This window comes from Mustela nivalis (genome assembly GCF_964662115.1).
Source record: "Mustela nivalis genome assembly, chromosome: 1".
In the NCBI taxonomy this organism is placed as follows: Eukaryota; Metazoa; Chordata; class Mammalia; order Carnivora; family Mustelidae; genus Mustela; species Mustela nivalis.
The window spans coordinates 57,028,962-57,150,857 of record NC_139020.1 but is presented as its reverse complement, the minus strand read 5'-3'; the positions used below and the strand labels follow the sequence as shown (position 1 = coordinate 57,150,857).

The 121,896-nt window shown below is 38.1% G+C and overlaps 1 protein-coding gene across 2 annotated transcripts; it reads left to right on the top strand.

Annotated features, from left to right (window-relative positions):
• The first annotated feature begins 3,838 nt into the window (after positions 1 to 3,838).
• Positions 3,839 to 63,886, top strand: LOC309844934 (uncharacterized protein NECTIN3-AS1-like). Of its 2 annotated transcripts, none has more exons than XM_082692363.1 (4): positions 3,839 to 3,932; positions 61,581 to 61,773; positions 61,906 to 62,273; positions 62,498 to 63,886. In XM_082692363.1, the coding sequence occupies exons 3-4, from the start codon at positions 62,010 to 62,012 to the stop codon at positions 62,810 to 62,812; spliced, it is 579 nt and encodes a 192-aa protein (XP_082548489.1). In that variant the 5' UTR covers positions 3,839 to 3,932; positions 61,581 to 61,773; positions 61,906 to 62,009; the 3' UTR covers positions 62,813 to 63,886. The 2 variants fall into 2 exon arrangements, with proteins under 2 accessions (XP_082548489.1, XP_082548488.1); XM_082692362.1 differs by adding an exon at positions 20,326 to 20,372 and having other exon boundaries at positions 3,839 to 3,937; positions 61,581 to 62,273.
• Positions 63,887 to 121,896: the final 58,010 nt, after the last annotated feature.

The following is a 121,896-nucleotide window of genomic DNA, read 5'->3' as shown; positions in this document are numbered from 1 at the left end:
CTCAAATACAGCTCTGAGCATCTCTTTCTTGATTTAGGGAAACATATCTATCCCTGTATACCAATTCAATGGGTTTATGTGATTTTTATTGGGACTTTGGGAGAATGGGGAGAAAGCCATCAGAAATACACCTTTTATATTGTTTTATAGTCAGAAGATTAAGGAAAAAAACAAGAGACTATAAGGCTGAATGAGCAAGTGTTAACAGAACATTTCAATATGAATGCTAGAAGGGGACTATCTAAAATTTTTATAATTTCAGATGCTGTCTGCATGGAAAATTTAAACTACATTATTACAGCAAATCAAGTAGAGAATTTTAGGATTATGTGTGCTGATTAGTAGAAGAAGGAAATTTAGGAATAGATCAATAGAGCAAATAAACTTTAACCATCAATATGAAAGTTGTATTGGAACTTGGAATTCTTATTTCATGATGACTTGGTTTAATCTTTCAGACATGTAGTTCTTGAGTTCTCTCTGCCTGGGACACAATCTCCCTTATTCTTAAATACCCAGAAGAAGAGTATTCTTTTGATGAAGATCAAGGTCACATATCACTCAGTCCTTCATGATCACACTACTTCTTATCTTACCATTAATTTTTACTGCCTTGTGGCTATTCCTGAACTATTAATTCAAAATGCAGTTGGATTCTTAAAAATTTCAGGGCAGAAACCAAATCCTTTACTGCCTGATAAACTCCCATATGACTAGTATTGTTTACGCACTTTGAAATTCACAGAAACCTGTCAGGTAAACATGAGTGATTGAACAAATGTGTTCATCTCTCTGCTCTTTCCCAAATTTCCAGTCAATTACAGGAAGGAATAAAAAAAGATACTGATTTATACAATACAAGATAATAAGAATGGGAGAGAAGACAGCAGTGGACTAGAAAGATAAAAATTGGGGAAATGTAGCATGTGGATGGAAGAAACACTTAATAGTATAGGGGAGGATGAATCTTAAAAGGAAGCAGAGGGAGGTAACAAAGTGTAAACCTATTCATTTGTCAAACTGTAGAAAGGCTCACACATTAGAGATAGCAGTTAATCACAAGGAGGGTATTATGGTCTGAAGATCTATCTGTGTCCCCGTTCCCCAGATTCATCTGTTGAAATCTCATGGTATTAAGAGGTAGGGTCTTTGGTAGGTGATCAGGTCATGAGGGTGAAACCCTAATGAATGGGTTTTCTGCCCTTATGAAAAAGGTCCTAGACAGTTCCCCTGTCTCTTCCACCATGTGAGAATACAATGAGAGGCCCAAGGCCTCCAACCTGGAAGATGGCTCTCACCATAATCTCACCTGCCTCCAGAATTCATGCTGGTACCCAGCCTCCAGAACTATGAGCAATACATTTCTGCTGTTTATAAGTCACCCAATGTATGGTATTTTGTTATACAACCTGAATGAGGAGGGGTAAGATGGAGACTAAAAACGAATGAATTCATTAAAGATACAAATTAGGATTAGACAGTTATCTAGGTACCCGTCCTGACCCCATGCAGCATGTACCCAGCCTTCTGCCACCTCTAGAGGAAATTAAAAATTTGGCTTCAGAAGAAATTTAACCCCAAGGACTCTAGACTTGTGGATGTCAGGCAAAGATTGATGTGGGTAAACTAGCTAACTCAAAGCAGAACAGATTAAGTGAAAGTGTGTACCATGAATGATGAGAACACCCTCCCCCACAAACATCCCCTGCTCAAATCCCAGAAAATCGGCAGTCACCTTCTCCTTGAGGCAAGAATTGTTAGGATCTTTCTGTGGGGAAATTGAAGAGCCATGGAGAAAATATCTATTCCTATTAACATTTGTGTACGACCTAGTAAAAAACCTAGCTAGCCACCCAAACCCCACAGTGAAATGTATGCTCTCAAAAAGCTTTGCCCTCTCATGGAGTTTTGAATAATCCTTAAAGTACATTACCTTAACATATGAATGAGCCATCAAGGATCACTTGCCAGTTGGGGAATTCCTCCAACAAACAGAAAAAAAGAACTTGACAAAAAACAGAAGCAATCCAGAAATCAGACAAAAGCTCTCAAAAACACCCTTAGAGAGACAAAATGATGCTATTATCATAAAATAAGAACTAGATGCTTAAATAAAGAAAAGACTGGACATTAAGAATAAAATCTTAGAAAATAAAAACTTGGTATCTGAAAAAATATCACTATACTGATTAGAGATAAAATCAAGGAAAAATCTCAGATAAAATCAAGGAAAAAACCACTATACTGATTAGAGATAAAATCAAGGAAAAATCTCAGATAAAATCTCAGAAAAAAAATCTAATAAAAGGTTAAAAGAAAGGACAAGAAAAATGAAGGATTGATCCACTAGTTTTAATGTTTAAATAAAAGATGATCCAGAAGGATAGTATAGAGAAAAACGGGAAGAAAATTTCATAACAAAATAATGCAAGACAATTTCCATTAATGAAAACTATGAATGTCCAGATTGAAAGTGACATTTGAAGGGTCCCTGGGTAGCTCAGTCGGTTGAGCATCTGCCTCTTGATTTCAGCTCAGGTCACGATCTCAGGGTTATGAGACTGAGCCCCACATTGGGCTCTGTGCTGAGCATGGAGCCTGCCTGGGATTCTTTCTCCCCTCCTCCCATCCATTCATGTTCACTCTCTCTCTCTCTTTTTCTTAAAAAAAAAAAACCCACACAACTCAAAAAACCCCCAAATCCCCTCCAAACCCAAGCCGAGGTGGGTGGGTGGAGGAGAGAAAGCGCCTTTTAGGAGACTAATATAGTTAATTAAAAGAAAGAAAAGAAAGTAACAAGTAAGATAGATCCAAACCAAGGTACGGCCTCATGAAATTCAGACCACAAGAATAATGAGAAAATTCTATAGTTCTCCACAAAAGAAAACAAACAGGTAACATACAAATTATTACGGCTAAGAATAGCATCAGATCTTTCAACAGCTATCCGAAGGAGAAATACCTTAAAAACTGTGATGAAAATGGTTTTCAACCTTCATACTCTATCTACAAATTATAAAGAACTTGAGAGAATAATACATTGTCACTTTCAAATAAGTAAGGTTTAAAAGTTTCTTTCCCGTTCTCTAATTTTTAGGTAGTGACTCTAAAATTAGTTAATTCAAGAAAAAGAGTGGAAAACATGGGATCTGGAAATAGTAGATCTAACACTAGAGAAAACTGAAAGCAGTTCCCCAGATGATGGCCAACCCAAGTGCCAGGATGAGAGGTGTGCTGCCCGCCGGGAGGGCCAGTTAAGCAGGGTCAGAGTGAAGTCAGGTAAAGCAAAGACCAAGAGGCATCTTGAAAAAGAGGTCCAAGTACGTAAAAAGTGAAACAAGAGCTGTTGGAAGCTGTGAGAAAAATTAGCAGTGGATAATAAAGAAAACTTAAAATCACTATAGAAAAAAAGAATTCTAATTGTAGGGGAAATGGAATTTGTTTTTTTGTTTGTTTTTACAGAATATTTCAAAGAAGATGGGGCCATCTGGGACTGATCTTTGAGATCACAGTAGTTGGTACTATGGAAGCCTCCAGTTTCCACTCTAGGCAAATTTCAGGGTGAAGAGAAAGTGGGTGCCCTCATTTTTCCACCCATCCTTTAGGGCACTGGAGACCTTCTTTTAAATATTCTCTGTAAAGGCGGCACTGACGATACCAGGTGCCAAGACTGAGGATCCCTATTGGGAGGAATCCTTCTATACTGGTCCTCCAATTCCCCAGGGGAAGTCTTTTCTCTTAACACTTCCGTTATTCTCTACCCGCCTTTCTCATTGGCTCCTCCCCCAGCAAGGAGAAAGGACTTCATTTTATTGGTGGATCTGAGGGAGGGGAGGAACTGGGCATGCCTGGCTCTGCTCCTTCGGTTCATCTTGAGCGCGCCCCCTTCAGAGGCTGAGCCGAAGGAGGCCTGCTCCTCTGTGCTGTACCAGGTAGAGTTTCTTTCACTGGGAAGGCTCTTGAGTGGGGGAGGTCTGGTTATCCAGTGCTGCCAGTCAGACTGCCAAATCCTGCAGTTCATAGTTAGGGAGTCCATTGTTGCCCCGTATCTTCGCTTAGTCTTTGGGTAGTACTAAAGGTGAGGCTCTGGTTCCTCCAGCAGCCAGCCATCTTGTCCTTAGTTGTTATGTATCGGGTTGAACCTAATTCACCGTTAACTCTATCAGGTATCTGGCTGTCATTCCGTCGGTGTTTTCAGTTCTGCAGGATTGTGTGTGGTCAGCTTCGTGGCAGTATCTCCATACCATTTATGCTAATTATAAACAATCACCTTGTATCAAATTCTTCTTTGCACTACTGGTGTCATAAGTCAATTACATAATGAGAAAATGAAGAGATTAAGTTAAACTTCCTTGATTTGTTAGTTATCCACATTGAAAATATGTTATCAACTGAACTATAGAATGGTTTGTTTCTCTCCTGAGAAAACATGGAAGTTAGGAATATGAGGATTCAGTGAAGTGAAAGTTTGACAGAAATCATGTATACGTTCCTATTATATCCCAAGAGAATGAGTTCAACTCACATTAGGAATTGACTTCTATAACCAATGTGCTTTGTCACATAAAATTATCGAGTTTTTTCTATGTGCCAGGCAATGTTTTAATGGTAGGGATACAGTAATCAACAAAACAAGCAAAAATCTGTACCCTTTTGGAGACTTTCTTTATTTCTTTTTTCCTTTCTCTTCTTTATTGAGGTATAATTTCCCAGTGAAATACTTTCTCATGGACAAGGCAGATGATGAACCATAAATAGGTCAAATACAGAGTATGTTAAAAGGCAATGAGTGTGATGGAGAACAAATAAATAGGAAAAGTTGAGTAGGGAGAGTTGAGATCGCCTATTAGAAATGCAGCTTTAAAATAGCACATCATTTTAGTAAGGACCTGGAGGCGAGTGAGGCAACAAATTATATTATCATCATCATCTAACATGCTATGCATGTTACTAAGGGAGTGAGTGGAGAAGAGGCCAGAGATCTCAGCCTTTGGATGCTCCAACGGCAAGTATTGGAGATAAAGTGAAGGGAGCTGAAGAAGAAATAGCAAAGCAGTTTGCAGGAAATGTTGTGGAAACAGCCTTGAGAGGCCTATTACTATCTGAGCATAAACAAATAGAGGAAGGCTCAGGAAGACTTGATGAAGGTGTTAACTCCGCTTGACATTAGAGAATAAGCAGCATGTTGATGGGCAGAGTATTTTAGATAGTTAAACATGAACACCAAGGCAGTGACAGAGGCATGTGAAAAAAAAAAAAAAACCAACAGATTTGGAGATTGCTGAGTATTTATTTGAGTGTTCCTGGAAAGAGGGTTGGTTGGGATAGGAGCTGGATTAGGGGCAAGGTTTGCTGGGGGTGAAGAGCTGAAAGATGAAAATTGGAAGTCTTTAAAGACTTGGGTATGCCATGATTCCTAATCAGGTAAGTGAACTTTATAATGGAGACATCAAAGCCAAGATAAAGCCATTTTAGGGGGCGCCTGGGTGGCTCAGTGGGTTAAGCCGCTGCCTTCGGCTCAGGTCATGATCTCAGGGTCCTGGGATCCAGTCCCGCATGGGGCTCTCTGCTCAGCAGAGAGCTTCCTCCTCTCTCTCTCTCTGCCTGCCTCTCCGACTACTTGTGATTTCTCTCTGTCAAATAAATAAATAAAATTTTTTTTTAAAAAAAAGATAAAGCCATTTTAGTAATATTACTCTGATGACCTTGTAGTTTTGAATGGGGTAGGGCTGGAGGTAAGAAATTATCTTTGTGCCTGACTATATCCAGATTTGTTGTGGTTTGGCATAGGCATTTGAACTTCTCATACTTTGACCTCTGGTAATTCCTCTCCTCAGTTTGTCATAATCCCATTCACCCTTTAAGTCCTAGTTTGAGTTCATGTGTTGTGTGTGGCTTTTAAAATAGTTTGTTGATTCCAATTCCTGCTGATCTAAGATTTATTGCATTGAAAAGAAAGCTTTAAAAAATTTTTTTCAATATGGCTGCACTTTTTTCTTTGTTGTTATTAAAGAATTGTAAAGCCAGAGGACATGTATTTTAATTCCTTTATGTTGTTTTCCAGTGTACTGTCTGTGTGCTTGGTGCTCTATTTTATTATTGATTTATCCTCATGATGATATTTATGAAATCAGGTCACCATCACCTGCTCACTAGAACTCTTTCTTGAGCTCTATACCACATACATAACACTGTTCAAGTCCTTTAAGTATCCTCAGCCTATGCTCATAGTTTTGTCTCTTGTCACTCTGTACCATCTCCATGTCTTAATTAGTGAGGTTCTGAAAAGATAGACCTTCAGCCAGATTTATCATGATCCCATCACCCAAGCTGTCACCTCTTCCTTTGACTCTTAACTATCTGAGATACTTGGATCTTCTTCTTTTTTAAAAAACAATTTAATCGATATATAATAACCATATTATAAAATGTATCATTTTAAAGTGTGCAGTTCGGTGAGGTTGAGTATATTCAGAGTTGTGCAACCATATGATATCTATTCATGGAATACTTTTATTGCACTAATAAAAACCCTGTTTTGTTAGTTGTTGTACACTACTTCCCCTTCTAGTTCCTGATGGTTATTAGTTTACTTTCTGTCTCTATGGTTTGGCTAATCTGGACATTTCATTTAAATGGAATAATACAATATGTGGTCTTTTCTGTGTGGCTTCCTTATCATAGCATCTTTTAAAGATTTATTCATGTTGCAGTATTTAGTAGTTCTTTTAATGGCTGAATAGTATTCCATTGTATGGATATCCCAAATTTGTTTGTACAAATACCATGTGATAATTATCACATGATAAACATTTGAATTATTTCTACTTTTTGATGATTTTGAATAATGCTTTTTGTTGACATTTGTGTACAAGTTATTGCATGAACATATGTTATGATTTTTCTTGGATGTGTAACTGAGAGTGGAATTGCTGTGTCCTATGACAACTGTATCATTAACCTTTTGAGGAACAGCTCTCCAAAGTGGCTCTACCATTTTATAATTCTACCAGCAATGTATGAGGGTTTCAATTTTTCCATATTCTTTTTTTTTTTAAAGATTTTATTTATTTATTTGACAGAAAGAAACATAGCTAGAGAGGGAACACAAGCAGGGGTAGTGGGAGAGGGAGAAGCAGGCTTCCCACAGAGCAGGGAGCCTGATGTGGGACTAGATCCCAAGACCCCAGGATCATGACTTGAGCCAAAGGCAGACACTTAACAGCTGAGCTACCCAGATGCCCCGATTTTTCCATATTCTTGGTAACACTTGTTATCATCTTTTTTTTTTTTTTTGACTCATTTTAGTGGATACAAAGTGGTATTGTTGCAGGTTTGATTTGACATTCCCTGATGGTTACAATGATATTGAACATCTTGAGCATCTTCTCATGTGTTTATTGGCCATATATATATATATGTTTTTTCAAGGCATCAGTTCCTTTACCTATTTTTCAGTTGAGGTATTTGTATCTTCATTATTGAGTTAAGATTTTTTTTGTATTTTGAATACAAATCCCTTATTAAATATAATAAATCTATAAATATTTCTATAATAATTTATAAATCTATAAATATTTCCTCTCATTTTTGGGTCCAGTTACCACTTTTTTGATGTTGTTAATTAAAACATAAGAGTTTTTAATTTTGATGAAGCTCAATTTATTTTTCCCTTGTTGTTTCTGTTTTTGTTGTCAGTATTTAAGAAACTCTTCCTTACCCAAGATCACAAAAATCTATCCCCATTTCCTTCCAAGAGTCTTACAGTTTCAGCACTTATGTTTAAGTCTGTGCTCTATTTTGAGTTCATTTTTGTATATGGTGTGAGTTAGGGATCCAAATTGATTTCCTCAATGTAGATATCCAGCTGTCTTAGCACCATTTTTTGAAAAGATTGTTCTTTGCACCCATTACAGTGTCTAGCATGCTTTTGTAAAAATCAATTGATCAAAAGTGTGTGTGTTGTTTTTTTTTTTAGATGCATGTCTTTAAGCCAGTATGACACAGTTTTGATCCCTATAGCTTAGTGAAATATGGGACCTCCAACTTTGTTTTTCTTTAAGATAATTTTGGCTGTTTCAGGTCCTTTATATAAAAATATAAGATCAACCTGTCAATTTTTACAAAAAAAGCCAGGTAGGATTTGATTAGGGATTACATTGAATCTGTAGGTTGATTAGGGAAGTATTATTATCTCACTAATAATTGTCTTTCAATCCCTGAAAAATGAGATGTTTTTCCACCTTGGTAGATTTTTTTAAAAAAAATTTCTTTCAGTACTACTTTATAGTTTTCAGGTACATGTATTTAATTTCCTTTGTTATATATATTGTTATTTGTGTGTGTTCATGTGATGCTATTGTCATTGGAATTGTTTTCTTAATTTTGTTTTTAAACTGTTCATTGCTAATGGGTAGAACTCAAGTGATCTTTTACTTTTAATCTTGTTTTCTCCAAGTTTGCTCAACTTGTTTTATTCTAATTTATTGTGGATTCTTTATGATAGTCTATATACAAGATCATATGAATATGATTTTCAAAACAAGGATAGTTTTGCTGCTTCTATCCAAGTCTGAGAGTCCTTTATTTGTTTTATTTGTCTGTTTGTCCTGAATAAAACTTTCAATGTTGAATATAACTTGTGAGAGCAGATATCTTTGTACTGTTCCTTACTTTAGGGGGATAACATTCAGCTTTTCACTACTAAATATGATGTTACCTATGGGTTTCCTGTAGGTGTCCTTCAAAAGGTTTAAGAGGTTTCATGTATTCTGTTTTGTTTAGTGTTTTTTCTTAGGAAAGTGGTTGGGTTTTATCAAAAATTTTCCTCTGTTTATTGAGATAATCATGTGGTTTTGTTCTTCATTTTATTAATTAATCTCATGCCATTTGTATGTTAAACTGACTTTGCATTCCTGGAATAAATACTGCTTTGCCATGTGGTGTGATTTTTTTTTTTTTTTAAATATTGCTGTATTCATTTGCTAGTATTTTATTGAAGATTTTTGCATCTGTATTCATCAACAATATTGGTCTGTAGTTTTCCTTAACTGACATCTTCATCTAGTTTTGACATTTATATATATTTGGGAGGAGCATGAAATCAGCATTTACTTGTTTACTTATTTATTATATTGTTTATTATATTCTGTTACCCAGCATATAGTACATCATAAGTTTTTGATATAGCATTCAGTGATTCATTAGCTGCGTATAACACCCAGTGCTCATTACAACCTTGATATCCTAGTTTTGATTTTATAAAATGAGTTATTTTGGGGGGAGAAGTTTTCTCATATTTTTTGAAAGCTTTGTAAGAATTGGCATTAATTTTTCTTTAATTGTTGGATAGAATTTATCACTGAAGTTATCTAACTAGGTGTGGGCTTTTTGGTCCCAGGTATACAACACAAGAATTAGATATTTGTATACACTGTGACATGATCACAGTAAGACTAGTAACCATCTGTCTCCTTACAAAGTTTCACATTTTTTTTTCTTGTGATGAGAAATTTTAATATTAATTCTCTTAGCAACTTTAAAATACTTGAATCAATATTATTGCCTATAATCACCATGCTATACATTGCATTCCCATGACTTATTTATTTTATAATTGAACTTTTGTACCTCTTGACCCCCTTTACCAAATTTTGCTCACTCTTTAATTACCCTTCTCTCTGGTAACCACCAATCCAGTCTTTGTATCTATTAGTTCTGTTTTGTTTTGTTTGTTTATTTTGTTTTTTAGATTCCACTTATGAGTAAAATCATAGGTCTTAGCATGTATATAGTACTATTCAATGTCTTTGCTTGTTATATGTCTACTCAGAGTTTTGTTTCTCCTTGAATCAGTTTTTATGGGTTGTATCTTTCTAGGAATTTAATTTCTCTAAGTTATTTTTTGGTTGACAGACTATTTTCATGTAATTTTCTTCTAAGACTTTTATTTTTGACAAATATCCAGGTGATATGGATATTTCCTCACTGCAGAAATTTTAAATTATATCTTATAAAGATAAGCTCTGTGAATGGGATTCTTCCAGGGAGCTGACAAATAAATCTAATATATGAACAGTGTTCTGGGGTGAGGCTTTTTTGACAACTCCAGACCCATTTTGTTCCCTCCAGGGGCTGTTATTCTGCTGGTTTTCGTAGGTTCTAAGACTACTCACTAGTTTAAAGACCTATCATGCAGATGGGAGAGAAGAATAGGAATAACACAAATTCAAGTGTCACAAAATTTACTGTTCTTGAGATTTAGTCATTTTTCTTGAAGTAACATTGCTCAGATTGTTGAAAGCCTTTGGTTATTTACATAGTTACAAAAAAGTTGATATTTACAATTTTTGCCCATGTTCCCACTTTTTCAGAGGTGCTTTTGTGGAGGAGTAAATTTTCAGAGGTACTTACTCTCCCATTCTCCCATGCTAGAAGTGCTTCTCTTGGCTGTTCTTTTTAATCACCACTTTTGCACAGAGCCAGAAAGAAGTCCAAGCAAAGACTTAATCAGCTAAATGTATGTGAGCCATAGACACCAATAAGAGAAGACCAGCTTATATTGGTCTTCTGCACCAAAAACACTTTTCATGAACACTGAAAATTGTTTACAAAAAATTAAAGTTTTCCACGTGTCAAGTTTTGTGCCATGGTGAACAAAATACAGTTTTGGCTTTTTTTTTTTTTTTTTTTTTTAAGTGGCCAAAGGATAAAGTAACTTTGGATAAGGAAGATGATACCAGGCTAACAATTTAGAACTTGAAGACATAAGGAAGAAGTGGAAGATTCCAAACAGAAAGCTATAATAGGGTTTGATAAAGGGTGTGATGTCTATCATGATCATGATGTAATATAGCATTGTAGAAGCCAGAAGAATCAAAGTAGCACATTGCCATTTGATGTAATTGGTTTTATGCTAATCAGAGGTCTTTTGAGGTAATGTGAAGGGAATATATTTTTTCTATCTTGTTTTTCTAACCATAGATAAGGAAAAATTTTGAATTTAAAAGATGAAGATATGATGGTGAAATGCAAAACATTGGCTCTACTATTATCACCTGGAGTTAGTCAACCCATTTGAATTCAGATATGTCTCAGATATGTGACCTCCTCATTTTAACACTTTAATAAACCGATTCACAAACGTGAGAAAAGGTTGTTGTTTTTTCTTTTTTAAGGAAAAGATGAATTAAACCACTAATAAAAGAATCCTGGGGGTCCCTGGGTGGTTCAGTGGGTTAAGCCTCTACCTTCTGCTCAAGTCATGATCTCAGGGTCATGGAATTGAGCCCCGCATCGTGCTCTCTGCTCAATGGGGAGCCTGCATCTTCCTCTCTCTCTGCCTGCCTCTCTGCCTACTTGTGATCTCTGTCTGTCAAATAAATAAATAAAATCTTAAAAAAAAAAAAAAATCCTGTCCAGAGAACAGTCCATTTCTGTGCTTTTCCAAAATGTGAAATACTGAATTAAAGATGTTACTTTCTTTCCTGTGGTATGACTCACCTATGGAATTTAAAATGTTTGCAAGCATTAATGGAGAGAACTATTTATTTTTAATTTTAATTTTGCTCCTGTTTCCATACTGCAAAGCAATTCTGGAGAGAATCACATAACCGTGTTGGCTGGTCTCCCTATTACTGGTTTTCTCTGAATGTAGTTATGTTTTATAGTTACTCAATTGTTCCTTATTCACCCAAGTAGACTCAAGTTATCTCATTTCACCTTGCAAATCTTTTTTTGCCCTTTCGAGCTTGTATACACATCCCTGATCGCTTAACTGTGAGCAGACATAATTAATTACTTCTTAATTAAGGAAATGGTACATATATATTATGAAATATACCAACTTTGTTTTCTTTTAAGCTATCTTTGTGCTTTTATACATCATCTAAACTGTCTTTGCAGTTTTATTAACTTCTAATTTTTCCTATTTCAAAGGAAAATGTGTCCCTCCTCCTTTAGGGCTAGTCAGTTTCCTCTGTCTAGAATCTCATAACTGCCATCTTTTTTTGGACTTTGTTTAAACACTCTCTCTTACATTGTGTGTGTGTGTGTGTGTGTGTGTGTTTAACTACCTCCTTTTGCATTTATTTTCTCCTAGACCTATACATTTTATGAAATTTTCTAAAATATACTGATAAGAACAGATACTACACTTGATCTTAGCCAAAAGGCCGAGAAACGATGAAATTTTCTAAAATATAAACAAAGAAGTACAAACAAAGGACCACTAGCCCAGAAATGTTCTCTTCCACTGTTTCATTATTTTACTTTCTTGCATGGATTAGAAGTCATTTTTAAGAACATGTTATTTTCTGATTACAAAAGTAATTATGATAGTTTAGAAAACTTGGAAAACAAAGAGTTCAAAGGAAAAAAATAGAAAAAAGTTATTAACTTTTTTTTAAAAAAGATTATATTTATTTATCTGACAGAGAGGGAGATCACAAGTAGGGAGAGAGGCAGGCAGAGGGAGAGGGGGAAGCAGGCTCCCTGCTGAGCAGAGAGCCCGATGCAGGGCTCGATCCCAGGACCCTGGGATCATGACCTGAGCCGAAGGCAGAGGCCCAACCCACTGAGCCAGCCAGGCACCCTTGTTATTAACATTTTAAACTATAATCTTGCATTATTTTTCTGGTACTGTAGTTTTTTTTCTGTGATAAACATCATACTATTCATTTTATATATATGTCTCAGAGCATATTACAGATTGCAATGTATTGGAAACATTTTCCCACGTCAATATTTTTTTTCTTGTAATTTGATTTTAATGGCTACATAGCCTGGAGTTGTATAAATATACCAAAAAACACTTGGCAAATTAATAAATTTTCTTATTGTTACTGAAATTATATTGTGTACTTTTTTATTTTTTGTCTCCCTTACTACTTACGGAAATAAGAAACTTGATTGTCTTATTTCCCATTGTTCAGTGTCTAGAGCAGTTTGGGTACACAGTGCTACTGAATAGAGAGTTGTTTGTTATAGGTTAGTGTATCAATACATAATTAAATTATTTCTAACTTTAATATTATAAATGATAGTGCAAGAAAATTTTAATATCTTGGCACAGATTTTTAATGATTTATTTAGCATTAATTTTTATAAGGTGAATTTCTGAGTCAGATTATTCAGAATTTAATGTTTGTAATAAATTGTCTCATATTTTCTTAAATGATTGATTCAGAGTACTCTCCCATTAGCTGTGTGTGAATGTGTCTATGCTAGCAGTCTTTTCCAAAATTGTATTTTGTATTAAAAAAATTTCTTTCTGAGTCAGTAGAAAGTTATCTTTATTTTTAATTGCATATCTTTGATTATATGTGAGTTTTAAGGATCTCATTTATGTAATTTCAGTTCTTTTGTATTTGTTAAGTTAAGCAGAATATAGCCTATCTTGATTCATGTTCCACATGCTTTTGAAGATTATGTATATTCTGCTGTTATTTGGTAATAAATTGCACAAATATAAATGGGGTAAAGTTGGTTGAGAGGTCTTCTATATTTTTATTGATTCTTTGCCTACTTGTTCTTTTAATTAGTGAAAGAGTGTTTTGAAATCTCCAACTATAACTGTGAATTCATTTATTTCTCCTTTTATTTGTATTAGTTTTTGCCTTATGTATTTTAAGCTATGTTAAGTGCATAAACATTTTAAATTATTATATCTTTTTGCAGAATCAACCCCTTTATTATTAATGTTCTTCATCTCATGATATTCTTTGTTCTCATGTCTGCTTTGTCTGATGTTAATATAAGTACTCTGACTCTCTTTAATGTTTGCAAGCTATATCTTTTTCTGTCCTTTCACTTTTAGTCCATATATGGCTTTATATCTGAAGTGGGCATCTTGTAGATAGCATATACTTGTGTTGAATTCTTTTACCCAATATGACAATTGTCTTTTACATTGATGTTCTTGGACTTTTTACACTTAATGAAATTATTTAAATGGTTGGACTAAAATCTATCATTTTTTCAGTTGTTTCTGTTTATTATTTTCTACTTATTTTTTCTATTTTCTGTTTTATTTTGGACTGAGAATTTTTTATAATTTCATTTTTAAACATTTGATTTATTATTTTTTCTTCTTCCTAAAAATTTTTAATGGTTTCCCCTACATTTACAGTAATCACCTTTAAATAGTGAGAATCTGTATTATAGCACTTTATATGTAGTATAAGGACCTTACAACAGTGTATTTCCAATCTCTCCCTCTCATTGTGTTATTGCTGTCATACATTTCACTTTTACATATGCTATAAACACAAAAATACAGTTGTATGCTTTAGGTAGTCAGTTATCATGTAGAACAATTTAAAAAAATGAAAAAATGAATTTTGTATTTTCATTCATTATTGAATTCCTAGTGCTCATTTGTTTCTGTAGATCCAAATTTCTGATTGGTGTCATATACCTTCTCCCCAAAGAACTTGGTACGTGTAGGTCTCCTGGCCATGAATTCTCTGTGTGTTTATTTACCTGAAGAAAGTTTTATTTCTTCTTTATTTGACAGGAATTACACTGGGTATAAAATTGTGGCTTAAGAGTTTTTCCTTCAGCACATTTAAGATGCCACTCACTTCTTTCTTTTTTGTATTGTTTCTGATGAGAAGTTGCTGCAATTAATTCTTAATTTTTTTTACCACCTCTGGCTGTGTTTAATGTTTCCTCTTTTTGTCTTTGGTTTTCAACAGTTTCAATATATATCTAGTTATATCTAGTGTTTTTATATTTAACTTCCTTTGTGATCACTGAACTTCTTGGATCTGTAGTTTGATGTCTGTCATCAATTTGGGAAGCTTCTCAACCATTATTTCTGTAAGTTATTTCCCTGCTTTGTTATCTCTGTCTTCTGGAATTTTGATTATACATATGGATTGTTTGATATTATGCCGTGGCTCTTGGGTGCACTGTTCACTTTTTTTCACCAATTTTTGTGTTTTATTTTGTTAATTTCATTTGACTTATCTTAAATTTCACTTATTCTGTTTCTGCTGAGTCAGGTCTGTTTTTGAGCCCACTGAAGCCATATTCATCTGTGTTAACATCTGGCATGTTCATTTGATTTTTTTGTTATGGGTTCAGTTTCTCCATTGAAATTATTATCTGAATTTGCATGTTGTCTACTTTTTTTTACTAGAGCTTTTTATATATTAATCATTGTTATTTTCTTATTTCTAATGTGTGTTTCCAACATCTATATCATATCTAAGATTGGTTATGTTTATTGCTTTATTTTTGACAATGTATTGTTTTTTATTTGCTTTTTTGGATGCTTTTAAGTTTTTCTTGGCATATGGACATCTTGTGTAGGATAGCAAAAACTATGGGGTGTCTGGGTGGCTTAGTCAGTTAAGTGTCTGCCTTCTGTTCAGATCATGATCTCAGGGTCCTGGGATAGAACCCCGCATGAGGCTTCCAGCAATTTCTCCCTTTCCCCCTGCCTCTCCCCTTTGCCCTACTTGTGCACTCTCTCTCTCTCTCTCTCAAATAAATAAATAAAATCTTTAAAAAAAGAGATAACAAAAACTGAGTTAAATAATTTTTTTGCCTTTTGTGCCTGAAAATGATGTAACAACCTCTTCTTCTTCTTCTTCTTTTTTTCTAATAGGCTTTTAGTATAGAGGGGGGTTAAGTCCGTTAAAGGAATTGAGCTCCATTTGCATTTTGTTGTTGCTGTGGTTTTCTCTGTAATAACAACTTCAAATCCTTTAGTATATTTTTATATTCAGGGTGGGGACTGAATCATTGTTATTTTGCCAGAAAGTTTTCCCAATGGCTGCTCCACCCTCTGTTTTAAACCTTATCTTTGAGAGAGCCTCTCTCCATGATCTTGTTCCTTTCCCAAAAGTACTCTGCTGTTTCTTGTTGCTCAACTTTAGTTGCATCATGGCAAGGATGGTGGTCGTGGTGGTGGTGGTGGTGAGTATTTTCTGTTGTTCTGATTAAGATTTAGTTTAAACAGGCATTGTGTTCTGGGTCATGGGAGTCTCATGGGTCTTCTCATGATGTCTCTCACTCAGTAGGAAAGATCCTTTATTGGTCTGGGACCAGCACTTTTTTTCTGCCCCTCACGGAAGGGTAGAGAACTTTTTCCTATTCCAATCTTTTAGCAAGAATGGGTTTTCAACAATGCCCTAAAGGAAGGGAAAGAGGTTTCCCTCCCTCCCTTTTTCAATAGTTTTAAGCCCTTTGATTCTAGGAGAGATAGGAGAAAGGGATCCAAATGGGGTTTTGTGCTTTTCCAGCAGACTGTTTCCTTTCCAGGACTGCATCTCAAGGGATGCTTTATTTTTACTCTCACCAGTGTTTTTGTAAGCATCTGGAAGATATGTAGAGACTGGAATTGCAACTGGGTGCAAGATCTTCCTATGTTTCTAGCCCCCAGAGGTTCTGTATTCTCTGGCTAGCCCATATTCATCCTGTAGCAATTCTTTAAATATTTCAGTATAATTCTTACTACATGTGTCTAGCAGCATCTACCTGAGGTTATCAAGTTCTTGCTTTCTGTCTGTCTTTGGAGGGCATTTCCTAAGGTTTCAGGTTAGTTTGTTGCTGCCCTGCAACATCAACAAAATGATGGGTTCAAGTATTAGAGATTTTCCAGCATTTTATTATTATTTACCCAGTATGAGATTACATGGAACTTAAGTATTGAGCCACCACACCTTGAGTATAGAATCGAAAACAGATAGTAAAGCCATAAGGACTCAGGCAGGATACCCAGTCGATCCAGTTGTTCTGTTCATAGCACTTAGCTTTTGAGGTGCTTCCGAACTGAAAAGTCTTATGCCTTTTCCAATAGAGGAGACACATCTATATCTAAGAAGTACGAAGAATGATTCAGGACCTTTTTAGAGTAGCAACAGTGTAGTACAAGAGTTAGATTTACAATAATTCTTGTTTTCAAGTGCCTTTGATAGATGATTTTTTTAAAAGGAAGATGAAAACGTCTAAAAAGACAGCTGAGCTCAGAATAGCTCTGAGCACTGCTGGAAAACCTTCTGGCCAGCCCAGCTATCTCATATCACAACATCCATTTACCTCTAATCTTAAAGGATATTTGATCTGTTCAACATTGTTAACATGTAGTAAGTCTACTAACTTTCTGGTACATACATTTATGTCATCTGGTTACACAAGCATGGAGCCCTGTTGATCATGATGGTACAGTTATTATTTATTGTAAATTTAGCCATCTCATTATAGGTGAATGAAATTCAAATTGTCAGAGTATCAAGTATAATAAAAGCTTTTATCTGCTTTCCTGTCCTTCCTGCCAAATACACATGACAAACACATTTCACTTTAGGAAAAGACTTAAAAGTACTCTGAAGTGCAAACTATTCAAAGGTCTCCAGTTTCTACAGAAGGAACACACAACAGAAAGGCAATTGCAAATCAGGCTAATCTTCAAGGTAATAGGATACTCTTTAAATCTCTTAAACTATGTCTCTTTTGTATATAACACTACATAATTGTCAGAGAAGAGAAAGGAGAATCCCATGGTACCTTTGAAACTTGAGTGTTAAAAATCATACTCATTTTATAATTCAGTCATTTTAAAATGTAGGTCCCCAAATCCTGATCTGTAACGTTTTCTTGATGGGATTGTATTGCCACGGAACACTGCCAATGACACTGCTTAAATAGTAGTCTTCTTTGTTCCAGCTGCCCTCTCACCCTTTTCTGTCACACCAAGGCTCTCCCTCTGTATCTTAAAAATTCTATACAAACTCATCATTTTTATACAGCTTTCACAGATAGATGGCCCCAGGGCCTGGTCTCTCAGCAACAGTATCACCCTCCTGTCTGATTCTTTGCAAAGCTGAAACTAGCTGTGTGTTTTAGTATGTGTTTTTATATACTTACATATTTATATTTATCCTCTCTGACAGTAAGTGATATGCTTTTCAAATATGGAAAACATATCTACTCCCCTCACATCTCTCTATAGCATCTGGTATACTGCTCTTCTTTGTAGTGTGCCTTTAAATTAGGTATAAAATCAAGCTCTGACAGTAGAGACATTTTGAAAAATCTTACCAGCCAACTATAATTGCAAACTGACTGGGGTATATAATATGCAAAGGAAGGATGCTAATTTTTCTTGAGCACAGGGTTAGGGACAGACAACAATTTAATGTATATATTTCTCTTAAATTCATGTATCTATCTATGATGTGTGTGCATGTGTGTGTAATGTAATGTGTGTGTAATTATTCTATTTTTATAGATGGGAAAAAAATTGGCCCAGAAATTAATAAATTTGCACAAGGTCATACAATTAATACTTTGAAGAGAGTATTTATTTATTAAAAGATTTTATTTATTTATTTTTAAAGAGAGCCAGCAAGCAAATGAGCATGAGTGGGGGAGGGCCAGAGGGAGAAAGACAGAAAGAACCTCAAGCAGACTCTCCACTGATCGTGGAACCCAATTCAGGGCTCTGTTTCATGACCCTGAGATCATGACCTGAGCTGTAACTAAGAATCGGATATACAACCGACTGAGCCCTGGTGCTCCTGAAGAGAGAATTTAAACACAAGTGTTTGCATATAAAGTTGATGATGTAGTCAGCCACTGACTCTCCATATAAATGCACCAGTAGTTATCTTGACATCAAATGGGACCCCCATGCAGTGAATAACTCATGGACTCCCCCAAGGTCAGACCTTGGTGTCCTTATTTAAGTACCAATTTTAGAAAGAGCCCATCAGGGGGTATGACAGATATGACAGAGATGACGGATATGACTGGTTCAGTCTTCCTGTATTCATGGTCTAAACCAGAGATCTAGGAACACCTGAGAAACTTTAAAAATCTTGAAGTCTGGGACTAGGACCCAGGCATCAGTTTTTAAAGCTCCCAGGTGATTCTAGTGTACAGCAAAGTTGGAAAACATGCTTCTAGGATCTTGCTTCTCAAAGTGCAGTACCAGGTTCTTATTAGAAATGCAGAATCTTGGGCCCCACCTCAAGTCTGCTCAATCAGAGTCTGCATTTTAACAAGATCCCCCAGTGGTTTCTATGCACATTAAAGCTCAAGAAGCACTGGGCTAGAAGTTTTCAACTCGAGCTGTGTATTAGAATCACCTGAGGAGCTATGAAAATATTATGGTAGTCTGACCTCTCTCACAGATATTATAGTCCATTTGGTGTAGGGTGGGGACTGGACATTGGTATGCTGTATGCTTCTCAGTGTGCAGTTATGATTATGTAGTAGAAGGAAAAGCTAAGCACTGAATAACTTTATGTTAAAGAGAATCTAGAGGTTACTAGGTAACCTGGAAGATAGAGATGAGGGACACTAAAAAAAAAGGGAAGTTGAAGGATGCTTATAGTGGGTGATACAACAATGTGTTGGGAAGTGGGGTTCAGAGAGAAATTTTCATGGTGGTGGGGAAGCAAGAGTAGAGATTGGTTGAAGGACTTTAAAAACAGATGTGTAATACTCAATTTTAGGTTGTTGGTTTTGTTACAAAAAAGAAGAGGAGGTGACTATGAGAATATCTGACTCTAGTAATTCACACAATACTTGTGACATGCGTAAAAACCTCAGGAGATTATGAAGGAGGATGGAGGTTTGAGCTATTTAAGATATAAACTACAGGAAGAGTAACCCCGGAAAGCTAGAGAACTTAGAGTTGGAGGCATCTGCTTATCAGTCATATGGGAAACAAACACATCATATAAGGACAGCTTGTTCTTTGAACAGCAGCTATTTCTATTACTTTAGGAATGAGTGATACATCTCTAGCTTTAGTCTAGGTTGGTAACTCATTCTTTTTGGTTATCTAGCCTTCTCTATACTCACTCATGCTGCCTCCTTCTTGAGATTCACGTTGTCCTTCTAGTTGGATTATCTTTCTCATGTTCAGTCATTAATGCATGCAGGATTTTCATCTAACTCTCTGTCTCTGGTTTTTTTTCATTATGTCCAGACACTCCTAAGCAAGTAAGAAATTTTTCTAAATGCTGAGTGCAGGATTCATCCCTTTTAAATAAGGAGACAGAAACAAAGCAAAGCCAAACAACAAATCCAGAATTCTCTTTCTTTCTGAAATAAGAGGGGTCATTTATCCATGCCTACTAATTTCAGATGTGTGGAAAAACTCCCCTTGAGGTATCCAGGTTATCTGTGTTAAGCTTGGGGACACATCCACACTGAGTGTGGTTGTATCTTGTACCTAAGACTTTTTAACCGAAGGGAGTGTTAGGTGTAGTAGTGAGAGCTTAAGTTATTGAGCAAGCAAATTCTCAAGGGAGGAAATGCTTTAACTCATTTCATCCAACCTCTCCTGTCTCTCCTTTCTGCAAGAAGCAAAAAATGGGCAAGAAGAAATGGTGGAAGATTTTGTGTCTAAACAGGTAAAATGTTTTATAAAAATGCTGGTGTGTGTGTGTGTGTGTGTGTTTGTGTGTGTGTGTACATCTTACTTTCGACTGCAAATAAGCACGGTTTCTTTAGGGCTTTTGCTCCAGCAATGAAGTAGGAAGGTGAAAAATTGGAAGGTGATCCAGGCTGAGCATGGTCAGTCTGAGCAAGGGCAAGTATAAAGGGAAAATCAGAGTTGAAAGAAGTTAAGGTGATAATACCAAGGGAGCCCATTACCTTATCGATCAGGTAGAATGTCATTTTCATTGTTTAATATTTTGTATCTTTAGATAAGAACACAGCCCATGCATGAATCTCATACGTTTTGCTACTAAGTAGAGTAGAACCACATTTTCCCTTTGTGAGTCAATATGCCGTAAAATGACTAAAACTAATTTTCCCCCATCTATCTTTACTTCATGTTAGGTTACAGACAGAGAGTGAGCAAAGGATGTCTAGGAAACCAGCCCAGGGAGAAAGGAAGAAACCGATTCAGTAATTGGAGCAGTAGAGTCTTAGGTCATTTAGTATAGAGGCTGCCCCGCATACCATTGGACTTACCACATAGGGAAGAGATGCTAAAAACTGGCAACTAGCATAGACTAGTGGGTGGGAAGAATTCTGTGAGTCCAATCTAAAGTCCGAAGTCCTCAGTGGCCTTGAGACATTCAGAGCATCAGCGTGAAGCTCATCATAAGGACCCCGTGTTACCAAGAAAAGGGTAAATTGTATTCTGTATGGTGATTTGAGCAGAGAGGCGAATTATACATCTCAGCCACAGTTTCAACAAAATGATTACATTGTTTTGTAATGGGATTTAAAGGGTTATGTTTTCATCATTCTAGATATTCATTTATTTGGAAGACTTTCCTGGAACACCAACTGAATAACGAAGGCGTCATGATATAAACATGAAGTTTTCTCTTAGTTACCAAATAGCATGCTTCTTCCTTATCTACTATTATACTGTTTGCATCTATCCTTTTAACCTTGTATTAATATCACCATTGAAAGTTAACTTAAAATTACAAATTTTGGTTGCTTATTACAATATATTGGTATGATCGTCCCTCCCTTCCCTTCTCTTAATCATGCACTGAGCCTACTTTCCCCTCCCCACACACTTCTGAAATGCTGATCAAACATAATTTGATCAGAATGTTTCCCTACCTTCTCTCTAGCCTCTCTGCTCTGTTTCTCATCTTTTTTATTGAAACTAACACCTAGACAATTTGTTTCTCGGTCATTGTCATTGCTCACCTCCAATTTTAGCTCTTCAAATGGTATCACACTTCTCTCTCAACACATGCAAGTAATTCAGCCACTCGACATGTTTACTCCTCACATTTATACAAAACACATTTAAACATTCACTTTTCATTTGCATCTGCATTTCATACTGTGTAGAAAAAAGAACTCACACAAGAGAAGCATCTGCCAGAGCTTTAGTTCTTGTTGCAATTTCATTGTGCTTCTTTTTTCTTTTCTGTCTTTCCTTTCTTTCCTTTTTTTTTTTTTTTTTTGGCCTAATTTGGTAACGAGGGGAACTATAACATGGTTATGTGACACTTGCCTCTTCCTGTGTCAAACAAGGCACCAATATTTCCTTAAATTTACACCTATGTAAAAATCTCTGGGAGTGGTCTTTCTCTATGTGTGTGTATTCCACATGGATGGATGCACATGGTCACCTACAGAGCATGTACTTATAACGAGGTTTGAAGGTTGGCAGCTTAACTGTCAATTCCTATCAGACAGGAAACAAACCAGTCTCTTCTTTAGCACAAAACCACCAAAGAGACAGTGCTGTCTGGACGTTGCTTTCAGGTGAATGATCAATTGTTCCTTTGCTTCCAACTCTACTAGTGAAATTTCCACCGTGGACCAGAAATCCGCCAAAGCTACAATTTACCCTTTCAGGGCTTTCACCCTCTTGCCCAGGCAGTAGATTTTATCTTAATCCCTCAGGAGTTTTTCTTTCAGTTAATTGTATCCATATAATAATTTCTTGGTCTCTAACTTCAGCATTTGCTCGAGTGTATTTAAATAACAGCAGATGATGCTTGCCTGCAGTGTAAGGGTAAGAAGACAGGCTGGTTTGGTAGCTAAGCAACAGGGCTAGAAGTGATAATTTATAATCTGCATTGCTTTGTGACCCTCTGCCACTTTTTGCCTAGTTTCATTTCTGGTAAGATGGGGCTAGTAGGCTGATAGTGGGTATTGACATGACATATATTAGATAAATAGACAAAAAATATTATGTACTTCTTAAATCCTGGAATCCCATTTTACCTCCAAACTGCAGTGAAACTTTCTTAGACTGTAGGCTTTTGTAGTTAAGGCTCCTTTTGTGCCTGAAGGATATCTAAAAGCCACTATACATGACATTGTTTTTCCTCTTGAGATGGAGGTTATCCATTGATTCTGTATGTTACTAACCTCATCATATGTGACCTCAGGAAACTGATTAACATGTCCCCTCCTTCAGGCTACTGTAGCTCCTACACAATAAAATAAGCAAATAAGTCTTTTTTTATGTACTTTCTTGTAGTCATTTGTCTTTCAAAGATCCTCAGTTTCTCTTTTCCCAGCTCTGCAATTATTCAGAGCCCCTGTAAACTGTTGGCTGGAAGCTTGAACTCCACTCCCATTTCTGAGATATGAAAAGCTTCTCTCGTTTGGTAAACAAAACCTATTAGATTTTGTGATACAAGTATCTATTATACTGAAGAAAAAAAAAAAAAAGGAAAACAAAATAAAAAAACCCAAATCCCCCCAAGTATCTATTATACTATTATATCTCGGCTTAGAAAACGATTTGCCATTTAGAAATGCAGGTACCTGATGAACAAGAATTTTCCTGAGGGATTTTTAACACGTCACACTAATGACATTAATAGAGCTAGGACACAGCGCTTTGGTCAGAAGGGAATAAAAGCCTCCCCAGTAGAGCACACTGTACTTTTCTCCTCAGGAAATTGTTGTCTTGTAGCTCCCAGTGCCTGGTGAACATGGTAATGTGTCTGTAAATTTCAGTTGACAGAAACACATCAAGTAATCAGCAACCTCAGAAAGTAAACAAAGCTGAGACATTGAGAATGATCGCTGAGCAGCCAGAGGGGTTCTTGGAGGTGGTGGGAGGAAAAGCACATCCAGATGAGAAGGAACACGGAAGATAATTCTCCTTATCCTGGGTGGGAAACTGCCCTCCAGTCACTCCCAGAATGCTGAGACATTAAATAGTTGCCTGCCTCCTTTGGCTGGTAATTAGCTGGTAGACCACGTACCTTGATGCTTTGTACTTCGTCATCAAAACCCTTTTCATCTCTCTTTCTCCCTTTTTTCTACTTTGAAGAGTTAAACAGACACCATAAAACTGTGGAGAATAACTTAACAAACACCAGCGAACCCACCTGGAATTTAAAATTGGAGCCGTTTTCACATGCTGCTCTGGACTTAAAGCAGAGATAACGATAACTTCCTTTTCTTCACCTAGTCCCATTCTCCTTCCTGCTCCTCTCCCACAGGGAACTGTTTTTGAACGTGAGGTCAACTTTTCAGTCAGTTTTTAAAAAAGTACTTATAAATGTGTCCCAGAACCAGTGGTGTATGTGTAAAAACCTATACAAATGAGCATCTTCTTATTCCACTTAACTAATTCTTTCCTCACTCTCAACCTTTATTATACTTTCATTGCCCTGTCTTTCATTTTTTTCTTGCATGTTTGTTCTCCTCATTTACGTCTTTATCTGGCTCATTCTGTTGCCTTCACTTTCCCCCCCTTTATCTTTGTTCTTGTTTCTTACTTGTGAGATACATATTCACAAGTGCTCATCAGCAGGTGCACCCATCTAACCTGTACATGGCCAATGACTGCACTGCAAACCCAGCCATCCTCATGCTGGTGGACCTTCCCAGACTTAGCTTACAGCGATGTGGTCCTCACTATGAGAAAAAGAACAGTAGAGTCCACACCAGCAAAGGGGGTACATAGAAGATCATGAAGTCTCTTACCTCTAGATTAACTCAAGTGTCTGATAACTAATCCTCTTTTCAAAAATGACCCATTTGTGGATGATATATCAACCTTGTGAATGAATGGTGCATTGAATAATGTATTCAAATTAATGTGGCTACCCCAGTCTTATTTTGCCTCTCTCCTTGTTATGGAAGCAGCTGGAGTTTCCAACTGCAACTTGTAGAGTGTTAAGAGAGATTTGACATTTAAAAGGATCTCAGGACCAAGTTTTACGCCAATAGTTTTGTAACGAGGTCTTAGAATTTCCCTAGAGCATAGTGAAATTATTCTTTCTTATATATACCTCCTGTTGCAATTTTCTATTCCACTTACTGAACTCCCACTTAGATCAAAGGGCCACATGTTTGACTCACCAGATTCTTGACCAGCTCCTGCCCTTTCCTAGGTTACCTGATGGCTTTGCCATGTGGCTTCTCTACCACATGCTACTGCCCTCAAATACTGACAGTCACTTGTATTTCTTTGCGCACTCTTGATTTACCTCTTCCTCTTGCAAGAGATCCAGAGAGCATACTTGCACTCAGACAAATGTTAAAGCTCTTCCAATGAGTGTAAGTCATTATGGATAGCCTGCTTTTCACTTTCACAAAACTTTCCTGGTGTGCAGAGGGTGCCAAAGAGAGGAGGCGGAGAGGTGATGTACCCTTTCCCCCAGTGATCTTATCTTCTTTGCACACTTCTTTGCTATGTAATCAGCCCTTGTTTTATTCACAGTTTGGTTTTGACTGCCTAAATGGACTTAAGATCCTTGAGGGTAAGGCTCATGGCCATGTCACTCAGTCTGTTTGTAGGAAGGAGGCCCTGTCTATAGAGCTCTGTGCCACAGGCATACTGTAGTTTTTTTAGTTTTCTGAATATGATCTCTATGTGCCCTAGTCTCTCAAACACACAGCTGATTACCTTTCCCTGAAACATCGCCAGTAAACTTGCCCCACTCTAACTTCCATCCCAGTCCACCCCAGATCTACATCTAGCTGACTTACCTTGTATGGTTTGTCTCACTGTAGACATTGAGGCTTCTGGGAAATATTCCTTGATATTCCAAGTCTGAGAGCAGTCTCCTCATCACTTACAATGTTCTGTCCTTACAGCTAACAATGGCTGTATGTGTCCCTGACCCAGACTACAAACTGCTGTTCTCGTGTTCAGGGTGCCCTTGAATGCTGGGCCCAAAGTCTGGTAAGCGTAGTAAGACTCTTCCTTATGCACCATTATTCTAGATTGAGGGGGCTCTTTTTTTATTCGGTCCCCCAACCTCGTAAAAACATTTCACTTTTTTTTAACCTCTCCATTTTTCTTTTTCCAGTCAATTACAGAGGAAGGAAAGTTGCTTTGCTCTTAACATGTTCGTGAGTTAATGCATTGCACAGATTGAACCAAGGGAGGAGATCCAAGGAGAACCAAGGGAGGAGAACACCTTTACATCATTAGCTACTTGAGTTCACCTGGCTAAAATCTTGTGTTTAATGAGTATAAAATTTACTTTGCTAAAATCCTTATCTTAAAGTGTATGAAGCACCTTGATCAGAATCCATATTTCAGTTTAAGAAAATTAGAATAATGCTACACCAACATCTCATATGTATAATATATATATATATATATATATATATATATATATATATATATAGCCTTTTTATCTTAGGGTTTCACATGGCTTTACCAACATTAATTAACCATTGGAAACAAGGTCCCATGAGTAGAGGTAAAAGATGACATCAATAACTCCTTTTATCACTGCAAACTAAGAAACTCGTAGATTCTTATCCACTAATGAGAAAGTATACATTCAAAGTTGTATTAGTCCAAGGCATTTCTTAGTCCAACAGACTTTCCTGCCCTTTGGCAATTAGTCATTCTTATATAGGCTGTCTGCACAATAATGATTTGAAAACCTTTGAAATGTTGACCCCTGAGTGTATAGCTAAGCTGAACAATTTCTAGAAGGAGTCAAACGATTATTTTTCCCATCCCTTCTTGTATGGTTCTTTCTTTATGAAAGGAAAAAAGAAAAACTAGTGAATCATGTCAAACAAGGAGAGAAAAATGGCCCTGAAATGTACAAAATGGCAGAATACTGACTCATCACATTTACACTTACATATAGTTTATTTTAATATAAATTCAAGCTGCTAAAAATTACTCCCACAGACAGCTGTGTAAAGTCACTACCCCCACCCACATTTTCTTGTAACCAGAGTCTTAGAGTAATTCTTTCAAATGTTTGTAGAAAAGAAGATGAAGATGACGTGTCAACCTCTAAATTAGGAAACCACCTCAGTGTGGTGAGTATTTCCTGAAGAGGTACTCTGGAGAGCTGCTGTTCCTATTGCACAGGAGATTCTGCTCCTGTCCAGCTCCAGGCCAGTCTCCAGAATCTTTGCTCAGATATTCTCTCTGCTGTCTTCCAGCTCTGTCATTTAATGGTTCATCTGTCACTTACACTTGCTGCCCGGGCTTGAGGTGAGGGTCACATTGGATTACGTAAGTAAGGTGGCCAGCACTCTGGCACATAGGAGTTACTCAGTAAATGTTAGCTCCTTCCTCTCTCCTCTGTGCTCTTGCACACTCTTTCTTTCTTGACAGATTCCCTTCTATCTTGTCACCTACAAGGAGCAGTACTTAGAACACTCATTTTGAGAGTTACTTCATCATTCTAGTTCATACTGATTGGCATCTGGATTTAAGTTACTCTTAGTTGGGGTCACCAGTTTGTCATTGCATTTTCAGTTATATGGGTAAGTATATTTTGAATAGTCAACAAAAATGTCTGTGGACATGTTTTGTTTTTATATAACTGCCCTAGTACCTAACATTGCAGGTAGGTAATCAAGGGGCTCCAAACTATGTAATTGGTTATTATTAGCTAGGATCCAGAAGATATCTAAGATGTTGATAAGACTAATCTCTAAAAAGACAAACACAGTGTTTTACCCACTTTGGGGTTTCAAGCTTCTAGTTCATTAAACAGTCATCCTTTCATTCTGTGAGCTGACCTACTTTTTAAGATAAACTATCAGCTGGGTGAGGGCCCCCCCCCCACATTCTTCTCCTACAAAAACAAAAACTAACCTAAAACTTCTCATTCTGTTATTGCATTTGAATTTCAGTGACTTTGGAGAGCTAAGCACATATTGTACAGTTCCTCACTCTGTTCTTAAGGATTTAGATGATGGGTTTAATGTTGGTGACTCAAGAAAACAAGATTCAGGGAAGATAACCAGTATCATTTATGCCAGATGTGGTCAAATATACTGAGGGAAGATGACACAAGGACTGTTCTTTGGGAGCTGCTAACTAGCATGCGTTGAAGATGAGATTGAAACTTCTGTGTAGCTAAGTCTCTATTTATAAGTACCTGAAAAAATTCAGAGCCAAAGCAGCTGATTATTAGATAAACAAAAGTATCTCAATGTTTATAAATTAATTTGTTTCAATAAATTAGTGTCACTCAAGAGAAATTACTATCCATCATTTAAAATATAAATCCTCACTGTGTCTCACCCTAGAGCACCTTATATGGAGTTGCCCATTTGAGAAGCAACTCAAATACAAAATAATACTTTCAATTCGAGTCTAATATTGTGACTTTTTCCTTTAGGGCGGCTAAAGTAACTATACATTTTACTTTGTTCAGGAAAGTGCTGGTTTATGCCTATTGTCCTGACATAATTTTTCATTGCACCAATTTCACTTTCAAAAATTATCTTGGTTTGAATAATAAGTTTTTCTTCATCCTTTTTGGGGTCCTAATTGCAGTTCTTGTTGTTTTCTGTGTTCATAGCATTTTATATTCTGGGGCCTGTCTCTCCAGATTGATATTTAGTGCCTGGCATATTGTGGTTCTCCACTCATGTTGGCTAAATGGTTCCTGTTGTTTCTTCAGTTGTGTCCCTCTAAAAGATACGTTGAAATTTGAACCTCTGTTCTTTTATTTGGACAGATGACCTTTTTGGGAATTCAGTATTTGAAGATAAATCAAGTTAAATGAAGTCATACTAGATTTGAGTGGGCCCAGGCCCTAAATCCAATGACTGGTGTCTCTATAAGGAGAGAGTGATTTGAAGGCACAGAGCATACACAAAGAACGAGGCATATGAAGACTGGGGCAGAGGTTAGATTTATGTTACAACAAGCTGAGGAGTGGGAAGCATTGCCAGCAGCTACCAAAAGCTAGAAGCAAGGGAGGATTCCTCTCTAGGGCCTTCAGGAGCTCTAGGAAACTAAACTAGCATGTGTTCTCACTTCACCTGTTCTGGAAGATGACTAAAAGCTTTGTTGCATTCACAAAGTGAACTAAGTCTCTGTAACTCAAGCCTTTTTTTTTTTTTTTTTTTTTTTAAGTAAGCTCCATGTGCAGCGTGGAGGCCAACATGGGGCTTGAACTCATGACCCTGAGACCAAGTCCTGAGCTGAAATCAGGAGTCAGATGCTCAATTTACTGAGCCACCCAGACATCCCTCTATGACTCAGGTCTTAAATCATACCACCCCAAATATGTACTTCAAATGAGGTAAAATATATCCTCAGTTTTGACTACCTTAGAAAATCTCATAGACTGAATTTTACTTTTAACATAATAGAGCCTATATTTTAAAGTAGGATCATCCCAACCATATTTTTCAAATTTGATGAAAACTTACATAGCATGGCAACCCATATGTAAATTGATGAATTGTCAGAAACTCTAAATGTTTGTGTAGGTAGATGAATATAGATATAGATTTATCTATTATAACTAATAGGATATCTATCCTGTTGTTAGTTTAAAAAAATTGTGTCTGTATCTATGTAGTTGTAGTTGTAGAAGTGGATATTTATACATTCTGTTTTTATCTGTATCTCTTTTTATGTGTCTATCTCTGTCCATATATGGTATTTTTCAGTTTCTGTTCATCTGTTCATCTGATCTGTCAGTTGATAGATGAATTAATGGATGTTGATAGATATAGATATAAAAAGGCCATTTACACTTGCAGGAAATGCCATGAATGAGAACTTTGAGAACTTCACTATTGGACCTCATTCATTTACAAAGATATTGTATCTTTTCTGAAGCTGTCTTCCTTCTCTTGCTGAGTCTATTCAATGGGAATAAAATCTACGTGCTTTACTAAGCTGCTGTTAGGATTTAGGGAAAATGTTCAAGGCCTGATGGCACTAATGGCAGAGAGACCAGGAAGGGGTGGATGCTGCTGAAACCATGCTGGGGAATAAGGAATGAGCCATCTGGACCTCCAGCTGAGGCCAATTGGATCCAGACAAGAGCTGCCAGCAGGAATGGTCTGGATCTGGATGAGGGCCATGCCTGCCGAAGGAAGTGGGCTGGCCCTGGAGCAGAGGGAGTGGGATGCTCTTCTCAAGAGAAAGGACTTAGAAGATGGGTTCTCTCAGAGGTCACAGTAAGGGACAGACATGTTATAATTATTAACATTGACAGAAGGCCAGCAAGATGATGAGTACTGTTGAGAACATGGAAGCATTCTTGATTTTTGTCCAGGGATTCATTTATTCTGGTAAAGAGGTCAACTTTTTGGTGTTCTTGTCCCTTATATTGTAACTCTGCAGAGGAGTCATTTACTTGAACCAAAGAGACCAACCTTTTTCTTTTATTGATCCCACCCCAGATATTATATTTCTATTGAAAATTTCTTTCTTCTGGTGCTGCTGCTCTCATCCCTTTACTCTCAATTACTTAGGCATCAACTGTAGAAGGAAAGAAACATCCCTTGGTTCATCACATCTTTTATAGTAGTATCTACAATATTTTCGAATAATGTGGCTTAATAACATTATTGGTTTCCTTCATAGATTTTCTAGTTGTTAGATTTATATCAACACCTATTTAAATCTAGAGTAGAGAAAGGGGAACACCGAAAGAACTCACATTATCCACCGTAGTTTATTCATTTGGTTTAAAAATAAGCTTTTGATGAAATTTTGTCTAATTATGTGATTTTTATGGAGCCTAGTTTAGATAAAAAAGATTATTCAAAGTAATTACTGTATTTATTGACTGTTCTCTTGCAGAATGAGTCTGTGCAGGTCAATACTTCTCTGTCCATCAGGATCAGGAAAAGCATAGTAACATTGTTGCCATGAGCACCATGACACAGAATGTAGAGAGTTTTTGTTCTTTAACTACCCTAAATCCTTTTATGTATTTTCTCCATCAAATTATTTGGTTTTGGCACTACCTGGAAAATAGTTAAGAAATGGTTTATTATTATCAGAAATGTGCATCAGACCCAAGAGTTTTTTAAGATGCTTGTGTCAAGGTTGCGTCTGGAATTTTTTGACGCACTAATTTTGTAAAACCATCCCAAGTCATCCTGATGCATATCCTAAATAAGTGTCACTATTTTTAAGAATGTTCCATTGTGCATCATACACTCAGTACTCCAAGGGTTTCTTGTACAGTCTAGTTTTGTCCCCTTTCTGCCTTCCTCAAAAGTGTGCTCTGTACATAATGACAAGTTGTTCAGTTGTCTCCACACACATAGGCCTGCAGACTCAAGCCCCTCAAATTCTGTATTCCTGGCAGCAGACTCTTCCATAGCTACAGACACCAAAGACTTTTATTTGTTTGAGAGTCTTAACCTTGGCCCCAATTTGACCTCCCGACAATAAGCAGGGTGAACTAATCTAGATTTAGTCTCCTTTGTTTCTCATTTACCCAGTACTGAATAGTAAAAGGGCCAAGAGGGAGGTTGACAGCAGTGAGCTGAAGCAAGGGTCCTCGTCAGTCAGATAATCAGTCATCAGACATCCATCTTTTGGGTGATGGAGAGTAGACTAAGATCATCTGAGACAGGCACAAAGTCAAAAGTGAGATGGCTTACTCAGTCTGTATGACTGTAAATGCAAAACCAAATAAAACAGCAACAAAGGATTAACAAAATAAGAGAGGGTTAAATAGTACTGTATCAGACTATATTTCATTTGAGACTATTTCTGCTGGAACACATCACAGGTCTAAATTGGAAATAAAAGCTATTAAGTTTCAGTCAACCCATGAAATTATTACTGCAAACATTCATTATTTTTTGAAGCTGCCTATTGACAGCCCCTTGCCAGAAGAAAGAATTATATACCCAAGTCACAGTGGAACACAATCACTGAATTTCAGATTATAAATTCATCACTGTGCTCATAAGCCCATGCCACTGTTTCAAGTAATATTTAGGTAAAATATGTGTATATTTTGTATTTTTTCACACTTTTGGTGCGATATGCTGCTTGATGGAAATCAAATGCTAACAGTCAAAATGTGCTAGATTATACACAGAGGCCAAAATTAGAATGTCTTTGTATATTAAAATATAGGACAGAGAATAAATAGAAAAGTCTGAAAATGCAATTTTGTACATATGTACAAATTGATCTTCTTGTTATAGGAATAGAGATATTGTTCATTTGTCATTTATTCATTCAAAGAAGCATACTGGGCAGCTACTGTGTCCCAGATACCAAGCAAGGCAATGGGAAAACCAAGTCAGATAAGACATCATCTTGTTCCAAAGGACAAGTAGACAAGTCCGTCACAGACTACCAGGTAGAGTAAGGAGCTGCAGCTTTAGGGTTGGGCACAGAGGAGAGATAGTTAAGTGGAATTGGGTGATTCAAGGAGGACTTGCCAGAGAGATGACACTTGAGCTGAGTTTTAAAGGGGCACCAACAGAGCAAAGGGCAAGAGGAAGTGAAAGAAAGTTATTCTGAAAGAATGCTACATGAACATTCCGGTTCCTAATACCCTTTTAAGTTTTGTACGAGGTCACAGTTTTGATGGAGTTGCTAATCTTGGAGTCTCAATACCCTCAATGCCTTTAGATTCTTTATCTTTTGGCTGCAAGATTGTACAAAATCCATTGTGAACATTGTTTGGCATTTTTATTTCTGAGGAATGTATTTTTGAGAATGGCAGCTTCAACAGATTTTGTCTTTGTTACGATCTGTCTTCAGAGAGATTTATTCCATTTTGTAGGATTTTAAAAATTCTTTCTTTATTCCTTTTGAGTTCAGTGGAGTACCATATGCTGCAGTGTAGACAAGTTGGGGAGTGGATGATTCTCTTGTGTAACAAGGACATCATTAAGTGATCTGATACATTAGTTCTGATTAGAACAAAGTAAACTTCAGTTCAAACTGAGATATCCATTTACATAGGGCTCCTATTTTCCAGAGCAAGACAGATACTTTTTATAGGTCAGTGTACTTTCAGAGTAGAATCTGATACATTTTCAGCATAAACAATGTGAAGAGCCTTTGGATTTCTGTCTTACATTTCCTGGGTCAATAGAAACCCAGTAAATTTCTGGATTACTCTCCACTTAGGGAAATATGAAAAGCACTTTTGTTCGCTATTTTATAAAGACAATGAAGCATACAAACAAGAATATCTATATTCTGGAAGCAATGAGGTAGTACTAAGGAAAAATGTATTCGGATTTGGTTCTTTGAATAAAAAATGTGGTCTTCGAAAAGGAAAAATTGGACATTTGCTGAGTTAATTTGTTTATCATGCAGAGAAGGATTTTATCATGTAGTGTGGCTCTGGTTGACTACTGTCATTACATTATACTAAATGTACATTTTGTAGACCACATATTTTGTGTAATTATGGTCTGAGAATAAATTTAGTCATGAGATACAATATTTTGAGAAGTCTAGGGATTAGGCTGAAATTTGAAATTTCCATAGAAAGTTCGATTTCTGGTGCAGCCAAAAGAAAGATTCATTTTTCTGATATTTTTAGTACAAATTATGTACACAAAATGCCTTTTTTCCTCCTTCCTCATTTTCTAAAGCTTTGGTAATAGGTTTACATGTGCCAGTGATAGAATTTCAAGTGCTTTAAGGGCACCGTAAGTAATGGTGGATTTAGGATAATCTGTGGATTTGATTTCGCTAGGCTCTCTTGTCCCATTCTCATCTTCCTGCCCCCTTTTCTTTCTCTATCTTCAAGTCATATAATAAGTCAAGCCTTAAAATATTCTTTTTTTTTTTTTTTTTAAGATTTTATTTATTTATTTGACAGAGAGAGATTACAAGTAGGCAGAGAGGCAGGCAGAGATAGAGAGGAGGAAGCAGGCTCCCTGCTGAGCAGACAGCCCGATTCGGGGCTCGATCCCAGGACCCTGAGACCATGACCTGAGCCGAAGGCAGCGGCTTAACCCACTGAGCCACCCAGGCGCCCCAAGCCTTAAAATATTCTATTCATCCCTCATCTGAGTCTTAAAACACTCACGATTGTCACCTCTTGTGAGAATCAAGTATCTTAAGTGCATGCCCCCAATGCTGTGGCATTTTCTAAAACCAAGATTGATCTGAGGGAAAGGAGACATAGATCAGCAACCAGAAGAGTGCCCTGGGATTTCTGTTTTTCTAAGATGTGAACCTCTTGTATCCATTTGTCATTTTAAAATGTTTCTGACCTCATCTTCTGTATAGACTTACGTGTTTGATGTTCCAACCTCCTTCTAAAAGTTCGCCCAGTTTGCAATGCCTTTTCACCCCATGTGGATTTACTCAGGTTGATCTTTCTGTCTTCAGTTACTGAAACCCTTCACTCCTGATGGATCCATTCAAAGGTCACGCCTAGGTATGATGGAAGGACGTGGCGTACATAAAGAGGGCTGGGCACAGTTTCTGTCTCTTCTAGCATAGCTATCCTGGGAAGTATATTTGATCCCTTTGAAATTTCATTTCCTCATCTGCAAATTGGGGATAATATAAGATTATTAAATAAGAAAAAGTATATTTTCCTCTTCTTCTTTCTCAGTCTCCTCCTTTTGTGAAGCTTTCTCTTAGAACCCTAACTAGACCCTCATAGTCAGAATCTTTCTGTCCTATGTGTTACTGTGCTCATTTGCTTTGATAATAAAAGTACCCTCTTACTATTTGTACTCTAATTATTAAAAGCACTTTGTTATTATAACTGGATGTTTGAATGTACATTTTCTCTCATAAGCTGAAAGCCCCTTGAGGGCAGTGACACTATTTTGTTACATACTAAAACAGTCAGTAAAAATGTGGTGGCATTTGAAAATGGGAATTACATGATTCCCCCTCCCTACACCCCTGCCCTGACCTTTCCCTGAATCATCTTTTGACCTCTTCTCTTCTTTCTATCAATCAATCAGTCAATCAATCAGCCAATCATCTTTTGGCCTTTTCTAAGACTTGATGTTATAAAATATATATGATACTAAAGTTGTAATAGAAAGTAACATAATGTCAGCTCAGTTTGTCTACTTGGTGGTTTATTTTGTTTTTGTTTGTATTTATCAGCAGAGAATTGAATTGTTCCTCAGTGAACGTATTCTTATATTGTTGTTATACTTCAGGATGCCTTGGTTTCTTGTGTAGGTTTCTGTCCATGACTTCCTACAGAAAGATCAAAATTGGGTACATTGTCAGGGCAATGATGAGCTAAAAAGCCTGACTGGTCTTTTCTCTGGTCTCTGCCTTATGAAGAGCTATAACTCTGAACAGTACCAAAGCCTTCTTCCACCCTTTATCTGTGTAGGTCCTTCTAGAAGCACAGGGCAGGAGAAGAGGTGTGTCGATGAGTGTGTGTGTGCTCATGTGTCTGAGAGTGGCAGGGAGCATGCTAGCACGCTGGGTGATGCTGGCAACAGCACATTTGGCATGCATCTTCTACATCTGTTGGAAAGAGCCAGCCAAGCCACCTGTTGTATTTCAATTCCCCATTCCTCAGGGACCTGGCTGCTTGCAGCAAAAGGTTTAAGATAGCAGAAATCCACAAAAATAGAGAAGTTATAGGTCACCTCGTTCTTTACACTGGGGATCCCCATCAGACTGGTCTCTGCGGTATGCTCTTTAACACAATACAGAGCATTTCTAAAACAGTGCACTCTTTGTCTATCTTAGTTTAAAACATTCTAAGGGACAAAGGTTTCACTCTTCTCTAAAGGAGATGAATCCCCAAATCCCATTGTTTATGGGGTCAAGAACTGTGTCCCTGATTGTCAGCCGACAGAGTAACTTTCAGAACTTCCTAGTGTTCTCCACCTCATTTCTTTTGTGCTTTGGGTCTTGAATGGAGAAGGCTCTGTCTTATTTTGGCCCATAAAATACCCTGCAGGATGTCTCAACACATTGAAGAAAGGTTTAATCTATTTCTGTTAAAACCTGGAGAAAACCTTTCACCTCTCTCTAGGAGCTGCTAACCCTGGGATGCCTTCTTTCTCTCTCATTTTCTGTTACCTGTTGTATCTTTCTTACCACAGTTTCTAGGTATTATCTCCATTGGCTTGTTTTTGAATTTTCTTTCTCTCTCTCTCCCTCTCTCTTTCTTTCAGCATGAAAGTTTACCATAAAAATGTAAAAGCTGCTTTCCCAGTTTTCTAATTCAGTGTCTTTCTTAGTCCAACAGAAAAATTCAGAGGTGATCTATTCCAACTCTCTCATAACACAGGTGACTAATACTCAAAGAGCAAGGAAGTGATTTTCCAGGAAAAATAAGGAAATATTTCAGTTCTCCTCCCCCACCCCGACCCCCACCCCCGCTTAGCCCAGAAAGTACCAATAATAAGCCTTCCCAACATGCACAGTAGGACACTGTCTTAGTCCCCCTCTGTCCACATTATGGAGATAAGAGCTCTCCCAGTGTGCTAACCTCTGTGAGCACTTAACCATGAAGCTCAAAGACAGTGTGGCAATAGGCAGCTTCAGGAGTTGTCAAGAATCCCACACCTGCCTCAGCTTGTTTGTGGGATGTCAGGCTGCCTGCTCTGTGATGTTCCCTTACTAGGTTATGGAGATTCTGTGGCTTATTTTAGAGAGTGGGGTCCTGATCGTGACCTAGCTATAGTGGACTCAGCTAATGTTAAATAGTTGCACTAATTCTGGCCTTTGCTGGAACAACAAATTTATATTTAGCTTTCACAACAAGAACAAGCCCACATAGCTCCCTTTGTGGTGTAACTAAGTAGCCTCTATACCTGAGTGGTTACCCATTGGGCTCTGGAGTCTCACAGCATTCAGATAGTCTGAATGCCCAGGCTCTCACTGATCAGCTCCTAGCCTGGGGACCAATCACTTAAATTTCTTCAAGGGTTGAGTTTATTATTTATAAAATGAAAAAAAAAATTAGTGTGTACCTCATAGAATTGACTTGAGGATCAAATAAACTAGCAAGTGAAAAATATTGGCATGTTCAAAACACTCAGTGAACATCAGCTTTACAGATCATCCTCAACTACATGGGATTATGGCCTGATAAATCCAACATCAATTGACAATACTGTAAGTTGAAAATGTGTGTAATATACCTCACTTACCAAACTTCATAGCTTACCCTAGCCTACCTTCAACGTGCTCACAACACTTCCAGTATTCTACAGTTGGCAGATGAGGTCACACAAAGCCCATTTTATGACAAAGTGTTGAATATCTCACAGAATTTATTGAATGCTGGACTGAACGTGAGAAATAGATTGTTTGTATGAGTACAGAATGGTTGTAAGTGTTTCAGTCATTCGCCCTGGTGATCTCCTGGTTGACTAGGAGCTCTGGCTGGCTGCCACTGCCCAACATCACAAGAGAGTATCTTACCGCATATGGCTAGCCTGGAAAAAATACAAAAATCTAAAATTCAGATTATAGTTTTATTTGGACGTGTATAGCTTTCACTCCATTTTAAATTAAAAAAATCATAAGTGGCACCATTATAAGTTGGAGACCATCTCTGTTTTTTCAATCCAAGGTGCCCTGAGTGAAAATGGGGTCACTCTGAGAGCCATCATTCCTTGGCTGCCACTGGCCACAGCTGGACTCTAGTGCTCTAAACAGCATTACTGTCCTTGCTCAGGTATTTCTAAGAATGCAACAAGGGTGTTTCTCAGGCACTCGTGAGCCACACTGATTATTTCCCACATGGTGGTGCATTTACACATCACCGTTGCCTCTTCTGGAGGGCGCTGCTGCCACTGAAACTAGGAGTGATCCTGTAGTGAAGTAGGGTGGGGGAAATGCCTCTCTTCCATTTGGGGGTTTGTCCTTTATTAGAATTTCTCTTAAAGTAGTAGTCACTTGCTCTCCAGTGTCTTTTAGTTTTTACCCACAGCTTCTTAGAGCCCAAATATGAGTGCCTGGAAGGCTGGAATGGCAGAAACCAAGCTGGTTCATCAGCTGAGCCTTTGGGTATGATTTCCTCTTAGGAAGAATTACGTTCCAAGAGATTCCACAGTCCCTTAGACAAACACACGTTGGCAGCCATGTTCCTAGTCCACATCTCTACAATCATGTTTGAATTTCAGCTGTGGGGCCCCTGCCAATGTTCATTTAACCTGAAACAGCAGAATTTGTACCAATAATGCTCATCTAAGTGAAGTTAAGGAAGCTGTTTACTCATCTAAGTAAGGCACAGTGTATGTGACTAGCCACAATCCAAGTCATGACTTCTCCCAGGCACTAAAACCTGCCACACAGGAAAACTATGGGACTTCGCTGTTGTTGTTGTTTTTTTTAAAGATTTTATCTATCTACCTGACAGAGAGACCACAATTAGGCAGAGAGGCAGGCAGAGAGAGCGAGAGGCTCCCCACCGAGCAGAGAGCCCGATGCGGGACTCGATCCCAGGACCCCGAGATCATGACCTGAGCTGAAGGCAGTGGCTTAACTCACTAAGCCACCCAGGCACCCTGGGACTTAGCTTTTTGATCTTAACAGAAAAATCCTCTTTCTGTCTCAGAATGGCTAATTTAAAAATCCGGTCTGCCTAATGCCTGTCAATATTTAAATGACTGGTATTGGCTCTCATTTTTTGCCTCAACTTTCAGCATCTCTTAAAACTGCTAGTTACTAATGGGCTAGGTGTGGGAGATGCCAAGGATAACAAGGAAGTGATTTGTCAGCTTAAGGGATGTCACTGGTCATCAAAGAGTCCCTGTTCTTTGTGTGAGCTGTAAAAATCCATCTGAGTCACAAAGTCAGACGGGTGACACTTGGTGCATTTACAGAAACTGAACATTTATGCCAATTACAGACTCTGTGCATGGGGAAGAACAGAACTGATTTAGCCCCTAGACAGGTAACTCACCTTAAGGCTCTGAAAAACAAACAAACAAAAAACCGTATAATGTTAAGTAACAACCAAAATAGAGGCTAAATTCAACCTCATTCTAATCTCCCATCACTCTATTTATTTCTTAAGGGTCGTGGAGACAAATCTTCAGAGAGGGATGAACTACCTAAAACAAGCTAATTGGAATTTTGTGAAGCAGGCATATGAATATTTATATATAGTAAATATATACTATTATGAGTATAAATAGATATAAAATATATAACAAGAGTGCCATAAAGGATTAATAACATATATGATATAGTTTCTGCTTGCAAATTTCTTCTGTCTGGCTCAAATAAAGAGATACAGATGGATACATCCTCAACAGATGGCCTTTCCAGGCCTGGATATAGGAAAAGGAACTGGTAATTTCACGAAATAATTTTGTGTCAAATAAATGGAATAGACCCTTGACACTTAGGGTGGACTCTTCCTTTAATTTGAGATGACGGGAGAGTTGCCTGTTGGAAATGGGATCTAATCTGAACTTTGAAAGACGGGAAAAGTGAATATAGGTTGATAGTGAGAGGGAAGGAACTTTTTTGTTAGAGAAATGACAGGACAATCCAAATTGCTTTTGGGGGGACTGTGAGTAGACCATTTACACTGGACCAAAGGAATGAGTTGGCGAGACAAGCAGTGGAAGGAAAGCTGGAAATGCAGGGTGGGCTCTGTTGTGCTTTCTCTTGAGCATTAGGCTAAGGATTTAATATATTCTTGAATCACCACAAAGAGCACTGTTGAACCCGATTACACAAAGTAGTATTCTGGGGAGAGAGTCACAGAATTGGATGGGATGGATCAGGGAAGTGATACCAAAACTAGGCAGGCCAAGGAAGAGTCTCAGAGCATTGTGTGGGAGAGAGTTTGGTGGAAGTTGTAATGACTGGTGGTTGATATAGAAAGAAATAAGTTAAGCAGAGAGAGTCAATTATGATATGGTTTCACTTATGTGTGGAGCATAACAAATAGCATGGAGGACAAAGGGAGTTAGAGAGGAAAAGGGAGTTGGGGGAAATTGGAAGGGGAGGTGAACCATGAGAGACTATGGACTCTGAAAGACAATCTGAGGGTTTTGAAGGGGCGGGGGGGTGGGAGGTCAGAGTACCAGGTGGTGGGTATTAGAGAGGGCACGGATTGCATGGAGCACTGGGTGCAAAAATAATGAATACTGTTATGCTGAAAATAAAAAATTAAAAAAAAAAAAGAAAGAAAAACCTCCTTAAGGATGTGGGATGAACGAAGGAGTGAATGCATGGTCAGACACAGGCTTTGGTGGCTTACTGACTTGATGGGTGAAGGAAGAGGGAGAATGGGAAGTGACCTGGAAGATTATTTGCTCAGCCGACAGGGGGCAAGCATTGGGGGACCACGATCAGAAGTGGGGGATCTACAGGGGCAAGTAGTTTTTGCCCAGACTGTTGCTAAGGCTTCCTAAATGTCTTTGTTAGAAATCAGCCTCTTCAAGTTGGCAAATTAAACTTTAGCTCCATTCAAATATCCAGGCCTGGAAAGGCCATCTGTTGAGGACAAGTAAAATTGAGTATGAGAGGGAGGGTCATGTAGTGTAATACAGGAAGATGGGTGATGTATTAAGTGTATGGACAACATCATTGACTCCCCTCAGAATCTGCTAGAAATTATTCTCTGAAAATGTAACTTTTATGTGGAACTGCATTCATTTATCTCTCATAAATCAGTACTATCTCTAGGGGATTTTTTAAAAAAAGATTAGGTAGCTAACCCCTTAAATGAACAGGGCTTTAGCTAATTATTATTTTCTTTACTAAGAGATTTTCATAATAGCAATTGAAATTTGAGATTGGTAATGCTAGCTGAATTCTTCTAGATGCTAAACTGTTACTGAGAGAGATGAAACTGAGTTTGAATCCTTGTTCTCCCCTTCATAAGTGTGCAATCTTTTGTCAAAGCAGGTTCCTTTCTAGAAGAAAAGGTGAAGATTGAGTTAATATGTGCAAAGTGCTTGCTGTAGTGTATGGTATGCGTTGGATAAATGTTAGGTGATGGTTTTTTGTGTGTGTGTTTAACAGACTCTCTAGCAGTTATGAACCCCAGAATAAAATAGGGTCATAATTTTTTTAAAAAAATATTCCATTTGATAGGCCTGGAACAGTCAGCTTGGCATAGTAAGAACAACTCTGTCCTTGCAGAGCCCAGGAAACTGGAGGCTATCTCAGATCTGGGGTCAGTTCGGATTACAATCAAATCCCATCAAGAAGAAATCAGTTGTTTGGTTGGTTGTCCACAGCGTCAGGCCTCCACTGAGAAGGTGTTGGCTGTTGAAAATGGTACCCTCTTTGTACTTCACCATTAGGGTGCAGGTCCAGAGCGGGAGAGAGAAATCTTCCTAGCCAGGGTCACCCCAGACATAGTCACCTAGTGCTGGAAAACAGCTGGACCTCAAATATCACTGACCTCTAAGGTTTGTATACACACACTTAAACAGACGTGTGTTCACACAGCTTTTTTTCCTGTGACAAACCCTTTGTACTAGGGCGGCTGGTTTGGGCAAGCTTTCCTCAGAAGTAATCCATGTCTGAGACAACCCAGACCTTAGTCTGGAGTCTGGCTCTTTAGTCTAGAATCTTTCTCTCATGGTGAGATTACTCTGAGCAGCTCCTAAGCTCCTAAACCACCAGCTAACCTCAGCCACATCAGTTAGAGGTGTGTGAATAATCTGCAACCTCAAAGGGAGCAGGGGCGCAATTTTCCATCCCTTTCTTTCCAGAAACACTGTAAAAATTTGCCCATTCCCATTCCAGCATCCTTTGAGCTCCCTATTCTAAGGATTTGGGTAGAGCATCTTCAGTGGTGGGGGAAAAATAAAAAGGCAACCTGTAATACCTTTGCCCCATAACAATGGATGCCTATTTGTTTTATGTCACATAATTAAAAATGGTTCTTTCCACAGCTAATTGACATCTCCACTTGTAGAAGCTGAAGGGATTGGCAGTTTTTGAAATGCATATTCTCTCATTAGAAGACTTAAATTTCTGCCTCACCAGTCATCCCTCTCCACTATTATTTTTCTTCTTATTATTATCATTTCAGAATTTGAGAAACTAAAAAAGTCCCTTGAGAAGACAACCTGAGAGAAAGAGGCAAATCTGATTCTTTTAAAATCCTGCACTCAAGTCAATTACCATGCTAGCTTTGGTCTGAATATACAAGAAGATACCTTAGCTTTCTAATGAGGTTTTCTCATATGATTTATTGAACTTTTAGGTCCATTTCAGATGACCACAATTCTAATTTTTTTTTCAATTAAAATTTTCTTAGTAATTTGTGCCTTTAAAAAAGTCTCAGGAAATTCTCGTTTCTTACAGTTCACATGAAAACTGGGTAACCACCTCTTCTACCTATGGCCTTAATAAAAAGGAAGAAAAAGCCTCATTGTTACAGTGTGATCACTGTTAGTTTGACATCCCCATCAAAGCAAACAGCTCTCCAAGCAAGGCTGTCCTTAAAGCCAGAGACAGACTTGTCAGTAACTCAGAGCCAGAAAAACTAGATTTCCAGAACTGTGATCAGACTGTCAGGACAGTGCTGCTTCCACGGGGATCGACCTGAGCCCACCTGTCTGAATTTTTCCCAGACATAACTAAGAACTCTAAAGATGAGCCCTGAGTGAAAGACATCAAACAATTGCATCACTGTTTCCCTTGAGGGATTTTGTCCTGAAGACTAAGAAAACTCTCTTAAATTAGCTCTAATTAAATGCTGTGAATCTGCTGTTCCACCATTCAGAAAATGGATTGCCTCATTGTGTTTTTTCTCATGTTACTAACAGAGTGGGAGGATGGAGATTCTTTAAAAGAAGATTAAAAGCACAGAAGGGACCTAGAAAAAAGAGTTAAAAAAAAAATGACAAAGCTATTTTGGATCCCCCGTGGATAAATGGATGGTGGCTCTAGATAATCATTCAGTATGTGTTGACAGAATCTGTTGATGGGATCACTCAGGTGGTACGCTAGCCGTATTGATTACGGAGTGATACATATAGATTATGAAGACGACTACCAGCGCCTTTCACACCCCAGTGGCTGACTTTGTATACAGACAAGAACCAGTTATTTTGTACAGACTATTCCTTAGGGTATGTGTGCAGGGGCGGCGGGGTGGGGGGCCCACCAGCTACTCTGCTTTAGGTCGTCCTGATAAATTAGAGTTATTTTAAGATTTACTATAAAGTGTTTCTGCACAAAGGAAATGTTTTGTGGAAAGAATTCATAACACCATACAAGCATGTTTGTTTGTTTGTTTGTTTCTTTTTTTAAAGATTTTATTTATTTATTTAACAGACAGAGATCACAAGTAGGCAGAGAGAGAGGAAGGGAAACAGTCTCCCTTCTGAGCAGAAAGCCGAATGTGGGGCTCGATCCCAGGACCTTGGGATCATGACCTGAGCTGAAGGCAGAGGCTTTAACCCACTGAGCTGCTCAGGTGCCCCACAAGCACGTTTCTTTAATTGGAAACTGGATACACTCTACTAAACATTTTATTGGAGAACTTTTTTCACACTTTATGAAGGATCCTGAAAGAAATGCTTTGTGATTAACTGTGATTGTCCGTATATGAAAAATGAGTAAAGGGACAAGAATAAATACACAATGAGTAGGGCAATCTTCCAATCCTTTATTCATTTTATGCCATTCCCAGCAGTAACATTGCTCCCAAAGATAGTTTATATTAGGCTGGACATCCAACACCAAGCCTGGTTTGGTGTGCTGTTATCTTTTATTGTTATTTTAACCTTAAATACAAGTTGGGTGTAAATAGAAAGCTAAAGATTCCATATAATCCTGCAAGCAGTTTCATTTGAACAGAAGGAAAAATGAGACCCAAGATCTGTGCTATTTTTAAGGTCTTAGTTCATAGTCCTGACTTAGAGACAAGTGACTTTTGTTTGGCTCTAGTTTTTGTTTTCGTAATGGGTAGATCCTGTACACTCCCCCGGTATGGTCCTCATGTAAGCCACATCGACTTCACCTGGAAACTTGTGAAAATGCTGATTCTCAGATCAACCCCAGACCCACTAGATCAGTAAGTCCGCAGTGGGGGTCTAGTAATCTCTGTTTAACAAGCCCTCCAAGGTAATTGTGAAGCCCACTAGAGTTTGAGGACCACTGAAGCATGCTATCGAATTCTCCCCTCTCCTTGCTTTGCACCCCAAGCCCAGTATGCAGAGAGTACAGCCATGACCCAGCACAAAGTGTAGTTCAGTGCCTTTAACTAAACCTGCTGGCTTTGTAGTTTCATAAGTACCAAACAATTGAGCTAAGCAGACATACATAAAAGAAATGTGTGAGTTTCCCCTGCACTCTTCCTTTTTTGGGTATTTAAAGGTCTCATTTCAAGTTCTGAAGTGTCTTAGTAGTTTGGGGCTTGAAGCAGGTAATTTAACTCCTCTCACCCCTGTGGACTTTGCCTATAAGCACACACTCTTGATGGAGTTGTACTGAGTCTGAAATGAGACCTGGCTAACATTAGCACTTATAGTGCCTGTATGCGGATTAGCAACAGGAGCTCCTCTTGGGGGACCAATTATTGGAAAGTATCATTTGTTAGGATTTCCACCGTATGTGGATTTGGCCTGGAGAGTCTGGGCTGGATTTCTGCCTTGCTTTCTGTCTCCTCATCTGGACAGGTTTGTCCAGGGTGCAAGTATGTGCAGAGTTCATGAATGAGGCAAATGTAGGTAAAGCAGCTGACCTCTTAACAGTTGCTTTCCATACAGCATATTAATATCTGACACATATTATGCATAAACATACTTTTCGCGGACATATCTGTCATCCTTCATGGAGAGAAGCATACCTGGTCATCATTAGGTTATCAGTAAAGATGCTTAACCTACCTAGTAAAAGTTTAAAAAGAATTAATATATTTCTCAATGCTGTGATGCATGGACCAAATTAAAAGGGTAATTGAAAGCATTTCATTTTATCCTTAATGCAGGGTAGATGTATCTTCTCTGGACCATTAAAAAACAAGATCAGGAGGGGGCACCTGGGTGGCTTGGTGGGTTGGGCCTCTGCCTTCGGCTCAGGTCATGATCCCAGGGTCCTGGGATCCAGCCCCACATCGGGCTCTCTGCTCTGCAGGGAGCCTGCTTCCTCCTCTCTCTCTGCCTGCCTCTCTACCTACTTGTGATCTCTGTCAGATAAATAAAGAAAAAATCTTAAAAAAAAAAAAAAAAACCAAGATCAGGAAAGAAAACTGGTTTCACATTTGCTTACGCAGATACCATCCATGACTTCTCTACGGACTGCTGAAATAATTTAAATAGGGGACTGACATTTCAGAGTAAGAAGTAACCCTTAGATATACATGAAATGTGGAGAAGGTATTTCCTGACATGGTATCATCTAGGTGCTAAAGATTGGTTTCAGGTCCTTTTTAAGGGCAAAGGTCAACAGGGAGGAAAGCCTGGACTCCTGGGAAAAGAGGATGAAGAGGAAGGGAGACACAAGAAGGGGAAGAGTGAAGCATTTGGCTTCTTCACAAGTTCACCTAGTGTCGACCCTTCCTGGAGTTTTCCATTTAAGAACTTGAGTGTCATCACCCTAGGAAAGACCTACAACCCACTGTCGTGTTGGGTTGTCTTAGATTTTGACATTCAGTTTTAGCAAAGCTCGTTACTAACTTATTTTCAGGTCCCTGGTCTAAGGAGTTTGTCTCCTGCCTCACACTCATCATTACATATTAAATTGGCACAGTGAAAATGATGGAACAAAGCACAGGCTTAAAAAAAGCAACAAATTCTTTAAAGGCTACACTAAATCTTTGTGCATCTATACAATACTAGGTTACAGTACTGCTACTGTAATTAAATACCATATGAGGAAATGTAACAAGATACTTGGCCAAAGTAAAATGCTAACCTAAATAGGATTGTTAAAATGTAACACAGGAAATAAAATCGGAAATCACTATTAGAACACTGCTCACGTTACAAGATGTCAGAATCATGCATAATGCAAGAGTGGCACTGCTTACAGAGACTTTACACAAGAGAATTTAAACTTGCTTCTGTGGACATGAGGAACTGCTCTTTGAAGCATAGGCTCTGATGAGATTCTGCTTGGCTCTAAAGACATTCCAAGGGAATGTTCCATTTCCATTGGATGCATATTTATTTATAGGGTGTGGAATAAAGGAGCGCTCATGCTATGTGGCAGGTTGCACCTCCACCATATTTTTCATTAATCACCTTTCCTTTGGCATCTTCACCATTGCTCTATTATTGATCTGTTTTTTGAAGCCTCTATGTGAATAAACCTACGATCACAAAATTACCCATTGATCAATGTCAGCAAACACATTCCTGCAAACACAACCTTTAACTCTTTTCTCCCTGAACCCTCATTCCATTTCATCTCTTGGGCAAAGGCTTGAAAAACCAGATGATCCTTGTATTATTCCCTGAAGATCAACAAATCCAGACTTTGCTAGGTTTACAAGGCTGAGCATAAAGCCTGTCTTAAAGAGAATACTCTTCCTCTGTTGCAGAGATTTTGAGTCAAAAGGCCTTTCTTGCATACGCTAATAGTCCCCTCTACACTGTGTTGAAGACTGTTGATCACATACTGGTCTTTGTTGTCACATACTGAGAAATCACCTTCTTTGAATACTTGGGCCAAATACAAACATATTTATCCACATACTAACCTCTCTAATTTGGACATAATTAGAGAAAAGGCTATTTAATTAGTGAAAAGTCTTAAATTATAGATGGCTGATTACTTTTGAGTACATAAAGTAATAGCAGGAAATGACCAACAGAGTGTTGCCAAGTACAGGACCTGCCAGGCCTGTTTTAATGAATAGCTAAAGATCTCTGAAATTAGCACATTAATTGTATGCATGTAAATTGCTTCTGCTAAGTGCATTAAAATGTTGTTCTCTTTGTAATCATGTTGAAATTATTTATTTGGTTAGTACACCCTTTTCACAATTATTCATGAAAGACAAAACGCACACTCAACAGAGTCCCTGCCTAAATCGGAACACCACCAATTACATGCTTCCACATTTTATCGTGCATACCAACGACTCATGACCCATTTTTTGAAAACCCCAGATCTGCCTCTAATGAAACTCATCTTCAGGTTACTCATTTCCTTGGTTTGTGTCGTTCTTTCAGAATCCCGTGGAGGACAGGTAAGATCTCAGGCTCCAGACAAAAGCTCCCTGAGTGGGAATCCCTGCTCTGCTACCTCATCACTATGTGACTTTGAGCACAGAGTTCTGAGCCTTAGTTTCTCATCTGCCCTCCAGGATCTCGGTGAGAACTGAATGGGTAAAATGATGTTTTGGAAAGTTTTCTCAAACTGCCATGATGACAAAAATCACCTGGGGCACTGGTAAAACCAACAGTTCCCAGGCCCCTCCTCTGCGGTCTCTGGAGCTTCTGATTCAAGGGGGGCCACCAGCCACCCCCAGAGATTCTTATCAGCTGGGAAACATCATTGAGAAGCACATGGTTCACAGTAGCTTTTCCTTGCTCACATGTGGTGCACTATGTATTGCATTAGTGAGCCAAGAAAAACAAAGGAAACGTAAACTGAAGATACAGAAACCAAAAAGTTATCAGAACATGCTTGACAGTCCCCCAGCCCCTTCCTCCCAGTGCAATGGAGTTCTCCGTCTTAGAGGGAGAGCAGTTTGCTCCACAGTTGAACAGTTTCATTGGTTCAAAAGACATATCTCTTATTGTGTAGAAATCTGTTTCTTTTGAAGTTCTGTGCATTGTTCTTGTCTGATATTTGGAGCAACACAGAACAGGTCTGCTCACCTGTGCATTTGACAGTCTTTTTAAACATTGAAAGAACTCTCTTATCCCTTTTTGATTTTTTTTTTTTTCAAGCTAAATATACCAAGTCCCTTCATCCATTATTGGTCATAGAACATGGTTTCTCTAGTTTTCACCTTCCTCTGGGGCCAACTTGAGGCTACCAATTTTCCTCTTAAAATGTTTTGTGATAAATTGGACAGAATGCTGTAAATTTCTAAACAGAACGGAGTCTAGACAAACCGTATTTCTATAAAAGATGCTCAAAATATATGGTCTGAAAACAACAGTGCACTTAGGTTAAAAGAAAAATTTTACCTCTACTTCTTTGACTTTGTATGTGACCTTGGATGAGTCATTTAACATTTCTAGGTCCTGAATGACCTGATCTCTGAAACCAGCATAACAATATTCCTCTGCCTACTCACTCACCTCATAGTATTTTTCAGAGGTTAAAGTACAAAGGAAAACATGTCGAATGATTATGGGCTACTTTTATGACAAAATCAGCATATCTATGAAGTTATGTTCAAAAGAAGTTAGTTAAAAAGTAAGATATATTTAAATATTTAAAAATTAAACAAAAGAAAATGATTTGTCACCTGTAAACTCCATATAAAGTAAAATGTATCTGACTTTTAAAGTTTTTTTTCTCTTGCTCTTATAGGAAGTATACCACACATTGGTTCATATCAAGTTCATGTCAATTTAATAAAAAGCCATGATTTTTTTTTTTTAACATAGATTGTGGCCAACCCAGGTTATCTTGAGTTTGCAAACTGGAATTCTGAACTTTACTTAAAAAACAAACAAACAAACAACAACAACAACAAAAACCCTTTCTTGGTTTCAGGATGAGGCTCAATAGCCAGGAGATTAGACTACTGTGAAATTTTAAAGAACTGCCTGTTAGGTGGGAAGAGAGAATTGGACACCACCTTCACTTCCCTTGAGTTTGCTGGAATTCTCTTCAGAGAGGAAGGCGTGGTTTGCAGAGTGTCTTATTCCTCAATTCATTTAAGAGATTTTATTATCAGTACTTTCTTCTTTTTTTCTTTTTTCTTCAGTGTGATCTCAACGTCAGGTTTAGAGTAAATGATAAGTAGGCCTTTCACAGAAGATCGGGGCTTAGATAAATGGGAGAAATAAGCTCATTATAAGCATGAAGACTAAGCCTTGCTGATGTTTTCAAATAATAATTATAGAAGACCTTTTTTTTTTGTCTAATGGTGAGAATAAAAAGTAGGATACAAAATTATATACATACAGCATGATCAAAGGTATGTAAAATGTGTGTGTGTGCACCTATGCACACCAAAAAATGAACACTGGAAGGAAGTAAACCAAAATATCAAAAGTGGTTATCGCAAGTCAGTGAGAATGCAGGTGTTTTCTTCTCTTCATGCATGTATTTTCCAGATTTACTATTTTAAGCATGTATTGGTTTTATAATCAGAAATAAGTTAGCAAGAAATTGAAAGAGAGAATTTGCTGCTAGGTGAAAAGTTGATGTTTGTATTAGAAGCAAAGTTTCATGGATGCATTTTTGTCTTACTTGTGCCAACTCCGGAAGGTGTGAAAAGGACCTTCCTTTATTCTTCTCCCCATTTAATCTGACATGTAGGATCCTCTTTTAATGATAGATTTCAGTGAGGGAAAGGCACCTGGGGCAACCATCAAGGGAGATTGCATTACACTGTGACAAAACCTTTAGAAACGCTCTTCTGTCTGGGCCAGTGAACAGACTGCAACAGGTGTAAGTCCTTTTTCTTTTTAAAAATCATTTTCAAGCAGACTTCTTACACGCTGAGATACACACTGAATATTTAAAAAAATAAAATAAAAAAACAAAAACCAAATGACAGACCCCCCCCCCCCCATTCCCCTGCCCAAATCCCACCAAAACCCTCTGTCCTATTTCTGAATAGTGTTAGGATTCTCACTTCACATTAATTTTCTGGTCCTTTATCTAAATCTAGGAAGTCAGGTCAGCAGCCCCTGATCATTAGAATGAAAGCTCAGTGGAAGTAGGAACGATGTTATTTATTTATTTATTTATTTATTTATTTTTTAGATTTTATTTATTTACTTGACAGACAGAGATCACAAGTAGGCAGAGAGGCAGGCAGAGTGAGAGGAAGGGAAGCAGGCTCCCTGCTGAGCAGAGAGCCCGATGGGGGGCTCGATCCCAGAACCCTGACACCATGACCTGAGCTGAAAGCAGAGGCCTTAACCCACTGAGCCACCCAGGTGCCCCCGATGTTTGTTATTTTTACTTCATCTCTGTGTCCTCAACATCTGGCCTAAGGTGGATCCTCATACGTACCTGCCCAGCAAGGTAGAAGCAAGCCCTCACACCAGCTGGCCAGCTTCCTTTCTCCCCGAGTGATAGTGCTTGGATCAAGGACAGAGGAAGCCAGAAAAACGTGGGGAGAAGGGGACTAAGTAGATTCTGCCGTCGTAGGAGCAGGCTGGGGAGGAGGGCATAGAGGAGGGCTAGAGAGTTGCCTGGATTCCCCTCCACAGGGAAATAACTTGTGGAATTCCAGACTTCAGACAGTGGACACCGAATAACAAAGACCATTGTTTAAGCCCTTTGGCTTCTTGCTGTGTTTTGGAAAGGGATGGGGTAGATTAAGGATAGCTATAAAGTTAGTCACTCAGAAATGTTTGAGAAAGTGTTGGGATAGGGGTGGGCCTGACAGAGGGACAAGTCCTAGTAGGTCCCATGTCCACAAGAAATAAAGACAGAGACTTTGGCATACACTGTGACTTACCAGAACAGTTGAGCAAACCAAAGGGAGGCCAGGTCCTGGGGACAAGAAGTTCAGTGTGACTTCAGATAGACCCTCTATTACTGAGCTTGAACTCTGTAACTCTCTGACAGAGGTTAGGTATAGCCTGTGGGTTTGAGGTGTGAAGGGCAGATAGAAGTCAAGTGGCTAAAGCTCTTAAGCCATTTGGCCTGGGGAAGCTGAGAAAAGAGGTGGTTGGTGTAGGGTGGTGCTGAGTGGCCTTGGCTGGCTAACCGGAAACAGTAAAGTGGACATCCTTTGAAGGAAAGCAAGAAAGTCTGCTTGGTAACCGCCACACTCCTACAATTTGCTGACATGCATAGAACTCCCCTTCCAAAATTCCTCTCCATGTAGTAAAGCTGCCGAGATTCTTATGTCTTCAATTACTGCCTGGAATGTGTGAGGATCCGAATGACTCACTATGAGAGGACTGAGTTCATAAAGCTGGAGTTTTAAGAGAAAAATCACTTTTGTCCCCCTGGGAGTGACAGAGGAGCAAGAGATCCTAATTGAGGTGCAGGATGACACACACACTACCTTTAATAGGCTTTAGGGTGTCAGCACCTTAATCTAAAGTAGTGACTCAAACGGTGGGATTTCAAGTACTTTGAGCAACTTGAGAGAAATATGAGCAGAGGCTTCTGAAGGACTCCTGCCTGAGTGATCTGGACAGTTCCATATAAAGGCCAGGATGTGGTTTCCAAGGGATTCTTATCCATCCCTGGAGCGATTTGGACACAGCATGGCTAAATTAAATTCATCCAAGGTTCTATTCTGTGCATTGGGAGTCCTTTGGAGCTAAAGTCACCAAATAGCCCATTTGCTAGTCAAGTCAATTCTCTGCTAGTCAAGGTGATGCTTTGTTGAAATCCAAGTCCTCTGACCTTGACTGTTGCCCTCCCCGGGGCCTGTTGTAGATGTGTTGACCTCCTTTTAGTTGGTCCTACCTACCATCTCCAGATTAACTATTCTAAAACGTTGCTTCCCTCGTGGTTTTCTACTGTGCAGTAGACTCTGATGGCTTCCCAGTGAGCCCTGGGTCTGAGGATGTGGTTCTTGAACCAGCAACATTAGCGTTACTTGGAAAGTTGTGAGAAATGTAAATCTGGGCCCTCCTCCAGACCTACTAAATTGGAAACTCTGGTTGTCAGGCCCACTGATCCGTTTTAACAAACCTGGAGTTTCAATAACCACTGCTGCAGAGCTCCGCAACCTGGCGTTCAAAGCACTCTCTCCTCTGTGGTCTTATAACAAGCAGCCTAGTATTTGGCACTTCCTGATCCAGCCTTGTGTCAGGGCTCTTTTTCTTTGTGTAATCTGGTCTCACTTTCGGAAAGGTAAACTCCTTGAGGTCCTGGTCTGTGTTTTCTAGACTTACCAACTTGTAAAATTATAAAACTGGAAGAATCTGGAAAAATACTCTCCACTCTCTTTATTTTGCGAACCTTTGAACAGTACTGCCCGGTGGACGTTCAGTTAGCAACTGCTGAATGAAATAACATACCCGCAGGGGCCGTGGAGGTGAATTAGGACTGCTGAGACTTCAGCGTCATTGCCTTAATTTAGATTGTGCCTTTTGGCATTCTCTAAGGGCTTGTGAATGCCCGGGGAAAGCCTTGGATGCCTTTGCCAGTTTTTCCCTCATGGCCCCCTTGTATGAGCTTTGGAATTTGCTCCCCGAATACAAGGCAACACAGTGTTTTGAGATACAAATGGCAGAGCAGTTGAATTAAGAAAATAAAAACAGAACCAAAATTGATGTTGTTTTTCTTATTGCTGCTTTGAGACTCAGCATGAAATATGAATCTGTCATACCCAAGAAATAATATCTTGCCTGAATATCTAAGGCATAAATAAAAATTAATTGCAGCACACAGCTGTTAATTATCTGGCTTTGGAGCATTCCAGAAGCAGTTGCTCATGAATACCTATTCTGCTAAAGATCCCTCTCTTACTAGGACATGCTGACATTGACTATGATGTTGTTGATTGGTTGCATCTGCACAGTCTGGAGGTCCAGGCTGCCAGTGGTCATTACACTCGTAAGGGATAGGCTGCTGCCACAGCAATGGGACATGTTTGGCTTATGAAAGTACTCTTTCTCCATCTCATGATTGTTCACACGCCAAAGGGAGATCCTTGACACCACAAAGGATGGCTTTGTGGTGATTCTTCTGAATGCTTTGGGCCATGGACATGGCAGACATTTGTGTGGATGTCACCATACCAAATTAATATGACTGACTATATTCCCCAGACTATACATTATATCCCCATGGCTTATTGATTTTAAAACTGGAAGTTTGTACTTCTTGATCCCCTTCATTTATTTTCCCATCTCCAACCCCAACCCCATCCTTCTGGCAACCACCAGTCTGTTCTCTGTATCAGTAAGTCCGGGTTTTGCTTTGTTTTGTTCGTTATACTTTTGAGATTCCACATTAAATGAAATCATGCTGTATTTGTCTTTTTCTGACTTATTTAGCATAATACTGTCAAGGACCATCCATGTAGTCACAAATGGTGAGATTCCATTCTTTATGGCTGAGTGATATTCACACACACACACACCACATTTTCTTTATCTATTTGTCCATTGATGGACACTTAGGTTGTTTCCATATCTTGACTATCATAAATAATGCTGCTGTAAACATAGGGATGCACATATCTTTTTGAATTCAGGTTTTCATTTTCTTCAGATAGATATCCAGTAGTGAAATTGCTGGGCCAACTGGTACTTCTTTTTTTTTTTTTTTTTTTTTTTTTTTAAGCTTTTGAGGAAGCTTCATGCTTTTTTTCCATAGTGGCTGCACTAATTTACATTCCCACCAACAGTACAGGAGAGATCCCCTATCTCTACATCTTTGCCAATACTTGTTATTTCTGGTCTTTTTGATAGTAGCCATTCTGACAGGTGTGAGGTGATGTTTCATTGCAATTATGATTTGCATTTCCCTGATGATTAGTGACTTTTTGTTTGTTTGTTTTACTATAGGTCACATTCATTAAAAAACTAACTCACATGGAGTTTCCTAATTATTTTTGTGGTTGTTGTGTTGGGATTTGGCTTAAATAAGAGTGCTGCTACTTGTTTGTGAAGTTTCAAGGTAATTATAGTGATTGCAATTTTGGAACTGCTGGCTCTTGTTATTGTCAAGTCCTTCCTGTTCTCCTGTTTTTGCTCCACACCCGTCCCGAGGCTCCCATCATGATCTTTATGACCACAGCTTGTTCACTGAGACTTCTCGGCTTTCTGTGACCAGACCTGAGACCCAAGACAAAAGGCATTGAAGGAACCCTAACTCCACACTTTTTGTTCCTCAGCATCACCTTAATTAGGCTTCTGGTCTGCCTTTGCCTTATGACATCTTTCTAGAATCATGTATGTCTCTTGTTCTTTGGGTTCAGGATTCTTGCACTACAGTTCTTGTACTGAGTTCCCATCTCAGGAATTTGCAAAGTTTCCCCAGGTCCTTAAAGAACCTCACTCTTGCCATTCCCCGCTCTCTCAGCCATCAGGGCACTGTCCCTGCGCCACAGGCTGACTGAGGCTCTGCTGTCACAGATCAGGCTGTCTGATGCTGCCTGCCTGCACCTTGGGGTACTTTTTGCTTCTGAATTCCTTGGCATCACATGGTGCTTTCATATTGAGTGAACTTCCGTTCTTTCATGGTTGCCTCCTCATGCCAGTTTCCTAGCTGCATTATCAGCTCTTATGTACTGCCATATTTTTTAGCTACTTTGTTCTGCCTGCCAGACTGGACATTGTCCCAGCACCTGCAGCTGGGCCATCCTCCCTGGGGGCAGGTCTAGTTTCAGGTCCCAGTGTCTTCTATTATGACCTGCCAAGACCTGGTTTAACAAATTCAGCAAATGTAAAATATGTCCTTCAAAGTGTTTATGTTTCAAATATTGTAGTTTAATTCTCTTTACTCCAATTAGGTTATGTTACATTTAAATAATTATTCCCACACTTTTTTAGTATTCTGTGTGGATGGTGAAAATGGTTGCTTTTCTTCGTTTGCAGGTCTTTTAAATAAAATGCAGAGGAACTTTGCTCTTAATGGAAATTATGAGCAAGATTCTTTTGAGAAGAACTTTATGTTTAGGGGTGCTATAATCTGATAAGATTTTTTCCGTTTCTGTCCTGATGTCTAAGGCAAGAACTTTGGGCCTAATTGTTGTGTTTATTATCCTTAATGTTGATTTAGATATGAGGAGCTGAAGACTGGGCAAAAGCAAAGAAATTTATGTGTGCATGAGTGTGCATGTGTTGTATTGGAAGAGTGAATGGTAGGTAAGGTAGCAAGGACAGGGGAAAGCAACTATGTCTATTTGACGAGTGTTAAGGGATCCCTATTAATGTAATAGATACTGTTGATGTGAACACTTATGGTGTATCAGGCAGTGTGCTAAGTACTCAGTGAAGCCCTCTTAAGTAGGTACTTTTTTTTGGAAAGAGGATGAGAGAGAGAGGGGGAGATGGGAGAGCAGAGGGAGAGAGAGAGAATCTTAAGTGTGGGCATGGAGCTTGATGCAGGGCTTAATCTCATGTCCCTGAGATCATGACCTGAACTGAAATCAAGAGTCAGATGCTTAACTAAGCCACCCAGGTGTCCCAAGCAGGAACTAATTTTGTTTTCACTTAGGATAAGAGAAAACTGAGGTTTAGAGAGGTTAGTTAATTTACCTGAGTCCACACAGGAAATAATTGCTAGATTAGAGAGTTGAACCCCAGCAGTGTAACTCCATATTAGTATCACCAGTTATTCTGTTTTCCTGTTCTTCACTATGATGTTTCCTGATTATTCTTATAGGACCAGAGACTAGAGAATATAGGTGGAAAATAATTAACATGTATTAGTTATAATTTTTACATTAATCCTCAAAAAAAGATAAGGTAAGTAGTATTGTTGTCTCCATTTAAGAGGGCAAAAGAGGCTCTGAAACAGCGACTCTCTATTATCATAAGTACCTTCATTTGGCTCTTGTTTACTGTTCCATTGTGGGAGTCTACCACATTATCCCGATGGTAGATGTTTGGATATCTTCCAGGTTTTTTGTAGTATATAATGTTTCTATAAACATATACATATTTCTAATGCACATTTTGTGTGACTTTTTCTCAGGTGTATACCTAAGAGTATATATGATAAAAATGACGTTTAACTCCATATATATAACCATGCATAAGCATGTCGTGAGCCAGTAATTTTGATTAAACTAATTCTGTGAAACTGGGATAAAAAAAAAGTTTCAGTAAACCTGAAGTCTCACCTTCTTCTCCCCCAAAACAATTACTGGGCTTGATGACTTGTCTAGGGCAACCAAATGGTGGGCTAACTCTAAGTTCTGTAGTTACAGACAGTTCTTAGTCCTGTCCTGCTTCTATACATGAACATTATTCTCACCATTCCACTTGGGTGGCCTGAGAAATACAAACTTCACAGGTTCTGAGGAGAGATTATACACCACTGAGTTGCAAGTCTGTTTTTGCAGAAGAGATTTGGTTTTGAGAAATTACTCAGTAGTGTTTATATTGCTTCACCCATGGGCCTGTATGCTGTTAAGCTTGAAATGAAAGGAATGGCTTCGTGGTTTAGTTTTATGAGGGAAGCAAAGCCATAGAGTTATGATCCAGTGCATATAACATTGAAGGATAACAATTTAAAGTCCAATAACTCTTGCCATTTATCTTCACCAAAGGATCTCCACGAGTATGATGAGAAATTATAGACTAAGAATTTGGAAGAGTTATGTGCAATTTATGGTTAAAAAAGGAAGTGCTAAAGTTTTCTGGAATGTTCCAAGTCTGTCATTAGAGAAGGCATGAAGAGAGCCCAGGGTTATTGACTCTTTGGCGAGGTAGGCTGGCAGGAGTAGATGTAACCAAACGATTCAGTGGTTCTGAATGGCTTCAGCTTCCCTTGAGTGATGATATTCCTTTTCCAGGGGCCTTGCTCATTGAAGGAAGACATAGAGGAGCCAGCATGAACCGATTCCCCAGAACCTTTAATAAATGATGATATGGTGGCAGTCATATTAATACAGCCTTTGTAATATGCTCTCTGATTAGTGTTTCTTCCACTTTAATTGGAATTTTAAGCACCATAATGATGTGAGCCAGCTGAAGTTTTTAAACAGTGCAGATATAAATGGTTATCCTAAATTACATTTAGGAGAAACTCTACTTGAACTATTTAGGTTATAAATAAAGACACCAAATTAATAAAGGCTATTTTAAGACCAAGAAATGTAATACTATAAAACTTTGGTGATCTGTATGCTTTCTGTTGGCTGACCATAGATTTTTAATTGAATTACTACAGAAAATTCAGCACAAAATTTTATCAGATTTAACCACCCACTGAGTGTGTTGTTATTGTTTTATTAGGCTAAATCAAAGGTTACCACAGCTCTTTTCTGCACTGACTTTCAGCCCAGAGGGGTAAAGTCTTAAAAGGAGATGATGAAATTTTAGAAAAGAATAAGAACTTAATAACGGGATAATAGTCACGTATTTTCTTTAGAAAAATGAAACTATTTCATGGCTATTTTATATGTGCATCCCTAGCCTTTTAATAATGAGAGAGTGTCTGTGACATTCAAGTTTTGAAGCTTATAACTGGTCTGAGGTTGAGACTGAAGGAGAGTTGTCAGGGGTCCTAGGTGCTCCTGGAGTAAAGACCCATGGGCAAGTCCAGTGGCAATAGTATCCACATTCCAAGTGTACTGCTTTCTGGCCATATCCTCCCAAGAGCTCAAGAGGTAGGTGGAATGGCAGCATGGCTGGAGGAGTCAATCCAGAAGGTAATCATTTCAGAGCCTGTACATTTTCATCTGGTCATAAATGGTTAGGAATGCACACCCCCCCCCCCAATCTGTTCTGAGTCTGTGTAACTCTGCTTTCAACCTGAGATTATCAAATTCAGTGTTTCTTAAAGTGCAGTCTCCAGACCAGCAGCACTGCCCAGGAACTTGTTCAAAATGTATATTTTAATGTGCTCATCCAGACCTACTGAAACAGAAATACAAAGGGTGGGCCCAGCAATCTATGTGTTAGAGGCCCTCCATGTAATTCTCATGCCTGCTAACATTAGAAAACAATTGACTTAATTTATGTTGATCAAGTACTTTTTTTTTTATCAAAAAGCAACTTTCCTAATGTCTGATTCTTAGTAGACTCTCAATAAATGTTACCCTGAAAATGAAAATGAAAAATTAATTTGCCATGCAACATTCTGTAATGTTTAAGATCATATTTTAGTCTCTTTGTTACTGTAAACTCAGGAATGAGTACTTGCCCTCAAAGATTATTCATTTTCTTTCCCTTTGAGACTAGCTCTTTGGCTTTTCATTTAATATGAAAGGTCATCTTCAAAGAAAATTGTTGTCTGATGCTTCAGTTATTTAATTCTCCAGAGAGTCACTGAGAAGTAAAGTGAGTTCATGCCAATCATTTCTTTCCCATTTTTAAAGAGGGATATTCACTTCACTGTCAATGATGATTAGTGAAATTTTTCTCTCATCTCTTCTGCAGGATGAGCCAGAAATTCAGTGGCCAAGAGTTTGTTGTTTTAAGACTTCTCAGTTGGCTGTGGGTCTGCTTAGGCAGTGGATTCATCCAAGGGCTTTAATGCTCTCAGCTTTGCTTCAAATCATATATGAAAGGGGGGAAATCTATCACAAAGAAAGCTGAAGTGCAACAGGTTTATGGAGACAAATGGGCTCAAAGTGTAACATGTGAATTCACTTGTATTATATATCCAATAATTTCTGATGTGTGAAATCCAGGGGAATTATGGGCTCCAGAGTCAGGGAGATTGATGTGATATAAACCCTTTTAACCTCTGGTCAGGGAAATGACTTCTGTGGGTTGAGCAATATCCCTGCAAATGAGCACATATAGCCCCAGGGACAGGTTCCCCAGGTAGGGGAAAGAATCAAGACCTGGAGTTGGGTATATGTATTATGGGAATGAGAATGCTGATTGTGGGTGAAAACTTGTGATGCAGACATCACTGAGAGTTTGGGAGGGGTTCCCACATGGAGCAGAGTGGGAAGTAGAGATGGTTAAGGGTTTCTGAGAGTCGACCAACAAGATAGAGAAGTGTGGTCCAGACTTCAGGAAACCATGCTAGGGATCTGACTCGGACCCCGTTTGTTAGCTTTCCTTGTAATTTTCACGAGGAAGTGAGTGGAAGGAGGCTCCTAGAACAGAATTCTGCTGAGTAGTGCTAACCACTCCTGAACAGCTCATTCTTTCCTAAGTGAAACCTGCTACTTATGATACGGCTTTGAATTGGTAGCTGGATATATGGCTCCGAGTCCTGGCTATAGCTTCCTAGCTTTGTCCCCCAAACTTCAGCATATTTGTTCATTCAGAGAGAGGGGGGTGGATTGGCCCCTCGGCTCAGGCCCTGGAGGAAGACCAGATAACTGCATTTAGAAGTCCATAAACCCTGACCATCTCATAGGAGCCAAGTACCACAGAGACACTAGGAATCAAGTAAGAAGCAAGAATGCTTGTTTTTAGGGAGCTCTGAGTCTAGTGAAGGACATAGATAATCTAAATGGCTTAAACTTAATGGGATAATTTTTGTAGGTACAGGATGTCACATAAATTGAATGTTTTTGTTTGTTTCTGCTTGAGGAGGTTAGCTAAACCTTCTAAGAAGAAGTAATACTTAGAGCTAGGCCATGTACTAAAGAGGGAAAGGGCATTATAGGCAAAAGGAAGAATGTTTAAGAAAGCATGTGCTGTCAGGAAATGGCAAGTGATCTGTCTTCCCTAATATCATATTCTTTGAGGGTGAGTGGTAGATTTGAGGTGGGATAGGAGACATGGAGTCATATCTCAAATGACCAGTCACAAAGACCAGTATCTTGTTGGGAGAAGAGCTTTAAATAAGAGGGTGGCAGGTCAGATTTGTTTTTGAAAGATCATTCAAGCTCTTTTGTGGAGAACAGGATGGAGGGAATAGAGCCTTGTCAAAATGGAGTTGAGGCGCGATGAGGTCCTGGTCTAGATCCATTGCCAAGACATTGAAGAAGCCAGGTTGACTTTTAGAGGCTTGAATTTACCCAGATAACTTCTAATCCTCGCCCACCTCTTTGGGGGCACCTAGGGCTGCTGCTTCTGTAGTTGCTGCCCACACAGTTGTTTTTGCTAGAGGCTGCAGATTAAACCTGAACCTGCATTCTCTCATTTATCCCATGGATCTTTCTTCTCTCAAAGATTTTCCGAAATTCTCTTCATAGTGTGGAACTGAAGCTAATTACAAAGAATTCCATGTTAATATATTTGTAAATAATGCTGAACTTAGATACCTTTTGTGAGTGTGTGTGTTTGTGTGTGTGTGAGTGTGTGTGTGTGACAAGCAGTATAACTTTGTACTTGACATGTGATTTAAATAGCTTACATCAAATGTTTGAATTCATTCATGAAACTTTTATTGACATTTACTGTGTGAAGACACTACTAGCTTCACTGAGGGGTAACTTAAAAAAAAATATTAGACTTCCTCTTGCAGAATGTGCTAACTCTGGTTTATTTTTACAACCACAAAACCAAGGAACCTTCTAACAGCATTTGGTTAATTCATTCTTTTATTTACTCATCCATCTATTAGTCCATGAGTCAGCAAATATTTGATAATCATCTACTTTGTGAAGGGAGAATAATGACATGAAGAACACATTAGGGGTGGAAATAAAAATATAACAGAGAGTTCTGGATGGACCTCAGAGTTCTTAGAAAGCCCAGAATATAAAATAACCTTAAGACTTTGGGTACTTATCTTTAATAGTAGGGTCACTCTCATTATTAAAGAGCATCTTGGGTTAGGAAATAAGATTTTTGCTTCTTAGATAGCCTATCCTATCTCTGACCCCATGTTCCTCTGGTAATTACATGAAACTTTTGGTCCCTGGGTTGTATACTGCATAACTTACTCGCAAGGCCACAATAATTTCCAGAAATGAATGAGGAAAGTATTTTCCATTACCTATCTGTAGGATTTTTTCTCAGTTAAAAAGGGACCAAATAGTATGCTTTCCTAGGCAGGTGTGATAGAAAATATTCAATCTACTCCACCCCCTTCCCAGTTGTGGGTCTGTTTGAAAATTGGCCAGTTTCAGAATTCAGCTACTAGTTGTTTGTATAAATGACTAATGGTCATCAGAAACCATCTGAGAAGTACACCACGCCCAGACACATTTTGATTTCTTCCTCCTTAAAGGCCCCCTTTTAACTGAAAAAGCTCTTTCTCATTCTACAGTAGTCTACTCCTTTGTAGAAAGAGCACTTGCTGGGAATCAGGTGACTTGATTTCTAATCCAAGCTAACCTGCCAGCTAGTTGAATGGCTTTAGGCCAGGGTTGGCATACAATAGCCTGCTGCCAAATCTGACCTACCACCTGTTTTTTGCAAATAAAGTTTTATTGGAACAGAGCCACGAGTATTTGTTCATTTATTCTTTTGGCCACAGTGCAGAGAGGACTATCTGTGACAGGACCATATGGCCACAGAGCCTAAAGTATTTACTATCTGGCCCTTTACAGAAAAATTTGTCAACCCCAGCTTTAGGCAGGCCATTATCTTACTGGAGCCTTAGCTTCCCCGTCTGTAAACTTGGGGAATTAGATTAGGTTGTACCCAGGACCTGTGTCCTTTTTAACATTCTGTTGCTCTATAACTCTTAATACAGAGCAGCCTCATAGCAATCATTATACACTGGGATATACATTTATACATATTTATATTTACTTCTTCAATTTATGAAGTACTAATAATACTGGCAAGCCCCTGTAGAAAACTAACCACTCTAAGATGCTCTGCCCTTGAGAAGCTTATACTCTGGTTAGAAGACAGAATAACAAGGCTTTGAAGTTAAATTATAATAGAAGGTAATAAAGGATAACATACCAAAGTGAGTGTTGATAACTAAATGACTTCAGAGGAGAGAGATCATTATGGGCTGAGATGATGAGGGAAAACCCAAGGAGAAAGTGGCATGTTTTTATGAATAGTTATCCCCACGGCCCCATAGAATATTGAATTTAGTGTCCTTCTACAGCAGTAGTTCTCAGGTTTTAGAGTGCAGATTTTAGAGTGTAGGTTACTGGGGAAAAATAGAATACTGGGAAAAAATACAAATACTGGGAAAAAATTCCTGCCACCCAGCTTTAGTTTAGAGGTTCTGATTGTAGGTCTGGGGCATATCCCAGGAATCTGATTTTTCAAAGAGCACCCTCTGGTGATTCTGGTATACATGGAGAGTTTTCTTACTTTAAAAATATTTCTTTGGAAATTTTGTTAAGTTGCTAAATATTGTTTCTGCTGAGAAATTCATGCTACATTTTACAGAGTCTTACTAAACTGTACATTTTGTGTGAGCAGGAAGAACTCTACTATCCATGGAGCAATTACTTCAATGATTTTCTCTCTCCTTTTAGGAAATCTGTGCTCTCCCAGGCCAAGAAGAACAAACTGAGGACTATCTTTGAAGGCCATTGAATTCCTTTTTAAGTCTAGAGGGGAAATCTGAGATCAGTATAGTGTTGTGTCTATGATAGCTGAAGATGAATTATTGGAAAGAGTCAGGGTACTAACTGCTTCCATTTGCATTCTACTCTTGATCCTTTTGTGGTGAGCTTTTTGTTTGTGCAAAGCTGGCTGGGGTCAGCCTAGTGGGTAAAAAAAAAACCCTCAATGAAAGAGGTTGGGAATCTCCAATCTCCATCCCAAAACATGTCACTGATGACTTGAACATATCACCAGATACTCAAGGTACAGAGGAGAGCTTCCACCTGTGGGAGAATGATCCTCTGAAGAGAAATTTGGAGTCATCATCAGAGCCATTGGAGGGGACATCTGAGAGTCAAATGGGTGACATTTCACAAGAGCCTGTCATGCCTCCAGTCCAGAGGAGAAAGTTAGATCCACTTCCAAAAAAGCATAGACGTCTTAGGAAGGCTGTAAGGACAAAGAGAATGAGAAAGAACAAGAGGAAGGAGAAAGTGGAGACCCTATGCCCCCCAATCCTTCCAACACCTTTGGTACCACCACAAAGTGAAGAAGATGAAGTGGTAGATACAAAGCCAACTGTACTTAGTGCTCACGACGATGATCCTGACCTTCCCAGTGAAGTAAGGATAAGGCATGGGGTGTCAAAAGTCTGGGCTTGCCACATTTTCTTAGGAAAAATAATGGCAACTCTTCCCCTGCAGTGGGAGGAGGTGGGGGTAAAGAGCTTGAAGAACAAACTGAGATCCTTAAGCCCAGATAAAGCATGAACTGGCTCAGAGGGTGATGCTTTTTTTGTGTATGTGTGTTGGTATTGAGGGCTTTGACTTCTTTCTTCTCCTTGCAGAACCCATTACAGAGTCAGCAGGATGAGGGTGCCTGTGTGACTCATCAGGAGTGTCCAATCCAGCCCTGTGAGCAGCCAGCATCCTCGGAGCCTGGGCCCTCTTCCCCTGCAGTGACATCCTTGGCATCACCGCCACTCTGCTTTGGTCGCTTCTTAAGCTGTGTCTGCCGGACCTTCTCGAGGTCTAGGAAGCGGAAGCGCCCTGGAAGGCAGGGTACTGAGCTGATTGAGGCAGGAGGTGATGCCAAGTCTCTGAGACCTAGCCTGCTGAGGGATCTGGGCAAAAACAGAGTGCAGCCTCATGAGGGCCTGTAGCATGTTGGTATGGCTATGGGTTCTCCCTGTGTTTAGTTTTGTAGTTTTCTCCATATCGTTGTTCCTGTTGGTTGAGTTCTTGTTTATCAAAAAGAGAGCAGCTTTTATGCTGAGATCCTTAAGCCTAAAGATGTGGTAAAAGCAAAGTAACTGAAATTTTTAACACTTAACCCCAGTAGTGGGATTACTTCCTACTTCCTCCTGTTAGGCTGAAGTAGCATTCACTCTGGAGCAGTGGTTCCCAAAATTCATGCAGATGTCACTCGTGTCTTCAGTTAGCTCAAGTCTCACTGCCTTCTCTGAGGATGGAAGCCATCCCATGCCATCATTTTGAGTAATGTCTCCAGATATTAGCCGCTAAGTGGAGATGTGTCATGTCCAGCTCCTCTCATTATCTTTTACCTTTGGCTAGAGATTCCTTTTGAATTCTTCATCCTCAGTACTTTGTAGAACTTCTGCCACTTTCTAACAGATTCAGATATGCCTCAGGGGGTGGTGGTTGCTACTTTTCTTGGACAGGGTAACACTACCATCTCCTCTATCTCTAACCATGGTTTGGTTTTCTTTTTGTCACTTGTTGGTAAGCTACCTGGCTCTTCCTTTTGAATGTGCCTCTGGTGTTCTCTAGCCATATGTATTAAACCTAGTCAAATAAGTTAATAGCCTCCTTCCTTGTTATTCTTTAGCCAGACTCTCACAGAATCCCATGTTCTTCAGAGAACCCTAAAGAAAATAAGTACTTAAGAAAAGTTCAAGACTATTTCATTTCTCCCATTGTTTTCCCAGCACACTAGGTTAATCCTCTTCCCAGGATGTAAACTAAGAGTTTAAACTAATCTTATGCCCTACTTTGAGAGAGGAGGTTTAAGAAGAGTTTGAGAGTTTCCCCTGTAGCTTTAATTACCTGTTGTTATTTCCTACTTGTTCCAGTTTCCCACTGCATATAAGAATAATAAAGGTGCAAATAGAAATAAATGTGTAAAGTATCTGTCTCCCTTCCTTAGGACTAACCCTGATGGTTACCACACTAGAATTGGAGAAGATAACCAATGTGTTTGTTTTGTTCTTTTTTGCCCAGAATAGGGTTTTGTACTATTAGAAGAATGAAGTTGGAAAGGGAATGGAATGATTTGCAGGAGCAGTGGCAAAGATCCTTAAGCCTGATTTGTAAAAACTGCCCTGGATTAAGTTTTATGATGTGGTGTGGATTTCAAGTTGGGATGAGGAATTTTGTAAAATGTCATACTCCATGCTTGGAGTAAAATGGGAGGGAACTCTCAAGTCAGTCAGGCTTTGACACCTTTAGTTGTCTAAAGAGTGTTCGATTGTTTAGACAGTATAACATTTTAGTAGAGCTAATTGAGCATTACAAATGGGCTCAAGCTATTACGTGAAATTTCAAATGATCTAAACTATATTTATGTACATATCTTCTCAATGTAATATAAGAAACATTATGCCACACAAGGCATAATGTACAGAAAATCTTGCATCATGGAGCCTATTACTAAAAGCTCAAAAGAGGGTAGATATAAGCGTTGTTATTAATGCTTTGTTACTGTTTCTTATCATAAGGTGTTTCAGGATGAGTTGTTCTATCATAGAAAAACTTTCATTCCAGTCTGGTTAGCCATATGCCCACTCCCATCTACAATGCTGATTTCCACATAAAGTTTATTTATTCCAAATTTAGAGTATAGATTTCAGATAAGGGAAGATCTGGATAAGTACTTAGTTCTGAAACTCTGTTGCTCATATGTCTTGACCCCTCCCTCACAAACAGGGGAAAAAGGTGTCTATGTCTCCTCCACTGTATTTGTAAAGAAGAACTTATGTGTTCTCAGGTTTCATATTCTGTGTTGCTATCTTTATAACTTGAATTATTAAACATGGTTTATGTCTTTAAATAAAGTTGTTTTTGCAAAATATATTCAGAAAAATAGTACAGCTGTATCAAAGTAAAAACAAATTAAAAATAAAACCTACCACTATTGATGAGAGATAAAGGCTGGGGGTCATTTAAAAAAAAATGTTTCCCTGCAAGTCAGAGAAACAGATACTGTTGGTGTGTTGTAAACAGAAATACTTGATGAGTATAAAGAGGACCATATTTAATCTATTTTGTTCCCTTTTTTTCTCATGGGAACGCACATAGCTAGGTAGGTGGTGGGATGCTCATTGCTACAAGTTGAGTAAACTGAGATTAGGCAGGCTGATTAAACCTTTCCATGATTTTTATCAAAGAACATTTGTTACATCAGCTAGGGAGTTATAACATAAATTCTTTAAACAGATTATTTAGTCCCTCACCTGTGGTTGTATCTTCTAAATGTGATTGTTTTTACTCTGGTTCTTGTCCCAGTGTTCTGTATGGGAATACTCCTTGGTGGACATTTTGTTTTTGTCATCTTGTTCCCACACTACTATCCAAATTCCAACCAATGCTGCCTTTACTCACCTGGGAAATTTTAACACAAGAAAACTTTGGTTAATTTAGAATTACAGAGAATAAATAGAGAGGGTTTATTTATTAACTGAGTTTTAACAGAAAAAGTAGAAATGATCTAGTCCTTATTTATCGGAGGAACCGGAAACACAAAGAAATGAAGACGCTCAATCTCAAGATAGCCTCGCTGGTTAGTGGCAAAGCTAAAGCAAACAATAACTAACATTAGGTTCAATATTGTACTTTATACGGATCTTCTATAATCTTCAAGCTGTCTGCATGGGGTTAATATTAATATTTTCATTTTACAAATGAGACCATTTATGTTCAGAAATGTCCTGGTAAGTCCTGATACAGAATCCAAACCCAGGTTTGTTAGTCTCTGAAACCTGTACTCATTACATTCCATCTTCCAGTATTTATTACAGTGTTATATAATCTCTTTGTATCCAGTCTAATCCTGTAATGTCAACAACAGGCAATTTCTCTTATTTGCCAAAATTTATATTTTAGCCTTAACACATATATAATAAATATAGCTCAATTAAAGAAAAAGTTTAGATAAAAAGATTATTTCTTCCAGGTAAAATTTCTCTATTGGGCAGTAAATAATAAAATAGTTAGCCTAAGTGTCATTGATAAAATAGAATTGCAGTGTAATATAAACAAAGTTTTAATCATTACAACTAATTAAAATGAGACAATTACTTAACTGAAAAGTGATCAAGAGAAAAAGGAATAGCATGTAATCAAAACAGGACCCTCGACTTGACAGGATCATAAAACAAAGCATAGCAAAGATGAATTAAGTCTCATAGAAATCTAATAGACTTAAGAATGTTTCTAAACTGTTTTCAGGGGAATGGTTTGGGATTTGGGTAGCAGAGACACAGGCCCTTCTAGGTAATCCACTGACCCTTGAAATAAGTAAGTCTACTCCTGCTAATGAACTCCAGGCTTTAAATAGAAAAATTTGAATTTTCTCACGCTTCAAAACATTCTTTTCATTCTGATTTGACAAGGCCTCTTTCAGGACAAAATAAAAGAACAACAAAACTGGTAGATTCAAATCACTACACTGAGTGGTCAAGGAACATTCTTCATTTTTCTTTTTTTCCCCCAAACTCAAGACATGAGGATCGCTGTTGTACATGGAAGATTGGATTGGGGCTTTCCTGAGCTGGATTCCGTCAGCCGTAAAGAGTTGCAGCTCTGCTCTCATCATGAAACCTTTGTGTTGAACTATCTCAGACACTCCATTATTACCCTGCTTGTTCCCAGTTCTAGAGGATGCCTTTGATGAGCACCCTAGTTTCCCTCCCTTTTTTTCCCTCCTTCTGGTTTAGAGTCAGTTCTGCATTTGGTGAGAGGCCCAAGAAAGGCTATTTTAATAGAGGTTTTAATAGTGTACATGAAGAGGAAAACTCAACACAGATTAAAAGAATTTTTACACGAGTTACATAATTTTAAATGAGTTCAAAATTTTGAAATTCTATTTTAAACGACTTCTAATGTGAATTTGACTTCTCTTCTAGTTGTAATTACCATTTTGATTCTAGGATGCCTGTGAAAATACACAGTGCTAGATCATTACGGTGGTAGCTCTTCTGGTGAGCAGAACAATAGATCCATTCATACATAATGATGAAACAGTAACTGAGATTTTTATTAACTACCATGAGAAGTATCCCCTGAATATCTTTCTCTTTACAGGGAAGAAAGCAGAATTATAAAGATGGTACAACTAAAGAAAAGAATACATTTCAATGAGCATTTAGTATCCAAACAGCTGTGTGGTCTGTGATGCTCAATAAAAATCTCTGGCTAAAATTTATATATAAAAAATAATAGATGAAATAGAAAATAGTCATCTCATCATCTCTTTTCAAGAGCTACAATTCATACTGATTTAAAATTTGGTTTCATTTTAAGATTAAAATTAGGAAGCAAATTTCTGTGTGTAATTCAAGGTATTATGTAATTATATAAGTAGATATTTGTCTGAGCCTGGACTTAAAAGTTAAAAAACTTAAATACGGAATCCAAGTTTTGCCATTTGCTATTGTGTAATTTGGCTATTTGTTGAAACCCATTAATCTTTGGTCTCCTCACCTAAAAAAGGAGAATTAACACTCCGTAGGTAGTTTTGGGGATTTCTTGAGGTTACTTTGCTGAAAAAGCCCAGTGGCTCTTTTGTATTAGGGAACTTTGACATTGGGGTACCTGTTGAATTCTTAGATGACAAAACAAGACAACTGCCTAAGTGCTATACAAGGGTAAGTTATTTATGTCAATCTTTATTTTGAAGAGAACTCAATTTATTTTGGGGGGCATCGGGGGCATCATGTGGAGCAAAAATTTAATAATTGTTTATTCCCAATTTGAGTGTCTCTAGAGAAAATTTTACCCCAGAACTTGGCAAGCCAAAACCTCTGTACTATTATAACCTGTAAAATCAATATTAGTTGGGCCTTTATTCGTGATTTCTAGAACAGACATTCATCTGATCCTAAGTTGCCACAGTTTAATGCAACATCTTTTTAAACAACATTTTCTAAGAAAACTTCATTATAAAGGTAATTTATTCAATGACTGTAACAGAGTAGTGTTTCTTAACTTTTCTTGCTCAAATCCTTTTGAATGATAGGAGATATCCTAATACATCACTGTGGCAAGGATTGTTAAAGAAATGATGACTGAAGCACCTCCCAGATGGATTAGAATTTTGGAGGGATTGTCTTTGGTTAAGCCTTCCCTGTATCTTGATAACCCCCTCACCATTTCCCTTACCTACCTGTGAATATTTCACTAAGACTTAGGGTCATTAAGTTCCAGTGTGTTTTGTCATCTGGATTTTATTTTGTCCCATTCAATAAGCATGGATGTAATATCTGTACCTAAACTGAAGCTATTTTATCTCAAAGTGAAACAAAGGAAACATATATAAAACATAGAAGAACTGCTCGATGCTGTCAAATAACTTATAGCCTGCTCAGAGAAAATAAGTGAAGCAATCACATAATGACTACTGAGTACTATCAAAAGTATTCAAAAGAGCTCTTAAGAGTGGCAGTGTTAAGTAAGCACTAATAGAAAGGAAAGATTATTGCAAGGTGGAATATAGGAGGTGACTTCTTAGAATAGGTGCATTTTGACGTGGGCCTTGAAGGCAGAACACAGTCAAGATTTATCCAGTCCCACAGACAAACAGGTTAAAATTACTTTACTCGAAGGACTTCTGGAGGCTGGATGGAACCAGAGCACAAGTGTAACCAGATCCAGTAGAATGTTGGCAGAAATGCTGCAGCCCTTATGGTTGAGTCCTTGTGTCCAAGGATAGGGAGTTCAGGAGATGGGTCAGGAACAGAAGACAGAGCTAGAAAGTTAGGTGCTGAATAAAGGCAGAGATGGTGCAGAGACAATCACAAGGGAAAGAGTAAAGAGAAGGGAAAGGACTTTTATCTGAACAGCAGATAAAAGTGGGGGTTAGCCATGTAGTGTTTTAGGGGGAGGGTCCTCTCTGAAGGAAAATGGTGGACAGCATTGAAGGACATGAAAGCAGATGATTCTGATGGAGAACATCATGAAGAAAGGTACAGATGTGGCAATATTGTTATATGTTGGAGACATGGAGTAGCTTAGACATGTGGGGAGTAGTGGGAAATAAGATGGGGCCAGTTGAATTCCATATTTGTATTTTATATCTGCCTTTGATTTATAGTTGGGAGGGAGATCACATTCTTGATCTTCTCTAAAGAGATAACATTCCCCAAGTTAGCAGACCCCCAAAGGGAAAAGTATAGGAATAGAGATGTGCAAGGGCATCAGCCTAGATTCAGTAATGACATTTAAGAATATGCTGTTTGATTAGCTGCCTTCCACTATATATCTGGGCTAGATGATTGCCATTTCTTTTTCTTTTTAACCACTTGCTTACAAATAATATATTTTTATAAAATAATGCATAAAATTAAAGGAACAATTACAGGAAACCTTATGTGAAAACACATAGTAGTCTGTATCATGAAGAATGTAGAAAGTCATGATCTGACTTACGGTTCCACATTCCACATTAGTCAAAATTAAACATGAAAGTTGAACAGAATAAATTTGAAGGGAACTTCTAAATTCTTGTCTGTTCTTATGGCAACAGAGCAGTATAATCTAGTATTTTAGAATACCTCTGTGGACAGTGTCTGGGTTCAATTCCTGGCTTTCGCATGTAATTTGTTTGTACCTCAAACAAATTATATATCTTTTGTGCTCCAATTTGCTCATATGAAAAATGGGAATAGTTTACCTGCTTCCTAAGGCTTTAGTGAGGATTAAGGGACGTAATAACGTGGGGAAGGAATTCAGACTAGAACCTAGCACACAGGGTGCGACTATACATCTGTTATCCTCAGGTAGGCGGGACACTTTTCTGCAATACTACTTTGTGTGGAAAGAGGTTGTGAGGTCTCGAAAGGGAAGACTGTATGAGGTACCTGGGGAGTCTAACCTTAAATGTTTGCACTTTCAGCCTCAATATTGTGAGTGTGGCTCAGAGATAGTAGAATAACCATACCTAAAGAGATTCTGTGTGGTAAGACAGAGATTATTTCTGTATACAGAACCCAATTATTACATGACTATGGGACATGTTCTTAGCATCTAATTGCAAAAGAGTCTAATTCATCTTTTGTCTTCAGTGCTTAGCATGGTGCCAAGCACTCTAATAAGCACATAACAACTTCTCAGTAAATGCCTGTCAAGTAAATGAGTAAACAATTCAGTGAAGACCGGAATTCCAATATATGTAAAATTAAATGTACCATTCCCAGAAACAAGATTTTGTTTCATGCTCTTACAGCTTTTGCAGAGCTTTGGTACTGAACACAGCTCTCAAGTCATGGCACAGAGGAAGAGAGGCTCCAGAGGGACTGAATAGGAAGTTTTCCTCAGTTAAGTGGGACAGGGCATGGGATCAGCATTAGGCTGATTTTAAAGATTTTATTTATCTATTCGACAGTGAGAGATCACAAGTAGGCAGAGAGGCAGGCAGAGAGAGAGAGGAGGAAGCAGGCTCCCCATCAAGGAGAGAGCCCGATGCGGGGCTTGATTCCAGGATCCTGGGATCATGACTTGAGCCGAAGGCAGAGGCTTTAACCCTCTGAGCCATCCAGGCACCCCATCATTAGGCTGATTTTAAAGAGGTAGATTCAGAACTGCTATATTCAGTGATTAAGAAGTAACATATCCCCCTTTCAGCAGTCTCAGTACCGTGCATGCGTGTGTGCTCGTGCTCACGCGCGCACCCCCCACTCCCAAATGTATCAGTTACTATACCGCCTTACTCATTTTGGGTAAGTGCTGCCTAATAGTCTACCTGAAAACTTAGTAGTCTAAAACAATGACAGTCATTCATTTAGCCTATGGATCTGCAGTTTGGTGGGGGTTTGGCTGGGAAGGCTCATCTGCACTTCATGCAGTACAACAGAGACAGCTCTATTTTTGACTGAACGTTTCATTCAAGATGGCACATTCACATGATTGACAAGTTAGTCCTGACTGTCATCTGGTTGCTCAGTCATGCTGTAGGGAAGGGACTTGGTTTCTTTCCACATGGGGCCTCTTCATAGCCTAGAATCCAGTCACAGCATGGCGGCTGTGTTCTAAGAGTGAGCTTCCTAGAGAACCAGACAGAAACTAGATTTTATGATCTAGTCACAGAAAGCAGATAGTGTCAATTCTGCTATAGTCACAGGCCATGTATACTCAAAGGAAAGAAATGTGGACCCCTCCTGCCCCAGGGAGGAGTGTCAATATCACAGTGGATTGTGTACAATAGGGGATATTGTGACCGCTTTGGAAAATATAATCCCTAATTAAAGAAATGTCAGTTCAGGTACCTCTGAAGTTGCCCAGGGTGACAAGACTGTTCTGGTATGCAGGAGATGTTTTCTGGAAGAAGCATATTCAAAGGGAGGAGGTATTTTTGTGAAAGTCTGGAAAAGATGGTTCTAATTACATGTAAGAGGTGTCACGATTCTTGTCTGGGAAAAAATATAAACAATATAAATGGGACAAAGGGATGGATGGGGGGGCATTAGCTGGTTGAGGTAATTTAGCAGGAAGAACTGAGTGTCAAGAATTTAAAAAAAAAAAAAAAGGAATCTTCACTTTATCCTATCGATGCCAGTAGAAGGGGATATTCTGAACAAGCATGGACCTTTAGCTATTTGCTAACTGAACCTAATCTTTCTCTCTCTGTGACCAAACATCATGACTGGAGGCTCAGAAAAACTTTACCCAGCCAATTGAAAATAGACAGAAAAATCGTAGGAAAATCTATAGCTGAAGTATGTATCAACATTCTTTGTTAGTAAATATTTATTTACCTATCACAGGTGAACTATAAATAACGGCTGTGGTTCTCCTTCAGGGCAGATTAGAGTTCAGCTGAGAAGAGTATCCAACAAATCAAATGCCAGCAGCTTTGCCCTCTCTGCCAGAGAAGAGGCACTCAAATGGTTTAAAAAATTATCTATTTTAGGACTTTGCATGGAAACCCAGAAAAATCGGTTTGCTAAAATCTATACCAGCTGGCCCAGGTGACTTCTTAGTCCCTCTCTGCATCTGTTCTATTCACAATTGAACTGCTATTGATTTGTATGATGAAGCAATAGCACACAAGTGATTGAGCTTTTCCCAAAGCCAGAACCTCTCTCTGTCTAGGGTTTGGGATGGGAAAGAGAGATCATAGACAATACATTTTCTTTCTCAAACTATATTTGTTACTATCACCTTGCTTCCTTCCATCCAAAGGAGACTGTCAAAGCCCAGTTAGGATTGAACATGGCAGTTCTTTTTTTTCTGGAATGTTAATCTGGCCAACAGAATCTTCCCAGGCAAAGGAGAGATGATTGTGATTGGTCTTATACTAGCCTCTGGGAAGTACTCTAACATTCATCTCCCACAATTGTATTGTTTCAGCTGATCCAATATGCTTCAGTGATTTAATGTAATAGTTTAGCCTTCTGTTGAAGATTCGGGTATGTCTGAGCACTGTTGTCAGGACAGGGGCTCTTTGGGGGTTTGACTGGAATGGAACATGCTAGACCTAAAGAACTGAGGACACAGATAAAAGCAGGATTTTTATCTCTTTCCCTGGACACTTCCATGAATGGGGCCGTGGACTCCTTTACCTAGGAGAGTTGAGGCAGAGCCTCAGGAGTGAGATCATTGTCAAGACTCCATGCCACGTAAGGCTTCTTGCCGTCTTTACTGGTTAGTATCTGATAACTTATTGAGACTAGACAACTTCGTGTGCAGGATTAAAGGTGTTGTCCTGATCACGGCACCTCAGTTTCCATCTTTCTCATGGGGCCTAGAAATCACATGACCGCTTTTTGCAGCTGGGGTTACTCTCCTTGACGCTAGGCAGAATTTGAAAACAAACTTGTTTTTATTTCTTCCCCTTGTAGGGATGACAATCCATGGGGCTGAGAATGGACATTTTCTGTGAGTTCCATAGGTTCTTCAACTTATGGCTGGAACTGTTTAATACTGTGTTTGGAAGCACGTTTTGAAAGGCATTATTCTGAAGCTTGGGTGCTGTCTTCCTTCATCAAGTTTAATTCTTTTTATATCCTAAGTTCCATTTCTGGTTTTGAATGACTACCATTGCTTTCAGAAAATTCATTGTAGCATGTCTCGAGATACTAATATGACATGTACCTCATAAACAGGTTAGTTTTGCATTGTGTAAGCTCTTCTTTTTGAAGAGATGTTAAATGAACCTGCTACATTTTACTTTAAGGAGTTAAGCTTTGAAGAACCCTTCAAACAGCAAGACTTCTTTAGACAGGTGGTAATTTATTGTTAGGCATTCTGAAATGGTTTGTCTTGCAGAAATAAACATAGAATAAAATTACCCAAAAAGCATTCAGGTGACTGTTTTGATTCAACAAATGACAGGAAAGTTTGGAATTTGAATATTTTGTGAATTGTAGTAGTAACATTAGCAACTGAAGGGCTATGAAGACAAATCAAATGGAAAGCAATTTTGATTTTAATATGAAAAATGTGCAGTTATGTAGAAGATACTAAAGGTACTAGAAAAAGACTTCAACAAGGAAATAGGAATTACGTTTAAATAACCAAGAAGATAAAGAACACATGGTGATTGACAAGAATTAACAGAGCTATTAATGATGTTTTTGAGGCAAATGCACATGACATATTTTAGTATTTCTCCAATGATTTCAACATAATTTTTTGTTGTTGTTGCCTGCTGGTTGAGGTTTAGCAGATGATATGTAAACAGCCAAAATGCTACACAGTGAGGAAAACTTCTAAGTTGTCAAGCTGTCAATCTTTTTTAATACCTTGTGTATTCAAATACATATGTATATAAACACCCACACACCTAGAAAATAGATTGACAAGAAAAGTCGTAAATCACACAGCAAATACATACATACATACATACATACATACATACATAAAAATGGAATAGTACATTTATCTGTATCAAATAGGACCAGACTTCTTTAAATCGTAATTGCACTTTTATTTGATATTTGTGGAAAAAAACCCCACACATTTTTATATTGGGGAGCCCATACTGGACTTCTTGTCAAAGAGGTATGTAAGTAGTGGAAAATTAAGAAAGATATCAGCACAATGGTCAATATGAGTAAGTGTTTAATGCTGGAGTAGAGATGTCATCAAGACTAATTATCTGAAAAAAAAATTTTTTTTTTTCTTTTTAGCACCTACAGACGATGCCTGTATTGGTCAGTCCTGAAAGTCAAATATATAACCATGTTTCTCAAACTTTGTGGGCATCAGAATCATTGGAGAAGCTCCTTCAAAGTATTATTGCCTGGGTTCTGTCCCCAAAGATTCTTGAGGCTAGTCCTCGGGAAGCAGTATTTTTAACGTCATTCTTTGCCTCACTGCCCAGGTGTGATTCTTATGCACACTGAAATCTGAGAATTATTGGGGCAGATAATATACATACAATATGATAGGAGACCATGGCACTTGCATGGTAAAACATTTATACCTTTAAAAATGTCAGAGCCCGGGATTCCTGGGTGGCTCAGTCAGTTAGGTATCTGACTTCAGCTCAGGTCAAGATTTCAGGGTCTTGAGGTCGATTCCTGTGATGGGGTGTCTGCTTTTCCTTTTGCCTCTGCTCCTCACCCGCCCCCCGCTCATTCTCTCTCTCATATGAATAAATAAAACATTTTTAAAAGGGGTCAGAGTTCATCTGGAGTCTATGGTCCACATGAAACAGTTTAAAACCCATTTTGCTTCTGGATTAGTTGTTTCATATTTTACTTTTTGCATAATTATTCTAAGAAATATTCCAACTTGACTTAGATTACACATTTTTAATTTATGAAATAAACAAATTATTGGGATTAGGAATTCTATTAATGCCTTTTTTTTTTTTTTTTTAACTTTGGAGCCAGAGGGAAAGAGTCATAGCTTTTTGTAATGACAAAAAATTTGCAAGTGTACCGGTGTTTAAGTCAAGAGAAATAGTATTGAAAAATGAAAGGCATTATATGTAAAGTGCTGTAACTTCTTTGTTGTTTATCATCCCTAAATGTTATCATTCCCTTCCAAGTGACTGTTTGTTTTCAGTTCACTGTGCCCTATTCTTAACTGGTAAGACCTGACGATACAAAGGACTTCATAGGCTTGCACAAGCAGGGCTGGTGACGGTGGGAGGAAGGTAAGCTAATCCTTTGAGGTGGTTGTGGAAAAAATTTCTGGCTGTGTTTGTGTAGCCCCAAGTGGTAGAAGCATGGGGAGAGATGGTAGAGTTGATGTGGCCAGGCCAGGTCTCGAGGAATACATATGCTGGAGGTTGGAAGGGAAAGATAAATTGACTGTAGGCCTAGAACTAGTCTACCTATGAACAAGGTGTTGGTGAGGGCTATAGACGGTCTGCCTTGGGAGATGGTCTGGTGTGTTTGAAACTGGTATCAACTTTAGAATCAAGTTCTCACAGTTTGAATCATGGGTTTATCATTGACTGGCTTTCTGACCACTGACAATTCACCTGTTCTCTATGCTTAGCACTTTTCTTGGTTCTAAAATGTGAATAATAATAGTACCTACCTCAGAGAAGTTTTATGTGATTAAATGAATTGGCAACTGTCTTAATTGGGATAGAGTAAATGCTGGATATTTCAAGATGTCTTACATCTATTGAGGAAGCAGAGACTATCTGAGATGGAATCACCACCATTAAACAAAAGATTGTTCCTATGAAAGGTATACCTAACATGATGCATATTGGAATTCTTTTATTCACTGAATCATTTATTTGTTTATTCAGTAGACATTTACTAAGCACTTACTATGTGTTCATTTACTCAGCAAAGTGTTAAACACTGGGAATAAAAAAGTGAATTAGACTCTTTCACAATAAGGGATTAAGGTACATGCCTTATAGTCATATTATAACTGAATATTTTGTTATTGAGAGGGTGGTCTTTTAGTGAATTAATTAATTTTTGTTTATTAGTTCCAAAGGATATGGCCTTTGGCACTAATTTTATCATATGACTTAGAGGAATGAGAACACAGCGTCTCTCTGGGCAAGAGCAGGAGGAAATAGATGTGGCTGGGCAGTGCATGTCCTGTGTTTCTCCAAACTCACCAATGAATGACTTTATCTCACTCCTGACTCCTTAGGGAGCAGTCGGTGGGGGGTGGGGGAGACAACCCTGGTGGGTTACATGGAAGGATACATCTGAAGTGGAAAATGAAGGCCTCATCCTAGCATTATCATTTGCCAGAAATATTCTATCACATATTCTCTTTGTCATACATACTCTTATGAAGTAGGTTTCTTTTTTCCTTTGTCTCTTATCCCCATTTTAGATTTTTTTTTTGGAAAGGGACTTTTGATTCTGGACACAATGGAGTAAACACACTCCACCCTATCTCCTCTATTAGTTATAACTAAAATACCCCAGAATAAAAGACATTAAACAACTGAGTGACAGATGGACAAAAGCAAGCAGAATGGATAAGGATCTCAGGACTGGAGGAATGATCTGGCAAGTGAGTTTCCAGTTTAATTTTTGTTTTCCAAAAGTTCTTTCTCCCTACCAGCACGTGGTGGCACAGTCTGCGGAGAGGAGTCCTGTGGCAGCAGAAACACTGTGAGGCCAAGCCTTGCAGAGCTGCCTAGATCAGTTACCCCTCAGAATGACAAAAATGTAGAATAAAGCTAATATCCACATATCCATTAACTAACTTTATTTAATTGACATTTATATAACACTCCAGGTCACATTAGAATACACATTCTTTTCAAGCATGGATAGAACATTCACTAAGAAAGTCCATATTATGAATCATAAAGCAAACCTCATTAAATTTAAAAGAATTTAGGGGTGCCTGGGTGGCTCAGTGGGTTAAGCCTCTGCCTTTGGCTCAGGTCATGGTCTCAGGGTCCTGGGATTGAGCCCCGCTTTGGGCTCTCTGCTCAGCAGGGAGCCTGCTTCCCTTCCTCTCTCTCTCTGCCTGCCTCTCTGCCTACTTGTGATCTTTGTCTATCAAATAAATAAATAAAATCTTTTAAAAAAATTTAAAAGAGTTTAAATTATTGAAAGCATGTTCTCTGATCATAACAAAATCAAAGTAGAAAGCAATAACAGAATCATATCTGTAAATCATTATTTTCTAGACATTAGAAAATTAAACAAAACATTACTAAATAATGTATCAAAGAGGAAATCTGAAGGGAAATTAAAAATCATTCTGAACTAAATAAAAATGGAAATATAACCACCCCAAATTTGTGTGACACAGCTAAAGCAGTGTTTAGGGGGAAAGTTATAGCATTAAAAATTTATATGAGAAAAGAAAGTTCTCAAATCAGTAATTTAATATTTGAGAAAAACTATGGTCAATATATATATATTTTTTCAGATTTCATTTCGTTATTCAAGAGATAGCGAATGAAAGAGAGAGCATTAGAGGGAAGCGATCAGAGGGAGAAGCAGACTTCCTGCCAAGCAGGGAACCGGATGCAGGACTGGATCCTGGAACTGGATCCCGGGACTCCAGGATCGTGACCTGAGCTGAAGGTCACCCAGTGAACTGAGCCAACCAGGCGCCCTTATGGCCAATACTTATTAATGTGAAGTTGACTGATTAATCTTAAGAATAAAAGTGTAGAATAAAGCTAATATCCACATTCAACATTGTAGTTTGCTTTTAGTTACAAAATTTCTAAAATTTCTTTTCCTAAAACATTCACAGCAGAGGTGTTCATTTCACTTGCCTGTTTCACTTCTACATATCACCACAGTCACTGGGATTACCTGAAGAAAAGGAATAAACCCAATGGCTATTAGCTCAACATGGCTATGTTTATTTACCTACAGAAACACAAAAAAGAGCAAAATATACTGAATACAAATAGAAAAGCAAAGTCAATGAAATTGAAAACATAAAAATCAATGTAACCAAAATCTGGTTCTTTTAAAAAACAAACAGTAAAATTGATAAAACTCTAGTGCAATTGACCAAGAAAAGAAGGTACAAATGGTCAAAACAAATGATCAGAAATGATCAGGAAAAAAAGAAGGAATATTACTAACAACCCAAAACACATTCAAAGAATAATAAGGAAATATTATGAACTACTTTATGCATGTAATTTACAACTTAGATGAAATAAATTAATTATTTTTAAGACAAATATCAAAATCAATTAAGAATAGAGATAACTGGAGTCATCTTTTACCTATTGAAAAAAATCTTACTCATTGTTAAACATCTTCAAAAAATATTTTCAAGCCCAGATGGTTTCACTGGTTAACTTTACCAAATACCTAAGGAGGAAATAACATCAACTTTTCAAATTTCTTATTGAGATAGAAAAGGACAGAGCATTTCCCAACACATTTCACAGAGCTAGCATTACTTTGACACTAAAACCAGACAAAGACAACATGAGAAATGGAAACTACAGACCAATATTCCTCTTGAACATAGAAAAATCCTCAAAAATATTGGGCAAATCCAGCAATGTATAAAAAGAATAATAAATCACAACCATGTGAAGGTTTTTCTTGGGGAAACTCTCCAAGTAATTAGAAATGACGGATCATTCCACCAGTCCTTGATTCACAGTCTAAAATCAGTTAATGTACATAGCCACATTAACAGACTTAATGACTAAAAGAACAAATGATGGTATCAGTAGATTCAGAAAAAGCATTTGACAAAATTCTACATCCAATATATAATAAAAGCTCTCAGCATACTTGGAAGTAAAGAGAACATGAACAATCAGATAAAGAGCATTTATGAAAAACCTACAGCTAATGTCATACTTAATGGTGAAAGCCTGATTGCTTTCTCCCCAACAGAAACTAGACAAGGATGTTTAGTCTCACCACTTTTATTTAATATTGTACTAGAATTCTAGTAAATGCAATATGTCTAAAAATTGAAATGCAAGTCATTTTCCTTTTCTTCCCAAATGATTGGACAGGAAAAAATAAGAGTTTTTACTTGTAGGTGATATGATTGTCTATGTAGAAAATATCAAGGAATCTATTTTAAAAACTTATAGAACTAATAATTGAGTTTAGCAAGGTCATAGGATAAAAGAACAATAAATAAACTTCAATTATGTTTTTATATACTATCAATGAACAGTTGGAAATTGAGATTTAAAAAAAATTAGTAGTATTTATGGTTGTTCCAAAATGAAACACTTGGAATAAATATAGCAAAATGGGTGTAGGATCTATATGCTGAAAACTATAAAATACTGCTGATATTAATGGAAAAACATATGTTCATGAGTTGGAAGACTCAACAGTTAAAATGTTAGTTGTCTCCATTATTATTTAGAGACGTAATGCAATCCCAATCAATATCTCAATAGGATTTGTTTTGTAGCTATCAATAAGATGATCATAAAACTAATGTGGAAAGAGAGGAACTAGAATAGTTAAAAGAACAGAGTTGAAGAAGCACTCTATTGAATTTTAAGCCATATTATAGAATTATAGTAGTCAGAGTAATGTGGTAATAGAACACTGAAACAGAAGAGATAATCCAGAAATAGATCCAGCATTCAGAAGTGGTTGAGTTTCAACAAAGGTGCTATGGCAACTGTATGGATAAAGGGCATTCTTTTCAACAAAAAAATCTAGAACACTTGGAAATTCACATGCAAAACAATGAACTGTCTTCTTTAATTTAATCCAAAAGAACTTAACTCAAAATACATCAGAGATGTAAATGAAAATGTGAAACTATAAACACTTAGAGGAAAACACAGGGAAAAATCTTTTTTAAAAAATTATTTTTAAAATTTTAATTGCAGTGTAGTTAACATACAATGTTATAGTAGTTTCAGGTATATGATATAGTGATACAACACTTCCATATGGTATAGGGGAAAATCTTTCTGACATTCAGTTTCAAAAGAGTTCTTAGATACAATACTAAATGTACAATCCATAACAAGTAACTGATAAATTAGACTTTATAAAAAACTTTTATTATTTCAAATCACATATCAAACAAAGGATTGTATCAGAATATGCAGAGAACTCTCCAAATTAAAAGAAAGTTAGAAAATAACTCAATTTTTGAAATGGGCAAAAGATTTAAATGGGTACTTAACCAAAAAAGATATACAGATGGCAAATAAGCACATGAAACTATGTTTTCCACCATTAGTCACTAGGGAAATGAAAATTAAAACTGCCATGAAATAGCATTTATACCAATTATCTTGTCTAAAATAAAAACTACTAATGAAACCCAGGACTGATGAGGACGGTGGGCAGCAGGGACTGTTGTACATTGCTGATAGGAGTGCAAAATGGTCCAGCAGCTCTGGGAAACAGCTTGGCAGTTTCTGAGTTAGGCATACACTTACTCTACGACCTACCAATCCCACCTTTAGGTATATATATTTAAAAAGGGAAAGTTTTTGTTCACATGAAAACCTGTGCATAAATGTTTATGGGAACTTTATTAATGATCACTCAGAACAAGAAGCACGGCAGATATCCTTCAGTGCGTGAATGCAGAAACACACCATGGTAATCCAAGTAGGGAAACATATTTACCAATAGAAAGGAATAAGCTGATACACACTAGAACTTGGATGACTCACCTCAGAGTTATGCTGAGTCAAAGAACTCAAAAGTTTACATATTTTTTATGATTTCATTAATATAACATTTTGGAAATGCTCTTTCCCCTTGCAAAAAAAAAAAAAAAAAAAAAAAGGAATAGAAAACAAATCAGTGTTTTTCTGGAGCTTTGGAGTGAGGAGGGTCAGAACACAAGAGACACTCCAGGGGAGCTCTTTGGGGTGTTAGCACTGCTCTGCATCCTCTCTGTGGTCATGGTTAAAGAATTTATACATGTTAAAATCTCACAGAACTGTACATTAAAAAAAGTGAGTTTTACTGTTTGAAAATAAAATAAAATAGAAATTCATCTGGATCCTTGACACTGTTTCATGTAATAACTTAGTGTATTCTCAGCTCTATAATCTGTTGTTATTCACTGAATGAAAGGATTTGATATTTTGTTTTCTTACTAATATATTTTAATTTTCAGCTAGGAACTTAATAGATGGCTCAAAAGATAATATGAAAACTAATAGCTTTAAATTCTGATGTTTTGAAGGATTGTAAGCATCCAGAGTTCCCTTTTCATATACTAAGTTCTCTAGTTTGCATCTGAATTAAAATGGTAATTTCTATAAAATATTTAATCATTTATCTTCAGTAATGTTTTTTAAAAAATAGAATAAGATGAAATGTTTGTCTCTTCTCAATGACCATTTCTGCATCTTCCTCAATTTATTCTGACACATAAACTTTTTATTTCTACCAGAGGAGACTGGAGTTGGAAGCTTTATTTAAATTGAGTAATTCAGTGACTGTGTTAATGTTGTTTTGGAAAAAAAAAAAACCAAAAACCAAAAACATGTATTTGAATGTTCTGCCCAAAAAAGCAATGCTTCCTGCAAAACTGTATATTTTTACAAATTTCTAATAAGAGGATTCAAGATCAGTTGGGGGTCATAAGCAGTCAGGGATGTTGAGACTGAGGCTTTTGTTTTGCTAACCCACAGGACATCAAGTATAGAGTGAAACCTTTGGACAAATGAGATAGAGGTATTTGCGCTAAATCCTGACCCACTCACTCATTGGTGGCAAATAACAGTGGAGTTTAGGTAGCTCTGGTGGATCTCTACATGAATGAGAATTGGTCTTGGTAATCAGGTACCAGCGGCCAGGAATAAGGCACTGGTGACATCCAAGCAGCATTCCTGGTACCATTAGTCTATGCAACAGGGTTGGTTCCAGTCACAATGTCTGTGACAGCCAGGGCTAGGAGAGCAACTACTGGATTCACTGATGATGAAGTCATTAGAGAGTGACTCACACATCTCTCCAGGGTTTCTCTACATGCAGTAAGTAGTTCCTGAATGGGAACTACTGGGTTTCTCTACATGCAGTAAGTAGTTCCTAAATGGGAGGAGAGAGGATCAGGGGCCTTGCAGGGAGATGGTGACACAGCTTCAGTAAACGGGTCATATTTACTTTCCATTTTGAGTGGTGTAGCAGATGCTCATAGCTCAACTAAATGAACCTCCAATGTTTTTGATCGAATCAAAATCCAATTTCAAATAGCAAGGTCATCATAACCAATACCTTCAAAGTCAGTTTGGAGACCCCTTAACAACTACAGCCACGTTGATTTCTATTTGGAATCTCAGGATTTATGCCTTCTCTTTGTCTTTACTCCTACGAGGCAATTTTTATAATGGAGCACACATTATTCTGGAGTATTCCACCGCCACATCACCAAGATAACAGCTCTTAAATACTCATGTAATTTCGACGTAGGAGTAGGGTTGTTTTCCAAGGCAGCAGCGATGACAGCAAACATTTATCCAGATCTAAGATTGCCATGCTAGCCTGTGGGAGGGGCTGAGCTATACACTGCCCAGCTGTTGCCATTCTTTCTTAAGCATTGTGTGCTTCCCTGTCTCAGTTCCCAGTTGAACCAGTCAAGGTCCCAACAATTTGCCTGCTTTCTCTCTACAGTGGTTGCAATTTTCCCTCCTTTCCTGTTCATTATAGGTGTGCTTCCCTGAAACCTGTCTCACAGGGGACACATATTACACTTATTACACATAAGAATGGATCTTACTACCAGTTGTTATAGCAGGGTAGACCTGAGGTTGACTTTGAAACTGACCAGGAGGTCTCCCTCCTCCACCATGGGCAGCTGTCTTTGAACCCACTTTCTTGTCTTCTATCTGCAATCTCTCCAATTTATCTTCATTAACAGGACATAAAATGGAGGACCATTTAATTCCTAGTTGACTGTAAAATTTGGTTAGCTGTTTCATAGTGATCAGTTAGAAATTTTCCATTTCAACTACCTTCCCCTATGATTTAATGTGGAGATAATTGACTCTGTTCCCCTGTTAAATCACCCCAACTTCTGTTTAAAGTGACCAGTGGAAGGAAGGAAATCTTAAGCTTCAGTTTCCAGGAGGAAGGAATCACTTTTGCCTAAAATAATTTAATCAAAAAGGAGACATGTATTTCTGGAAAAAAAAATAAAAAGAGGTAGGAAGGAGAAGGCACTGAAGCTTGAGAGGAGCTTAATAGTCTCTAATTGGTGCTGAAATATTTGGGTAAGTTCTGATTAAATTTGCACAGGCGTAAGTATCAATGGAAGAAAACAGGGTACGAGACATTGGACAAGTTATGAAGAAAAGGTACTTTGTTGTTTCAATGCATTTTCTCAGTGTGCACATGTAAAATACTTGTGGAGTTAGTTTTAGCAAGCTAATGTGGAATAACACCTGCCAGTTGAGAGTCCAGGCTTGGGAATTCGGCACACCCACCTTCTCATATAATTTTAAACAAATTTGTTAACCTTTTGCAACTAAATTAAAAAAAAATCTTTTGTGCTTTGACAATAATATATAATTTATATTGTTGTTGCGAAGATTAAAAGATGAGATAAGGGGCGCCTGGGTGGTTCAGTCAGTTAAGCGTCTGCCTTCGGCTCAGGTCATGATCCCAGGGTCCTAGGATTGGGCTCCCTGCTCAATGGGGAGCCTGTTTCTCCCTTTGCTGCTCCCCCTGCTTATGCTTTCTTTCTCTCTCTGTCAAATAGATAAATAAAATCTTTAAAAATAAATAAATAAAAGATGAGACAATATATGTAAAATGATCAGTGCAGTGCTTAGCACATAGAATCCTGAATAAACACCCAGCTATTATTAGTAATACATAAAGACCGTACCAGTTTTACTTGGGTATTGCTAGAGCAGACAAACATAGGACAAGATGACTAGTGTGAAGAATTGATAGCTTTCTATATACCAGAAATTCAGGAGCCAATAATGCTCTTCTAAACAATTTTTAATGGATAAGACCGATTCCTGGAATTCCATGAATAGAATTTTATCACACTGGATTAAGATTTCTCAAACTTATATAAAATAGTTGGCAGATCGTCGTTATAAGAAACCTGATTCAATTTGACCCTTTTCTGAGAATAAAAGAAAAAAGAGGAGAGGTACCAAACAGTAGGGAGTTTAACCATGAAAAAGGGTTGCCCTATTTCTGATAAGACAGGGAAGAAAAAGGAGGTGAAGTTTATTTGAAGACAAATTTTACCCTTCATAATTTAGTCAAAGTTCAAACCAATTTCAAAAGAATTGATATACACGCTTATGCCATTTAGCCAAAGGATTCAAGAGCTAATAAAATTTCACCATTGTTCAAGTAGTGCTTAAATCTTTTAACTTCATGTAAGTAAATAGAAGTTATGAGTGAAATTCTGAACTTTCCATATTATTCAAGTAATATCAGTTAATTACATCCTTGGTAACAATATATTGCTCTGATTTTCCTTCATGCATGCAAATCAGGCATGGAATTGTATTATCTTTCTCGGCCCATCTTGGATGACACACTGGACAATTTCAAAGTTTCCTTTCTTGCATTATGTTATCTCTCTGCCTTGGTTTGAGTGTGGACTACTTACAAATGAATGAGATTCTTGGTATTACAAAACCAACAAGAAATCATAATTTTTTCATAATAGCCATTTGTAAGTTATAATCTTCTAAGACTCTTAGGAGCCGTATATAAAATTTCTCACTTGTTGTGGAAAAATTCTCACTGTCCACATCCTTCACCAGTGTGCATGCTTCCAGAGTATGGGAAGAGTACTATGGCAAGGCAACCTCTTCTGTTTTTGAGCAGCTCCAATGAGAAGCTCTTTTTGATATTGTACTTGAATCTGCTTTTTGGAGCAGGAGAGAATAAGCCTTTCACTCTGCTACATGCTGGCCCTTTGAGTAAGTTTATGTTGCCCTCCACTGGCCTTCAATACACACAAATACACACACATGGCCTCAAACTATCAGTTTGACTATGTGCTCATATGATTTCCAGGATCTTGGCCTTTCATGGATTGATTTTTTTTTTTTTTCCCTAAAAGATAATTTACCTAGGGTGACCACATGCCTGGATTTCCACGGATACTAGAGTTGTCCAGGTATAAATAATAACAGTGTTCTCTTTTACTCTTACAATGTTCTTGTTTTAATGATAAATTGTAATGTCTCTGTTTTACAAATAAAGATGAATTGCAAAACAGCCCTCACACAAGGCCTACCAGATTGGTGTTCTGGAAAATTCATTAGTACAGTATCAGTAGCAGATGTGTGGCCTGTGTCCCTTCCACATCCGTTGTTTTTTGGGTGGTGCACAAAAATCTATCCGAGTTCTTCATCAGACTCCATGAGAGGGACCACGGTCCCTATGGTTGTGGATTTCTAAGCTGCATGATCAGATCTGTGTGATCAGAGGCTGACATAGCAAAGCTATATGACATGGCAGCACATGGTTCTACAGCCATATTCTACCACTTCTGTGAGTTGTAGGTTGGATATACTTTAGCCCTTCCCCCAACTTGTTCAGGGCCTAGGGTCCTGGCATTGCAGTTGATCAAGATTAACTGCCTTAATCATTGGGTTATAGCCAGTTTCCATGGAGCTTTGCAAGAGATCAGCACTTTTTATGAGGCTAGCTTTTTTTCAGATCAGTCAAATTTATCTTTTCCTCAGCTCTTCCATCTTTCTCCAAATGAAGAAGTGGCCTTTAAGCAGTATAATCTACCGTTTTCACCTGTAGGAGTTGTGTGGCTAGTGACAGCATTACTGTGGTTGACACAATAGGAATGAATGAATAACTACTGCCAAGAGCACTTCATGTTTATCTAAGGCAGAATGGAAAGGGCTATTAATCTGAATAGTCCTGGAGGTATCTAGCTGGAAAGTGTAATAGGACAACTATCTGTACGTCACTGTGGTTACTGAGGACAGGCTAACCATGACCAACAGCGTTGTCTCCTAGTCATAGAAAGAGACCTCTTTCTATGGGGTCCTCTGGCAGGGATCCTCTGTCATTACAGTGATATTGTATTGTAGTTCTTGATCACACCAGGGAGGGACTGACACATCCATAATCATGCATTTAATCTTGAATAGTCAAGGACTCTGTCTACTACCTCGGGGGGTGGGGGGGGGCAACCCCTGCCTTCATGAATATTTCCCTATGAACACTTCCCCAACAATCTTATGCCACTGCTGCTTTGGCCATTTTCCCTTGTGTGCTAGACAGTTATCCTAATCATATCTTATTCCACAGGTATGGGGGTAAAGAGCAGGTGAGGTGGAAGAGACATTTTCTTATTATCCTTTTTAGAGTACTTCTTTTATACCTGTCATTTCTTACCTAGTTATGTGGCACGGTGGGAAATTTCTCCTGATGTTAGATCTGGATTAGGCCCTTTCACTGACTTGCCATCTTAGGTTGGACAAATCATACAAACGTTCTTTATCTATAATATTGGAAATGTGGTACAAATACCCCCATGATTATAATTTTTTGAGATTGGAAACACGTCTTTTTATTATTGCCCTACTCCTGACCCAGAGAACATAATATGTAAGCGTGTTCTATAAATATCTAGTAGATGAATAAACAAACAATGGGTATCTTTTACCTTTCTTCTTGTTGGTGTTTGTGTGCTGTTCCAACCTATTGAAATAATTCTGAATTTGATTCTGTCTTTCATCATAAAAACTAACATTTCCAAGGTGCCTGGGTGGCTTCGTGGGTTAAGTGTTTGCCTTTGGCTCAGGTCATAATTTTGGAGTCTTAGGATTGAGCGCCTCCCCCCAACACACTGCCCCTTTGTCCCCTGCCCAGTGGAGAGTCTGTTTCTCCCTTTCCCCCTCTCCCTGCTTGTGCTCTCTCTTAAATCAATCAATCAATCAATCAATCAATCTTAAAAAAACTAACTTTCCCCACTTGGTATCACCTATAGAGTGGATATATCTTCTACATAATCACCTTAGTCACTGATGCAAAGATTGAATAGGATGTCGTTACATGCATTTTTCTTTGTGCCATAGGATACACAGGAAAGAGTTTGGCTCCTCCACATTCTCTAAAATCTTCCTATGTATTAAAAGCACCTGTGAAAAAATAAAGAGACAGTTCAGTGTTTTGGACTGACTGAACTACAAAATCACCAAGAACTGACTGCTAAGATTCCTGTTCATATGGAAATTTATTGAAAATTCATTTGGTTCCTACATTTAACTGTCTTGGCCAATTCTGTTTCTTAAGGATGGAAGATGGTGAGGAGGACTTTTACTCTCTGGTCTTCTGGTATCTTGATCCCAAAGACATACAAGACCATTCTTAAATAAAGAAGAAAAAAAGAACATTAACCTTTTATTGTTCTAACTTTGTCTTCCAATATATAAAATGATAGTGGACTGCTAGTGACTATGAAACTAGAAAGATTTAGATGAGAAGTACTGATCAACATTGAAGGGATAAAATACTTAGATAAGTTTAAAAAATTTATTTATGTTTAAAGGATGAATTTAATAGGTCTTGAAAGTTGTAAAGAGGTGGCAGTGCTTGAATCCTGCATAGTTGTCCCATTAAAAAGGTAACCAATATTTTTCATTACCAGAGCTTAAGAAAACACTTTTATTCACAGTGAGTGTGAGAGTTGCATAAACAGTACTAGAAGCAAAAAGGAGATTCTCTGGTGGTCCTGATTAATGCCAAATCACCAAATTTTAGGATTGAGAGGGACTTTTAGAGACATCAGGCTAGGCAGGGGATAGCATAAGGATTGTGACCTTTCCAAATCACAGTTATCCTTCTACAATTAAAGTTATTTAAATGTTTATGCTGTTAGTCTTATAGTTATAAAATAATTGGGTATTTCTAAAATTTTAGAATAGGAAAGGGGCTCAAACTGTCTCCTACTTAACTCACTGTCTTGTGCAACTAGAAGATGGTCCAGAAATTAAAGGTAAACTAGGGCTGCAAAAGAACACTTGTTTTATTTCTTCCTGTTAAAAAGTGTCCAGGTGACTGGACTTGGTGCCTAAGTGGTTAGACTCTCATACTTGAAACTGCATATTTTTGGCAAATGACTTAGCCTTTTGAATCTGTCTTCCCTCAGTAAGGCTAAACATGGCTTGTAGAAAATCAAATGAGAACTAACAACAAAACAATAATGATGTCACAGTGACAATAATATCTAATACTTAATTTAGCTCTTCTGTGTAGGTACCATGCTAAGCATCTTAAATATGTTTGAAAATTTAATTTTTGCATAATCATTCATACAAGATGGGTGTTATTTTCATATGTATGAATCATTTTTAAAAAAGAGCTATAATGATGTGAGCCATTATTATTACTAGTGTCATATTTCATCTGAGTAAAAAGACTGGGTTTTTAATGTTAGGCGTCCCCTCGGCTGCCATGTATTTGCGACATAACCAGGGTTCATTTGGCAAACAAATATGCCCATTAAGAGCTATATAAGAAAACATGGAAGCGTGGCATCTTAGAATAAAGCTGGTATAAAATAAAATTTATTTATTTATCTTTTTATTCATGAATAAAGCAGAGGATTTAGTGGTCACCAAGTATCTATATGATTTCCTATTTTTCTAACAGTCTAGCAATTAGGATAGAAATCTGTGACTAATTCGAGCCAATGAAATGAGGGCAGAATTAAGTTATCACTTCTGGGTAAAACAGTTAAGAGTTGTTGTGTCTCCTGCATTTTCCTTTTCTCCACGGTCTTAATCCCAGATGACACATATTATAGAAGGCATAACAATAAAATAGAGGAGGGCTCCTCTGCTTCCCTTGGTTTGAGTTGGGTTAGGTCCCTGAGATTATAGCATAGCCTGGACTATTCTGACTGATGTAATTCTGCTGTGTCTTACAGCTGTATCCTCCCAAGGTTCTAGGATAATGTGATAAACTAAAGAACTGGTTGGTAAGTATTTGTGCAAATAATACGGTCCGAGCTCATAACTTTACACAAGAGGTGTCTGAGGTATTTCCAGGTTAGATTTAATTGCTTAAAGTACTAAAGATCAAGTTCTTTCCAGTCCCTTTATATAACTGCACTAATAGAAAATGAGAGCATTTGTGTGGCACTCTTGGATAAGTCTTCATGTTTGGTGGTGACACACTCAAGAGTACAGCTCCTTTCAGGCATGTTAGGGCCTAAAGGATCAATTTCTTCACCTATATATGCCACCTTGATTGGAAGAATCTAGCCCCAATCCCCACAGTTTATTAGCAATAGTTTCAAGATTAGAAACCAGGTGGCCTGGCATGCTACTTTACTATATGTTTTAAAAAATTCAATTGAGATGATTCAATTCCAAAAAGTGTTTTGCTTCTGGTTTAGCTACACTGATCGAATTGGGTACATCTTAAGTCCTCTGTCTCTTCATATGTTAAATAAGGGGTTAATCTCTAAGGTTCCTCTAGCTCAAAAATTTTATAATTCTTTCAGAACAAGGAAATATGCTGTATGCTATGTGGACCTGACAAAAATTGAAATTGATATTTTATGATAATACAGTAAATCTGACAAGACAGAAAGCCAAACAAGATGATGTTTTCCCTGAAGTGAATTCTACTCAGTTTGGCCTTTTATATTTAATCATATACATTGAGTGATTAGGTAACCATGACCCTATGTGAGAAGTCAGCAATCTGCCATCCAGTTGTAGATTCTGAATGGAGTGACCCACATTTCGCAAGGATCACCACACTTGATGCTTATATATGTGAAGACCATATGTATATTAAACTTATATATACATTAGTCACCAAGTTCTGGGAAAACTGGTTTCAGATACTTACAAAGGAAAATTATGTAAAACAGTTATGTAAATATTGTTTAAAAAGTTAATACAACATTTTAGGGCTTGGCAAATTTTTCTTTCCATAAATATATTTTTTATCTTACCATAAAAACTTAATTCCTAGTAACCACTTCTAAACTAGCAAAATATTTAAATAATTAAACACATTAGTATTTTAAGTGTTCATCTAGGATTTTTGCTGCCCAAGAAGAGTTTTTCTGGGGGGCGGAATAAACTTATTTTCCCACGACCATCTTAGCTTCATGGGCTATTGCTCAGAAATTAGACTGGGAAAAGAAAAAACCAAAACCAAAACCAAAAAACCAAACAGATTAACAAGAGAAAAGCAAGCAGAAGTTTAGTAACATGCATCATGAATACACGTGGAAGCACTCTGTGATCAGTAACTTAAAGTGGTGGTCACAACTCGGGCTGATGTAGCATTTTAATGAAGAGCGGTAATTTTGTAGAGCTGTGAGAAGACAAGGAAAAGGACTTAGAACTTTCAGGTTCAGTGAATTTGAGGAAGAAAATATATGGGGAAACTAATGGTAAATAAAGGCTGGTTTTAGTAAAGTTTGTTATTTGGGCTAATCAGGGTGGAGAGTTCTCTCCACTGATTAACTTCTCTCCTCTTGCAAGAGAAGGCGAGGAAGAATATTTTTCCAAATTTATGTCCCACTTTCAGGCAGCGAGCTTTTCTTATATCTATTTTTTCCTCAAAAATTTTCAGCTCAAGATAAGCAATATGCCAAAGTAGCATATTTTGGGGGTGGCATATTTTGCTACCCTGTGCTGATTTTTAGGGAGGCTAGAGATTTCACCCAGGTTAAAACCCTACTGATACCGCTTTTGTTCTTTTTTCAGATGCAGTTGTTGACTCCATTATACTTGTTCCATATGGCCAATAGACCAGGAGAGTATCCCCTGCTCATAGCACTTAACGAAAATACTTATTTTGCTTTAAAGGATATTCAAGACGGCGAATGTTTCTCTTCATAAACTAAAAGGCATAGCCTCAGCTGATGTGTGAGCTTTAATTGAGACACATGAGTTTCACATGGTATTTTTCTGTCCTGATAAGGATGTAACACATGTCACTCTGAACGGTCATCCTCTTCCTCTGGCAGCTTCCTTCTCTCTGTTCAGTGACATAAGCGGCTCTCACAGATGGAACCGTGCTGGTGCGCTGAGAGTTAATCCAATTAAAACAGCATTACTAAATAATAGAAAAATGTTTGCTGCATATGGAGGGAAAATGACATTTGAGAACTCGTTTATTAGATTGATGAACTGAGACATCTAACGCAGTGTTTTCCTGACATGCTTGGCTGGTGGGGAGGCCTCCATTTCAGAACCAGTTGACAGACTGCGTCCTGCCTCATTAAGGCAGCTTTAACGCAGATTACATCTGGAGAGTCTTGTATTTTTTGTGTTTTAAGTTCAGTGTGAAGAATATAACGTGTTTGTGAGATTTCTTCTGGATATTCTTTCTGAATATGCAAATAAATGTGGGCACGAGCGAAAGCTTCTCATCTGGGCCTCCTATGGATGAGGCAAACTTTACAAAAGTGTATTCCTGTGGCGTGGTTACTTCATCTTTTCTTTTTTTTAAGTGTGAGGTTGATCCCTATGCTGCCCTTACTCTGGAGTCACATCAACTTTTCCCCTCACTGCCTGATGAGTGCCTATTCATTCATGATGGAGCTGAAGCATCTTCTCCCCTGTGAAGGAGGTTCCTAGCATGACAGCCATGGCAGCTCCCAGAGTGCCACCTAGGTGCCATAACTCATGGTTTATTGCCTATAATGTTATTTAGTCTCTCACCTGTTTTTTTTGTTTCTCCATTGGTCTTCTTTTAACTTTACCTTTTCCTTCACTTGTATCACCCCAGCCCTTCAGCTAAGTCTTTGCATCCTTTCTGCCTGAAGATTTAACTGGACCCTACCCAAGACATTGCTGACAAACTGACCCATCTCTGGGCTCCACTGAGGACCTCTGCTTTGACATTCTGATTCTCCAGGACTAGGTTTCTGGTTCAGTTTCTGATAGATGATACCTGTTCCTTTCAGTTTCCTTGCCTGCGGAGGTCACCCATGGCAGGCATCTGCCTGCCTGACCTGCTGGTGCTGGAACACACACGCATGGGCTCTTCTTGGCCCCTCAGACCGTGTGCTCTGGTATTGCAGACTGTGGAGATGTTGTAGCCTCAAAGACTCGTTTATATACAACTGCCTTTGAAAAGAGAAGTGGCCGGAGACTGTTCTTTCCTTCAGTTACTCTTGGACCCTAAAGTATGGTTTTTTAAGTGAAAGCAGTTCTAGTGTGCTAGCCAGAGAACATTGAGTTAGAGAGTCAGCATGAGGTAAATGCAAAGGTGCACGTGAGGAAGTTCAGGGCCCAAGGTGGCTTGGGGGTAAATTCTGCCCAGTGGGTGCACTTGAGAAAATGATGGAGAATCAGTCTAATTGCACTTTTATTTTGAGATGTAGAACTTCTGAGAGTGTCTCACTATTCAGGATGTCCTCTACCAGAAGCTGAACATGTTTTCTGGGTTTCTATGGGATTCCTGGAAGTCCTAGACATCTGAATCTCAGAATGGTTATTAGGTTGGTGGGGTAAATTTCTTGTAGCTTAATATTTTTACATCCTGGAATAAACCTCCATTACTGAAGGCAAACCATGAGCATTTTTGCCTTGGATTTTGTAGGAGGAAAAGTGCATACTTATTGGAAACTTATGACCTTCTCTTGGCAGTAAAGTACTCACAGTTGCCTAGAGCATGCTGCCTCTTGTCAAGTCCTATGAATTTTGGGCTGCACAGTGATCTAGACATGTGTCGGGTCCAAGTTCCATCCTTTGTCTTCCGTCTTGCTGCTCTAAGGGAAGACAGATTATGGCTCCCTGTGGGTCTGAGATAGTGTTTCAAGCCTGCACCTCATGAAACACAGATAATATATAGATTTTTAAGTAAATATTCTTCGATCCAAAGTCAATGAGCTCACTGTTGTCCAAGATATGTTCTTGAACAAAAGTGAGTTTTCATCCCATAAATATGTGCATATATAAAGTCCGTGTGTAATTCTATATTTATATTCTAAGTATAATCTGTATTTTGTACAATACAAAATATATTTGTACAATATAAAATATTTATATATAGTATTTATTTGATATTTATATGATAAATTCTATGCGCACACACATCTCCAATATTTTAGTCCTCATATACTGGCTATCGTAAACTTACAGTCAAACTCAGCCTCTTTATCAGCTTTTAGCAAAGGAGAATCAAATTTCTTGTTATTCAAAGCTTGTCTCAGGAAGCCTTTTCACCCGTGATATATGCAGACACAATGTTGCTAAGTATAGAGGACAGTCTTTGTCCATCCAAACGATTTGTTGTGTTTTTTGGTGTCATGGTACCTCAGCTAAGCACTACTCAAGCATTACAAATGTAGCTACAGTTGTCAAGTGGTTTCATTATGACAGTAGTTTTAATAATACTCTAAGGGTACATTGAAAAAAATAAATATGCTTCTATATAAAATTTCAGCTGAGGGGTAATACTGGATGTAATTTTGCTTCTGAAGTGTGAAATGCCCTTCTTTTGAGGTAGGGAGATGTGCTCTTAAGGAAGTTATATCCCACAGTTTCTTCACAGCTGCCTTCAGGTTTTACTGTGTAATAGCTCCATGTCTCATGTCCCTGACATGGAGTTTCTACTTCAGAAAAACAAATGTGTGGTTTTATACATCTCAGCTAACTGGCCCCTGGCTTGCACTGTTTTATTACCGTTGACTGGAGTGCTCAAACTTCTTCTTGCCTCCTGATCGTCCTTAAGAATTTGTCTCAAAACTTACTCCTTCTTGTTCCCTTTCTGGATTAAAGCCATGCATATATGATTACTCCAGTCATCCCAGCACACTCCTGGCACATGTGGGAATTAATGCTAACTACAAGTCTTATGATTGCTTCAGTTTCCATCATTTGGGTATGACTCTGAGTCATTTCAGTAATTTGAGGTTTATAAGAAGGGTGGGGATGATGAAGTGCTAATGGCTTAGGTCAGTGAAGAAGCTTTAGGAGATTGAGGGTTGGGCACTTCAGGAACATCAGGAAAAAGTATCCTTGAAATTCCCCTTGCTGGTTCCTGGCAGAAGTGGCAGTGATAATCTCGTCTCCTCAAGAGTCTCAGCAAGACATGATCATCAGTATGGGAGCCATGAGGAAAGGACAGGAGTAGATGATCCATCAACACACATGAGAGTCCTTCACAGAGAACTTCATCTCTGAATTGAAACAGGTGCTAGCAAAATATAGATGATTTACTTGAATGTGAGGGTCACCCTGGTCGTAGCAGGTGATCTACCTCCTCTCATTACATCAAAGGTAGCACACAGAAATGGAGTGTACTTCAGGAGGACCACCTGGACCCTCTTTTTGCCCATTCTATTGTCTCTCCTCTTAATGATGTTGTGACCTTCTGTGTTGGTGTAGAACTCCTATTTGTCATGCTATTGTTCTAGATTCATAAGTGAGTAGTAGTTGCTTTCAGTGTGTCCTACCTTATCTAAAATAATTACTGTTGTCAAGCATGGAGAAGGTTCTTTCCTTCTACTTTAGGGCATTAAAACTCTTGGCTTAGCCTTCCTTTGTAATCTGAATATGCTTGGCTAAATATGTTAGTGAAATTTAGAAGATTATCTCTTTTTCCAACAGTTTTCAAGCCTATGTATTATCCTCCTTCTAAAAAAGTAAAATATTTGCCCTTTCTTTGTATGAGGCAATAATACTCAAGATTCCACACTGGAAGTTGGAAGGTTATTAGGAATTCTGAATTAAGAGGACAATTAAATACATGTGTATGCTATTTGTATATATCATTACAATTTTAATATCATCCTATTACAAACTGATTTATTTGTTTCTAGTACTTGGCTATTTTCGAGGACTTTATTAGTCATATGAATTTATATACATAAGAACATTGTTAGATTCATTCACTTAACTGTTATTTGTTGAGCATGGATTAAATTCCAGGCACTATTCTAGGCATTTGGGAGGCATCTTTAAATGATAACAAAGGTCTATACCTTATAGGACTACCACTCTAGGGCAGGGAGAACTAAAATAAGAACACAAAAAATGTAAAAATTATATTGTATGTTATACAGTATTTCATGCTATGGGTACAAAAATGGAAGAAAATAAGTATAATCATGAATGTGGATTAAAAGGAAGACATGGCTCAGAAAGCAGCATTTGAGCAAAGCCATCAGGCAGTGAAAGAGATGGCCATATATATGAGTCTGAAGGAAGAGTGTTCCAAGCTAAGAAGACCACCAACAAGAAGGCCCTGCTGGGTGTGTGTGCCTGATGTGCTCCAGGAACAAAAAGCAGTAGTATACCAGCTGGGGAGGGAGTGAGGAGGAGAAGAATACATTTTCTTTCTTTTTTTTTTTTTTTCTTCTAAGATTTTATGTATTTCATTGGCAGACAGAGTTCCCAAGTAGGCAGAGAGGCTGGCAGAGAGAGAGGAAGGGAAGCAGGCTCCCCGCTGAGCAGAGAGCCCAATGCGGGGCTCGATCCCAGGATCCTGAGATCATGACCTGAGCCGAAGGCAGAGGTTTTAACCCACTGAGCCACCCAAGTGCCCCAAGAATATATTTTCTTGACAACAATGTTCAAGTTCACAAATAAAGAAATGCTTAAATATTAAAAACAGTCTTTAAATTGATAAAATAAAATTTTAAAACAAATACATCAACGAAAAAGTATTTTTTTTGCAAAATAAAAAGGATTTTATCAGCTTGTTTTTAATTTAATGCTAATAGACTTCTAAAAAAAATTTCACATCTTAAAAGGTCTGAATCAAGTTTCTCTCACCATTTTGTCTCTCTGTGCACTCCAACATGTACATCGTTGACATAAAAGCAGAAACACCTGTGTATTTTTACAAATGTGTGTTCCTCCTGACATGTGGATCAGCCCCTCAAGAGCATGCCACTTGTCTAAAGATACTAGCTTCTTGCATAGTGGCTGAGGCTATCTAATTATCTAATTTGTGTAAATTTAGACAGCTAAACTGAATAAAATTCACTACAGGGATTAAATTACCTAGTGTGCTGTCTGCAATGATTAGATCAACTCTATAATTACAAAATAGTTGCTTCATTTGGGGTTCCTTCAACACCGTGTTGGCACCATACACAGCATAGTGAATTCTCCTGCTAATAAAAAATTGTAAGTGTTAGAGCTGAAAGGATTCCTACAGATTATCAAAATCTCTTCATTTTGTAATTACACAATCTGTGTAATTAATTAAAACTCAAAACAAGTAGAATCTGAAATATTTTAATCAGTTGTCCAATCAGTGTATTGGAAAATGTGCCAGAGCCAAAAACTTTGGGTGTTGGGCTACCTGGCTTAGGCTATTGTGAATGCTTTGACATTTCCAATGGGAGGAAAAATGGGGAGCCACTGCAGACCTTGAGCAGAGGATTAAAACTATGTTAATTATATTTTAAAGATTACTGAGGATTGAAGGGACCAAAGGTGGTTAAAGGTAAAAGCAGGAGATTATGATGTTAGAGAGCGATTGTAGGAATCTGGGGGAGAGAGATGATAGCTCCATTCAGGGTTTTAGCCATGGGGGCACTGGGCAGAAGAATAGATTTTGGAAATATTTTGGAGGTGGAACCAAGAAGACTTTTGAGAAAATTGAATATTGAATATGTCAAGGATAATGTCTTCAGTTGGGTTGCCTTTATGAAATATTACAGATTGGTGGTTTCAACAATAGAGATCTATTTTCTCACAGTTCTGGAGCTAGAAGTCTGATATCAGTTTGCCGGCATGGTCGGCTGTGGCTTGCAGACAGCTGTCTTCTTGCTGTGTCCTCACGTGGTGGGAAGAGAGAACAAGCAAGCCCTTTGTTGTCTTTTCTCAAAAAGGCACTAATCCCACCGTGAGGGCGACATCCTCATGACCTCATCTAAACCTAGTCACCTCCCAAAAGCTTGATCTCCCAAATGCTATCACACTGAGGGTTAGGACATCAACATACAAATTTCTGAAAGAAACAATTCAATCCATAGCAGGCAACACCAGAATTTGTGTCCTGAAAACCAAGAGAATGGAAATATATCCTAACAGGAAGGCTGTAGGGGAATATGTTTTGTGGGGAGAGATTAAGAGTTCAGTTTTGGACCTGTTGAATTTGAGATGTTTTTAAGACCTCCAAGGAGAAAATTCTGTAGGGAATTGTATAGATGAATCTGGAGGATGGAAAAATGTTTTGGATAAAGGTATAAATATGGGAGATGCTGACATAGAAATGGCATTTAAAACTATTACTATCAGATCTCTTAGAGACTGTGTTAGTTTTTCAGGGCTGCAAGCACAAAGCATCACAAACGGGTGCCTCACACAACAGAAATTTATTGTCTCACAATTCTGGAGGCTGGAAATCCAAAGATCAGGTGTCAGCCAAGTTGGTTTCTCTGAGGCTTGTAAAGAAGAATATATCCCCTGCCTCCCAGCTTCTGGTGTCTGCTGGCAATCATCAGTGTTCCTCAACTTATAGAGCATCATCCTGTTTGCTGACTTCATGCTCATGTTATGTTCTCCCTGTGTATGTATGTGTCTGTCTCCAAATTTCTCTTTTGTATAAGGAATCAGCCATATTGGATTATGGCCCCACCCTCCTCCAGCATGACCTCATCTTCTCTAATTACATCTACAACAACCCTATTTCCAAATAATGTCACATTCTGAGGTACTGGGGATTAGAACTTGAACATGGATTTGAGGGGACATAATACAACCCATAGCAGGAATGAAGTATGTATTTTTTAAAAAAGAAAAGAGGCTCCAGATCTAGGAAAGGAAATTGAAAATGAGTGATCAGTGAGGTAAGGAAGAAAACTAAGAGACAGTTTTATTCTGGAATCAAGGGAAAAAGTGGCTCTTACATGCATCTATTATGGCTAATTGGTCAACATCAATTTATACCTACCTGACTAAGCTCCAGAAATACCAGGACCAATTCTTTTGCCACTGTTTTATAACCATCGTATTTTTTATAACCATAATGGATACTTAGTGTTATAATGTTTATTGAGAAAATAATCAACCAATGGGTTTTCTATCCCTATGACTAAGAGTTTGACCCTCAAGATGCTTCATTGTTCTGGGATGTCTAGTTTTATTTTACCCATAGAGGGGTAAACTCTGAGTACAGAGATTGTGCCTTCTGCTCCTGTTTCTCACAGTGTCTAGCACATTCCAGGCACATAGTAGACATGCAATAGACACCTATTAATTGATTTCTAGTATGCACATTTATGCTTGCTAATAGTTCACAAGTTCTTTTAATCTTGTTGATAAGTATATTATTTCTGTCATAAAAGAGATTACTCATAATTTGGAAGACAGGCTAAAAACATCAATTATAATTCTAATATCACAAAACAAATTCTTCTAGAATTTTAATCTATTTTTTTCCAGTTAAGTTTTTTTATCCTTGATTTTGTACATAGCTTCCATTGTCTTTTTTCCATCTGCATATGTCTTGTCTTCTTTAATAGATTCAGCAGCTTTCTCCCTCCCCTGTCTTCTGTTCCCAACTCACATACTTTGGATTTGCAATAATCACTCACAGTGAACTAACAACCTGATTCCCATACTCTGAAGAAGATTTCTGCTCTCATTTCTCACCCCTTGGATATTGCCATATTTATAATCCTTTCTTGTGATTTTAGCAACAAATCAACACTTGGCTAAAATCAGGTGAAATTCAAGATGATGTTATCAGGGCCTTGTTGATATATAATGTTCAAAGAGGCAGTCTCCCCATTTAGACCAAGTACAGACTCTAATGCATCAGAAACATGGCAGCTTTGGACTTGTCTTTCAGCACCATGGTTCAGTGCTGTGATTGAGAATCGAGTGAGAAACAGCAAAGGGAATTAGGCAGCAAGCCTGGATCACTACAACAACTAGCAACAAAAATTGCTTTCATGAGAAGCAGTTTGGGAGAATGAAAGGAGGTGGTAGAGGGTAGGAAGTAAATATTTTTCTTTTTAATGAATGTCGGTTGTTTTATTTATCAGAATGTGCCCACTGAAAATGTTTTGAAATTTTTGTAACTATAATGATAGACTATAAATTAATGACTATTTACCTCAAATTCTGGCAAAATAAGTAAAATATATTGAATGCAGTTCTGTGACTAATTGAGCCACACTTTGGACAGAATACCCAACACAAAAATGTCTTTCAATTTGCTATATGAAGCATCCTGCAAATCCATAGCAACAAAGTTTCACATTTTTGCCAAAATTCTCACAGTAGACTTTAATTTAGTCCACTGTTGGCAGAGAGAGAGAGATAATTACCTTCTTCTAAAAGCAGCCATAAAGTTTCTAGGTGATTTTCTTAGAAATCTTTTCTCCATACCAATATGAAAACTAGGGAATGCTTGACTACTGGGATAGATTGTTAAAAGTGATGTATATGTGGAAAAAATTGTAAGCATTTATAGGAGATCATAATATAAAGTGATAGAGTAGTAGAGAGAGGGAAAAAAGATTGTCATCAACAACAACAAAATGAAATAGAGCCCCGGTGACCTATTTCACACTATTATTATGGAATATCAGGAACTATAATATACATGTAACAGGAGTCCTAGAAGAAGAAGAACAAAACAGAGAAAAATATAAGAAATAATTTGACCTAACTTCCCCCAAATTTGGTAAAAATATTAACCTACAGATGTAAGACATTCAGCAAACCCCAAGGTGGACACAAAAAGAAAGCCACACCAGTGCATATCATATACTGTTGCAAAGCAGAGGTTTTCAAAAACTTTTGAAATCACAAAAATAGCCAGAGTGACATTACATTATCTCTCTCTCTCTCTGCCAACAGTGGACTAAATTAAAGTCTACTGTGAGAATTTTGGCAAATACACAACATCTATAATGTGCTGAAAAAAAAAAGACATATTGTCAACTCAGATTCTATATTCACTGAAGACAACCTTTACAAATGAGGATAAAATGAAAACATTTTGAGATAAAGAAAAGCTGGCAAAATTTGTTGTCAAAAGACCTGTACCATGAGGAATGCTGAAGGAAGTCTTCAGGTAGAAGGCAAATAGCACCAGATGGAAATTGTATTGTAGAAGGGAATAAGAAGCTTAGGAAGTAATATAAATACATAGGTGAGTTTAAAGGACAATCTGATTTTTTTTCTTGTAATTTCCTTAATGGACAACTGATGGCTTAAAGCAAAAATAGAATATTTTCTTGTGGAATTTATAACATAGATACAAGAAAAATATATCAGTAGTGCAAAGGGTGGGATGTAAATAAAATTATATTGTTGAAAGGTTCTTATATTTCAGGTTAAGTGATACAATTGTAATTCTAAATACACTATGGTAAGCAAAGGATACATATTATAAAACAATAATTAATACAAAGAATTATAGTGAAAAAGCCAGAAGAGAAAATAAAATAGGACACCAAAAATTAAAAAAATAAAACCAAAAACAAAAGCAGCTTTGACTTCACGTATGGCTTCTCTTTTTCTCTGGCACCTCATATCCAGTTGTTAGGGGATCCTGCTGGTTTTACCTGCAAACTATAGTCAGAGTCTATTTTTTGCCACCTCCACTGTTACCCGCCTCACTATCCTCTCTTAGCAAAAACCACCCAAGTGGTGTCCCAGATTCTGTCCTTGCTTTCAGTGAGTCATTCTTAGCACAGAAGCCAGTGATGCTATTAAATACTAAAGGTCTTACAGTGGTCTGCAAGGTACAACAGGCTCTGGCCTCAGGGCTTGTGTCTACCTACAATTCCTATATTTCTCCCTTTTGTTTCTTCTCCTTCAGCCACACAGTCCCCCTGCCAGTCTTTACAGCACACCAGACATATTCATGCTCAGTGCCTTTACACTGGCCATTCTATCTAAATACAGTTTCCACAGATGTTTACAAGGCTAATTCCTTATGCCCTTCTGAGTTTGCTCACACCTTAACCACTCAATGAAACTTAGTTTGATCAACCTATTAAAAATCACAACCCCGGGGCACCTGGGTGGCTCAGTGGGTTAAAGCCTCTGCCTTCGGCTCAGGTTATGATCCCAGGGTCCTGGGATTGAGCCCCGCATCAGACTCTCTGCTTGGCAGGGGAGCCTACTTCTCTCTCTCTCTCTCTCTGCCTGCCTTACTGCCTACTTGTGATCTGTCTCTTTGTGTCAAATAAATAAATAAAATCTTAAAAAAAAAAATCACACCCCTATGTCTACTATCCTGATCTTTTTTTTTTTTTAAATTTCATTTATTTATTTGACAGAGAGAGGGAGAGATCACAAGTAGGCAGAGAGGCAGGCGGAGGGGGAGGGGGAAGCAGGCTCCCTGCTGAGCACAGAACCCGATGTATGGCTTGATCCCAGGACTCTGAGATCACGACCTGGGCCGAAGGCAGTTGCTTAACATGCTGAGCCACCCAGGGACCCCTACTATCCTAATCTTTTATGCTTCTTTCTTCTCCTCTCTATTCCTTTCTTTTCTTTTTGTTAGCACTTAACACCTTCTAACATACCATGAAATTTGTTTACTTGTTATATTTATTGTTTATCTTCCCCCAATAAGAAAAAGTTCCTTAAATACCTGCACCTTTTTCTGTTTGATCATCATAATTTTTATATGTCAAGCACATAGAGCAGATGTTTGGTAAATAATTGTTGATGAAATGAGTGAATAAATAAGGAAGAAGAACTAGCTGTCTTGCCATTGAGAATATATGTATGTATTTTCATTACTTGTTCATGTCCATGTCCATAGTGTCTGGACATGGTTCAGTAAAAATTTCTGGGCTCAGTTTTATGAGACTTATTGTGTATGAACAATTTTGTGAGACTTTTTTATAAGTTTTATCTTGAGTGCGACTTTCCCTAGTCAGTTACAAATGTAAGTGATAGAAAAACTACAGATAAGATGGAGATGAACCTGTTTTTATCACTGAAATGACTGGCATTACTTTCACTAGTGGCAAGACTGATATTGCTAACCATGGCTTTTGACTGAAGGCACTGCTTGCTAAGAGTGAACCCCACAAATTGACAGACCCCTCAGCCTGTCACAGGCAGTGCTATAACCCTCATGGGTGGATTCCATGTTTGGAAACTTACAGAAGAGAAAGAATATACACTCTTTTGTTTGGTTTCTAAAGAAATAGAGAGCAAGAGAGAGAGCGAGAGAGCGAGAGCTAAGTGTTGACCTAAGTATTCCTGGTTAATTCTTCTCAAAATTAGCATTTGAAAAATAATCTCTCCTTCCTTTGGGAGGAACAAGAAAGGTTTATAGGGAAGATGGGAGTGTACTAATGGACATCCTCCATTATGGAAGAAAACAAAAGGAGTGAGAATTACGTCCTTCATATCTAGAACATAAGCCACAATGAAGCATCACTGTGAGGATGGTATTTGATTCCATGGTCTGGGACAAACTCACCTAAGAAGAGAATACAAAGAAGGCTGAGCCTCGGTCAGAAAATTGAGAAGGCACCTGTACCTGGAAGATAGTTAACAGGCTAAATTATATCATTTCCCTTGCCTCTATCTAAATGTTGAATCCCTAAATCCTAATGTTCTATATTTAAAGACGGGGTCCTTAAGGAGACAATTAAAGTTAAAAGAGGTCATAAAGTTGGAACCCTAATATGATAGGACTGGTGTCCTCATAAGAAGAGGCTGAAACATCAGAGCTCTTTCTCCACAAACACCCAGTGGAAAGGCCCTGTGAAGACACAGCAAGTATGAAGCCATTTGCAAGCCAGGAAGAGAGCTCTCATCAGAAACAGAATCTCCTGGCACCTTGACTGTGGTCTTCTAGCTTCTAGAACTATGAGAAAGTCAATTTCTGTCTCTGTTGTCTAAGGAAGCCAGTCCGAGGATTTTGTTGTGGCAGTCCCATCTAACTCAGACCGGAAGCTGGCTAGTATCGGAGAGGAGAGAAGTGCACACAGGCAAGAGTGTGTCACAGAAACTAAGGGCAAAGAGTATTTTCACAAGGAAGGTGTAGTCGACAGCTTCAAATGTGTCTGACAAGTCAAGCAATATGAGGACTAGAATGTCCACTGTTTGGTGACATGGATGATTTTGCTGTTGCATGGATTGATGGAATGACTGGCAGGGTGGAATTGGGACAACAAGCATAGACAACTGCTCCAAGACGTTGGCTTGGAAGCTCTGCTACAGGCTGGAAAGAAAGGAAAGGGAAAAGGAAGGATAGCAACGGGGAAGACACTGAGGTAGGTGTTAAATCTGATGTGTTTATGGGCACTAACGAGACCAGCCTGACCAGAACAGGGAACTTACTTAAGAGTTGGCAGCCCCATAATTAGATAGAATAGGGCTGGACTGATTGTCTTTAATCCCCAATGGAGAGAATGTTATTCGATGGAGAGGGAAATGGTTAGGCTGTGAAGGACTTTGACAATTTAAGGTAACATTCTTTAACCACTTATTGTTAGCTGGTAGCTGCTGTGACTGTTTCAGAAATTAATATGTAAAATATACATATGTATTTTTTCAAAAATCAAAATAATGTTCATAATTTTTGTAACTTTATTTCAAGTTATTTTCTAATGATCATAAGAGATGCACTCAAATTAGTTTCAATAACAATATGTATTGCAAAGATTCATGTGCAGTCATAAAGAGGATAGATTATCCCAGAAATATGAGAGCAGTAAACAGTGCCTGTAAACCAAATACTCTGGAATTGTTCATTCGATCCCTCTTGCATTATACTTCCAGAAAACAAAATAAAAAAAAATAAATAAAAACTACACCCTGTCTTTCTTGCAGCCAGAAAGCTAAAATTCTGGATGAGAAATAAGTTCTTTCAGTTAGGTTTATTTGCACAAGATTTGAGAGGCAGAAGTGAAGCAATGCTATCTTCTACAGTGCTATCAAGCAGTGTTCCAGAAATGTACAGTTTTAATGCATCAGCTTTCCCATGTCTGTTCTTCAGCTTCCTCTCTGTTTCTGAGAAAACAGCACAGAAGCACAATCGCCTTATTTTGTCTGTCAAAGCTCTAGTTGTAACCTCAGAGGGAGTTGCTTCCTAAGTTGGTTTGTTCTAGATCTTATTGGAAACCATTCCTGAAAGCTTAAACAAGGAATAGGAAAATTGTTCTATAAAGAACAACGTAAGCATGTTAGGCTTTGCAGACCATAGTTGTTGCAATCAACTCTGCTATAGCTCACAAATAGCCACACACAACATGTAAATATATTGGCATGGTCGTGTTCCAATAAAACGTTATTTACAGAGATAGGTGGCAAGGATGAATTTGGTCTACAGGCCATAGTTGGCTACCCTGTGGCTCATACCCTCTCCTTTAAGCTTTCTAATGATTTTAGAGCACCTAAATCACTTTGTTAATAATGCTTGTGCCAAAATAATATGCAGAGTAACTTCCAGTTCTTGCATTGAACTCTAATACAGTTATAGGGCTGCAAAGCAGTGCGGGAGGATTATATTATACCACAGTAACAACAGTCTCACATCTCAGTGACTTAACATGGTAAAGGATAATTTCTCCTTCACACAAAGCATCTAAAGCAGGTCTGCACATAGTGTTCCGTCTTCTTACTTAGGGTCCAGCTTCGAGAAAGCACCCATCTGCAAAGTATTGCTGGTCTCCCTGACCTAAGAGAAAAAGGAGAACGTGGAAGATCTCACAATGACTCTTAAAATTTAGAAATGACAATGTCGCTTATGTTCCTATTCGGCAAAGACAAGTCATGTGGCTCTGCCTAATTCAGGGGATAGGGAAGGGCAAGCCTATCATGTGAGAGAAAAGGGGGAATCAGAGTATTCTGGAAGAGTTATAATGACTCCTGAAAGTTGAATTTCCAGAGAGTAAAATAGGAGGGAAATTCTGGATCCAACTGGGCCAAAAGAGTTTGTGGAACGTTTATTGCATTTTGCTGTCAACAAGATTTGGTTGCATTACAACTGTCTATCCCATTTGTTATACTTGTGTGAATAGGAAATAGGAATCCTCAGCTGACTCAGTTTAATCAGACTAATAACAATGGTGAGAAATACTTTTGGAAAGTGCATGAATTCTCGGATGCCACTGGTTATGAGGATTCACTGACGCGAGTTCGTGTAGCTCTCAACAATGCCTCTGAGTTTGCCTAGTTCTCAACAGTGCCTCGCTTACTGGAGGAAGGCAGTTTGGAGTCTGAGAAAACATGATTTAGTCTCTGCAGAAGTCTTTCTGCAGTGCACTTCTGTCATCATATTTTTGTTATTGTCCTGTGAAAGTGGCAGTAATAATACGTTTGGTTTTGGGTTCTGAAACCAGACTGGGTCTGTGTGAATTCCGTCTTTTAAAACTCCCTGAGAGAGTGTTATTGAGCATATTAGGTAACCTCTTTGGCCTACATTTCTATAAAATGGGTTGAATAATAGTCGCTATTTCATGGGTTTGGTGAAGGATTAAGTGAATAGGTGTAACCCGCTTAAAACAGAACCTGGTGGATAGCAGCAGCTGCGAGGTGTTTCTCCCCCTTCCCATCCTCGCTCCACAGCTTTACAGTGAAGATTACAAGATAAAATGTGTATAAAAGCAGTCCATGTTAACTCTAAAGCACGCCCTTAATTGTTATCAAGGGACACAGAAAACCTAGGGAAGCTAACTGACTTGTGGAAGATGAAACTGGTCTCAAAGTCACACAAGAATTCCAGAGGCTTTTGGTGGCTTCACGATGGCTCAAATCCTTCTATGCAATTGCCTTGCCAGGCAAGGTTTGAGTCTTTTTTTTTTTTTTTTTTTCTATTTAGCTTGGCAGTATTTTTATTTAGCTCACTTTCGTATTTTCTCCTTTCTGCGCCCATTTCCGCTCCAGCATTGTTGTTACTCTCTAACTCCCGAAAGAAGAGTTTAGCTCTGACCCCTCCAATTGAATTCCTGGAGAATGGGGGTCCTCCCCTCTCCTGGCTTCCATGGATGAGAGGAGAGGTGGTACAGGTGTCTCAGAAGAATGCGCTCCACTGTTGGGAGCCCTCAGGGAGGTTCATTCCAGTTCTGAGCCAACCAGCTCACATGCCTGGGGATTGGCCCAAAACAGAGTTCGCCAAGAACCTCTTCAGAGGCGCCTGTGACGTGGCCCACTCTCCAGAATGCATTCTGAAGCCCTTGAGAAGGGCTGGCTCTCGGCAATGTGACAGCATTCCCAGCCCTCATGCCACATCACGGGCTGAGCCTGAGTTTTCAAGTAAGAACTTAAAAACAATGGAGCTCCTCCCTGCGTCAGAGCCCCGCCTTCTGAAATTCCTGACCCACTCCACGCTGGTGCCCCAGCACCCCAGGGCATCTCATTATTAAGTACTTACAGCCAGCCGAAAGAGGAATGTGACATTCATTTCCATCCCATCCAAAATACTTGAGCTTAGAAGGGTGGGTAAGTTCAATATTTGTCTAGAAGAAGAGGATGAAATTTGTGGGTGGTTCCGTAATTTCAAGATGTGGTACAAAGGTGCGCAGGAGATGAATTGCAAATAAAAGAGCAGAAAAGAATTTCCCGAGTGTCATTTTAAAAGGCTTCATGCTAATAGGAGCCAAATTCATCCTTTGATATTTTCCAGCTTGCTGAGTAAATAAATCATAAATTTCTCACAGTGATTATATGCATGCTACTTGTGTGCCTCAGAGTCTGACCTATTTTGCAGGTTGACATTAGAGTTGGCGAAAGTTGTGCTGGTATCCAGCACCCCAGCTAGCTCCCGGCTCCCTGTGTACCCATCGGGTCTGGATGGTGTCTGTTGCGGGAGACTAGACAGATATCCCACCTGAAGTCTGCTTAAGTGGTATTATTATTATTATTAATTTTTAAAGATTTTATTTGTTTGAGAGAGAGAGAGAGAGAGAGAGAGAGAGAGCACAAGTAGAGAGGCAGGTGGAGGGAGAAGCAGGCTCCCCACCAGGCAGGGGCTCCATCCCAGACCCCTGGGATCATGACCTGAGCTCAAGGCAGACGCTTAATAATTGAGCCATCCAGGCCTCCCCACTTAAGTGGTATTATTTCCCTTCCTTTTCTTTCCTTCAAATTTATTTTATATCTTTTGCTTTCCTTTAGCTAAGTGGAGATAAGATGTGTGTCCTAGAACATTCCTGAAATTCCTCACCTCTTACAAAAGATTTTAAAGGTGCGGTTCAGAAACACCTGCATCTAACATTTTTTAAGCTCAAGAGCTTGCTTGAACTGTCAGGAAGTAGAGGACAGGTAGTAAGTCAGTCAAGTGTTGCCACAGGGTGCGTTTCCATATGCAAATCTCCTTTTTCCATCTACTCGTGTATTTTGATTGGTTGACCAAGCAGTGGGAGCTGTGAGCAGTGAGTGGACCCAAGGAGATGGGGCAGGTGGGGGTCTCGGGAAACACTCCTGCTAATACAGCCTCAGGAGCAATGCTCAGAGTGTCCCTGGCTTTGTTCTTAGGTGGGAAATTTTACGTATTCGAAGTCTAGTTTTAACTGTGACACTTCCTTAAGGTGGCATTTCATGAGAAGCTCATTGTGTGGTTTCTCACGGAAGAGATGAAGTGAATGTGGATACGGTTCTTAGTCCTACTTTCTACCTAGATAATAAAACACTGATATTAAACTATAATAAAGAAAATGACAAAACTAACACCACCATTGAATAGTCATATGACCAAAGCTACGGAAAACAGTAATTTCACAGATGGAAGCTCAAATTAATTTCAACCAAATGCTTCAGTGCAAAGGAGAAGTCTGAAATAAATAGACCATAATATGTTTTTAGAGGGTGCCTGTTTATTTTCAATGTCACAGATACTGTGTCCTGTTTTTACGGTAGCCAAACTGGCAATGCAAACCCTTGGAAAATAAGAACTGTTTTCGTTCTCCACTGGGGTGCTTCTTAGGCATTAGGGCAATGTTACATTTTCTTTGTTTATTTTCTGGAGTCTCTTGTTGCAATTTAAATTTCTGGCCGTCCTGTCTAGAAAATTTTTTTCCCCTCATTTGAAACAGTAATGAAAAGGCTGGTTCCTTTGTCTTTTTACAACAACCCACATATGGCCTTGGGATATGAGTGTGCAGCCTTGGGCACAGCCGGGAGGCGCCTAAGAAGGGTGCACTGAGAGGTACTCTGGGGATAGGAAAAACCCAGCCGTTGGCGGATTCAGTTCTTCTAGTTTCTGCGGCTTCCATTTATCTAATCTTTAAACTGCCTCAAAGGAGGTCATGTTACTCTTTTCAGCCTCCTGCTCCCTTTGGACCAAACTCAACTGTTGTCTCCTCTCTGGCTCCTCAGCCTGGACCCATAGGGACCTCGCTTCAGATACCTGCCTCCAATTCCTTTGTTTCTGCTCTCTCATCATCACGGTCTTCTTGCCCATCTCCACTGTCACTTTGAAACCGAATTTGTGAACAAACTCCCTAAATTGAAAATGACTCCGCCTTGGGGAGGCCTTTTAGCATGAATTAAGAAGCAGCATTAACACCAACATCCCAAGGATGCCTCCCTTCCCGGTGACTCTCTGGCTTTTAAAATGATCATTTCTGCTTTATAGATGGTAGAAGTCAGGTGGAGAGAGGTCAAGTCAGTCAGCTGGTGGGCAGATGCAACTGAACTTAAATTCACAGGATCTATGCTTTCTCAGTGAATCTACCAGCCTCTAGTGGAGGTCATAAATAACCGTCCTTGAAATATAATTCATGTGAGTATGCAAAATGACCCATCTTTTACTTTATCCAGCTACCTTTTTCCAAATATTTGAACCCCCAAACCCTAAATACTTCCGCAATGCTCTTAGGTCCAGCCACAGACCTCATAACCGTCAATGCACCGTTTCTAAGGCTTCACCAGTGAACTTAGCCTAAAGACTCCTCAGTTGTTGTGGCCGGCGTGACAAATTGACCAGGAATGTGAGGATAAGAGGATGGTGAAAAGAAATTAAGAGACAAAGAGATGGGGGCAGGAGGAGCACTGAGGAGGATGTCCAACAGTGCCGATTTTATTCCACATCTTACAAGCATTTATAAGGCAGATCACAATAGAAGGAGTAATACATCAGTATCTAGTCAGATGACTGCAAGTTCCTATAACAAGTCTTACATTAACTACAAACCTCATGATACCAGGTAATTAAATCACGACTAATGCCATTAGCTACTATTGATACAAGAAGTTACAATCAACCAGGGAGTGGATTATGGGAGATACAGGAACAAGGACCAACTAAGAACTCATGACCCTGACCACATTATTCCCTTCTGTAGGGAGAACGTGTGGGAAGTCATGTAGGCGAGCGCAGGACACATAGCACAGACCCTTTCTCAGTGTTACTCAACTTTCCTGTCCTTAACCCTTATCAAGGCGTCTGGACTTTAAAGGAGACACAAGTCAGGGCCTGGTGTGATCCACGACTCCAATCGTGCCGTGGCCTCTAACACTCAGTCTTTGGTTTTAGGTCACTTTCTATCCTTGGCTGCATGTTAGAATGATCTGGGGAGCTTCAAAAATTATAGATGCCTGGGTCCCACCCCAATTCAGTTGCAATCTTTGGGCTTTGCAGTTTCTGAATCTAGGTGATTCAGATATAAAATTCAGGTCTTAACTAATCCCCAGTAACTATATCAATGTCCTATCACCCACAGCCCAGGGAGGTTATTCTTATTTCCCTCATCTGCAAACTCTGAATTCTTGCCCCAGTATTATACTTGCAGTGCTTTTACATTTACATCTTTGGAACCTGAACTGTCCTCCTAAGACCAGTATTGTGAACTCTTCACAAGTACGTCCTCATTTCTAAGGCCAAAGGAAACCTGATCTGGTGTCATTGGACCTTTCAGCCCTCGGCATATGAAATTCCTGGAGGTCATGCCGAGTTCCATCACAGGCTTGGGTCAGATCTCCTTCTCTAGGCTCTTAAGCACTTACACTGGAGGCCTGTAGATCTCACTTCCATCCTTCCTCCATCAACGTTTCTAAAGGACCTACGGCAGACACCAGAATGCATCATTTATTAACTGGAATATCTTTTACTTCTAATCCCTTCAGTGTGCTATTTATTGTCGGGGACCACCTCTGGCCTGGAAAGTCCCCACCATTACAAGATGGCGCTTGGCTCACTGGAAGTAAACAACGAACGTTCTGGTGAAGCCCGCCTAAAGGAGGACATAGTCATTGGCTGTTTCAAATTTAATCAGCATAGTAACAGGACTCTCATTGGCTCTCCCCATTGCTTGGCCCCTTATTGGTCACCCTGCCGCATATAAGCTAAGGAAGTTGACAAAATAAACAGATGAAGCATTAACACCATACCAGGCCGATTGTCATTCTTGCGGGCCGAGGGCGACAATTTATCCCATCCTTCCCCCCACCCTTTTTTTTTAAAGTCTGGTCATTCAACATTTAGTATTTTTTGAACATCTTCTGTCTGCTAGGCTCTAGGTATACAATGATCTTTTTTCCTTAAGGAAGCTACAGTTACTACCTCTAAGTAATTCATATTCAATTCATGCTCCAGATTTAGTTATTAAGACTGACTTTGCTGTTAATTTCTTTGCCAGAATTATTCTTTACAACAATGTGCAATAAGTTAGGGTCCCATACTTTCCCTCTTCTTGTAATCCAAATAGGACCCATTCTCAAAGAAATGGTTCTGCTACTCAGAAGACTCATTTCTGCAGCTAGCAGCCTGTGTTCCAGCAAAGGAAATAATATTTATTCTATTAAAAAAAAAAAACAATTTGGAAAACCTACCAACAGAACAATTAGGCATAGTAAAATGTTCCACGTTGTTTAGTGTAATAAGCTTAAGCCCATGTAATTAATGGCTAGTATATCTCAAGGGAAGCCCTTAGAGCTCTAGGTGGGTCTCTTTAGTCCTCATTCAGCAGGACTGTTTTGCATTGCAGGATGCTTTGTAATCCCAGCCCTGCCCAGTGAATGCCTGTAGTGTTTTCTAATCATTGTGAAAACAAAAACTTCACCTCAGGAATCCAAATATCCTAAGGAATAAGAACCATCTTTGGTGGAGAATCACTTAGTGTATCTACTAAATATTATAAATGCAAAATTTATGGCCATCCAGCAGAAGCATGGCAAAGAAGTGGACATAACTCTATTGTATGGAGCTAGGTTTATTGTAATGGTTTTTTAAAGAGGTGGCACACACAAGTTCATACCAGCATCAATCACAGTAGCCAACAGGTGGAAGCAACTCAAATATCCATTAACAGATGAATGAGTAAACAAAACATGGTAAATAAAGACCATGGGCTATTAGTCTTAAAAAGGAAGGAAATTCTGACATATGCTACAACATAGATGAACTTTGAGGACATTATGCTAAGTAAGGCAGGTACAAAAAGACAAATATTGTATAATTCCACATGTTTGAGGTATCTAAAATATTCAGGCTCACATAAACAGAAAGTAGAATGGTGACTGCTAAGAAAGGAGGTTGGGTGAGGAAGGGAGTTATTTAGTGAAAAATAGTTTCAGATTTGCAAGATGAAAACATTCTAGCAATTTTTAGTAATATTTCATAATCTAGTAATCTAGTAATATTTCACAATATTGTGAATATCCTTAACATTATTGAACTATATACTTAAAAATGGTTAAGATAGTATTTAAAAATAAAAACAATGTTTAAAAAGGCAAAAATAAAGATTATTAGGCAAAGCTGTATTCATCCTCATGATCCCTTTCTAAAACCTGAGTGTGTGTCTATTATGTGTCATTAATATATGTAATATCTTGATTTTTATATTTTACTTTATTGTGGTTACAATGCATATACTCTTATAGTATAATATACTGAAACACTCATATTTTAAAGTAAAATCTCACTTTCTGGGTGTATTCATAAATACATCAATATACATTAGCAAAGAAAAAAATCAGAAAATGAATAAAACTAATAAACCAATGTAAATAAAAATACGAAATTCTAAGGGGTAAATCTGATAAACTTTCCATGACCTATATTCACCAAAAGCTAGAAAATATTGCTGAGAGAAATAAATGAAGACCTAGTAAGTGGAGAGAATACTGTGCTCAGAGACTAGAAGAATCAACATTGTTAAGATGGCAGTTCTCCCAAGTTGTTCTATGGATTCAACAGTCTCTATCAAAATTCTAGTAGGCATTTATTTATTTATTTATTTAAGAACTATCAAGTTATTTCTCAAATATATATGAAAATGTAAAATACATAGAACAGACAAAACAACTTTAAAGGAGAGCAATACTGGAGGACTTACACCATGTGGTTTCAAGATTTATTTTGCATCTTCAGCAAATACAATGTGGTTTTAAAAGAAGAATGGACATATAAATCAATAGACTAGAATAGAGTCCAGAAATACACACATATAAAGTGTATTGATTTTTGCACAGGAATGTTAAGGGAAGTCTAATGTAAATGGAAACACTATGTTCTTTGATAGCACAACTTATATTGAAAAGGTATAAATTTTCATAAATTAATCTATACATTTTGATTATAAGCAAAATTCATTTGGAAAAGTCAGTCTATGCCAATATCCAGGGATTTTTTAAAAGAAAAATGCATGCAGGTTGATAAGGATCAGTTCTATCTGATATGGAAACTTATCAATCTCTATGGAAATAATTTAATAGAGGAAATATGTAGCCAGAAGTCAGTGAATGTAAATTCATAAAATCCATATTAAAACTTAACAAATTACAGTAATGTAAATAATCTAATCCTAGAGACAGACTTATATCCAGAGAAATCAATAGATATAAAGTCGATAAAGAAGATCTTCTTTTAATGATGAATGTGCTAGGTGAAATCACTGATGAGAACAGGGAGTCAATAGAGTTAAAATAGCTAGTTAATTATTTGGATAAAATATCTGGAATTTCTAGGGCGCCTGGGGGGTTCAGTCAGTTAAATGTCTGACTCTTGGTTTCAGCTCAGCTTATGATCTCAGGGTCCTGGGATTGAGCCCCACTTTAGGTTCTGCACTCCGCACAGAGTCTGCGGGAGATTGTCATCTTCTCCCTCTCCATCTGTTACTTTCCTACTCATTCATGTGTGCTCTCTCTCTCTAAAATAAATAAACACATCTTTAAATAATTCTGGAATTTCAATGTGGTTTTGATTTGAATCTCCCTGATGGCTAATGATGATGAACATTTTTTCATGTGTCTGTTAGCCATTTGTATGTCTTCTTTGAAGAAGTGTCTGTTCATGTCTTCTGTCCATTTTTTGATGTGATTATCTGCTTTTTGAGTGTTGAGTTTGAGGAGTTATTTATAGACCTTGGATATCAGCCCTTTCTAGTGTCATTTGTGAATATCTTCTCCTGTTCTGTGACTTGCCTCTGTTTTGTTGACTGTTTCCTTTGCTGTGCAGAAACTTTTGGTCTTGATGAAGTCCCAAAAGTTCATTTTCACTTTTATTTCCTTTGCCTTTGGAGATATGTCTTGGAAGACGTTGCTGTGGCCAATGTCAAAAAGGTTACTGCCTATGGTCTCTTCTAGGAATTTGATAGATTCCTGGTTCATGTTGAGGTCTTTTATCCATTTTGAGTTTATCTTTGTGTGTGGTGTAAGAGAATGGTCAAGTTTCATTCTTCTGTACATAGCTGTCCAATTTTTCCAGCACCATTTATTGAAGAGACTGTCTTTTTCCTATGGTATATTTTTCCCTGCTTTGTCAAAGATTGTTTGACCATAGAGTTGAGGGTCCATATCTGGGCTCTCTACTTTGTTCCACTGGTCTATGTGTCTGTTTTTGAGCCAGTACCATGCTGTCTTGGTGATCACAGCTTTGTAGGAAAGCTTGAAATCAGGCATGTGATGCCCCGGGTTTTGTTTTTCTTTTTTAACATTTCCTTAGCAATTCGGGGTCTCTTCTGGTTCCATACAAATTTTAGGATTGTTTGTTCCAGCACTTTGAAAAATGCTGGTAGAATTTTGATTGGGATGGCATTGAAGGTACAGATTGCTCCAGGCAGTATGGATATTTAACAATGTTTACTCTTCTGATCCATGAGTATGGAATGCTTTTACATCTTTTTGTGTCTTCTTCAATTTCAAGTACAGATCCTTTACCTCTTTGGTTAGGTTTATTCCCAGGTATCTTATGGTTATTGGTGCTATAATAAATGGAATCAACTCTCTAGTTTCCCTTCCTGTATTTTTATTATTAGTGTATAAGAAAGCAACTGATTTCTGTGCATTGATTTTGTATCCAGCCACATTACTTAATTACTGTATGAGATACCATCTTACAACAGTTAGAATGGCCAAAATTAACAGGACAGGAAACAAGTGTTGGAGAGGATGTGAAGAAAAAAGAACGCTCTTACACTGTTGGTGGGAATGCAAGTTGGTGCAGGCACTTTGGAAAACAGTGTGGAGATTTCTTAAGAAATTAAAAATAGAGCTACCCTATGACCCAGCAATTACACTACTGGGTATTTACCCCAAAGGTACAGATGTAGTGAAAAGAAGGGCCATCTGTACCCCAATGTTCATAGTAGCAATGTCCACAATTGCCAAACTGTGGAAAGAGCCAAGATGCCCTTCAAAGTCGAATGGATAAAGTAGATACAGTCCGTATATACAATGGAGTATTACGCCTCCATCAGAAAGGATGAATACCCAACTTTTTTGTATGGTGGACTGGAGGAGATTAAGCTGAGTGAAATAAGTCAAGCATGAAAGGATGAATACCCAACTTTTGTGTATGGACAGGACTCGAGGCCATTATGTTGAGTGAAATAAGTCAAGCAGAGAGAGTCAATTATCATATGGCTTCACTTACTTGTGGAGCATAAGGAATGACATGGAAGACATTAAGAGAAGGAAAGGAAAAGTGAATTGGGGGAAATCAGAGAGGGAGATGAAGCATGAGAGACTATCGACCCTGAGAAACAAACTGAGGGTTTTGGAAGGGAGGGGTTGAAGGGATGGGTGAGCCTTGTGGTGGGTATTGTGGAGGGCATGTATTATATGGAGCACTGGGTGTGGTGCATAAATAATGAATCTTGGAACACTGAAAAGGTAAAAAAAATTAAAATTAAAAACCTTCTGGAATTTCTACCATATTCCTTGCTTCAGCATAAGGTTTAAATTGATTAAAATTTAAGAATTAAACTGTAAAGTTTAACCAAAAAAAAAAAATGTATGTTTGAAGAGGGCTTGCAGAGAAGAGTACAAAACTCCACAAACATAAAGGAAAATATTGAAAAATTTGATTGCATAAATATTTAAAACTTCTATATGTCATAAATAACTTAAAGTTAAAAAAAACAGAAAAAGGGACGCCTGGGTGGCTCAGTTGGTTAAGCAGCTGCCTTCGGCTCAGGTCATGATCCCAGCATCCTGGGATCGAGTCCCACATCGGGCTCCTTGCTCCGCAGGGAGCCTGCTTCTCCCTCTGACTCTGCCTTCCACTCTGTCTGCCTGTGCTTGCTCTTGCTCGCTCTCTCTCTGACAAATAAATAAATAAAATCTTAAAACAAAACAAAACAAAAAAAAAACAGAAAAACAATTACAAAAACATAACAAGGAACTTTATTATGTACAATTAGCTCATGCATATTAAATAAGGAAAAGAGTCAAAAGTATAAATAGTCAGTTGACAGAAAATGGAAATATATGGCTGATAAAATATAAAATATGCCCAATCTTACTCATAGTTGAATAAGGGAAAACCAAACAAAAGGTTCATTTTCTTTTAGATTGGTGGAGGTTAATGTTCTTCTGTTGGGGAAAGTATGGAGAGGAGTGGCATTAATTTTGTAATTTTTAGATAGCAATTTGGAAATATTTATTTTTGCATAACTCTCAAACCCTTTGATCCAGAAAATCTATTTTTAGGAAGTTAGCCAGTAAAATAGAATATATGAAATTACTCTGTGTTGTAAGCATAAAAATGCTTACTTTTTAAATAACAAAATGCTGGCTATAGCCTGAATGTCCTTTAATATGGTTCTTATTAACAAATTCATTATATTTATCTAATGGAGTATTATATACATGTTACAAATGGGTTAGTTTAAACATAATGATATAAAAAATTAAGAATGAAAACGTAGACTTCCACTTCTGGCCATAATGCAATAATAGAGAATAGATGTTCTTCCCAGCCTTAAACAACTAGAAAATTGAAAAAGTATATGAAAGAATGGTTTTCAGACATGGGACCACAGACCACACATACTTTTGAGGTAGGTAGACGCTGTATGTTTTTGTTTTGTGTCTGGAGGTAATTTCTAGGCTGAATAATGATAGGCAAAATCTAAATGGACCCTGGGAGTTTTACTGAATATGATAGGCAGAGAATAGAGTTTCAGAAGGCCTACATGGCCTAAAGGCAACAGAGCTACACACAGAGCTTCAGATATCTGTGGTGAAGTTCTTTTAAGTCTTTGGCTAAGTACTAACTTGTGCATATACAGGAAGAAGATTACCACAGGCTGGGGAAAGAATCCCAGAGACAGTAGGCTTAACAATTTTTGGAGCTCACATAGGGCTGAGAAAAATGTGTGATTCCAACAGCAAAGTAGGAAGATGTCTCAATATATAAAGCACTGGGGAGGTTTTCAAGAGACACTGCTACATCACTTGAGCAAAAGTCTCCTAGACCATAAGCTGCTCTGGACCTAACCTAGTGAACCTTATAAACAAGCCTCGGAAGGGTACAGCTGATTCTAAATAACATAACAACATACAACAAGAAGGTCAAATGCTATTTATAGAAACACACCCAAATCCAGAACCCAAAAATGTAACATTAATATTCAAAATGTATATTATCCAATAAAAAAATTACCAGACATGCAAAGAAGCAGAACAATATGTTCTATGCTAAGAGAAATCAAGCAATAGAAACAGATCCAGAAATAATACAGAGGATGGAATTAGGAGAGAAGGACATTAAAATATAAAATATAAACATGTTCCATTTGTTCAAGAACATGGAAGAAAGCAGTAACATGATGAAGAGAGAAGTCGGGGGAAAAGAACTCAGTAGAACTTCAACAGACAAAAACTACAATATTTAAAATGAAGACTAGTTCTGTTGATGTATTAGTGTGCTAGGGCTGCCATAACAAAGTACCACAGACTGGGTGGCTTCAACAAGAGATAATCCTGGAGGCTGGAAGTCCAAGATCAAGGTGTTGGCACGTTTGGTTTCATCCTGAGGCCTCTTTGTCTTTGGGTTATAGACAGCCTTCTTCTTTTGGATCTTCATGTAGTCTTCCTCTGTGTCCTCTTCTCTTCTTACAAGGATACCAGTCATATTGGATTAGGTCCCACCTCAATGACCTCATTTTTTAAAAAAAGATTTTATTGGGGCACCTGGGTGGCTCAGTGGGTTAAGCCTCTGCCTTCAGCCCAGGTCATGGTCTCAGGGTCCTGGGATCAAGCCCCACATCGAGCTCTCTCCTTGCCAGGGAGCCTGCTTGCCCCTCTCTCTCTCTCTGCCTGCCTCTCTGCCTACTTGGGATCCCTCTCTCTCTGTCAAATAAATAAATAAATAAATAAATAAATAAATAAATAAATCTTAAAAAATAAAATAAAATAAAATTTAAAAAGATTTTATTTATTTATTTGAGGAAGAGAGAGAGAGGGAGAGAATGTAGAGAGAAAGAGAGCATGAGAAGGGGGTTGGTCAGAGGGAGAAGCAGACTCTCTGCCAAGTGGGGAGTCTGATTCGGGACTGAATCCTAGGACTCCAGGATCATGACATGAGCCGAAGGCAGTCCCTTAACCAACTAAGCCACCCAGGTGCTCCTCAATGACCTCATTTAACCTCAATTTCCTCCCAATATAGTCACATTCTGAGGTACTGGGGATTAGGATGTCAACATATAATTTCAGGTGAGATATAACTGAGCCCATTACAAATGGAATTAAATAGGAGACAAGACACTGCAGAGAAAAGATCAATGAATTTGGAGGCATAGCAACATAAACTACCTAAAATGAAACACAGGGAGGAAAAGTGACTGAAAAAAATGCACACAGCATAGGTTAGCAGTAGAATAAAATCAAGCAGTTTAATTTATGTGTAATTAGGTGGGGGCATAGAGAAATACCTGAACAAATATTGGCTAAAAATGGTGAAAACAATAAACTCTCAGATTAAAAACTCAGCAAATCTGAACAAGAGAAAACCACACCAAACATTAGAAACAAATTGCTTAAAATGAGTAATAAAGAAAAAATCTTAAAAGCAGCTGGAGAAAAAAGAATCAGATGAACAAATGATTTCTTTTCAGAAATTTTGCAGGTCAAAAGACTCGATGGTAACACCATTAAAATTCTATAACATTGAATTTTGTATGTAGCAAAGTATGTTCTAAAAATGAAAGAAGAGTAAAGAATTTTTTAGGTAGATAAAAGCGGAGAGATTGATCAGCAAGCTTGCACTACCATTAACTTCAAGTTAAAAAAAAATGATACTAGTGTAAATTTGGATTGATATAAAGAACACTGGAAATTCTAAGTATGTGAGCACATATAAGAGATATTTTCCTTATTTTTAATTTATTTTAGAGAAATATAATAAAACTCAATAATATAAGAAGGAACAAAATGTATAATAAGAGGTAAAAAAGCAAATGGGAAAATTTACATGATGTGTCCCATTATTATTTGGTACAGACTAAGATATAGAAAAATTATATAGTAAATACCAGAGAACCTGCTAAAAACATAAAACAAAGATATGTGCTAATAAACCAAAAAAAAAAAAAAAAAAATCAAAGTGCAACAGAGTATGTATTTCTTTTGGAGAAACATTGTTTTTGAGAGTTTCAGAAGATGTTAACAGTGATTATATTTAGAGTAGTAAACTCTAGGTAGAGAGGGAAGTATTTTTTACATTTCATTATGTACCTTTGAGGTACTCTGAATATTCTTCCAATACTAAATGAATCTGTTTTAAACTATTTATTTATTTATTTTTAAAGATTTATTTATTTATTTTTAGAAAGCACAAGAAGAAGGGGAAGGAAAAAAGGAGAGAGAGAATCTCAAGCAGACTTCCTACTAAGCACAGAGCTTAAAACATGGGGCACAATCCCGTAACCCTGAGATTATGACCTGAGCTGAAATCATGAGTCAGACGCTTAAGCCACTGTGCCATACAGACATCCCTTTGATTTCTTTATTTTTAAATGCTAGCTGTTGGCTGGACTTATGGGTTATTTTGTTTCTTTATACTTTCCTAGCTTAAAAATGAATAATTATTATTATTTAAAATAAACATTAAAATAATTATGCACACCTCACATTTTAATACTCATAGTATAACAAAAGCATAATTATAGTCCTACTTTAAATGTTAAAATTCTATGTCATTTATGAATAGATTTATTTGAACAAATTTTCACCGTATGTGTATTTGTTGACTTTCTACTTAATGCCTTTCTTTTTATGAGGTATCCAAAAGGAAAATAATATAAAAGTTTGTATGTGTAATTAAACTGGATTATAGAATATTTTTTTGTCTATAAAATGCAATAAAATTAAGTTTGAATTAAACAAAGTCTACTGAATTACATGTGAAATATCCAATTTACCATTCTGAAGCTAATTCCTCAGAAAGCACATGTTTTCAGATGACCAACATAAAGCTTTCCAGGAAATGTGTAATGCACAAGGATCTGTTCCGTTCCAGCATCCATTAGGTAAGGGAAAAGCCACAATGGGAACTCGAGAATCTAAATGCCATTCTAATGGAAAGAATATTGTCTTGGGTGTATTTCCTGTTTCAATACCACATCTAATTTTGATAAACGAAACTTCTATTTTGTCTCTACATTTACAATGACATATAAACCCATAATACAAAGAGACAGTATTTATTTGATTTGATATAGTACAGTAACTAAATTTTTATGATGGTCTCATCAGATCACATGGTTGCAAATGGAAATAAGTATGTGAAATGCTATTTTAATAGACCAAGGTATAAGTGCTGCATCATTATAAGTAGAATTATAAAACACAGAGCAACCTTAATTTTTCCTTGCACAGAAAATGAGGACAGTTTTTTGTTTCTCTTTAGTTTACCTCCTGTTCATAAGAGAGCTTGAAGAAGGATGAATGTTGACAATGGACAGTTGTGTAAGGCTGTTTTCAGACCTTCTCCAATTAAGTTCTGAGGGAAGAAAGTTAAAAAAAAAAAAACAAAACTGTGGATTCCCTGGGTGACTCAGTCAGCTGGGCATCTGCCTTTAGCTTCGGGTCATGATCCCAGGATTCTGGGACCGAGCTCCACAATGGGCTCCCTGCTCTGTGGGGAGCCTGCTTCTCCCTCTGCCTGGTGCTCTTCCTGCTTGTTTTACACTCTCGCTCTCTCTCTCCAGCAAATAATTAAATAAATAACAACAACAACCAGAAAACTTCATTTATTTGTCAAAAGAGAGGGAGAACAAGCGAGCACACACAAGCAGGAAGAATGGCAGGCAGCGAGAGAAGCAGGCTTCCCGCTGAGCAAGGAGCTGGATTTGGGACTTGATCCCAGGACTCTGGGATCACGACCCCAGCCGAAGGCAGTGGCGTTATTAACTGATTGAGCCACCCAGGTGTCCCATAGATAGACTCTAAAAAAAAAAGAAAAAAGTATTAATAGGTTCTAGGACAACATTGTAAACAATAAGTATAGTTGACACACAATGTTACCATTAGCGTCAGCTGTACAACATGTGATTAGATGAGTCTACACACTATGCTGACCACAAGTATAGCCGCCATCCATCACCATAAAAAGTTACTAAATACCAATGAATATGTATTCTATGCTGTATCTTTCATCCTGGTGACTATTCATTCTGTAACCGGAAGCCAATACCTCCCACTCCCCTTCACCCATTCTGCTCATCACCCCACCTGCCTCCCCTCTGGCAGCCATCAGCAAACAAGATCTTCTAAAGCTTTTGATTAATTAAAAATTTTACATGCAGTAGAAATTACTCATTCTGATGGACAGTTCTGTGAGCTTTGACAGAAGCATAGAGTTGAGTAACCACCACAATAATTAAGATACAGAGCCGTTCCCTCGCCACCCCAGCAAACTCCCTTATATGTCTTCTTTGTAGGTAAGCCATCCACCAGCACACCCCCACCCCCTGCCAAACTGTCTACCATTAATTGATCACTAAACAGTAATCATCATGTTGTTCTTTTCTATAATGTCACATACTGGAATTATTTGAGATTTATTGCCGAGTTCCTTTCTATCGCTGATTCATGTTTTACTCTATGAATGCACCAGTTTCTTTCTTTCTTTTTTTTTTCATTTTATTTTATTTTATTTCTTTTCAGTATTTCAAAATTCATTGTTTATGCACCACACCCATTGCTCCATGCAATACGTGCCCTCCTTAATACCCAGCATCAGGCTCACCCAACTCCCCAAACCCCTCCCCTCCAAAACCTTCAGTTTGTTTCTCAGAGTTTCTTCATCTGTTTACCAACTGAAGGGCATCTGAGTTGCTTCCAGTTTTCAGCAATTATGAGTAATGATGCTCAAATATTCACACAGGTTTTTGTGTGAACGTAAGTTTCATTTCTCTTAGGTAAGTACCTAGGAGGAGGAGTGCTGGATCATAAATATTTAGACATATAACAGCCTAGCAAGATATCCTCCAAAGTGGGCATTACCATTGTACATTCTCACTAGTCAGGTATGAGAATTCTGGTTGCTCTCCATCCTCATAAGCATTTGATATTATCAGTACTTTTAAACCAGTTAATAGGCATATAATAGGCATATCTCATTTTGGTTTTAAACTGTGTTTGCTTGATGAGTAATACTGTTGAGCATTTTGTCATGTGCTTATTTGGGTTCATGTCTTCTTTGATGAAGTGTCTATTCAAACCTCTATCTCATTTTTTAAAAAGGGCTGTTTGTTTTCTTATTTTCAGAATTCTTTATATATTCTGGGTCAAGTCTTTTGTCACATATGTGATTGGCAAATATTTTCCCCCAGTATGTGGCTTGTTCTTCATTCTCTTAATAAGGCAAGGTTTGTATTTTGATAAGGTCAGTTTATGATTGGTTTTATTGGCTGTGCTTCTGTTGTATCTAAAATCCCTGTCTAACTACAGTCACAAATTTTTTATTTTCTTCTCCTATGAGTTTTATTTTTTAGCTTTTATATTTAGGTCTATGTATTATTTTGAGCTAATATTTTTTAAAGATTTTATTTATTTATTTGACAGAGACAGACACCGTAAGAGAAGGAACAAACACAAGCAGGGTGAGTGGGAGAG

Excerpts from the sequence above, each read along its gene's own strand:
- LOC309844934 (XM_082692363.1), top strand. The coding sequence starts at position 62,010 with ATGGGTGACATTTCACAAGAGCCTGTCATGCCTCCAGTCCAGAGGAGA. Across the intron at positions 62,274-62,497 it reads ATCCTGACCTTCCCAGTGAA|AACCCATTACAGAGTCAGCA; the intron begins GTAAGGATAAGG and ends TTCTCCTTGCAG.